Consider the following 137,060-nt stretch of genomic DNA (forward strand, 5'->3'; position numbering starts at 1 on the left):
CCTCAGTTTTCCCTAGGCTCCCATAGGCTTTCCCTCAGCTTTCCCTAGGCTCCCATAAGCTTTACCTCAGTTTTCCCTAGGCTCCCATAGACTTTCCCTCAGCTTTCCCTTGGCTCCCATAGGCTTTCCCTCAGCTTTCCCTAAACTCTAAGATCTCCCAAAATCGAAGCCTTCATTATCTACCTTTCGATTTAACCAAAATAAATTTACCTTATATTCCATAGTTAATTTACTTTAGCACAAATTTTCAGGACAATAGATAATAGTAATTTTCTTTAATCAACCACTAAATATTGCCGTATGATATTTTCTCTTTTCACGTTGCCTTTGATCTCATTCGATATCATAGTCGCGATTCAAGCCCTAATCAGAGAACGTTTCGCGCAGAGACGCCCGGAGGTAGGTTGAAATTTTCCTCGCAATTCCACGGAATAGCGAGACGTAACGTTCCGCCTGCCGACAGTTTTACCGTCGACTCTCTTTATTATCCCATTTCGTTTTCTATCGTGAAAATTCTTTATCTCGAGCCACGGTAGCGTGATCGTAAAGTGGCGCTCGTAAAATTATCTCTAGCTGGAGAAATAAAATTCATCGCCCGTAGCCACGATTTTCTCGACGACAGATTCACTTATATTATACTCTGGAAAAATCATAGCAACCGACAAAACAATATTCTATACAACGTTTAATAACTATCAACAAATTTTAACTACGATTAGTTTGCTAATTATTAGCAAATTATTATTGTAAATAATTATTACTATTATTTGCAAATTATTAGCGTTATTTTCTTAATTCTCAAGTACTGTATTCGCTACTTCATACGTGCTGTATGTACACCATCCAATAGCTACACAACATGAAGATCCTATGGTGGTGGTGGGAAGCTCATTAAGCTTCCTCGGCTTAACTCAAACAACGGTGCATTAAACGGATTCATTTATACAGAGGTGAGCACGGAAAAGCTCGATTAATATTCGAAGAGAGTTCTAGGGAAAGTTTCCTCTCCGATATCCCTTAGAAATATTCTGAATAATTTCAAAAAACGTTTAAACTACGATAAATGTTATTTTCATTAATTTTATTATATGTAAATTACGTCCGAACTATAATTTATAAATATACTGTTACCACAGAAATTAATTAGAGGAGCAATGTCTAATTAATAAAGAAACCATAGAAATTTAATTAATCTAAAATATGATTTTCCAGAAAAAGAAGATTGCCTATTTCTTTTTATCAGGCAATACGGTTTATTCGAGCAGATTTTAGCACACGCGATCGAACTCATTTTCCTCGGAGATTCGCCGGGAAATCTCCGAGAAAAATCGACACCAGGGATTCTGACTGAATCCAGTCGCCTACTTCCACGGCCGCCTGTTTCGACCCGGTTTTTCTCGTTCAACCCCACCAGCGGCTGCTGCATCCGTTGTGCTCATAATTCATCTCACCTACCCTTCACCCTCCCGCCCTTTCCTTTGGCCGTTTCGTTGCAGATCCGCATTCAACAACGAGTCGCCCCCGCGGAGTACAATTTCTCTTGCCAGCCGTCTCTTGTTTCCCTCTTTTCCTTTTTTTTTTTCCTTTTCTTTGCTACAACATGTGCGTGCCAAAAATGCATGTATACACACGTTTTCCTTCGTAATTAACATATTTTCAAGTATTATGTATTTAAATGCGCCTATTCAAAAGACAATTTTCAGGTTGTTTCTCGGTTAAAAGACACTGGAAGATCGATGCAAAGAAAGGGAATTAATCCGAGGCAATAAAAGTGCCGTCTCACCGTCGACGGAAGGTAATAACTAGCCCGTTGGAAGACGACGAGCTGGTTTGTACCGCGAACGGTGTGGCGAAAGGGGACGAAGGACGGAATCGAATCGATCCGAGTTATTGTGTTCTGGTGTGTATTGTACTCGGCGAACAATCGCAGACACCGTGAAGACGACCGTGATGACCGTAATTGATGCACGTAATTGAGGATTCGCGATGGAAAGGAAGGGTATATCGACGCGATAAGGGTGTTATCAAAGAGGGATGATTAAAATAATTATCCAAGGAAATTAAAAAATTATCATCCTCCTTTTTTATTTACACTAGTGGAATTAATTCTGGACACTTTTATTATTTTTCATAATATAATCATTTATATTTTATATTCTAATCGTCGCTTATATAAAAAAATCAGTAAAAAGACCATTTACAGCCATACTTTTAATATACAATAAAAGTTACAATTTCCACACATCAAAGGAGGTAGAAAAAAATTAATATTTCGTTGGATATACTACATCAGGCGCAGAAACAAAAATAACAACCCAGTTTAGATTTTTTTCAATTAAAATTCTCAGACATTTACAAACCAAATCGTATGAAAATATTAAGTATAAACATTATAGATTACAATAAAAATATTACTGTATCAATTTAGCATAGCAGAATACAAATTTTCTGCACAAATATGAAATAAAGAATATTTTTATTCAAAGTGTCCAGAATTAATTCTTCCAGTGTAAACCTATATGAAAAAATCAAGCCTTAAAATATCTATTTGTTTCAAAGCACGATTCAATTATCGTTTACTAAACAATTGGTCAGCGTAAGTAACATAATCACAGAAATCATTGGGGAATGGGTTAGCAGGCTTAACTAATTAATTAGGATCAGCAGGATCAGAAGCTTTGGCATATAACTGACTGGAATCTAGCAATGGGGATTCAGTTAATCTCAATTAAACATTATGTTCGTTGTCTAGCCGAATGGATAAAAACGAAATCAAACCATCAACCCTTTATGGAAAATTTGAAATATTATTTTAATAAGGGATGATTATCTTTCAGGGGTTTAAAACAGAAACGCGCGAAAGTGGGGTGTCTCGCGTTTGGCTCGCTCGAAAGCATCGAAGGCCTCGGCTTTCTACTTGATCGAAGGTTTAAGGCCGATCCACACGAGCGGAATCGATCTAGCTACCCTTATTGGATCAGACGAAACGAACCGCTCAACCGTGAATCCGTCGCACGCTCGTTCGTTCACGGATCGACATAATATCGATATATTATATACATATATGGTGCTTTCACGATGCGATCGTCTCGTACAAACGCACACTAAAGCCTACCGGGTCGGTGTTTCTCGGTGTGGCGCGCATGGAAACTGTGTCAAGAGCCTTTCACGTTTTTCACTCTAACGTGTCCCGATATATACGAGAATGCGTCCTCTCGACCGCCGCTCCCTTCTTCACGCCATTTCTTTTCTACCCCTTTCCGACGCAACGAATCCGTGCCAACGAAATTAGAAAATCGAGGCAATTTAAACGGTGGTTAATTAATATTTTTTCCAAGGACCGTTCAAATGATCGATAGCACAAGAATATACCGATAACTATGTGTCGGTAATCAATGGTCATTTCTGTAGATGATCAACGGAAATGAGAAAAGGCAAAACGGAAATGTAGACTCACCGGTGACTGGAGCCTCGATGTCGATCATAGTCTTCTCCGAACGCAATAGGGCCGCTCCATCGTTCACTATACGAAGGGCTGCCGCCTCGTCGATCCTACCCTCGAGGATAAAGTGTTGCTTCAGCACTTCCGGTCGCGGTCGATTCGTCTGCGAATCGAACACCTCTGCCACTGTCAGTTTGTGCGACGGCGGAAAGAGTACATCTGTGAAAGTAGAGAAAAATTTGTCATTACTAAAAATAAAATCACCGACTCGTTCTCTTAAGAAATTAACATTTTTTCGGTTGGTTCGTTGTCAGGCTAGCGTTGTATTTTTAGCTGTCGAATTTCTTTGTTTACTACATCCTTGTAAATGTCAAGGTATTTTTTTTAGATTATTTTTTGTGAAAAACCTTGGAATTGTCTGTACGAGTCATTCGGTGACCGTCAATTTTGCAAGGATCATATTTGTAGTCTTTTTTTTTAAATTATTCAAAATGATTTAAAATTGATAAGAATTTTAATTATTGAATTGTTAATTAATTGTTTCTTGGCAGAGTTAAAACCTAACATGGAGTAATTTGGGTTAAAGACATTTCATATTGTTCTGGTTGAATGGAGCTTGATTTAAAAGTTTAATCTCATATATCTTTGAATAACGCTGAAGTGGTGAAGGATGTTTAATCAGTCATGTATCGCGATAAAAATTGTTGAAAAATTCAAGGAAATACAGAGTAATTCCTCTCAGGAATCATAAACTGGAATGTACGATCTGGAGCAGAATGGAAAAATGAGAACTCGTTGCCTTTGTAAATGGGGTCACTAAATAATTAATGTTCAGTTTAAATTCAACTCGTTACAGCTTTTGTTAAACGAACGTTGAAATAACATGCAAGGTAAGCATGAATAATTCATCGCGAAACCGTGGAAGTAATGTCATAATAAATTTTTCTAATTCCCAGGTGATACAAGCAACTAGCTAATGCTAGTGAAAAAATTATTTTAATCAAGATTTAAGATGGATATAAGATAACCAGGTTGATTTTTATTATCCTAGAAAACAGAAAAACATCCTCCACAGAAAATTTCTCCTAAATCCACAATCTTTCAAAAACACCACCCTATCACCGTTTTAAAATTTCTCTGCAACATAAAAAAAAATAACGAATCTCGGAAAAAGTCACAAAGTCACGTTGGTACCATAAAGCCAGTCCATTTCAGAAATTACAGCGCTTATCGATACAACGCGTCAGCCACAATTTCCTCCATAAAATGAAAAAAATAAAAAAACAAAAAGATAAAAACATGTGCAATCTCATTAAATTGTTTTTATACAGATTTATAATTGTGCGAATAGATTTCAAGCTGAAATTGTATAACTAGTACGTAACGAGACGTTCGTTTAACGCAGGCGTAATTAATAGTTGTTAATAAATATTGATCTTGCTCGGCTCTCTCCAATTAATGCTTCGCACACATTTGCGATAGTTCCCCTGGCGGTCTCTCTTTCTTTAAAGATGATTTATAGCCGAGCATAACCGCTTTATCGTTGCCCATTATAAATTATTGTTTGCACACCGTTTAAAATTGAGAAAGAAATGCAAACTTGAACCACTAATACTTCCTGTTTTACTTTTATCTATGATGAATTTTTTAAATATTAAATTATAAAAAGAATTAATTAGCAATTTGATCCTTTGATGTTTAATTAACCCTAATAATTAAAATAATCAAAACGATCCTGCATTCACTGTGCAAGGATGAAAGAACTATTTCCCAAAATCCTTCTCTAAAAGTTTCAATAAATGGAAACAAAATTTCCCAACATTCACATCTGTTACCTGGCTTAACTCTACCAGCCACTTCCGGAAGCTTATCCCCTTTCTTCAGATTAGTTAACTTTATCAACGGAGAAGGTACATCTTTACGAGGCGATACATCAGAGACCTTCACACGTTGCTGCGAGTACCTCGCGTCTCTGGAGACCATCTTCTTCAGGAACGAGTGAAATTTGTTCAAACTAGTATCCGAATTGTCATCTTCGAAAACATCGTCGCTTCCCTCGCTTCCGTCGCTATCAGACGACTCCTCCTTCTTCGACACCGAAGTGTCCTCGCGAGTGGATTCATTGAAACTGACCTCGGATTCTCGAGTATTGTTTAAGGACACGTTGAAGAAATTCGAATTTGTCGAACAATAACTGGAATTCGCCCTATTGTCGCCGTTAAACGAATCGGGCTCGGATTCGTCATTCGTTTTACTCATGGCGCTGGAAACAAGCGACTGATCAGAATTCATCGACTCGCAGGAATAATTCTCAAGATCATCGGAGGAGAGATTTTTCATCCCGATCAAGCTCTGAGAATCTATGTTGGAGAGATTGGAATCGCACTCGTCCTTCGCCAAGCAGAGATGTGCAGAATTATAGGACTGAGAAGACATCAGTGTAGGGTTTTCAAGACTGAAGTACGTGGTCGAATTAAGCGACGAACATTTACCGGAAAGAACACTGCTCTGACTGTATTTAAGCTGCTTCGTAGAAAGCTTGTTCGTCGGTTCGTTGTCGCCCGACGACTTGAAACAACTGCTCACTATCTCGTCCATCAGAGACTTGGACTTGTCTAACTTCTTGATGTAGTTCTCGGACAACGAATCGTCCTCATTTGCTATCGCGACACTCGCTGCAGAGACGTCAGACTCCGAGAAACTCTTCCTCTTAATAGAACTGTCGTTTTTCAGAGACTGAACGCGAGGTTCGCATAAACTGACCGACCTGCGTTTATCTGATTCATCTTCGATCATCATCTCTCTGCTTTCATTGGAATCAACATCCGCAGAGGTGAACATTCGATCGAACTCTTCTACACCCTTTTCCTTAGCTCTTTTAGCTAAATCCTGTGTGATTCTGACATCTGATTCCTTCAATTTTTCCTTCGCTTTCTCCTGGCTACCTTGACTGACGTTGTTGTTGGGTTCAGGAGTCTTCAAACTGCCCCTCCCTTCGTCACCAACCAGCCGGATCTCTTTTGTAGAAACATAATGCTGTGCACGAGGATAAATGTACATATAACTATGATAAACCATCTCCTTTTGTTCAGGGCTTAGAATATCTCCAAAACTGACGTCTATAGCCTCCCTGAAGATGTCTTTACCTAGTACATCCTGTTTCTCAGCTGTTTCTGGATTCTGCTTCTGATACATCATTCTTCTATCATTGTTCCCGGCTTTGTTCACCTGCAATAACGCATAGAACACCTCGGACACTTCGCACAGACTGCGATTCAACACGGACAAATCGTCATTTCGAAGCTCACATTCTGACGAACTATTTACTTCCTCGCAGGTAGATCCTACTGTTGCTTGGATGAAACTGTCCGACAGGTCCTTGCGAAGTTTATTCAAGGATCTGTCGAATATTGGACTGATCGCAGGTCTTTCTTCGGACTGAGATTCATTGGCGTCCGGTAGATCTACGGAGAGGAGACGTTGGTGTTCTTTGGCCAACGTCACCTTCAGGGTTTTGTCGTCTATGCTGTGTCTTCTGGGAATCGGACTCCTGACCGGGGTCAGAAATCGAAAGTTGAAGCGTCTTTCCAAGGCTCTCTTTAACTTGGCGATATTCCCCTCAGGTGATTTCTCATTCTCATCGCGACCGGGCGATGTCTGGTCTCCTTTCTGTTTCTTGAACGAATAACCCTTCACCGGGGTAGTTACCGGTGTATTTGGATGCTTAGGTGTTTTCACGTGGAAGCTCTTCAACTTGTCAATCAGTTCTTCAATCGACTTCTTCTCTGTTGACGATTGTTGTTCTTGATCGGGAGTGTTAAATGTATCATTTGCGCCTAGTTCGAACGAATCTGACGAACTGCAACCGGTTTCAGACATTCTGATAGAAATTTTCTTTCTTCTCGCTTAGTTCGTCGATGGAACGAAAGTCGGACACTTGTGTTTCCTAAATTAGAGAAAGTATGGTTAAGTCGAACATACCGAATAACAGAAATTTTGTGGTTCTTCTAATTAGTAAAAATTAATAAAAATAAAATTCACTATTTAAAGGATTGAAAGAAAAAAATGTCCAATATTTCTTGTATCACTCTACCTTTTCCTATAATGGTGGAACAAAACGGTTTTCAAATTTCCATTTAATGTAGAAAAATCTCAAAGAAAGGTTTGATGAATAACATTTGTTGAACACTATTATCAGACACAATCAAGAGCTTCGTTTCACTGAAATTTTTCAATCAATTTATGAAACTGTTGAACAACGAACAACGGAATCTTCGATTACAAATTAAAAGAATCACTTGAGCCAGGTAATGGCGACCTGGAATTGGAACAGCTATCGAAACAAATTCAAACAAATCGTTAACGACCTTCTCGCTAAGGCAACATACCTTCGTATTTATAACACGAAAACGTACACAGATGCAGTGAAAAACACAAGCGATTCGTTAAACGAATCGCAGTAATTAAAACTACACTAATGAAAATGAAATGAAGTATTTCTTTTCAGCAACGACTACTTTCTTCCTCAAGAACGCCGAATGAACGTTGAATGGATACTATGGTATGTAAAGCATTGTTAACGTTTATAAAATTTCCCCATTTTCCCCATACGTGTGTATGGTTGGCAATATTTTGGTTACATAAAATGGCGGTTCGACCAATAAGAATTTCAGTTTCCTTTAATCGCTATGTTAAATGAAACAGAAATCGTATTAGGTGAAATAGGAGAAGAAATATGAATACCGAACCAATGAAATTTGAATCGTTGAAGATTTATAAAAAAAAATTTATTTATTGTAGCACAGAAACTTGAAAAATTGAATTTTTTATATTTTCTCAAACTAAGCTCGAAAATTCAAAAAATTTTCCATTCTTGTAAATAATATTATTTACCAGAAGAAACCTAATATGAAATTACTTTTGAAAATTTTCATAAAGAATTTTTAATTAATTATCAAACGAAAAATTTTAGGAGACTAGGTTGTTAATCAAACACTCGTTAACAGGATTCGTGTATATTTGTTTCATAAGTTTTCAGCTACTTCGTAATAATAAAACATAGACAATGAAATGTACAATACATAAAGTGGATAGTATACACAATCTCTTCCTTCGAACATTAATCATAGTGCTATCAACTTGTACCAAAGGTTTTTTAAGGGAATTGTATTACAACAATGATGGATGTGTACTTAATTTACAATTACAAATTAATCGTTACAACCTAATTCTTCAATTAACCTAACTTAAAACCAATCATCGCATAATCTTACAATAGTCGGCATTTTACAATAATTAATTAATTTGTACAAATCTGTGATCTCTTTCTACATGTACGACTAACAAGAAGAATAACATTGAAGAATGGAATCAAGCAATAATTTCGTGATAAAGGATTAAAGTTACAATAATAAAATTGATCTTTTCAATCAATAAAAAAAAAATCACATCATAAAAAAGGATAAAAATAATAGAATGCATCAACTATTTAGAAACATCAAGAAAATGTTAATGCAATAAAAAGAAAGTATTAAATCATGATATAAAATAGAATAAAAGATATCCGAATCGTTGTTTCATTCCATTCCTATTTCACTGAAAATAAAACTCCCTTTTTTGTACGTCGATTTACTGGAAAGATACGTAACAAACGACTATTTGCATTACAAATTTTCACGCGGACACTATTATTAAAATACAACTATTGACTAGTAAAACTTCGAACGTGACTAGTAAACTGTCCCTTTTTCATAACTTAAGATTATCGATGTCGCGAACACAGTATACCGATTTTTAACACATTCTTACTAACACAGTAGATTTACGAGAGGTGGCTGTAAATTTCTTGCGCAATTGAAATTTCCAGTCAGATCTCGTAAATCAGAAATTTTGCAAAATAATGATCTTTATTAATCATGTATTCTACTTATTACCCAAAGTTCATTAACATTTTGCAAATTAGCCATCGTTAATATATTTGTTATCTAAGTTTCATTAGAATTTATATTAGTATATTTTAATACGATTCTATCTTCCCACCGAATTTACTAAAAATAATTAAGTTAAATAACGTGCAAGTATTTCAGAAGAATTATTAGTAATTATATCGACTGTATTGTAAACAGAAAATACTTTTTTGCTTATTGATTTACCACTAAAAGAGACGTCATGAACCGTGATTTGCATCACAAATTTCGCTCGACCACCATCAATTCACAATCATTATTAATAATAAATTATTCGTTCTGTAATGATAATTAAATAACCGATATTTTCTCGTTGATACTTGTACGGAAATTAACTTCATCAAGTTTAATAAATTCAGACGAAAAAATAGAACTGCATAAAATTACACTAAATAAATTCTTGTCAGTCAATTTTCCTTTTAAACAAAAAAAAATTCGCAAGAAGGCTTTGGAAACCCGTTCAACGAAGGTGATAAAAAGTGTCTAAGAAATTTTAGCCAAAAAATCTGCATCGACGATTTCACTACCAAGAACAAGATTCGCAAAGATAGCGACAAAAATTCGCGGAATTACCACGAACATCATGATAACTCAAAATCGAAGCTGTCCAATGAATTTCCAAATGAAAATCGATCAGAAATCAAGGGAAGCCGGAAATCCCATATCCTTAATGAAATTGGTAGATCTTTAAGGATCACGGAATATATTGATCATGGCTTATTGATATTCGATTGATTTCACCCCGTTCAACGATGAATTTCGAAAGATTAATTGGAAGCTGGATTTTTTCAAGATTAATTTGTCTGATGTTCGTTTGCCTCGGTGTGAACAAATTCCTAAATTTTTTATCCGAAAACGCAGAATCGCAGTTGAATTAATTCCGTGATAAAAGTATGGAGATGTATTCCCATTCTTCGTGTACTTTGTGTGCTTTCGATGATCTGCGCCCAGACGAATCACCGGTCCATCTTTGTTTGTCCATTTTGTTTCTGCGAGTAGAAGATTTCGTTTCATCCTGTATTTATTCGCTGGTGATCGGTTTTTTGAAAATATACTATTTTTATATGGAGATTCCTAGAAGGATTTTGGACGTTGATGAAATTGGTTGTCTTTGATGTTGGGATAGAAAAATCGGAGATTGTTGATCTTTCTGTGGGGAACCATGTTTCTGTTTGTTTTAACAATTTTTTGCATTCTTGTATAAACATCGCTTTGGATACTGGTTTTAAAATTTACAAATGTTAAATATCAGAGCTTCAATGGATAACCATTTAAATATTCTCTTATATTCCTCTGAAAATATTCAAGTTAATTAATTAACTTGAATTAATTCAAGTTTTTGAAATAAAAATGTAATCTAATTGCTCACATAAGAGTTACCTGTGACATAATCTAAATAAAGAATTACAAATAATTCTTCGAAAAATTATCTAGAATTCTAACTATACTAATTTCATTATTTACTTGTTATAATTCGAAGCTATTTGAAGAGACATGGAACACACCGTTACTAAATCCTAAATCCCCATTGGAATGTACACAGTTAATGAAAAAGTTGTTTTGTTTCCCTAAAGGGAATCAGAAGTTCCATTTTGACCTTTCAAACTCGCGTGGAATGGAACCGAAAATTTCAATTTCTCGATATTTGAATAATAATAATAGGGAACGTTTGATATACGCGATCTTTCAATTTCAAACTTGAATCGAAATCAAAGAAGTTCCTTTCAGAAGAAAATTTCAAACTGCAAAAGAGAAAGAAGAGTCTTCGAGAAATTCTAAGCCAATTTTCAACTTTTCTTAATTCAAAGGCAAACTGTTGCATAACTATAAGTATACTTAAGCCTGGTGTGTAACAGAGATCGCGAGGGAAGGCTTGAACGATTCAAGGGGAGACGAGACTATGATAATATATTCGATGAATACTCTTGTTATTGGATTACCAATGGGAATATTGAACTCGAATCTCCTCAAGATATCCGGAAACGCTCGGTAACAGAATCGAAGGATAGAAGAAGACAGTACGTGCTATTCACCAAAATTGTTGCACGATGAGAAACAGCAACGCAACGAAGGCACGATCGAGTGACGAAGTTTCTCGCTTAGCTGCCAAAAAGCAGCGTATAAATAGGCCGGTTGACAAAAACAAGACGACGGATCGTGTTGGGCGGACATGAAGTTTTTAATCGACTGAATTCTAGATGATACCCGACCGAATGGCCCATTAATATCTACAGAATGGCACCATTGTGTTCTGAAGCTTTTGAAACAGGTGAAATTTAAAGGACATTAGAAGAGGAGTACAGATCGACTAATAAATGCTCTCGACAGTTTCTTGGACCAGTTTACTATCGACTAAACGCTAAATACCATTTGCAAATAATCAAAATTTTATATCCCTTTTTTATTTTTCAAGAATTCTGGGTTGGAGATTATTATTTTTTAATGGTAGTTGGGTCAATTTTATGTGGAAGGAATTTGTAATAGAAGGTTTTAAATAAATAAAAATTTGATTGCTTTCTTACCTACAAATGAGTGATAACACTTTGCGAAACAGCCTAAAATAATTTTCAACGATGCACATCGGAAGCGATGAGATTTTTTGCGGAAATTTCTTGGGATTCCAACGAAGCTTTGCCATCTCAGAAATGTTTGGTTTCGAAACGGGACGAACGTTACGATGTTCGAAAGGATCTCGAAGAATCTTGAAGCCGTACCTTCCGCGAATATGGCTTTATTTATCTGTAAAAGTGGAACGTTTAGGGAAAGAAAAGCGAACGATAACGTGGGACGATCACAATTAGATACTTTCATTTTTTCAATGATAAATTTCTAAATAAATAACTTAATAGACAAATCACAATATTGCAATTTTTCAAGAAAATCTGATAAATTCCAAATATGAAAATTATCAAACTGAACATTTTAAATGAATTATAAATGCAAAATTATTTGGTTCGATAGAAAATTTTAAATATTCAAACACGCACCACAAGAACATAAATAACGTCGAGCTCATTTTGAAAATTGAAACTATGAATGATGGATTTTACCTTACTGATTCTCTGTGAACTTTGATGGCTTTAATCAGATATAATTAATCACCGACCGGGATTTTAAATGATGAAACAGCAGCTCGAAAAACCGTCCTTCTCCATCGTGCGTCCTTCTTGCAATTATCCTGACAACTCGCGCACGATTCCATCGAGCTGTTCGAACTGCGAATTGATCGCGAGCCGATCCTCTCGATATCTCCCATTCGATTTGTTCGCATCGATTTGCACGAGATGGCGTTCGAGATGGCGGAAAATTTAAATCCCTCAACTCCGTTACAACTTTTGCAAACAGTGAAAATTTTTGAAATTCCTTCAGTAAAAATTTAAGTGAAATTTAAAAGCTAAATTAAGCTTCTTTTTTCTTGGCAGAAAATAAAATTCGATTTTGATTCCTGAATTTTATATGAAATTCTCGGTAATAATCGTAGGCAGCCTTCACAGTAGCGAGCACGTTAAATATTCGAACATGATGCAATCTAAACCAAACATGAAACTCGCGCGAAGAACAAACATATGGTCGAGGAAAAACTTGGATCGCGTTTATGTTTCGCGGATCCCACGATAACTAGAAGCTTACAATTATAATACCATCCTATCTCAGTTTAATACAACCTTATAAATGAAATATAAATCACTGATTTATAGACAACTGAATTATATTCCGAATCACATGATTCGGTTACGTAATTTGGGTTAAAGGAACGAGTAAATTTCAATCGAGATCGCGAAGCCTCACCAAGGGACTCTCTGTTGACATTACCTCAGAGAGGCCATCGAGTCTGCATGGTCGACAGCAACGCGATAAATAACAAACATCACCGAAACCAGTTACTTATTTGCGACCTACTTGTTAACGGATGTGAAATTATGGACCAACCAAGAATATTAATAATTAAGCAATTTGCCGAACGGTCGTGAAATTTGCAGAGTATGCTCGGCTATCCTTCGAGGATCATCTTAGTTAGTCAAAGATCGTTAAATATGCAGAGGATGTTTGGTTATCCTTCGGAGGACCGTTTTGTTAATTATTATTTAAACATTCCGTACGATGCAAAATTCAAATAGTTCAAATAATCCAAATTTAAATCGAAATCCTGTTAATTATTCTAATACAAATATCCAAATTTTCGAATTTCTATAGTAACCCTCCTATAATTCTTAAAAGATAACTTGGAATATTCAATTTTCCTAAGATTACTGCTTTCAGAAATTGCAGAAATAAAGAAACCCAAGCGAAACTCTTTGCATTGAAAATCTTCTACGGAAGTCTGTAGATGTCTACAGAGAAACGAGTGCCAACAGAAGACGTCGAACGAATGATATTTACTTATTAAATGTAACGACGCTAAATGGCGCGTGAGTCGAAGTAGGATAGAGAGTAAAGAGCGTTCGAGCAGTTTTGAAAGCGTAGTAAAAGCACGATAGATGGAGCAGAAACGATTTATATATTTATCGAGCGAACAGGGACGCGGGAAGAATGGAGAAAGAACACGTAAATAAAAGACGACGGGATATGTGGGTCACGGAATGAAAAGTAACGAGTCAGTCGTGACTCGATGCTGGACGTGAATGAATGAACGAAACGAAACGAAACGAAACGAAACGAAAACGGTCGGCGGAGTCGCGAGGGAAAAAGCATTCGGCGCGAGCAGGGTGGAGGTAAGAAAACGACGGACAAAAGCGAAGACAACGCGGGAAGAGAAGAAAACGACCAGTGAGGAGAAAACCGGGCGAGAGAGGAAAATAGGTCAGACCTGGGAAAAATGAAAAGGAGAAGAAAAAAAAAAGAATGAAAACGAAAAAAGGAAGAAGTGCGCGTTAAGAGACGAGCTGTTCGTTGAAACATCATGGAGCGATATGGAGGTAAGAGAAATTTCTTCCTCCTTGCTTGCTCGCCTTTGCACGATGGAAAATGACGGTAAAAATGACCCTATCTCATGTTCGTTCTTACTCTAAGAGGTAATTGTTGATGAAATTTCGCGAATGCTACGGTGCTTTAAACGAGAGAATAAAATAGCTTACGAAAGGATTTGTTTGTTTGATCTTTGGGAATTTTTTTCAGGAAATTCTGCCGACTTTTCTTAACAGATGGTTTTGTCATTTTAAAAAGTAAATATTCACGAAATTATAGTAATTTTTGTATGCAAAAATATTGAAAATTATAGAAGAATAAATTAATATTTATAGAAGGTAAATAATTTCCATTTGTTGAATTTTGGAAATTTTTTATAAACAAACCTGCGAACTTTTCTTAACAAAATTAAATAGGTATTCAAAAATATTGAAAATTATAGAAGATATTAATTAATATTAACGGAAAGTAGATGGTTTCATTTGAGTACCATTTGAAGAGTAATTTTGTCCAATTTTTTCATCCAAATACTAGCCCACCTTTTTGAGGGTCAAGATAGGTTGGTTAAAAGACAAGGAGCAGTAGATACCGAGAAAAAGAAAAAAAGAAAGGGTGGAGAAATAGAGGGAGATACGGTGAACAGGTAAGCAAGAGAGAAAGAGAGATATGGGTCAGAGGATGGACCGGACGGAATATTGATCCGACCACCTCACGATAGTTGGCTGTGTTGCGCTATACTCTACCCTCTTTCCTATCTCTCTCTAACCTACCCTCGCTATATCCCTCTTTCTCGCTTGTTCACCCTCTCCGCGACCCGTGGAAAGCGGATACACAGCTCTGAAGACCCTTACAGTTTACCTTAGCCGCGGCTCTGCAGACTGTTGCAGCTTTAAGGGGGTAGACACGGCGATAATGCAGCGAAGTGACATTATCGGCAAAAATGAGCCTAAAAACGGGTATACGGGAATACACTTTTCGTCCTTATACGAGAAAATTTTTAACTGAATAAGGGTTCGTTCGAAAGAGGAAGGTTCAATGCAGAGTGGTTCAAATAATTATAAGTTATAAGTTCAAATACATCCGCAGAATCCAAGTATTTATTCTTAGGTCACTAAAAGAGTTTTGTGACTCAAACGGTGACCAGTCCGCCCTTCCTCTTTTGAATGAACCCTTATTCAGCTGAAAATCTTCTCATATAAAGACAAAAAGTGTATTCCCGTGAGAAACACTCGTCCCACAGACGAGTTCCGCCATTTTGTGGATAATACAGAGCAAATTATGTGACAAGTTTAGTTACGCTAGTAATTATAAGGTGGCGTCTAAGAAGGCTGCCGATTTGGAATCGTAGCCAAAATCAAATGTTAGCTTGGTCACGTCGTTCGAATTGTACCTGCGAGGGCAAACAATAAAGACCACAGCGCCTCATTCTGACAAATACAACATTTGAACGCTGAGCGATACGCCTCTCGTTCTGAATATTGAGATTGTCCCTTTTCGTACGCTATTATAAAAATTTTCAAAACGAATTAACTGGACTTGCAGTGGGTGATCAAATTATTAGAGCCACTCGCATGAATTGGCGATTATACATAAAAATGATTGATTCTTAAATGAAAACCGAGTTAAATAGAGTTTTTGTTATTTTTTTATGACGCTTGTAAAATTATAATACACAGTTGAAAAAATTGAAAGTTGACTTGCCTGGAAATTCTCCGGAACATTTGTGGGAACATTTATTATTAGTAATAAATGTCAATTGATCGAACAGAAATAAAGCATCGAAATTGTGCCGAAAAGAATTGAGGCAATAATTGCAGCAAAAGGGGACGTTACGAAATACTAACATACATGTGTAAATATAATCTTTGAAATGTATTTGTTTATTTTTATAAGTATTTTTTGTATATTATTAATGGAGGATTATTGATTAAAAGTGATTCAATGTAAATACCTTAAAATTGTGTCTCTATTTCTACACAAACACGAAAAACCTACTATTCATACCGTGGCTCTAATAATTCGATCACCCACTGTAATTATATAGATTCTAAGTTCGAGAATTGTAAATAAACGTATTTATGATTCAATGCGAAATCCGCGACTACTCGTTATCATTACAATGATATAGACGTCGCAGAAGGGACAACGAGCCTCCGGCAGATACCGCATTCAACCTGGGTTAAGCACGGTTACACGCCTCTGTGTACCTGTGTTGACACGTAATTATCTCTGCGTGGTGGATACACGTGTCTTTCCACCGGTATCGTCGTCGGCTTGTTTGACTTTCGAGCACCTCGACACGTTGCGCCAGATTCGACCCGATGAAAATCGGGCACGTTGCATTGATAACACTAATTCGCCGGTCAAACATTTTTCCCATTCTTTCAAGATGATATTAAATCTTCTATATCTATTTCTAAATAAAATTTATCAATCGTAGCTTTATTTTCATGCTGATTCTTCAAATGTGTAAAATATTTCAGCTTGCAATTTGCAAGGATATTTCAATTTTTTTCTTTTGTTCAATTAAGAATTTCAGGCACATTGCATTGATAACGCAAATTTACCGATCAAACATTTTTCAAATCTACTATTTCTATTTCTAAATAAAATTTAACAATTGCAGCTTAATTTTCATGCTGATTCATCAAATGTGTAAAATATTTCAGCTTGCAATTTGCAAGGATATTTCAATTTTTTTTTTATTCAATTAAGAATTTCAGGCACATTGCATTGATAACGCAAATTTACCGATCAAACATTTTTCAAATCTACTATTTCTATTTCTAAATAAAATTTAACAATTGCAGCTTAATTTTCATGCTGATTCATCAAATGTGTAAAATATTTCAGCTTGCAATTTGCAAGGATATTTCAATTTTTTTCTTTTGTTCAATTAAGAATTTCAGGCACATTGCATTGATAATACAAATTTACCGATCAAACAGTTTCCTCGTCCTTTGAGGATGATAATAAATCTCCTTTTTTATTTCTAAATAAAATTGAACAATTGTGGCGGAAGTCTTTTTTTCATCTGTAAGGATAACTAAATATTTTTCTTATTAGATTCGACATTTTTTTCTTTATGTTAGGATGATCGGTGGATCCCATTCGGCGCGGCGTTCAGTCACACCGTGAATGAGTTCCGTGTGTTACACCGCGTACTAGTCATGAATGGGAGAGAAGGTACCGTCGTATTGATTTCAGTGTTTCGCAACTACACCTCTGCACCCGGGAACCGCGTTGCATTCATCTCCACGTGACTATAATCGTGCGATGTAATGCACTACCACCGACGAAACCATTGTCTTTCGTGACCAGGGTAACCTTATGTGCTAACGCGTTGACTGCCATAAAGGTCGCCAGTGACAATCATAACGAATCAAACAGCTCCGAAGAAACATATTAAACAGTCTCCTTGAAATTGAGCAATTTTCTTAACGTAATTTCTCTTATTAATGCTCGATTAATCGAGCTAGCAGCGTAACATTTATCGTCAGAAATTACACAACGTTTATCGTCGAGCTGCATCGAGCAAGAAAGAGGCATCGTCGTAACCTTCTGAGCTGCTTACAACGAATGCGAAGGCATGGCTTGGGCGAAACAACGTGCTGCGAGTTACGGAACAGCGCGCTTTATAGGGCAAAAGTTGGACGGCTGCCCGTTACAGCTCGAAAAGTTCAAAGGAACGATTCGCGAACAGGGACCGGCCGCCAAGTTCGTTGTGCTTACGACGCGGACAATCAAGGTTCGACGAACCAGCGTGCGTTATCGAGCCGATAAAATCGATAGAAATTCATTTTTCTTTCTATAAAACCGCTCTCCGTTCAAACATAACAAGAAAATTGAAATTTCCCATTTCTTCCGGCTTTCCTATTTACAACCGGAGCCTAATAAAATGAAATTCACCAATTAATTCCGGGCAAGTAAAGGGTTAAAAAGATTGATAATCGTTTGGAAATATTTACAGAGGCAGCGTTTTATTGCGACACGGGCAACTCAGAAAACAAAGGCAACCGCGACCTACATTGATAAGCGGAACGTTCGCAAACCATGTCGGCGAAACGTGCGGGAATAGTAAACAATTGGCGAAAATAGAATAATTATTTATCCAAGGCAAACTGAGCCTCGTACTCCCCGATTTTGCCCGAATTCTTCGCGATCTTTAGCAACAGCATCATTCTTTAAATCTTCGCGCACCTGACGCGCGTGAATCATGATCAAATATTTTTGATAAGATGAAGATTAAAACATGCTGTTCTTACGTCAATTAGTATAAACATAACAATGTTTTGTACGTCATTGGGCTCTTGTAAATTCCGTTGTTTCGAGGTTGCTAATGACCTACATTGCTAATTAGATATACATGGGTAATTAATAAAGTGACAAATTTGAAAAATGAAAATTCATTTCAATTTCCTTCTATGTTCGTTAGAAATATTAATTTTTCTTATGACGTGAATGATTTCATAAAATATGTACATAGACGCAGTTTACTTGCATCAGATGCATTTATAACAGATCCCACTGTCGTACCACGTCAAGGTAAATTAACAGCATAGGCTAATAAATGATCGGTGCGTGAGCGTTGATGGAACGAAATAAATGATCGATTATTTGCTTGACTCGCGTTACTCGATTAATGGGTTTCGTGGCGGATTAGCGAGCTAGAGAGAGTTCGTTTCTTCGCGACCCCCAGGCGTCGAATGAATGAGCCTCGCGTACCAGCGTCATCGCTTGACGTCGAACGATGACACTGCAATCATCCGCGCTGAATTACACAGCCCGACTAATCCATGCTTATCTAATTACGCTCGTTAGGCAAAGCCGTCGCGCACGCACCAGCGACAACGAAATTAAGCCAGATTTTTATGACCCAGTTGGTCTACTCTTTCAATCATTCATTCCTTTTTTCTAGTACAAAGACCAAATTTTTTTCAATCAAGAATTTTTCTAAGCAAACTCGACGGTGTTAAACGTTTGAAAAATCTTTTCATTCAAAATTGAAAAATAATCATTCTATTATGGTCAATTGCAAAATGGATGGATAACTCATAAAATGGAACCCGCGTCCTCGAGTAATTCGTTTCTCGTTAAAATCTTGCCTCTCCATCAACGCCGTCCGAAATCGTGTGCCGTAAAGCTAATGGAATTCTCCTGGTCGAGAATGCCGTGGTTATCGATCCATCGTAACAGACGTTACCTCGATTCTACAATGGCGGTATCAAGAAGCATTCGGTAACCCAGCTTCTTCTTCCTTGCAGAAGAAAATCGTGCTATTGGCTAACGAGTAACTTCGTCGAGGATCAAAGAAAAAGTAAAGTTAAGCTTGTCACGGGGTAAGTTACGAACGCGTTACAACCCCTTTACCTCAAGGTGAAAAAAGACTGCCTTTCCAAGTCGCACTATGTTAAGGACGCAAAGTGTGTCATGGTTCGGATTGTCCTTGCAAACGTCTTGATTAACGTCGCTCGCCAAGGACCACGTGTGCCTGGAAAACGGCAGCCAACTTTCTCTGACAAGTATTCCAACTGGATCACTCTCGGTCTATTTCTTATCGGAGCCATAAAACTTTGGAAGACACTCGGTCCTTCTTGCGAAATTTTCATTGCGATTCTATGCAAAATTCTGGATCGAACTCGTATTTATTAAATCGTCTCGTTGCTGGCAATTTAATTTCCCTCGGGATTTCGAAATTTATTTTCATGAATTTCTGGGGCCGTTAGATTCGTTTAAGTAAATTTCCAACATTCTGTATAAATTCAAACGTTATCCACGTATGGAGCAAAAAGAAAAACAAAAAAAAACGAGTGGATTATTCATTATTTGGTCTGCGGAATGAGGGTCGCGAAAAACATCCCCTAGCAGGGGAGCGTTCCATAAAATACAACACACATAAGTTGGTCGCGTTTTCTTCATCCAGCTACCCACCCTCGCCGTCAGCCTTCTATATAGGGAGGTATAATCGTAATACATGCTCTCCATGCTGGCTCGAGCTTGAAAGCTTCTAAAGTTCAGGAGTCAAAGCCGACTGCGGCGTATGGCTTCAAAGAGCTTTTCTACGCTCGTCATCGTTCTGTGCTTGCCGTACGTCGCGTCGAGGTACACTGCCGCCTGCTTTTACCCTGTTCTTCGCGATATTCGACGGTTCGTTTCCTTCGTTCGCCAGTTACTTAACCACGCGTTCAGTTTCGACGTCGGCCACTTTATTCCTTGCCCATCAACTAACTACAACCACCCCCCCGAAATTTCTCATTTTTTCCTACGAAGAATATTACCTCGCTAGAGTGAAGATCATACTTATATTCTTGGAATAAATAAAAATTTGTTATTCGCTAATTATATTATATCATAATTGCAATTTGCGTAAGTGGTGTAATCCTTCACATTTCAAGCACCGAGTGACCCACAGTCGATCGCTCGAGGGATGCTTGGAAAATTAAAATTTTTCATTCGGTAATTATATTATAATTGCAATTAGTCAGTGATGCAAGCCCTCAAATTACAAACACAGTAACCAATTCAGTTGGTCGAGGGATGCTCGGAAATATGGTAATTTTAAAATTATTAATTAATTTCCATGCGAATCGCTCTTCTACGTAAATCATTACACGAATTGCTATAATAAATAACAAGAAAAGTGTGAAAGGAAATTTTTATTTTGCAATAAAAATTTTATATGTTGTTTCGAAGCGACACCAGTGTACAGACCTGTATACAATAACTTTCTTTTTATCTGTTATATAAAAATAAAACTAAATAGTTAACCTGATATTCGAGGCACGAACGCGATGCAAGTATCGAGTAAAGGGGTTTCGATTTTTTCGTCTGATCGTGACACGATACGAATCCATTATAAACGAAAAAAAAAAGAGAAGAGAAGATTGCCGAAACAACAATTCTCTTTGCTTACAAAAAAAGAAGAGAAAAAACAACAAGCTGTTCAATTGAATTTCCATGCGAATACCTGTTCGCCATACTGATGGGGTTCGGAGCTGCGTGGAAATGAAACTAGACACATCGTGTGCGAAGTTTGTTTCGGTTGATAGAAAAAAGGAGGGAAAGAAAATGTCTTCTCGGTTCGTTGAGATATTTCGTGGTAAATGAAGAATTCTATACAAAATTTTCTGAAACGTTACTACAAATTCTTTTTTTAAATTTAAGGTGATAAAAATTTTTAGTTATTAATTACTTTTCAACCATGGTATAATAAAATTTAGAATTTTGAAATCTTAAATGAAAACCGGAAGCGCGAAGAATCCCCGCGCAAAAGGAAACTTTAAATCCCAATCGACCCAATTTACCGTGCGACGCCTTCGATACAATCGTTTGGGTCTAATAAATTTCCCGTATCTTCCGTCGCTTCTTTTTTTTTATCGCTGGAAGTTATCGGCTTAATGGGGGAAGTTCGTTTCGTCGTTGCCCTCTGGCTCGTTTTCCCCTGATTTACACCGGGCTTCCCGTGTACCCGCACCGTTCGTAATCAGAATCATCTGTAAATTTCCTTTATTCCAACAGGTATAATTTGACTTACAAATATGTGGTAATATGGCGATTTCTGGGTGAAAATAATATAGACCCAAACCAGGGCCGGCCATGGGCCTAGGCAGACTAGACGGCCGTCTAGGGCCCCCATAAAACGATTTTGCGTGAATCTATAAGAAGCCCAGAATTTCGCGTTGAATTGCAAATTGACGATTCGGAAGAAATTAACGCGAAACAATAAACCTACGACGATCCGGTGCCACGAAATAATTAATGTCCTCGTGACTGATGCTTAATCGTCGCTTCGCTTCGACAAGGATCGATCGAAACCATGGCGAGGCCATGGCGCAACAGCATCGCGTTTTCAAACGCGAATCCTCGTGTGCGTCTTCAGTGCGTAAATAGAGCGTGAGATTCGTAGTTGGTAGCCCGGCAACGTCTCCTCGACCGGTGATTTTATTTTCCATAAACGTTCGATAATTTAACGTAACATGAATTCACAGAGGGTTAACGTTTCAACGATCAAACACCGGGTAATTTCCTACCCGAGTCGAGTAAATTGAAGTTGATCTTAGACACTCCTGGAACCCACCCGCTAATTCGGTTATCGAGGTAACAAAGAGTCATCAAAGTCGGTAACCCGTCGCTCCTAAAATAGAGATGAACAACGTCTAGGAAAGAAAGGGAACGATCCGCCAGCTCCCACGCTGGTCTACGCCTCCATAAAAATTCGTACCCTCCCCATCAAAAGGGTATGATGGAAACGGTGTCACAAGGGTTGACGTGTTGACAATCTGCCGGCCAGCTACGCACTTAGCAATATTGAATTTCCCATCTTCGTCTCGTGTAACGCCGTCTCATGTAAATAGCACAGCCCCACGAGAGTCCGACCAATAAATTGAAATTACCAAACCGATGCGGTGAGCCGTTTTCTCCGGCCAAAGAAACATGACGGTCAAGTGGCGTCAATTACTTCACCTTATAGAGAAGTTGCTAATAAATTAATATCTTAACGTAAAATATCATCGTATGGTCATTAGAAAATGATACCATAATAATAATATAAAACTAGTTGACCCGTGCGAAAAATTCGCATTCAAACATCAATTTTTATATAGATTATTAGAAAAATTGAAATTCAACTTTGTTGCGCGCGCCTAACTCTGCTTCAAGTCATCCAATGTAACTGGTCAATAGCTCGAATGAAAGAGCTTGATTCACTGAGTGTTCTTAGACAAAAACGAACACCGTACTTCAATTAGAACCGGAGATAAGAAGCTTTGAATGAAGAGAAATTCCAGAAAAATCACGTTTGAGTATCGAAAGGTAGATGTATTCCAATGCTTGTTGCGTTATCTATGCAAGAATACCTTTCATTTAAAAAAAAAATGCAAATCGGGCGGATAGAACTGCCGGACGAACTCGGAATAGAATTCATACATTTTTTGAATATATAGAATAATAAAAAATAATAAATTTATTTTTCATATCATCTATTGTACCTTTCAGAATAAAACAACATAATGACGCTCGTCTAATGAAAATTCATCAAGTTTACGTCACCAGTTGACAAGCAAAGATCACGTGACGAACAGATGATTACCGATGTCTCAAGTTACGCTCTAATTACGGTGATAACGAACCGCGGAAATTAAGCATACTTTCTATTAAGAGTGCAGATAGAGGGAAAGAGATATTCCAGCAACGTGGTCGAGGTGTCTTGGCTGGTTACCAAAAATCGCGCCACCGACACGCGAAGCAGATCACTCGTAATGATTCGTTCAAGCTGGTCATCGAGACCGGAGACGAGACGACATTGATCCGGCGGAAAATCGTCCGATTAATTGAACGAGTGTTCACGATCCTCCATCCGGCTATTTGATTAGCGATCGTGTCGGATAGGTATAATAATGAATTTTCATCGGTATCCTTATCGACATGTTATCATTCAAATATAGATAACAAAGTGATTCGAAAATTCTACTCTCACTTTCATGTTTATCGTTATATAATTTTTGGCAAAATCTTTATATTAAAATTTTATATCAATTAAGAATCAAACGAATTAACCGTGATTAATAAAATTTAATTTTAAGTAACTGGATGATTCTCACCGATAACGTGGTCGAGGGTAGGTTAGGTTAGTTTAGATAACAGCTTTCGTGGAAAGCACTTACCTGAAACATAAAGAAGTTCGTGCATGTTAGAAACATTATGAATTCTTAACGAGACACGTGACGTTGTTGCGTTGTCACTTGTGTATATATTGTCTTATCGAGACAGGTGTTGCGTCGCGCTTTTCAAACTGATAAGAAACCCATATTCTGAACAAAGTAACTCTGTCTACCTACCGTGGGTCGCAAAAGTATTCGCACACCGTTTAAAATAGAATACCTCATTTAAAGTTGGACCGAATGACTTGAGGTTACTCGAGAAGCTATGCAAATTAATTTACTAAGATACCTGCTTTTGTCGTTTAAAAAAATTACAATTTATTGAAATCGTGGAAAAAAATAGTGAAGGGTGATTTTTCAATTTTATTGTGTGAGTCTATAATGAAAATTTGAAATATGTCTTTCATAGATTCAAATAAGTTAATATGTGTGTGCTGAAAATTCCATCGAGATCAATCAATGCACTTAGAAGTTCCAAGTAATTAAAATTTCCGAAAATCGTGACTTTTCATCTAAAAGAACGAAACTAGTTCTAGAAATTTTAATTACTTGTAACTTCTAAGTGCATTAACCGATCTCGATGGAATTTTCAGCATACACATAACAAACTTAAATTTACAAATGTCACATTTTAACTATTACTATTGCCTTTTCCTATTTCTTTCCCGATTTTATGAAATTTTAACTTTTTAAAACGACAAAAGCATATATCTTGGTAAATTAATTTTTATAGCTTCTCAAAAAATCTCAAGTCATTTGGTCCAGTTTTAAATAAGGTATTCTGTTTTAAACAGTGTGCGAATACGAATACTCCGTGCGAAATTAGTCGTACCACGTTATAGATACCTTGAATTGTATAAACTGTCAATTTAACTAAACAGTTATATTCAAGTAGATGTGATGATTACTAAAAATCTAATTATCCAAAGAATAAAACAACTATTGCATTTGATTTCGCACGAAATAAAGAGCGACGAATAATTTCCATCGGACCACGAAGCGACCCATCGCATCCCGGCGAACAGCTTTATAACCTGAATTTATCGAGCAATTTTGGCGGGCCGGTCTCCCTGATTTGTTTCTTCATCTCACGCAATCGTAATCGGTCCGCTATCTGTTGCGAGTACGGGCCAGTGATCGATCTTCCCCGGGGAATTCTCGTTCGAGCGAAACATCTTGATAATGAGAACGAATCGCGCCGGATTTGCGTCGTTTAATGATACATTAATGATCGCGTGAGAGGAGTGCTCAGAATCAGCCCTCCTGCCCCTATCTGATATGTAACAACTGGTTCTGTTTGGCTTTCAGGGAATTTCAGATAAGACTGTGTTTTCAAATATCGCGGATGAAAGCTTGAAAACTTCTTATCAATGAACTCGTACACGATGACAATTCGTTCCGAAGTGTGGGCTTCTTTAAACGAGTAATCAATGAGATAATAGGCACTTGTTAATTTCCCGCTATATTCCTTTAAATTCTAAGTACCAGATGGAGGGGATATTCGAATTATTATAAGTTTTGCAATTCTAATAAGAACGAAACGACGCAACATGGTATCATCCATCGTTATCCTAGATCTTTCGTGTCCTGGAACAGCAGGTCGAATAAATTCACGGGCAACGTTCGGATCGATCGTCCAAGTGCACTCATCCGGTACGCCTAAGGTGCACAGTGTAAGCATTGACTAGCAGAGAGAGAGAGAGAGAGAGAGAAGGGTAGTTTCGTCCTGGGCTGGTAGAAAAGAGAATAAAAGAGAAAGGAGGGAAAGAGGGTTGGATGCGACGAAGACGGATGGGGTGTTTCAGTACGCTGGCGCGAATCTATCGATCTCCCTTTTAGAAGACACCGTTGCGGGATGAAGAACCGCTGTATCCGCGGCTTAGTCGACCATCGCGGTTCCGCTGGAGCTGCATCGTACATCGACGATAATCGAACTATCAAAGGATCGATCGATCGATGGATCGCGAGACTCCTTCCAGCGATTCTCTGCTAGCTGTGGTTTTTCGTTCGCACGTGCGGCGATCTATCATCGAGCTAGACAGTCGTAGAGAAAATTTATGATCCTGGATGGGAACATGCACCAGATACGCGTGTCTCGTGCGTTATTATACCAAATGGTCGAGAGTGAATTAATTCTTGGATGTCTGAGCCTTTTTCTTGAATCCGAGTATGTTAATTGAAAAATTATGAAAGGCATTTTTTAATTAAAACATCGCATCGGATTAGATGGAGGCTCTTTCTATATTGCCAATTGCTTGAATTTAGTAATTGGTAATATAGCGAAAATTTATTGTAAATTCAAACTAACACGAAGAAATTAGAATTGAATTAAAAAAATTCTACCAAGGATTTATTCGATCGCGATAAACAACGAAAATTGGATCGCGAATATGATTCGTTGTCCGGACACGAATGGAACAATTAGATTGGTATGTTTTTCGGTTCCCCGAACATTGCGGTTTCCAGCAACGCTCTGCTCGCGGATACGAGAGTTTTTCAATCGATGTTTCGACGGGGTTCCGATTGAAATCGATCGAACTGATTAGTGTCCCGGTATCGATAGTGGCTCCCTTTCCCTCTCTTGCAACTGGCTAAATGGGTCGAGAGTTTGGCACACGGAATCGCAGATTGCTGTTGCCAAATTCTGCGAATGCTTTGCGTCGCGGCTAGAACATCCATCCCACCTACGGTGCGGACGCACGCGTGTATCGAATGATCGATTCCATCGGACCGTTATCGATTTTAACAGACACCGGATCAACAAGACAATCTACCAATGCAAACATCCAACTTTTATGTCAATTAAAGTTTGAATAAAAATTTGTAGAAAAATAATCTCTAATTACCACTTAATTACCACTTAAGAGAAGAGCGACTTTTTTTCTTTCGGAAATTTTCCTGGTAAACAACTAGTTCAAACTTGTTTGCTCATGTATTTATTGCTAAACAGCCGTCATTTGCTTGCTGTTGTTTTTTCTTATTCATTGTTATTTCGCAATAATTGATCTATATAAATTAATCCGTCAAATTGACGGATTTTCGTAAAAATAGATATACAACATCGAGAAATAATAAAATACAGATGATTCCAAAAAAACGAGTAGAAATATATATTCGCTGCATTATATCATTAAAAAGCAATATGCAATTTCTAAAGAATAATATTTGCATGTTCAGAACTTTTAAGCATAAAGTTCCACTGTCCTTTTATTTCCTTATTTCTTCTACCGAATCAATAAAGAAACCATATCAAAGAGTCATGTTCGACTTGTTCCGCGAAACAAACGATTATTTTTATCTCTTCTAACAGAGTTTCTCGCCTCTTTACGAAACTATATATTCCAGAGACAGACGGAGTGAGTTGCCGTCTAGTTTCTCCGCAGTTGCATCCTCAATTCTCATCGCGTTCCTGTTTCGCGCGGCAAAAGTACGATTCTTCGTAGTTACAAAGTGTGTCATTCGCTGTTGTTCCATTGACTTTCGTCGTCTCCGACGCGGCGCGATGGCCCCTGTCCCTCGGAAAGTTCGGTTTTCGAGCGGAAACGTCATGAAAATTGAATCGACAAGACCGGCACGACCGCGTTTCGCCATTTCCGACCTCTCACCCCTCCGTGTCCAGGCGAATTAATGCCTTGGAAAACAAGATCACCCAACAGAGTCGTCTGGAGGTTCTCGTGCCACCTCCGTCGGGACGAGTTTCCGGGACCAATAGGCGATTTCCGTTTGCCAATTTTTCACTCACCCTTTCTATTACCAGCAGGGTCAACTGTTACGCTCGTTTGCTTTCTCGATTAGAAAATAAATCTTGGCTTCGTGAAATTTCAATAAATAATTGGGTGAAAGAAGAAACGCGAAGATGATGAAGATTAATCGAGCAAAATAAACAGAAATCAATCGTCCCGATGAAATTTCTACTACATTCGAGGCAACGAGTAACAGGAAAATAAATCCGGCAATTTGCAACACGATTACGAGAGAGGTTCCCGATGACAGCTTACGTGCTCGAAGAAAAATGCGCCGGCAATAAAAGTGCTAATTCAGACGTGCGGACGCATCTGGAACACGTCTCGATGCAACTTTGTCGCGTACGCTGCAGCTTGCGCGTGGCACGTGCCCGCGTTAGCTCGCTAATTTCGCGGCCCCAGGAGTTCCTTTCAATTTTACTAAATAATGCTTTACACGTGACCGACTGCCTTGTTATCTGCGTCTATGAAAATACACCGTGACCAGCGAGCGTTATTTCTTTTTCAAGCTTCTGTTGCGAATTTTATTTGAAAATTTCTCATTTCTGTCAGTCAATTATAATACACTAGGTCACCAAATTATTCGCTCACCGTTTAAAACAGAATACCTCATTTAAAACTGGGCCAAATGACTTGAGGTTTTTTGAGAAGCTATAAAAATTAATTAACTGAGATATGTGATTCAGTCGTTTTAAAAAATTACCATCTGTCGAAATCGAGAAAAAAATAGTAAAAGGCAATTTTTCAACTTTTTTATCTGATCCGTCAATGCACTTAGAAGTTATAGCTAATTAAAATTTCCGAAAATCGCGATTTAAATTTACAAATGTCATATTTTAAATTTTCATTACAGGCTCAAATGAAAAGTTAAAAACTTGCCTTTCACTATTTCTCTCCCGATTTCGACAAATTATAATTTTTTAAAATGACAGTAATTTGGTCCAATTTTAAATGAGGTATTCTGTTTTAAACGGTGAGCGAATAATTTGGTAACCGACTGTATATTCAAAAAATTCATAATTTAAAATTTCTATTCTGAATTTTATTACTGCAAAATTCTTCATTTCTACCAGTGTTCGAGCTGCTGGCTAGCTCTGCTCATGGCATCGCTAACAGATACCCAACGGAATACACCCATCTCCTCTTTCCCCGTTATCTTCGCTATAACGACCATCTCCGGCGATTTATACCTTTACTACCGCGATATATCTTCCCGTATGAAGATGCAGAAAATTATGAAGCACATTTACCCCGCGAAAGCAGCTGTTTCAGGTGCCAGATTTATTATGTATACCACGAAGTAACCTTCTAAATGTTAACGCTCGCATCGCATAGTCTGTTTCGTTATTTAGAGAATCTTGCATCTTGTTTCTGTTGCATGGCTGAACAATAACCATCCCCTGAGCTATTTATTTAATCAATAACGCTTGTCCACGGTCGTAAGGCTGGCATAATTATTCGAGCGAAGCGGCGTTTCTCACATTAACAAGTTGAACGCATTGTATCGAACCAGTTGAACCAAGTTCGATCCATACCGTGTCAACACGAACCGTAACGATGCCACACACTTTCCTTGAAGCAAGTTCAATCGATTTTGGGTGAACGTCTAACCCAGATCCGGCAATTGTACCGCGTAACACGATGCTTTTCAGGAGCAATTTAATTGGACCGTAGACTCGAACAGGGCTCGCATGGTTGTAGTCGGATGCCGATGTTACCGTAGAAAGTAATTTGACGAATGTTTCTACCGGATACCATTGGATACGGCCAATTGATTCTCTGATAGACATGTAACAATTTGTAAGCGTACGAAAATTGGAAACGGAATGGATTGGACAAATAAAGAGATAAGTTTAATTAAAATACTAAAGAAAATTTCATTTTCATCCAGGGAGAGATGTAGATCGATGTTCAAAATTTGATTATTTTACTTTTGCAATTATTTATGAAAATATTATAATAAAGAAGGTTATCCATCACCCAAACCTTACAAATTAAGGTGGGTGATCAAATTATTAGAGCCACTCGTATAAATTGACGATTTTACCTAAAAACGATTAATTCTTAAATGAAAATCTACTTAAACAGAGTTTTTGTTATGATACACAGTCAAAGAAAGTGAGTTCTTGATTGTCCTGGAAATTTTCTTCACCTCAAACCCATCGAAAATTTGTGGGAACATTTATTATTAGTAATAAATACCAACTGATTGAACGTTTGATAGAACTATGGGCCAGAAATAAAGCAATCAAAATGAATTCCTTAACACTAGAACTGTTAGTTCGTATTTGGTTATTTTTGTAAGTATTCTTTCGTATATTATTGGTGGAGGATTATTGATTAAAAGTTATCCATCTCTATTTCTACACTAACACGAAAAACCTATTCATACCATGGCTCTGATCATTTCATCACCCATTGTAGTATTTTTAATGAGGGAGAGATGGTCCATTGCTCAAAATTTGATTTCCTTATTTTTATATCGTGCAACAGCGAAACCAGATGTTCTCCAGAGGGACGCGATCGTACCTTTCCCGCATTCCTGTCGCTGGAAGAACCGCGGGAGACCCTCGAGGGCCACTCTCTCGTTTCCAAGATCTCTGCCACCGACAGTCTGCAGGCTATTTTTCTTCATTCCAGCCGGTTCTTTGCATCTTGGTTACGTGTCACTGCCCCCAAGACGGCTACGAGCTCTCTTCATCTTGGCCACCCTGACCATCTCCACGAAATCGTAAGAACAAGCTAGTTGTGCACGTAGAGGCACACCCCTGAAATTTCCTGGATACTTTCACCATTTCTCTTCCTCGGAAGCTCGAGTTTCGCAAGAAATCATCCCTCTGGCTCACACCTTTCGTGTCGAGAATCTTTCTCTCCAGAGAGTAATAAGGTATTTTTAACATTTTCCAGGATGAAGGTTTCAGGGAAACTTTCAATTAACCGGGCTATAATTGATTTGTTTAACGAACCAATTACTACAGTGAAAATGAAAGAGTGTAATTATTTTAATTTTAAGAAGTTCGATGTGTTGTATTCCAAGTTTTCAAAATTCCAACGTTTACTGCATAAATCTTCGAATTTTTTAACTCGAGTCACTCTCAGTGCCAAGAATGTACAGATATTTTCTTACGTATTGCACGAATAACCTACTTTCAAAGCCCCCTTTAGAATTCCCGAAAGCCCAACATTATCATAGAAGAAACAACGTTCGAAAAGTTGAAAAAGGAGCAGGAAGTAGATAGAATCGCTACGGAAGGACGACCTTTCTCGGTGTAATCGTGACGAGGGACGCAAATGTTATATTTAACACGGCCATCGCAAAGTGCACCGGTGCCGTACATAATCGAACGCGTGTATCGATCATCAGCTGCGTCGTTTGCCACAAACGACGATCAGGGCTCGACCTTTTTCCCGGCCGATTGAGCTACCGTGGCAAATCCGACCGGAAGGACGGGGCTATAAATTTTTCATTCGATCCGACCGGAAGCCCCAGGCGCCACGCGAGATTCGCGCCAGACGATCACGCCTTAAGAAAACGCGACCTTTTGAAAACCGACGGAAACTTTCGGAATTTTCTTTGATCGTCCATATTTTATAGGGATTTTATAAAATCCCTACATAATTATAGACCGTGTTATAAAATCTACCACTATTCATTTTTAACCCCTTTGCTCCTTCGAGCACTGAATTTTCACAAAATAGAAACTTTCGCTGAAAATATACACTGGTGGAATTAATTCTGGACACTTTGAATAAAAATATTTTTTATTTCATATTTGTGCAGAAAATGTATATGCTAAATTGATACCGTAATATTTTTATTGTAATCTATAATGTTTATACTTAATATTTTCACATGATTTGGTTTGCAAATATTTGAAAATTTTAATTTAAAAAAAACTAAACTATGTTGTTATTTTTGTTTTTGCGCTTGGCAACACAGGATTGGCAATAACAGGATGAAAGTAATTTTTATTGCATATTAAAAGTATGGTTGTAAATGATTTTTTTATATAAGCGACGCCCTAAAATTAGAAAACAATGATTAGAATATAAAATATAAATGATTATATATTAAATAAGTTGAATAAATGCGAAATTTAAGTAAGAATTTAAAAGTGTCCAGAATTAATTCTACTAGTATACATCTAAAATCATCCTCTGACTAAATTTTCAATAAAATTCTAGGTAGAACGCAACGCGTTCCACGAACCTACTACGGAGCAACGACGCTCGACTAGACTGTAATTACTGCTATAGCATAGTCGACTGCTTTGACGGAGCCGGAATTTTACAGGCATCTCGTAACATCTTCTAACGACGTAGCTGCTTTCAAAGTTCACCGGCATTCTGGAACCTTTGTGCCCCAGAAGCTTCATTATTTTTCAACGTTAACTACTAGCGTATGCACAGGGAGCTTGACTTTGCGGAATTTCTGAAGCGGTACCCCGGCTATGTTTGCCGAATCTTGTAACTATTTATAGAGCAAAGAATATTTTCTTTTGCTATATCTCGAAATTATCAGTGTATTTATCGGTGAACTTTGAAGGTAATTATTTTTTTCTTTTCTCTACGACTTCTCCTTTGAAAGGAATTCGAATAGAAAAAGAAGAGAAATTTGAAGGAGAGAATGGATGTCTTAAATTTGGAATTAAATCGAGCAGAAAATGGAGGAAGCTCGTTTCGACTTGTACACTGTCGCGTTCATTTCTGCATACATGACTGCACAAGAGGATCTTATAAATAAAGAAAAACACCAGGATCGGGTAAATCGTCGAATTTTACCGTCTACGCACACGAAACCACCGCGGATTTCCGTCATCGTACACTAAAGATTTCCTGAATAATTCATAAAGGGCAACCGGGAGGAAGCAGTCGGCGAAAGAAACCAAGTCGCGCATTAAAATTCCGCCACCTCGGGTAAGGAATTTAAATTTTAAAAATCTCGCCAACTCGGTAAGAAGTTATATTATTTTATTAAAAGGACGTCTCTCTGAAATAGAATCCTTTGAATTCTGCTCTCATCCGAAATTAATATGTCCAGGTATTTAACCCCTACCCCCTCCCCCGAGCTTTGATCACAAACGAAAGCACGCAACAATAGCATTCTTCAGGAAAGAAAGGAGAAAGCAAAAGGATATTACCAAGAAAGCAAACAAATTTTCTTGCCGCCCTCGAGTTGACCTCTCGGTTGCATCCCTGGCAACCCCAAAGTTCTCTTGAATCGCGTGGTTAAATCGAGCCTTAAACATCGAACGGAGAGGGGGAAAGCAGCTTTCGTAATCCCTGCACAGGCTCCCTCTTGAATCTCTTTCGAACCCTCGGCAGTCCAGCCTTTTTTTTTCCCCCAAGCTCGACGTAAATACAGCCTGACCGCGGGGGACGAAGAGGGGTTGAAGAGAAGAAAAAAAAAAAGGAAAAACACCGGACATGGTGGTGTGTTATGAATAAGCTATTCTATGCGTTACTACGGGGTTGGCCGTGTGTATTGATCTGGCCACGGTGCCCCGCCTCTCTCTTTCTCTCTTCTCACCCCTTGCCACTTTGCACCCTCTCTCATTCCGTCTCTCTTCCACCGCGCTTTCCGCTTCCCTCTTCCATCTCGTTTTACCAGCCCGAAGGGAAACTCTTGACTGATCTAACATCCAGACGCGACCCACGTCCGTCCCTCTTTTTCTCTCCTCGAATAAAGGAAGACCGGGTAAAATTCGAGGACGATCGTTCACCTGTTGATGCGTGAACGCCGAAAGGGCCAGTGTCCTGGCACGACCTCGACTCGCTCAAGGAATAACGATTGGCCCTTTATGGTAAGCACCGGTCCTTTTCGTTAGGGTGAACGAAACTTGAAACGAGTAAATTATGCAACCTTCATCGGGATTGATTCGTTCACCCTCGCTGAACGAATTACGACTTGCGTTTACGAATGATGCTTCACGACTGCGGAGCCTCTTGTGGCAAACCGGTAATCATTCTTTTGAAACTTTTCATGGAGATTTATCGAGGGATGGAATGAATTCTTTAAGGTTCCTCTGATTTTTCACCCTGCATTCGTTCACCTTTTATTAATATCGTTTTATAATAAATTGATAATTGTTCTTTTCACACTGCTGGTGGAGATTCAGGGATGTTTTTTGACAATTTTTAATCGATATGAATCCAAGTACGAAATTCAATGAATGAAAAATATAATTATTGAAATACTAATAAAATAATAAATGCAAGAATGCAGCATCGATGAATCGCGAAACTATGACTTCGTTAAGGAAAGTTAACAAGAAGCTGGACGGATGTCCTGCAATCAGGAGATCAAAGTAAACGAGAGCTTTCTATACATTATTCACGCGGCAAGAATCAGATGTTAAGCTGCAGACATTTAATGGATACAAATGAAACAAGAGAGTCAGGATGTCTGTTTAAAACGATTAAAGGTATGAAGTATTTCAGGAACAGTATTTCGATAATTACCATCTGTGTAAACGTAAACTGGACGAACGGACACTACAATATAAGAGATTCTTCTACTCATTTAATTAGAGATACTCGTATTAATTGCTCAGAATTATAGATAAAAGTAAGAAAAAAAATCACAAATCACAAGCTAACTAAGACAGGAGTATAGTCTCACGAGAGATACAGTTGTTTATTGTAAGAGTCCAAGGAAAGATTAAATCCGCGAAAGGAAGGCGGTTCTGGCTCGCTTCGATCAGATATTATTCCGTGGGTTCGAAAAGCGGGCCACGTAATGAATTCGTACGCCCTTCGCCGATGGCCTGGTTTCATTGCGAACGCGACTTCATGCTATATAAAGGCTCAACCTTCTACAGGAGGCGAGGGTCGTCCGAGGTCGTCGAAGATTAGTCGTTGCTTCTTTGCGTGAACCTGAATTTTTTCGATTTGAAAATCCATTAGATTAATCCACGACCTATACCATTTTTTTTTAATTTGCCACTATTTCTAATCGCCATCGTGAATCGACACACACGTGTACATGGAGGGGGCGAGATAGCTATAGCGTGCACAATAAATGGATCCTCCATTTCTGATCTCTTTCATTTTCCACGCGTCTCTTCATCGTCAACGACACGTCTGGGTTAGGGCCTCTATTTTCGTGGACAAACGATTGGTCGATGCTGGCCTCTCAAGGGCTATCTCCTTGGCACAAAGGAGTTTGACGGTTCAGGAGATTCACTGAAATCGCCAAAGGTCGACTCCGACCGAAAAGAAATTTTATCGCCCTTCGATCGTTTCATTTAACTCTCGTACACCTTAGTATGGTCAATTTTTCTATCCTGACAAATGCTTCTAAATATATTTCAAAGTGGTATGGAGAAAAGAAAAGAAACATTTGTTCGAGCAACGACGATGTTACCCGTTAATTTTGCCATTTTCTTGTTCGACAATTTTCTGAAGCTGAAGAAAATCTGGTTACAAAGGATTAACGAGAATCTTTTACGATATTCCGTCACGAAGGTGCTCAAACAAAGAACATTCTTCTCCCGTTCTCGTTTACCAGACAATGAAAGAAACGATGAAATTTCTCTGGTTTCATTCGAGAATCGTCAGGCGAATTTCTTTTTTTTTTCTCCCCCCCACTGTTTTTCATCTTCGAGACAAATGTAAGGCAAAGAAACGGATTTCTGTTCGGTGAGAGACGATGAATGCCTCGCGATTTTAATTGAAAACGAGACGTGGATGATAATTATCGTAATGGCGGATTCGAATCGGGGATGCGTTAATTGGCGCAGTTCGTACATTGTAAGGAGGATGAAAATGAAAAATTTTACGAAATAGAATACTCTTCGACCCTGATACATCGAAATCGGCGAATTATCAAGCGGCTACTTAGAAATGTGTCCACTTTTCAAAGAGTTGTTAAGTACGAAGGTTTCGATAACGTGCTCCGTAAGGACGAAAGAGAAAGAATCGCGTGTATAGGGTCGCAGGAATAAATCGGCGGTTCGGGTGGGCGGACAGGAAATTAAAACCCTCAATTAGCGCAACCTTGTAACCTTGTCAGCGAGTTTCTGCTGCCGCGAGAATCGATACACACCCCTGTAGAAGGGGGTAGCGTTCACCTTGCCGGATCACGTTAGCGAACGCTCGCGAGAAACAGAGAGAATCGACTTTCCGATTTAATCGTATTACATCGCTATTTTCTGATCGTTTCAGGAAGACAATTATTTAACTGGCCTCTGCTACGAGGGAAAAAAGAAACGGTCGTTTTCCTGCTACGGAGAGCATCACGACAAACTGGTACGTCCATCAGAGAACAATTTAACGAGCTGAATTGTGCCTCGTCGTAACAATTGAGAAAATATTCTTATCGATTTTATTGGCTTCTCAACCACACCAGTATGACAATTTTTTACATTCAGAGCACTTTAAATCTTAAGCTGCGATTGAAAACTTACAAGGGACATTACCCAATCGACACACGCCGATTTTGATGCCCTTTGAGTATGATATAGAACTCAAAAAAATATTTGCAATCGTCCATGCTGAAGGGGTGAAAATAGCCCTCAAAGTTGGGGTTGCAAAACATATTTTCTTGAATATCTCAGGAACTATTAGGTGTAGGCGAAAAATTCAAAATGGAATTTGTGTGTTTTTGAACAACAAATTTTTCTACGTAGCCACCTTTTTGATAAATTTATTTGTTTAAAAAATATATTGAAAAATAATCTATTCTTTTCATTTTTTTCACCCCTTCAGCATGTACGATTGCCGATAAAAAAAAATACGTGTCAAATATTTTTTTGAGTTCTATATCATACTCAAAGGGCATCAAAATCGGCGTGTGTCGATTGGGTAATGTCCCTTGTTAGTTTCAAGTTTGCGTCGTATAGCAGGCGCGGAAATTATTTCTGCCCCGGCTATACAACACTATTACGATATTCCTCGATTCTCCAAAATTCGTGTCGTATCGCTTTGAATTACATCCGATACTTTCATGCTTGAAGAATCTTATGATCGCGCTGTATGTCTGATAATGAAGGTAACTATGAAGCTTACGGTCGTCGGTGGTTTAAAAGACGCGCGAAACGCGAGCGCGAACAGTGGAAGAGGGCACCCTGTTTATTTGTTCTTTCGTAAAGTCAACAAAAATTTCGCCGGCCCGGCACGAGCAGCGAACGAACCAACAGTGGACGACGGTCGAGCCAAATGTAGTTGGCCGACCGGCCAAATGAGTTTGTGTCTATTATTACACTCCACCCAGCCGTGAGCCACGAGCCGCCACGGGTCTCGCTTATACTCTATGCTTCCTATACTAGTCAGCCACACGACTGCTGCTAGTATAGCAAAGCTAATCCTCGACTCGTATTCACTTACCTTCTTTCCCCCTTTTTTCTTTTTATTTTTCATTTTCCTTTTAACCCGACCTACACGCTTGCCGTGGTACAGTTGAGAGAGTTAATTAAATTCAAACGCAAACGAACCCCTTGTTTCCAGTGACTTTCTTTTTTAATTTTGATTGATTCCTCGTGTCTTTTTCACGGTTTCATTATTTTTGAAGTAGGGAGGAATGAAAGGGGGATGATATCGTGCTGATCATTGAAAATTTCGATAACTTGGTAAATGCAAATGCTTGTGGAATAAATAGAGCTTATAAATTTTCGGTTTCTTTGTACATCAAGAAAATTGTATACAGGAGCTTATTAACACAATAAACAGAAATAAATTAAAGAACACCGCTAATCGTCGAAGTTTTAATTAATTAAGACTTATAATGAAACGCATAGGGTGCGTCATGGATCTCCGCAAATCGAGCAGACCTGGTCGCGTTGTTTTAAATAGCTCGCCAAGAATACGTTTTTTATTCATCCCTCGCAATCATGACGTATCGTGATCGAGATAAATCTGTACATTCCTTCGATTTGAATCTACAAAACACCGTGCGACGAGACGTTTCAAGTTCATCGCTGTTTTATTTCTAACAATAAGATCAGAGGTGTTGCTATTGATTATCCATAGGTGATCGATATCGTATCATCGTTAACACCATCCCTACGTAATACGGATTAAAATATACGTCACATAATATAAGAAGTAAGAAAAACAGAGGGATTTATTTGACGAGAAATTAGGTCACAGATGCCGAAACACATTTCCCTCGTTATTATCACGATCTCTGTTTCGCTGACTACGTTTCGCGATCTTATCAAACGATGTGTACGCGTGGCGAACACGTGGCGGCTATATGTGTAATTAACATTCGCGAGAATTTGTGCGTGCATCCACCTCGGAGCTAGACGCTCGATGCTAGACGAAAGCAATAATAGACGGGTAAATTGATTAGCCCCGCCACGATGATAGACTGTTATCCGATTATCTACGTGAATCATCCGATGTGTACACGGTAATTTGTATCTTTCTTATACAGGAACAGGTTTCAGATTGTTCGACGTGCTGATTCGAGGACGCTGCCTTTATGATACGGTAGCTGATGGATTAAACTGATAAATTATGATGGGATCTGTTAGAGTCAATGCCTGTGATTGTCACGATATATTTCTTTCCATTCTGTCTCACTGTTTTCCTGATATTTGTTTACTTATTGTTGGATTAAATTATTTATTTCCGTGTATTATGTTGCAAATCTATGATGTATTTTTAATTTATTTCACATGTTCACAATTTCCCTTCAAATAATTTCCTAAAGGTAGAAAACTGCACTTCTTCTAAATATTAAATTCAAAAAAATCATCCAACCAAGGATTAATTTTATTCTGTAAATTTGTTATAGGTACTTCTAAAGAAAATAATCGCATACGAAATGAATGAAAATCATCAATGAACGATCAATCAAAATCCTACAACCGTAATCATTAATATTTATGTTTCCAATGCACTAAAAATCGTCTAAGTTGAAATTTCATTGATAGAAGGAGAAAAGAAGAGTGACAAAAGATTTCCAGTGAAAAATCCTAATGAACCAGGTGTCCCCCGAGCGGAAAGGTGGACTCTGACGGGAATGGGTTCGGGGGAGATGTCGGAAAGCGATCGGCAAGTTGCTCGAGCAACGAAAATAGCTTCGGAAGGCAGGCATTATGAAGCTATGAAAATATTTATAGACCGCCACCGTTGGCAAATAATGACACACGGGGATCGTAGCGGCAGAATAGTTTCGCGTTTAATAAATAACGCGGGCACACAACGCGCTCGCTTTGCTCGCGTTACATCGAATGATGCAAATCCTAGATTAATGCCCAGAATAATGCCCGTCGCTTGCTTTGCGTACCGATATTCATCGCGAATATCCAATGAGATCGGTGACGTTAACTTATATGCATCGTGGAACGTTGTTTCATACCTGCGCTGGAGATTCATTTATCGCTTTCTCGATCGTGATCAACAGTCGGATCAAATTATAAATCCAAGTCAATTTTCGTATTTAAATTTCAGAGCAAAAATACTTATGAAATCAGAAAAAAATAAAATATCAAACTTTTTATAGTTAACCCTTTCATTATTATACAAAGTATTTACATTTCAAAATAACAATGGAAATTGCATTTTCCACTCCTGGATTTTTTATTATAATAAAGTAGTAATCCTAAACATAAATTCTACGACAAACATAAAAAAATTATTAAAAAATCTTCCACTTCTCTTCTATTCATAGCGTCTTCACTTTCATCGACAACGCACTCGATTAATCTTCTATAAAAAGGGAAAACAGAAAGTTCGATAACGAGATAGAAAAAAAAGGTATAATGAAAAAACAAAAAGGTGAACACTGGTAATACAATGAATTTCCATAAAGAGCAATTTATGCTTCGTAGTTGTTCCATTATTTATAGAGTGTCAGTGGATGATGACACGAAAAGGGACTCGGTGAGAATGAACGTAAAAGGGTTAAGAAACGAGCCGAGAAGAGGGAAAGTAATAAACAGAAGTAGGGAAAGACGAATGATATCAGCGTGGCACGTACACTCTGCATATTTAATGCAATCAGAATGCATCGGGTCAAGAATAGAAAGGCGAGGGATGAAAATGGAATTTCTCTCCGGTACAAAAGAATAGAGCTCGGTGAACGTGATCTTTATTATCGGTTGAGGCCCGATTTCCGTAGAACCTGCTGCAAATACATACATTCCGTTTGAATAGAACGTAAAGTTGGTTCGCGCGTGAAAGGAAATCTAAGTGGACCGACGTCGTTAAGAAGAGGAATGGTTCTAGCTACTTCTTAACCTTCTATCCGCGTAAAATCGAAACGTTATTCTTTCTTTCTTAGCTCGCGTAGAAAAGGTGCGATTATCTAGCTCGTACAATCGTGCTTGCGTAATGTCATTAAGCGAAAGCCTCGAGCGTATCGTAAGCTCTTTGATTTCATTATAAATACGCTCGCGAACGGCTGAGAACGCTCCGAGTGTATAAGGTACGATTTGACCAACGCGAGTGTGATACTTGAAAGGCTTGACCAGTGTGTTTCGCGATGAAACGAAATAGGAGGTTTAAAAGAAACGTGTACAGTGTGAAAATTGTAAGCAGAGTTTTTGGAGAGAATTAAGTTCCACTAAAATTGAATAATAAATTAATTAATGAGCTCTGTAAGGAGTCAATTAATGGATATTAAATCCTATTAAAATTAATGAAACTTTGAATATTTGAATGAAAGGGTTAATATTCCCTATTCTCCTCCTCCTTCAAATATAAAACTGTGCAAATTGAATAGAAAAATGAAAATTTCTCGATAAAGTGGAAGAAACAGTAGGGTGGACACAGTGCAGCCGGTGAATACAAAATGGCACGGAAGACCGGAAGCTGTGGGAATGCAACCGTACCAAAAGCCATCGCGACAGATGCGTCAGCTGTGCAACGTAATTTCCATACTGACTGGCACACACGGCTCGATGAGCGGCCGAGAAATAGAAGTCAACGTATAACTTAACCCTAACTTGACCTCGAGCGTTTCCACCATTCGCGATGCAACTGCAATTCTATGCGCAAACTGTGCGAATACGAAAGTACAGACAGTAAGTGCATATAAAACTGGCATCCAACATGATCCGACGAGAGAACAGAGAGGAACAATTGTGGTGAAAAATTAATTAAATAGGGGTAGTTGTACGGTATTATAGAGATTTATTTATATGTTGGTTAATTGAAAGGAAGGAGGTCGCGGAGGCGACGACATAGAAACGCGGCAATTCGGAGCGCAATCACGAATGAAGATCGCTCGTTGGAATCACAAGAGGCCCGTTAAAAATCGTTAATCGTCGAGCACGCTTGGAGATATTCCAAATTACCATATCCGCGTCACGACAATGAGTTATATTCGGTAGTTGATAGTTCGCGGTCGTACGCGTGACCGCGACGACGGCTATTTTTGTACCATTTCATCTTACGCGTACCGATTGACAATTCGTTCCTGCACGTACACCTTGAAATCTATGAACGCGAAACGCGATACTGTATCAAGATCGTTTCACACATAACAATCAATGGAAACGACATATGTACGGACAAATATTCAACATTCTATTCTCTTTCTATTCTGAATTATTTGATTAAAATTAAATTTGAAATGAAAAATGTTGATAAGAAAGCGATTTTAAATAATAAAATGGAGAATAATGTTTAGAGTAGCGGAAAAAGGAGATCAGGTTTCGGAGGGAGAAAGAAAAACACGCGGAGGGCGCCACGTAATAAAGGTCAACGACCCCAAGTACCACCTGTACGTCCTGCACCAGTTCCCCTTTCTAATGTGGGTCAGTACGCTTCCTCGAATAAAAAGGGTACATTTGAATAGTAATACTGCTATTATAATTCTGATCAAAACAAATTACTACGAATCTGCATAAAAATCGCTAAACATCTGTTTAATTGAAAATATAGGTCATTAAGACTCGGTACCATCTGATGCATTGATTGCTTTGCAAAAGATAACTGGATTAGTTTAATAAAAATGGTAACGATCGTAATTGTTCGAAGGAGAAATGCAAATGAAACGGTTTCTAACGGGCCTGCGAAAACTGGCGCGTACGCCAATGGTCGTTTCTCTCTGGCTACGAAACACGTATTTACATCGGACACGCATTAGCGCACGTATATACACGCGAGCCGGTCAGCTGTTCGAACGACGACGTCCAGACGCGAAATCCTCGAAAGCGGCATGCCGCGTCCTCGAGACGATTCCGTTCCTCGACCTCGTGGAAACGAGGCTAACCGCGCGCGAGCCGCACGGCTCTACGGACGAGAAGATGGCGGGGGAGGCGGGGTTGACGGGCAAAACGCAAATTAGGTTAGGTTGCTTCGCGCGAGTGATAAATTGAGAAACGCTAATCGAACGATGGTAGAATAAGATTCCAGTTGATCTGTTTGTGAAATTTTGTAAATAAAAGAAGCGTACGGGACGTGAGGGTGGAAAAGCATGGCTTGAAGGGTCAATGAGAATGCTGGCAGGTCGATAGCAATGGCGCCGCGAAGCCACGAAGAAAATCAATCCTGTACGACACGCGAGGTGTTTTGACGTGTCTACTTTACTCTCGTTTCGTTTTTCAAACGACACAATTCGATGTTCCCTTCCGATGATTTGATTTTAGTATAAGAGAGTGCATATTGTTGGAAATCAGGTGTAAAAGAAAACGCGTCGCGAAATACGAGGAACACTGACGTACCGACCGAGGTGGCCGGAAAAGACGAAGCCGCAGGGCCACGCATACGTATACATAAGTTAAGATCGCGTCGTACACTGACGTATACGCACGTACGAGGTAAGGTCGTATCGCGTAACTCCATGCAACGATACCAGCAAAAAATTATGATTGACAGAGAAAATTTATACGTTGTTTCACTTACTTTTGATCACCCGTTCCGTCGTGGAGAGCTTCTGCGAGTTGTTCGAGGTCATGCTGTATCAGGATAGTTGACGGGTGGGCGCCGGCCTCTCGCTCTCTTTTTCTGCACGATCTTGACTATTTCTCTTCTCACTTCCTCTTCGCGGGTCGCAGGATCGTCTCTCTCCCACTCTTTTGCCGTGTCACTCTGTCACTGTTTTTTTTTTTTCTCTCTTCTTTCTCTAACCGTAGTTACTCGCGCGAGGTAACACCTTCCTCTCGTACGGGGGGTTGGGTGGAAGGAGAGGGCGGTATTTTCACCTCGAGAGCCCGGCGCGGCACACACACATACACACGCACGGAGTGGGGGAGGGAGGAGATGGGGGTCGGAGAGGTGACGGAAGTTATCGCACGGTGCGGCACATCGGTGGCTCCGAAGCGTTGTTCATTGGGCGTTTGCAGAGTGAGAAATTATTCTACCGTGTCCCTCTCGCTCCCCGTGTATTTACTACACCGACCGACCAGTATTCCTCTTCTCCTCTTGTTTCTCCCTCGCGCTCTCTCTCTCTCTCTTTCTCTCTGTCTTTCCCTTTCTCTCTCTCTCTCGCTCTCCCTCTGCCCGACAAAAGGTACCACCAACGCCTTTTGCGGGGCGAGTAACTGGATCGCTGGACCACGCGAGCTGCACAGCCCGCACGACGGGGACTCGCAACCGCGGTACCACCACACGACCAGCACAAACGAACCTCCGGTATACGATAGCCGTAAAGTGACGACTTTTAATACCGACAAGGTGGAGGACAACGACAACGATCGCGGCGTGAGCACAGGGCGAACAATCACGACCACGACAACGACTACGACGGCTACGGCGGCGGCGAAGACGACGGCGACGACACCGTAATGACGAGCACCGCGACACGAAACCGTGACACCGACACCCACGGTCGAAAACACCACGCCGCTAAATTCTACTACAAGATGTCTGTCTGTCTGGCTCTCCGCGGCGCGCACACTGACGGCTCCGCGACTACGAGACACTCGCGCAGCTCTCACGCGCAGCGATCATTCGAGAGCGCTGATTGGCCACGCGGCCGCCAGTTGCCGCCACTCGCTAACCAAATGGCGGCGCCACTTACCACTATGCTCAATCGCCTCGTAATTCAAATCACTTAAAATTCGCTTCCTTCAAGAAATGAACTTTGATCTTTAATTTTATTTAAATATATGTGAGATTATATAAGTATGCGATACTTTCATCCTGCTGTTAATACTCTATTCTGATACTTACTGAGATTTTATCCTGAAATCCTTTTATATGATTGCATTATTTTATGTATTAAGCAAGTATGGCTACTAGAAATGAAAAGTACAGAAAAATAGCCTCACTTTTACGTTTTACAGTATTCCTATCGCCATCTAGTGACGGAGAAGTTGAATAACGAAATAAACAATTACGCTTTTTAAAATTCTGTTTCTAGAATGAGTTGCTTGCGTTAAAAGAGATAAACATTGTTGATTTTACGAAAAAACGTAATTTTCTTATTAATTTTCTCGCGTACTGTCAGGTGGCGCCAGCGATACTGTTTTCAAAGCGGGCACCTGCATTTGAAATGAAAAACAATAAAAATAGTAGTTTTACAAAACATTCAATTTATTTAAATGCGAGGCCCCCAAAGTCTGTTTTATCAAGCATTTATATTTCAGTTTTCGGTCTTGTTTGTATCCATTCTTTGATACCTGGTAATTCTAAAACTTTCTGTCTGAGGGATTTTAAATTCGGCGTATCTTTTGTAATATCAGCTTCATAAGCTATACTCAGGGAATCCGAAATAGCAGCGAAGAAGAGATCAGCATAACTCAGCTGAAATTAAAAAAAAAATCACTAAATATTAAATTCAATTAAACCATATATTTCAATGAATAATTCTCACCTGACCACCATAAAAGTACCCTCCATTGTTTTTCACCAATTCTTCGAGTTTATTTAAATAAAATGGTATCACTTTCGTCATTACTTCGACTTTTCTTTTGGCTTTCAAAACCGGATCGGCTTCTCTGTAGTACTGCGATACCGTCACTGGAAAAAGGATGAGACTTATCATTGAATTTGTAAAGAAATCAATTTACAGGAGGAAAGAGATCAATATTTACGCCTCCTGAAGTCGTGAAGAGCATTCGCTACAGCATCGATTTGCAGCGCATCCAAATCGGTTTTGCCGAGGAGATTAAATTGTTTGGCCAGGTAACGGCAAACAGGCAACGTTTGCGAGTAAACTTTGCCATCGATTTCCAGCGTGGGTAGCTGACCGAATGGAGTTGCTGAAAAAAAAAACATTAAAAAATCAGTAATTTATTAACATATTCGCATTAACGTGGTATTATGATAACCAGTTTAACACATCCACTGCAGGCTGAGGGCCGTAAATATTCTCCAGGTGAATAGAATGAATAAAAATAATATTATCAATATTATAAATATTAATGAGGCGTGGCATGGATTCGCGTTGAATGAATATTGCCAAAATCATAGTCGAGATAAATTTAGAGCGTTAATTATTATTTTCAAGTTAAAAGGCAAATACTTTACTTGGCTTCAAGTTGGTCCATTCTTGGGAACCAAAATCCAGTCGAACGTCCTGGAATTTAACACCACCATAACTGAGGAGAAACCTTATGGGTTCTCCCAGTCCCATCACATTAAAATATACCAATTTATAACTCGTCATCGTCACTAATCTAAAAAATAAAAATATAGAAAGTAACACTATATTGATTTAAGAAAAATTGAAGTTTCGAGTTTAAACGTACCGTACACTCGAATGCAACGCTACTTCACCGCAGACTAACTTGTCTCCCACAGTTATGTAACAATTATACGTCTCCCTCCTCTGTAATCCAGGTTTCTTATATCTTTCTCTTATATGAAAGGTTCTCTTTGTTAGTGAATTGTCATGAAAATTCTGATTGGCCTACAGCTTCGAAGTATGCCATTCCATCCCACTCTCTTCACTGCTTTCACTTCGGAACAGACACCAATTGTTCCAGTATGTAATCTAAAAACATACTCTAGTTATTGACATCAATCCATCCTTCCATGAAATTGTTGATCAATAATATAAAATCTCATATTTCATTTTTATAAAGTGATTTTCATATGCAATATGAAGTAAGCTATAAGTACAGTAATTTGACTGTGAAATGGTTAACCAATATCAATACAATTTCATTTTGAAATTAAAAAAACTCCATGAATTTTGAAATTTTGACAAATAGAAAGATCCACTTGTCAACTTCTGCTCTGTGAGCTAAGATGATAAGAAAGCTGCTCTTTGGAACAAGGAGTCCCTGTTCCATAAGCGAAATGGCCAACTGGAAGTTTATTTTAATTGCAATAATTTTAATGAATATAAGGAATTTTCATACGATCAGTGGTAAAGTAACTCATAGTAATTTAGATCGATATTACAACGAATCCATGGATATCGAAAAACGATTGCCCGAAGATGTAATACCTAAAAGATACATAATTGCAGTATCACCTGATTTCAAAAAGGATCAATTCCACGGGTATATTCGTATTGATATCGAATTACAGAAGGTCAGTGATTTCCTCGATGGAAGAATTTTAAACATACATTTTAATAACTAGTTTATTTATATTAAAGCCTCAAGATTACATCGTTCTGCATTCGAAAGATCTAACCATAACATCGACGCAATTGCATTCGCAAAGAACGCAAACGGAAGTTCGACTGAGATCCATTATTCCAGTACAGAAGCAGGAAATGTTGATTATCAAACCGGATAGAAAGATTCCTTCAGGAGAATATTTTTTAAAAATGAATTTCACTGGAAGTTTAACAGGGAAGATTATTGGATTCTACCTGAGTACTTATATCAACATCAATCAATCCATTAGGTGCTAAATTACGTTATAAAACATTATAAAAGATTCTATATTTAAATAATTGATTTTTTTGATAGAAAATTAGCAGTGACTCAATTTGAGCCAACTTATGCTAGAACCGCGTTTCCGTGCTTCGACGAGCCAAGCTTCAAATCTGAATTCGTCATTAGCATAGTTCATCAAAAGAAATCATTGTATCGCGTAATGTCTAACATGCCGATTGCGGTAAGTTGGTCATTAAGAAGCAAAGAATATTAGGAAAATTCTGTAGAGTCATCATTTTACAGGAAGAAGGGCCGGTGGACAATGATAGTGACAAAAAGATCACGTTTTTCAAACCTACACCTCCAATGTCCACCTATCTTGTTGCTTTCATTATCAGTGATTTTGAGTGTGTGGGGACTAATTTGAGTCTGTTGAATGGAAGTAAAATACCACTGTCTGTTTGTACAAGATCTATGTACAGGAATAAAACAAAGTTTGCACTGGATGTTGGGATTCGAGCGATGGAGTATTACTTAAAGATCTTGCAGGTTGATTACCCGTTAATGAAATTAGGTAATGATGAAAGTAAGTCGAAATGATGAAAGTGCTTGCCAATTATCAATTACCAACTATCAACTACAGATCTGGTCGCCGTACCCGATTTTTCCGCCGGTGCGATGGAAAACTGGGGCCTGGTCACATTTCGCGAAACAGAATTACTACAGCACGAGAACACTAGCTCCTGCTTAAACACCAAAAGCGTTAGCTTAACGATAGCCCATGAATTGGCGCACATGTGGTTCGGTAATTTGGTCACTATGAAATGGTGGAACCATCTATGGTTGAACGAAGGATTCGCAACGTACATGGAGTACATGGCTGTGGATTTTCTATTTCCTGAATGGAATCTGGTCTATCACCTTCGAAGTTATAGAACATTGAAAGCAAGAATTTAAAATCTACAGTATAAATAAGTGAAATGTTCCCTATTTTTTCTTTTAGATGGACTGTTTTCCAATATACACCAAATATGTGTCCATGAAACAGGACAGCAAAGTACGCGCTCATCCCATCGTGAAACGCGTTGAAGATCCTGAAGAGATCGAAGAAACGTTTGACAGAATTTCGTATCAAAAAGTGAGAGGCACAAATTTGATAGGCGATCAGTATCAAAAGACTATTAGCAATTTTGATTAGGCTGCAGCAGTGATCAGGATGTTAGAAGACGCTATTGGCAGTTCAAAATTCATCCGCGCCATCAGAAAGTACCTTCAAATGTATCAATTTCGAAATGCAGAATCTCGAGAACTTTTCGAGATTCTGCAGAATAATACGCGAATCGTCATTGACATCGCCGACTTTATGAACCGATGGACCAAGTTCCCAGGATTTCCGGTAGTCAACGTCCGCCAAGATAAAGCTGCCTTTCAGCTTTCGCGTGGACGATTTTCAATTAGCAGGAAATTCCAGCCAACGATCGAGTAATTTAAATAAATAACAATTGGAACATTCCGAAATTCTGATGGTACACCGTTTTTGTTTACAGCGACGGAAGCTGGACGATTCCCCTGAAATACGTAACGAGCCGTAGGGATGGCGTCAAGTTGGACTGGTTCCTCGCAAATTTCTCTTGCGGTAATCACGGCGTCTATAAATAATTCCGACCCCTTCGTTAACGCGAACTCGATTGCAGTGGAGTTGTCAGTGGAAAAGCCGGTGAATTGGATTAAGCTGAATCACGATTCGATCGGGTACTACATTGTGAATTACACGAGAGATGCTTGGTACGCGTTCAGCAATTTATTGTCCCACGATCATCGAGTACGTTTCACCGCCATTCATAAATCAATCATACGAAATGTATTAGATCGTTGCGGATGAAATAACCGATTTATCCAGAGAAAACATCCTCTACATTCTTTTCAAGCTACATGTCAATCCAAATTAATAATAACAATGACCCGTAATTATTAATATTAATTGCTATCTTTTGGAATGATCACAGATATTGAGCACCATGAATAGAGCAGACTTGTTGCACGACGCTTTTCTTTTAGCAGAAGCCACCGAATTGCATTATCATGTGGTCATGAACTTAACTTCTTATCTGGCGAAGGAGACCGCTTATCAGCCATGGGCCGTAGCCGCCGAATGGTTCGAGCAAATGAACCGATTGCTTGGTGGAACTCGTCTAATTCATCGCTTTCAGGTGACACATAATTAACCTAGTGGTCTCATCAAAAAGAGAATTTGAAAATACATATATTTCTTTTTTACAAATCATTAGTCTTATGCACGAAGTCTCATTGATAGAGTTTATAGAGAAATCGGATGGCGCAGTCATGCTAAAGATACGTTCGCCGACAGGTCAGTTGAAATTTTATCGATACCTTCGATCGGTGTAAAAATATTAAGAAAATCTATTACCGATTCGTTTCAAGAGAATTTCGTGTACTGATATTGAAAGCAGCTTGCACGGTTGGTCATGATCATTGCCTAGAAACGGCCGGAAGGAAGCTGAGGAACTTTCTATGGAAGAAAAATGCTCGACCATTGCCAGTTGATATTCGGTCTATCATTTATTCGTTCGGTGAGGGAAAAATATTTCATAAATATTTTCCACCCTCTTGTCTTTATTATTCACGATACGATGCTTCGATAGGCCTTGTCACGCTGTCGGACGAGGTTGGATCAATATTTGAAAACATGTCGCGGCTACTCGGGAAAGAGACGGACGCACAGGAAAGGGAACGTCTGATGTTTGGACTGACCGGCTTCCAGGACAAAGACATTCTTAATCGGTTGGTCAACGCGCAGTTCCCTCGCTTTTAGATTAACAGGGTGCTAATTGCCTTTCATATAATTGCTTACTTTATTACTTTTTATCTTACCCATTTTCGCCTTGAAATTATACCCCTTGTATACCAAAATTCTAATTTCAAGAATATCTCCCTTGGAAAAATTACAGCACCTCTTTCGGATGGTACATTTCAAGAAAAGTATAATTTTAATGACATTTTAGGTATCTTCAAAAAGCAATGGATGAAGATTTCATTCGCAAGCAAGATTTCCCCGAGGTGTTGATCAAAATCGCGCTGAATCCTGCAGGATTGGACATCGCATGGACTTTCGTACAGTATGATCCCCCAAAACGTACAAAAATTATAAAATAAAGTTTTCATATATTCCTATCAGATTACGATTGAATGATCTCGTTGTGAAATACCAAGCGTACGAGCATATCTTAGGGAAGATCATCAGTGGTGTTGTCTCATTGTTTAAAGATCGTCAAAGGCTACAAGAGGTAATTCTTTCTTCGTGAACAAGTTTGTAAGTTAGTTTAACAGTGTCGTTTTATAGGCAAGACAGTTTTTTCTGAAACACTCTGATCTCAGAATCACGGAGACTACGAAGAGAAACGCCATCGAGGAAATTGAGGATAGTATCAGTTGGCTGGATGCGAATATGCAGAGCATCGCGGAATGGCTAACAGCGAATGATTTTAATTAATCATTTTATTGTTAATTATCATATGTATATGAAAGGAAATATGAAAGAAAACAATGGTAATTCGATTTTTCACTGTCGATCACGGTATCTGAGAATAATATTTAACTAACGGGAATGTTCGTGTGTATTCTGGAATCTATTATCTGTAGCGATTAACAAAGCGAGATGTTTGAAGATACGCATCCTGCTATCTTCTTTAGCTATTGTCCAGTTAACGGTATTTTTAGTAAATATTTCATGGATACTTTACTCTAGATAATTATATATAATATATCTACAGTAGATCAAGAAAATAATGGCACGAATTAAATCAAAATTTTCCAAATACCACCAATCACCATTAAAGCCATTTTTTTGTTGGTTATATTTTACTGGTCAGTATTTTAATCCCTTTTGGTCAGTATTTAAAGATGAAGGGACAGTGTTTAAATCCTTTGATCAGTATCCTTCCATACTGACCATTCGCTATTTATGTACTAACCTAACCTAACCTACTAACGTTTAGTATGTGTATACTGACCATTTTGGTAATAAAATACTGACCGAAAGTTGATTTATATACTGACCGAAAATGGATTTAAATACTGACCATTTAATTTGTTGCCTTTTTTTTTATGGTCGACGATTATCTTCTCTGAACGCACGAAGAAAACAAGCTGATCGATTAAAACTCCCTACGCAACTTCGACCCATTGATCAGTTATCAGTCGAGTGATTAGACAGCGCGGTACACCGATGAATCTTAAAGCCGCCTCTCCAAGTGTCCGCGAAGAGGAATCATGAATGTCGGTACTTAAAAACGAGTCGCATAACGTCGATCTATCTAATCGATGAGTGCCATTCGTTAGTTCGAGTGACCTGAAGAAAAGAAGAGTGAAAGCGGTAGAGAACGGGAATGTATGGAGATGGAACGTGGTCACGGTGCGGCTCCCTTGACCGTTGCGTGCGCGTGTGTTTCGCGGTGTCGTTATCGAGCATTATCGAAATTTCTTTCATTACTCATCGTCGATACACCGATTGGCCCTGGTAAACAGCCGGGCAGCAGCCGTGTTTTCTTGCTCCTCTCTAAAAACTGATACACAGACGTCCCGTCATCCGTTCGCGAATGATCCTCCGTGTCCCACGGCGCGGCGCAACAGCTTCGTCTGCGTTCGCCAAAGTCGACGGTCGTCGATTTTTCGAATCATCCACGGTACCAGAGACCCGTCGAGAACACGCGGCAGCTGAGTGCTTGCGAACCGATAACACACCGGTAAGGGGATGATCGATCGTCTTCTTTTCTTCGCTTCGCTTGTCATCGATAATGGACATTGGCGTACCTAACATTCTTATCTAAAGTGAATCGAGTTTTCTACTTTGACCGACGATGAAATGTATCAATTGTTTAGAATTTTATTTACGATTTTCAGCCGCCCGTTTCTAGTTACGCCAATGTCATTGGAGCTGACATGTGTTTCTTTTTGAATGACAGTGAACGTGTACAGTGTCGATAATGAGCAAGACGGTGCATTACGCTTTGGTGGCTTTCTGGGAAAAGTCTGGCTGCAAGATCATCGCTGATTACCCTGCGAAACAGGATCCAGCTTACAGAGCGATCGCATTGAGCACGGTGGATGGTCTGAAGTCGCTGGAGAACGATAAGATCAGCCTCGATCGGGGCAAGTAAGCGCGCTAAATTATTAATCGTGTGTAATATGTTTTAATTAAATAGTAACTGAGTTTAAATGAAAGCTACAATTACTGGTGGTCTCATTAACGAAAAAACCTCGAATGGATAAAAATACTTATGAATGAAAGATAGTAGCTGATTTTATTTATAATATTCGAACAAATCGTTGAACTTGAAATTCAATTTTCAATCTTTAATTGGGAGTGCAAACAAAATGAAGATACCACTTGAATTGGCAATTTTAATAATTTGTTTCCGATAAGAAATTGATAGGAAATTTAAACAACGTTCTTTCCCTCTTGAACAGTTCTCTCGGCTTAGCTTATCTGATTTCAACTTCTATCCATTGTTTTAAAATACAAAATCCCTTCTTTTACCCACAGATACACTGTGCACGTGTTGATAAGAGAGTTACACTATGCCTGTTTAACGTCGAAACCAGATTGCCCCTCGTCTGCCGCGAAATTGGAATCCTGTTCCCAGGTGTTTTTGGAAAGGTTGCGAAGCATTTACATGGAACTACCAATATTAGCGGATCTCTCGAGAGACCTGTCCAATCTTGCTGTGATTGACCTCTCGAAACCGTTGAAAAAGATAGTGGTACATTCGACTCTTTAATCTGCGAAAGTTGTTGACCACCGGTAACATGGCGATGGATTAAACGGGTGTAATTTCAGGAGGAATACAATCGACAAGAGATCGATATTATTCCGAAATTGGAAGGGGAACTTGCGGAGATTCGAAAGACGTTGATGGATGGCGTTCAAAAGCTCATCGACAGGGGTCAAAGGCTGGATGACCTTGTACGAAAAACTCAGAGCTTGCAAATCATGGTAATCAACAATTTTCATTTTATCACTGCAAAATAATTTATTTTATAAAAGAGACGAAACAAATATAAAAAGTATAAATATTTTTAAGTAATTTTATTTTCTAACATAAATTAATTCTTTTTTAAAAAAGATAATTGTCCCCCTCTGGATCCGCCCCTGCTCGTAACCCATATTTTGTGCAAGAGAAATTATCATTGTTATCATTGTCCAGAAGAGTTCTCGTTCAAGCACGAACGATCAATAAATAGCTCGCGAATACGACCCCAGCGTTGAAATTCATTTATTTTCAACGAGGGTAGTGCGTGCCGTGATTACGCTGTTTTATTTGTACGAGCTGGAAAAGATAGCGGGACCTATTAATTGCTCCAATATCGAGGAACGATTAGACGGGTCGCAACCCACCGAACGCGCGCATCTTTCTCTTTCGTTACTTGGGCATTTTGCTAATCGTTCCCCAATGACGTGGCAATGGGATAAAACATTTGAAAAACTAGCATCGGAGCGATTAAAATTAATGGAAATTTTTCACTTTTCATACGTGACTCTCAAAACGTCTACGTATCATGGTACGAAGATAGATATTAGTGATAGTAACAATGTTTACTAAACTTTGCAATAAAAAATGTTAAAAAAATTTTTATAAATGTTTGCTACATTTTACAATGACGAATTGAAAAAATTTCTAAATCTCTGCGTCGTCAATTTGGCGGAACAAGACTTGGAAGTCTTAAATCCGAAAGCTTACAGTTTAAATACCGTGCGTCGCCAAATCTCCGGACGAATTCTTGGTATCTATAAGAAAGCATGGTGCACCGAACGAATAAACGAAGAGAACGATTTCCAAGTGTAATAATCATCAATTTAACATTCTTGAATTTTCTTTGCAGTCCCGAAAGGACTTCCACGTGATGAGAACAACCCGGAAGAAGAAGAACGCGATGGTGGCCGCAGTGGCAACAGTCACGATGTTCGCCTCCACATCCCTCTTCGTTTTCCTCCTCTACCTCGGCATTCTATGACCATAGACGCACCTTAAGAAAGACAGTAAATTATTTATTGGCTGCTACTCGCCTTCTGTCTTTCGTGTCGAGTGCCTTGTAGACAGTTCATACTTGCATTGTTCGGAAACAGTGACACACTTCGACAAAAACTTGTGGCAAACGTTCAGACGATCGATACGTGACACTGGATGTCAAAATATTAAACAGAAGAATATTTGAAAAAAAAATACAGAACGCATAGACATTTGCAATCTAACAATAGAAATTTCCATTCTAGGAATTTACTGACTCTCATTCCCTAAGAATGAGTATAAAATATGAATAATTACTTTGTTTCACAATTTACGCAACACTTTCGATAATAAAAAGTTCAGATAACTGAAATCTCACTGTACTTTCGTTCTGCTACCCTAGAAATGTAAAAATAAATGTAAACCATAACACATGAGAATCGTGTCAGACGATTTTCACTGCAAAGTCATAGGGCGATTTAAACTCTTGAACGTTCGTGTAATTTTCAGACAGAAAGGTGCGATATGGCATCAGTAACGGAATTCATACCGGACCCCATCGATCTCGAGGAGGATATCAAACGCAGGGACGATCTAGCGGAATCAACCAGACGTGAAAAATATATCGCAGCTCGCAAAATACAGGTTAACGACGCCTGTTTGTCGATAACCTGGAAACGAGTCGGAAAAAAAAAAAAAACGGTGCCGAGATTTCGTGCGGCTAAAGATAACCCCGCGAACGATAATCCGCTGCACGAGTTATCGTCCTTATCCGACGATCCTGACTAATAATAAGTGTTGAATGTCGTAATGGGAGTCATTCGACGTGATATTGAATGCTTAAGGTCAAGATCACGACACATCATCGCTATGCATTATATTATCATATCGTTGTTGGAATTCACGTACGAAATTCACACCTGACTATTCTATTCAGTTTAACATTTTCTGTTTTGTAAATTGTTTTTTTCACACATACACCCTACCGCAAAAGTATTCGTCTACCATTTAAAACAGAATACCTCGTTTAAAATTGGGCCAAATGACTTCAGGTTTCTCGAGAAGCTATATAAATTAGTTTACTAAGAAAAAATTAAAATTTGCCGAAATCGGAAAAGAAATAGTAAAAGGCAATTTTTTAACTTTTTTATATGAACCTGTAACGAAAATTTAAAATATGACATTTGTAAATTTAAGTATGTTGTGTGCATGTTGAAAATTTCATCGAGATCGGTCAATCGCGACTTTTCATCTAAGAACAAAACTAGTCACGTTCTTAGAGGAAATTTTAATTACCTACTTGTAACTTCTAAGCGCATTGACCGATCTCGATGAAATTTTCAGCATGCACATAACTTCTTTGAATCCACGAAAGACATATTTTAAATTTTCATTATAGCTCACATAAAAAGTTGAAAAATTACCTTTTACTATTTCTTTTCCCATTTCGACAAATTTTAATTTTTTAAAACGACAAAGGCACATATCTTATTAAATTAATTTGTATAGCTTCTCGAGAAACCTGAAGTCATTTGGTCCAATTTTAAACGAGGTATTCTGTTTTAAACGGTGGACGAATACTTTTGCGGCAGGGTGTATATCCACTAATCAATGGTGTACATTTTTGCTTTATGGTAAAGGTTAAATTAGATATTTGTAAATATTATAGTTTTTCAATTGAATTTTTAGGCTTGGATCCGCGGTATTCTCACTCGCAATCATTTGCGACTACTGCACAAAAGCGCGATCATCATTCAGCGCCATTGGAGGGGTCATATAACCCGGGTCGCCGTTGACCTGTACTTGGTTGAACATGTCCATCAGTTGTGGCAGAATTATTACGACCAAATGGCTACAAGGATCCAAGCTATTTGGCGGGGTTATTGGGTCAGAAAGACCGTACTCGATATTCCTAAAATGCGGCGCTGGTTGAAAAGCGTTTACGCGAAGAATCAAGAAACCGTGGAAAATATGAGAAAGTATGTTCTATTTCCTTTTGTTTAATGTAAGTTTTGTATGTTTTCTTTTTTTTAGGTTCAGGTATGATGTAATTAAGTACGAAGAAGCTGTCATGGAACGTGAATCGATGCAATGTATATTGTTCATCCTCTTCAAGGTATAGTTTTTATTTTTTTGGTGTTGAGATATTTTAAGGGATCTTATTGTTACTTAATTGGAATATTGCTTCGTTATAGCTGCATCATTTATTAAGAACACATGAACGTCCAGGTGTGATCACCAGGATAGACAAAACACGTTTCACCTTCATCGAGCAGATGCTGAAGTGTTTCGAATACAGAAGATACGCAGGAAGAAAGAGAAGAACCTGTCGTGATTGTCAAATAGATCGTAAACCAACGTTACTCTTAGGAGGAACTTACTACGAAAGGTGTGAGAAAGAAATTCGAGAAATCGAGAGGAGTATCCGAATTGGAAAGACGCCAGTCTCTAGAAGTACACATCTACAATTTTGTTAATCTTCAAAATATTAAAGATTTAATATTTCAGGTAGACCGTACGAGGAAGATGAGAAAATCCAACGAAAATGGAACCAACTAGATCTCGAGGCTTCGATACACGAGAAATACTTAAGAAATTCAACGTGCAATATAGAAATGAAAGAAGTACGAAAGAAAGATTCCTGTAATTTAAAAATTGAAATTCCTTGCACTGGAGCGAAGGATCTTTACAAAGAAATTGAGAAAATGGATTGTCATTTGAATCAACTTCGTCTGAGGTGTCCAATTCACGAACCATCATCTTCATGTTCTACCACTAAAGGTAAACATTAACACAGAGAATTAAGAAGAAGTTACCAAACTAACATGAATGTATATCTTATCATTTCTAAATGATGCAAAAGAAAATAGAAAAGAAAGGTTATTGAAAACAATCGATTTTATTAATACATCGCTTTGCGTTCTAAATACAAAATACTAAACTGCTACAACTACTTAAAAAAAAACACAATTAGATTCTTATCAGATACACATTAGGCCGTGCAAGCAAGAGGAACCTCGAGGGATTCTGACATGGAGACAGCTTTTTGGCTGAAGTCAGGATTAGCGCCTTTCTCGATCCTCTGCTTCATGTTTAGAGATGCCTCGTTCTTGTGTGTACAATAGAATGAATAGTTCTTCGTCGTAGTCTCGGTAGGGGAGCAAGTAGGCGAACAGGAGACGACTGGACGAGTTGTGAAGCAAATCTTGCCGTTCTTCTCGATCACCTTGGTCCTGAAGAGGGTGCAGCGTTTGTTCTCGTCGGTTTGTTTATTCTGATGGTAACCCCAGTTGGTACTTTCCGGGAAGGATTTACCAGATTCGAGGCTGCTGATCACGTTACTCTGACGAGAGGAGATCTGTGGCATGCATATATCCAACTGCTTCAAGGACTTGGCGTTTTCAAGATCTTCACCTTCGCATTGGTCCTTGGTGAGCGTGTAACTGGCGATGAACTGGTCAGGTTGCCTTAGCATACAATTGCTGGGACTGGTGAAGTCGTTAGTGATGTCGCCGTCATAGTTGCCGCACAGACCACGAAGAGAGTTGCGGAATTTGCTGGATCCCTGCGAATGCAATCACATTAAATATTCAATGGAACAAATTTATTCTATGTAAACACTTACCCTGATCAAGATGCGTTTTCCATCAAAAGCAAGGTCCACCTCGAACTTGTTCGACACGATACCAATTGAACGATCTCCAACCTCAAAGATCTCGAACAGGACATCGTCATCCTTTCTCTCCTGGTGGCTGAGCTCACGAGAGATCTGGACCTTTTGTCCATTTACAATAACCTCTGGCAGTTGACCAGTGGGCAGAAGCTTGATCTCATTTTGACCAAGCATCACTTTGACCTCCTTCTGTCCATCCTGAGTGTCCCGGCCGAGGATGCTCACGCTGTTCTCTTCAGTCAGCGCAAGATTCTCCTCGGGTTTGTTTGGGTTCGCTTTAGGATAGGTGGTCATCAAGACGTTCCAGCATTTGCCTAACCTCAGTGGGTATTCCTTACCGTCGAAGGTCTGCGCTCTGGTGGCGTCCAATACACAGGACGCTGAAGAAAGCAACATTTAAATAAACAAATATTTCTTAATTATCTTGACAATGAGAATTGGAAACTCGTATACTTACATTCACTCTGGTCGTACTCTAATGCGTTCACGCCCAGTTCATCAGCTGACAGACGTTCCGTGCTGTCATCTAAAGGATTCATGTCCAGGTCGTTCAATTTCATGTCCACGGTTGGTGTGTGTACAATCACATCAGCGCTCTTCATATCCTTGGAAAATTTCGCCTCGATGTCGATCCTGTTTTTACCGGCGTTCTTCGGTTTCACGAAGGCCATGGTATGGTCATCGGAGTATTGGGTTCCGATGATCGTGATGGCACGGGTGACGAAATTTTCCAGATTCTCGGAGCGGGTGTCTACGGAGAGGTCCAAATCGTTCACCGTCAAGGCGAGGGCTGCAGCGTCTTGACACACCTTGAGCAGCTTGTTACCCTGCTCCATCTGTCTCTTGCACTCCTTCGCCAAAGGAGAATTCTTGATGTCCTCCTTCAATTCGTCGCTCTGTGTAGCCTTTCCCTTAATATTGATCTTCTCACCTTTGGAACAAGTCTCTCCGTAACGAATGTCGATGTCGAATTCCTTCTTCGGTTGGGACAGGATAGCCTCGTCGAAAAACAGGGAATAGGGAGGGTTAGCCATCATCTGGATAGCTGCGCATAGTTCTGTTTTCTCCTCTTCGCTGGGCATGTCGAAGCCCCAGTAGATGAGAGCTCGGTCCTTGGTCTCGGCATCGCTGTTAGACCAGGCAACGGTCAGAGTATTTCGGTTCTTCGCTTCGCCAGGGATCTGGAGTTGAAGGTCTAGCACGTGTGACTTGGCCAGCTTGATACCTTTGGCTGCCTCCTTCAGGAACTGCTTCCTCCGGTCCTCGCTGTTTGCTTCCCTGCTGGTTGGTTCCACTGCTTTGGCGATCGATGACCATTGTTTGGTGTCCTCGGTACCAGGTGCTACCTCCATGTTGGCATAAGAGGCGCTCAAGATTAACGGTTCCTTCAGTTCCTGTTTCAGGTCGATAAAAATGTCCGCCTTGCGGTAGGTGTCGTCCTCGAAGTTCCATGGGAACATGCTTAGTACATTGTTGGTACCCAAGTTCCAGAACTCTTCGTTGGACTTATCAGCTTCCAAATTTATCCTGAGTCCCTTGGTAGTAGTTACCGGCAGGGTGACGGTTTTCGATGTGTCGATGTGCACCTTGTGGGTGCCCTTCTCGGTTTGCAATGGGCGCAGGCTCAAGATGTTGTGGACAGATGTGTATGGTACCACGCTGTAGTGTATCAAACGAGATTTCTCTTCACCCTTAAGTGGCCACAGCTTCAACTGCGTGCTCTTCGTTGGTACGTTGATGTCCAGGGAGACCTTGACGGGTGCGTATGCTTGGGTGTTCACGTCTATACCGGCGATGTAGTGGTGGTGCTCGAACGGTGTGACGAAACCGATTCTTCCTTGGATCTTCCTGGCGTACACTAGACGAACTTCGGCCTTGGCGTTCACGCTGTGATCGCGACCCATCTTAAGTTGACCACTTCCGCTCATCTTGTTGAGCACAGGTACCTTTAACGTGTAGACGAACGGCAGACCAGTTTCGGTTGGGAAACTCAGGGTGATATCGTATGAAGCAAATTTGTTTAGATTCATGTAGCCTCCGTCCTTCATAGCCATCACTTTCTTCACGAGGTCTGTAACAGAAAAAAAGATACATCATTATTACAACTATTAGAATTTTGATTAATATGCAATAATCAAAGAGACACTTACAATTATGCATGCCACGGACATCGTGTCCATCGAAGGGCATGAAACGCGATAGGAATTTCGTCTTCCAAATAAGATTTCCTTCCAACTCGACTGGTTTATCTGTTATGATGTTCAGTTCCTCGGCAATCCTCTCAGCAGGCATCTTCTCAGGCATGTGTTTATCCCTGCCGATCTTGTAAACAGTGTCAAGGAGAGACTGTACGCTGGAGATCATAGCCACTAGTTCAGTTGGGGGTGTCTTGAAGTCACCATAGGAAGCCATGGTTGCTAGATAGAGGGCACGAGGGATGAAAGTGTCGTCACTGCCAATGTAATTGATTACCCAATCGGTAATTAGATTCTTTTCCGGCTTGTTCTGGCTAAGAATGAATCCATGAGAATATTGGAAACTGTAATCTTCGGTATTAAGTAGACTCTTAACGGAGCGAGCTTTACTCGCTAGGCTCGTCCATTCTGGATCAGTCAGATCAGCCAGACTCTCGATGGTAGATTTCACCGCAGAATTAACCTGTTTGTTGGTGTCATAGTTGGTGAACTCTGCCATTCGTTGCAGCATGCTACGCGGGGGGTTAGTCAGTGGCAATAGATAGACAGCCATGCAGCGCACTTCGTGGCTCTCCATCGTGTTCAGGTAGATCTTGTAGAGAACATTGCGCGCCAGTTTCGGAACGTTCCTGGCTAATTTATCCAGGGCGCCGACGATTAATGATCTCTGGAAGACGGACATCTTTTCCGTGCCTTCTAGGTAGGGCTCGAAGACGGAAAGAATCTTGGGGTGACCGATGTTGCCCAAAGCCACAATGTACGTTTGGATTCTAGGACTGTCGCCATCTTCAACAGCGTTCTTCAACTCTTTCGCCAGGAATGGAATGTACTCTCTGACAAGAGTTTGATCGTGTTTGGAAGTGAGGCGCCCGAATGTGTGCACTGGGTAGAGATTGTGGATACTCCTGCCGTTAACTTGGGACTGGTACACCAGCTCCGTGAAGGCCATCAGCGCCGTGGTGTTCAAGGTTGCTGTGTTCATCACTTTTGGATTGGTGGCCAGTTCCTGAAAGATAAAAATTCAAGAATTTTAATATCTTACCTGTGGATTCAAAATTTCATGTTCAACAAATCCACTTTACAATGAGACAACTTACAAAGATCGTGTTAACGTATTCAGCAGTAGGTGCGCGAGCACTACTTGGAAGTCTGGACAGAATGTCAACAGCCTCCATTGTTGTAACATCCCTCCTCTCGATCCAGTTTTTGATGGTCAACAAAGCAGGTCCGGTTCCGGCTTGAGTGATGGCGTCTCTGAATATGGCCCAAGCGTTCTGGTTGACAGCTTGAGTCTTGTCGTTGGATTTCAGTTCGTTCGGAGAGATATGCATCTTAGTCTCAACTTCAGCTATCTGTTTCCTGTTCATGATGCGGATCAGGCTGGTGAGGATGGAGAACTTCTCCAGGGTCTCTTGCGTGACCATGTTGCTTGGGTCCTCCAGTTCGTTAGCAATTTGGAAGACCAGCTCCTTGATGGCTTTCACCACATCAATCTCTCCGGACTTTCCAATGAATTTGCCCTTATAGCCGATGAAGTTAGGCAACAGAGGATTCTGTGGAGCATCCTCGAGCGTAGGTTTAGGCTGCCAGAATTTGTTTTCCTCGCTGCTGGAGATGGAGCTGCTGGATGCACTGGATGATCCACTGCCCCGGAGGTTAGGCTGATTCTTCAGCGCTTCCTCGCTCGAGCTGACGGAGCTAATACTGTCGGATGTTCGAACCTTTTTCGGGTCTACCTGTCCGATGCCTTGACTGGGTCTGCGTTCCTCCATGTCCGAGAAAGGATTGTCGAAGACGTAGACCAGGTTGCCAGTGGATTCAGGGTTGCTCGGCGGAGTTAGAGGATTGGAGATCTTCTTGACATCAGCCAGGGTGAGGTTCATTTTGTTGACTACACTGCCCTTCTGGTTGTCGTACAGTCTGGGACTGATAAACATCTTGCTGGTAGTCACTGTTGATTGGATGGTGAAGCGTTTCAGGTTACCTGAGATGACGATCCTGCTGGTGGAAGATTTCTACAACAAAATTTTGAAGATTCATCGTTAGTACATCATTATAGTACGCTTAGTCCTTCTGATAGATCTAAATACTGACCGAGAGGAATTTTCCATTCTTGTTGGAACCAGGTTCCCAGTTGGTCTGGGCAGTGATACCAAAGTGGTAGTTCATCCTCTGATCGCACCTGTCGAAGTTCTTCGTCTTCAGGATGTCGATGTGCAATCCATCGCCTTTCAGTTCGGGCTTGGGTACCAGTTCCGGTTTCATATGGATCACGTGTTCCGCTAACGGAGTGATGTCGTAATGGACCTCGCATTTTCCACTGACGGTGTCTTCCATAGACTTGAACGATCCGTAGGGTTCGTTGTCATCAGGAATCTGGATGCTCGGGTCCTTGACCACATCCTTGATAATGTTCTCGCCCTGGGTGTCCACTTGGAGTTGGCTGATGATACTCTTCAGGAGATTCACCTCCCAGGTGGGCACGTCCTTGTCCACGATCAAATCCACGATCACGCCGTGTTTCAGCTTGATCTCGAACGGCTTCTCGGAGATGGGAAGTTCACGCAGATCCAACATTTGATCGGAGATGTGCGATTCCCAGCCCTCGGGAAGGTCCGTGTGGATTCGAGCGTATTGGCTCGATGGCTTTGATAATTTTGCTGTTAACCTGTTACTGTCCTTGGCTTGGACTGTCAGCAATCCTTTCATCAAAATACCGGTGTATTGCTTCGATAGTTGGTCCAGACTCGTGAGCGTGCGACTTCGTACCAGGTAGGTGTACTCGTTGCCACTTTTCCAGCCATGTTCGTAATCGGCGGATACTAATCCCGCTGTGAAAACAAGGAAGATATTATATTAGTTTAGAATTTCAAGTGGTATCGTAATTCAAATTCATGAGTCGCAATTAAGGTTCCTATACCGATGGCGAATAATTATGGAGCGTCGATTGGGGTCATGTTTATTGTGAACTAATAGAAAATTTATGAAATGATAAATTTAAAACATCGGTGTCTTAAATCCTGTATAATTGAATAGTTAATGAAACTTTGAATAGCGTTAATGTTATACTAATAATATAAGATAGGGAACTGAAGATTTTACTGATATACATTTTAATACGTTCAATCATTTTGATTGTAAATGCAGCAAGGAAAATGGCAGTTTGATCTAAACATTCCGTTTTCACTTACCAAGCACTAGAAGGGTCAATGGCAGCCACATATCGAAAGCCGTAACACACACCAGAAAGTGACGAGACATTGGATCGTCTTAGCGGCATATATACTTACATAATGTCAAGTCAGCGAAACCGATCATTGATAGGAAGAGACTCGGTGAACTTACGGTTCCATGTACCAGAACACATCACCCTGATTTTTTTCCTCAACCTCGGTCGTCTGATAACCGGGTCACCATTTGCTTTCCTCTTTGATTTAATACTATTGTGCTTTGTGAAGTTTAGCATTAAATGTGTGTAAAAATTCGAAGTGCTTTTTGTATAAGCCAGTAGATAATGAAGTTAATAATTATATATTTTGATATAAAATGAGGAAGACCGTGACATTGTGATTAATGAATTTTTTCTTATTATTTACATACCAATGAACATTTTTATAAAAATCTTAAGCATAATTTGTCTGCATGTACGTTGTAGATGATTACAATGTATCAAATGCACATATGACGACACGTGGGGTCACAAGTTCAAAGAGATAATAAATATTTTACAAACATATAGAATACACTAGAAATGCTTTCATGTCCAATGTCGCTATCTTTTTTTTTTCTTTCACACGTTGCAAATGGTAGCCATTTGTCTATAAGTGGTATAAGGAAAATAATCTAGAACTTGTAATTAATTGTAAAATTCAGAGTTAAATTACTACAATAGAAAATTTTCGAAATTTTGCCAAAGAATATAATGAAATTACTAAATGATTATATTCTTAATTAATAAATTATTAAAAGACATTATTATTTCTTATCTAAAGGTATTTAAAAAAAGGAAATTGTAATCACAAAAGGCACAATGTTATTCATTGGTTAATAAATGTGGAAACTGAACAATATTATCAAATAACAAGACAGATATATGTAAAAATAATATTTATTAGAAACGTTCTCTCGTCAACATGCTGATTTATCATGAATTTTAATTCTTAATTCTAATCTCTCTATTCACTCAGTTATTTACATGTACATACAGATTCTCAATTCCAATAACATTCGCCATAAATAGCTAAACAGTAAGCATTAAATTCTCTAATAATAATACCTTAAACTTATCGCGGAAAATTGCGTTATGATAAATATTTTGGTTAAAGTAATCATTAAGTGGCACGAAGAAGGAGCGGTTTTTCAGCTCTACAGGTGTCATTATCCCTATCGACGTCCATTTGCGAAATCGTGGCCTTCAGGATCGTCGTTGGAGCCTCGTATTTCTGAAACAAATAATTATTTTATCTTGAAATTGTTTAAACTTTATTCGAAACCTAACAATTTTAAAAATCTTCGAAGCCTAAATGTCTTTAAATCTTGCCTGCTTAAAAATTTCTTTCCTCTTCTAATACATGTTACATAGTTTCCATATTTTATCACTTTTTAAATACATAAACATCGGCAGTGTAGTTATCACAATGTCTCATACCATATTCGGTCATCACTTTGATAATTAACATGTTAAAAATGCTAATCTGAGTACTAATTGACATATAACTATGTATCTATACACTGGTTTACCAAACACGTGCTTGCAACCGATGAAAAAATAGTACACGTGCTTATCAGACGGATGCAACCTCTTATCACATCCTCGCTGCACCGTCAGACGTTCTCGTCTTATTTAGAAAAATAAAATTTGCTCTTCATGCCGGGACATTACGACATCCTACATCCGGTCTTCACGTCGGTTTCTCACACGATTACATAGTTGCAGTGATCATCGAGCGACTGGTTTTATTGAAAGTGAACTCTCAAAGCACAAATGTTAAATGTCACAGTGAAATTACAGTAATATTATTATGGTAAATGAACGTGGTAAATGAGAAGCATGAAGTTGAAAATTAACAAATGATATATTTAATAATTAATGTTTTAATGTGTTTGATTATAGATTTTAATTATTTTACTGATTTTCATCGAATGAAAATTACCTCTTCAACACCGATATCCACCTCCTCGAGGACCTCATCGAGCACAGACACAAGGTGATCCACATTTTCAACAGTAAACACCATTGGTGGTTTCAATTTCAGAATATTGTCATCTGGACCATCGCTACTAATTAGAATCTTCTTGTCCTTCATCCTGCTGACCACGTGTTTAGCCTCGGTGGTCGCTGGTATCCTTTTCACCCTGTCACGGACCAATTCGATACCAGCGAATAATCCAACACCACGGACATCACCGATGATCTTCCGTCGTTTCGCCAACTTTCTCAACTCTGTCATCAGATACTTGCCGACTTTCAAAGCGTTCCCCTGGAGATTCTCGCGCTCGATCACCTCCATCACGGCATTCGCTATGGCGCAAGACACGGGGTTGCCGCCATACTGAAATAGGTAAACATGTGTTTTAAGTCTCTCGATTAGGAATTTTGGACAAATTTTTATTTATTCAATTACCGTGTTGAAATATTCAATTCCGGTGTCTTTGAAGCTTCCAGCGATGGCAGGGGTTGTGATCACGGCGGCCACAGGGTGGCCATTGCCCATGGGTTTTCCGATGGTGACGATATCCGGTATAACATCGTCGCCATAAAGTTGAAAAGCCCACACGTGACTGCCAACCCTTCCAAAGCCAACCTGAACTTCATCAGCAATGCAAACACCTCCGCTCTCTCGAACGTGTCTATTGGTAACGTATTAATATTAATGAACAGCTATACCCTTTTTTTTAATATTAATATTAATATATTAATTGAGAATGTGAAAAACGTACTTGTACACGTTCCTGAAATAATTCTGTGGTGGTAGAATCTGTCCACCAACTGACATCAAGCTCTCAGCGATGTATGCACAAACTCCTCGCCCTTGTTCCTTCAGATTTTGACAAATATTTTTCACGTCATTGGCATACTTCACCCCAAGATCTTCGCCAGGATAGTCAATTTCACGATACTTTCCTCGATAAACGTCTGGACAGGGTGCCTGCGTATTGCACACATTTTTCATTATTTATGATTTTTATATTTTCATAATTTTATTTTAATAGTTGTTAGAAAATTTCTCACCACATGGACCCAGTCTTTCTTTCCAGGACCGTTTGGCTTGTTGAACTTGTACGGGGATATATCGATCATCGAGGTCAAATGTCCATGATAAGCACTAAAATCAAGAAAGAACAACGTTGAACGAGAGTTACCTCCCGCTTCCGTGTACCTTCTACCATTAATTCTAATTAACGTTGTCCTCCGTCTAACCAGCCAGCTGAACGGTCTTTCACATTCAATCAAACGAGCTTCCTGGAAATGTTATTTTCTTCTATTCTTGCTCTCCTCTTCGATACACATGTTGGATGAAAAAAAGGTAACTTTGATGATTTCACAAAATATAAATGCTTCACACTAGGAGCTTCTGTGTCGATAACAAGGCAAAGGGGAATATAACTCAGAACACATATGAATCTTTTGATTACGTTACGTCAAAGGGTTTAATTATCAAAGTATCACTTATTAATAATTATTTGTATAATTTATTCTTATTAATCTCTATAAATTCCAAGGAAAATTTACGTCAACTACCCTTAGGGAAAAAAGCGATGTAGGGGGAAAAAGCCTCACCAGAATCATAATTTTGAGAATATTAAAGAACAAAAATATTGTTGCAAAAATTTGGAAAAATGTTTACATGCTATCAGTGATGGGATCTCCTAAGTCACTATAAAGTTATTTGTGACGGTTCCAATTTTTCTCAAATATTTTTTCAATTAAATACCGTCTACGTTATAAATTTTATCTTAAGTGTTTTGACAACGTAATCTGACTAATTACATTTAAATCAATGTCGAGCTATAAAAGTCCCCTTCACCTCCGTTCGCAACACGCTCTTCGCTTCGTTTTCAACATTCATCCGCTTCCATATGGACGTATCCCAGATCGAATCCTCTCTAACACAGTATAAAATCATGTACTCGTTTTTCTCATCTTCTGGTCCTTGCTTCTTGTCATTCGTGGCACGTACGTGTCACCTAAAACGACAATAGCTTTACGCGACCCGAGGAAATTCGTGTTCCGTTCCCGTGGTCGGCTTCGTTCAACGATGTCCCATACGTCGTTCCACGGTATCTCGTTCGTTTCTTTGACGAATGAACGGACTGTAAACAGGCAAAAAAGAAAAGCCGATCGATTAGTCAGTCGATCGGATGTTAAAATTCGTCTGACAAGGAACATGGTAGCCTGAAACAATATCGTCTCTCTGTATCCCTTACACCTTCTATTACTCTAGCAAGAGGAGCGTCATGCATTTGTATCATTGCCAAAAGAATTAATTGGAGGTTCCCAGCTAAGCTTCGAGCCTATGGAAAATTTTGTTTCGACAGACTGGGATATCCGAAAGCAGCGTCCTGTTAATCGGGGGGATGTATCAATTGACAAAAAGGAAACAATAATTTTGCTCTATAGTTGGTTAAGTTGATAAATAATTTTAGTTGGTAAAATTGCACTGGATAAAAACAAAATTATTGTGCTTCTTTTTTTAATAATTTCTTTTTTTTTTAATAATTGGTGGGATCCTCGTGCGATCACTTACTGATCCAAAGTGATGATGTCCTTATTCTTCGTGTGAGTCTGAGCGAGACGAAGAGCAAGATCGTTAGCCTCGCTGCCAGAGTTTACCAGGAAGCAGACCGACAATGGTTCCGGAAGCAGCGAAGTCAGACGTCGAGCACAGAGCACCAAGTTATCATGAAGGAAACGGTTGTTCGTGGAAAGCAAAGCCATTTGCTCTTGGCCTGCACGCACCACTGTTGGGTGACAATGACCCACTGCAATCAGATTCATTTATTTAATTATCAGTGAATTAATTCAACGAACTGATTGGTGAGTTACTTTAATTATCTATTGATACGAATGGATTGAAACTTTGCTATAAAGTATCTTTGTTATAAGAAATTTGATGAATGGAATTTTGCAATATTTTAATCGTAGAATTATAAATTATTTTGAGTAGTTGTTTGTCGTACCATGAGCAACATTGTTGATACAGTCCAAGTAACGATTCCCTTTTTCGTCGTACATGTACTGTCCCTCGGCTTTGACGATCTTCAAAGGATTCGATTTGTAGAATAATTTGCATGCTTGTCTGGAAAATAATTATTTCACTTACATTTTTATATGTATATTTGAATTATTACAATTGAAGAACGTTATGGATTGAATATTTACCCGACGTGACGTTCTCGAAGACGAATCGTTTCCGATTTTGGCAACTGCTCCAAACCCTCAGCCATATTAGAAAGGGATTCTGTATCCTTTATAGATTCCTAAAAAGACAATATTAATTGCAATTAATTTTTACATCTTCACCTAATTTTATCGAGCTTGTTTTCTCATTTCACATTTATCCTTGTTTGATTAATATGAATCAGTACTTAAATCCCACTTGCTCAATTTGACTTATGATCTTCGAGAAATTTGTTATATTCATTTGAACGAAAACAGTTTGTTTGCATGTTTGTCTGGTACATCTGTTATCAAATCAAATTATCAGGAAGGCAATGAATATCAGATTTTAGATTTGATATAATTGGTACGAGAACAGCTTGAACAAATATGACTTCCAATTTGTTCACTCCTTTCTGTTAAGAGTATTAAATATTTTGCAAAATATATATAGGAGTGCAAAAAACATACCAGCAAAAAATAAATTGTGAATGATAATCTTTTCATGAAAGTACCAGTATCGGACATTCCTCATGGGGTAAGTAATTTTCCACCGACCGATAAGCGTACGTGATTGTTACAGGAAAATAGTAACGACTCGAAATAAATTATGATTTTTAAAAATTCGTATTTATATTCGCTAATCTTTTTTTCCACATTAACATTGGAAGAATTAGAAATTCATAAAATTGAATTTATAAAAGGAAAACAGGTTCTAAATCGAAATAATATGTAAATGGATTCATGAAAATTGATCTCAACCACATGGTTAGTTAAATTTGAATCAATTATATTGCAGAAAACGTGACCAGCACTAATGTGTTTTTATAGAACCAAGCAACAAAAACAAGTTGCAACAACAAGTTATTTATAACGTTCAATTTGTTTGAAATAGAATTATCACACATTTATCTTTTCAATCTACTAGTAATCAATTGCAGAAATTGATAGTAAAAATAGAAGATATTTTTTAAAATAAAATTTTTATTTAATTAAATTTTAAATCACAATACTTAACAGTAGGTTTTTCTTCGTAATACATACCAGAACATATTGTGTTTTTTAATGTAATATTTTGCAAAATAATATTGTACTTAATATTTAGCTATTTCCATTCGTTCGTTATCTGGCAATATTCCAAACAAAATATTATTAATACTCTACCACTATGTTTCCTCAAAATAAAATAGAAAACAATCCTGCCCTATTCCCTAAAATATTTTTCAAAATAAAATCTGACTAAATTCCCTAGTAATTTTATTTAAAACTTCAAAACTGCACCAAACAGATCACCAACATCATCTTCCCGCGCAAAATTTAATCCCGTCCGTTGAATAAAGATCAATAACATCCCTTTAAAGTATCCTTACGAAGGAACCGATAAGAATAGAAAAGGAGGAAAAAAAACACGAAGAAGCTTAATGAATTACGCAATCAACACAGATGTTTATAGAAAGAGTCAGGCATGAAACATTAACGACTGATAAGCAAGAGGAAAACTTAGCGCATGTAAAACATTCCGTTATCGTATAACGGCCACGTGAGCGTTTTCTGAACAGCAGACTCAACGGAGATCATACCTGAACTTTTGGATAATCGTAAGTTACGGTTCCTCGACTTCTGAATGCAGCCGTCAGCTGAGTGCCGCGACCTACTCCGGTGACGTCATATATAGAGCTCGCCAATTGGCGGAACGCGGGCGGGGAGCTGCGCGCGCATTGTCCTCTTCGTCCTAAAGCGATATTAAAACACTTTGCCCCCACCCCTGCGACCCGTCAGCTCCGCGCGCCACGGCTCAGAACGCGCCAATATTTGATTGATGCTTATTCTTTTATAACCGACTTCGAAAAAGAGGAGATTACTCAATTCGATCAGTATATATGTTTTTTTTTTTCTGTATGTTCACCGATTACTCCGAGATGAATGGACCAATCGGAACGAAACCGTCTTTTGCATCTTGTAGGGTATATCTTCCGATTGGTCCCATTAAAAAAAAATTTTTCATTTTCGATTTCAATGACCTTTTAATATCTTGTCGGGGGCATGATTCTGAACAACTTTTTCATTATGTATAATTAACGGAAAGTTTCAATTTCCGAGATATTCGTGAAAAACTATTGTTACTACTACATTGAATTCTACCTACGCCTACGTGTTTCTACCAGTGTATGAGTTAGCATGCAGTCGCCGATTCTCTACTGTTTCTATATTAATATACATATGTATACTCTGCAAGGCATGTACCGATTGCGATGAAACCTTTCGCATTTAATAAGAGATATTTCCGCGATGATCCCACTTGCAAAAATGTATGGAACTTGTTATCGTTAAAAGCTATCGTTATTGCAATTAATCAATAAGAACGGTAAACCACCTTACGACATCCTACAAATTGTACTGCTCGTTCCACTAAAAAGCGTGGAATAAAATAATTTTTAACACAAAATACAACTGACTTCGAAATGCACTAAAAAATATGAAATAATTTCTATTTCATTTATACAAATACCCAACAGCTATTAATAAAACCTATTTACTCGTTAAATAGTATACTAAATACATTTCAACCTTTTCGGAGGCGGCGAAAAATTAAAAATACCCGAATATACGATGCTACCAATAACAGTTTGATAGGTTGCCGACACCTGAACTAGGATCTTCCTAGTAGAAGAAAAGTTTTTAATTTTGCGCCGCCTCCGAAAAGGTTGAAATGTATTTAGTATACTATTTAACGAGTAAATAGGTTTTATTAATAGCTGTTGGGTATTTGTATAAATGAAGTAGAAATTATTTCATACTTTTTAGTGCATTTCGAAGTTGGTTGTGTTTTTTGTTAAAAATTATTTTATCTTTTTCTACGAACACTTACATTTCCTAACGTTTATCCCTCTCAGTACTATACAGGTAATAGAGTAGTTGGTATTTAGAACGCATAGAAACGAATGCCAACAATAAACTTTCATTGTTTTCTTTTATAATTGACGATAGGAATGTTCCAAAGTTACACGTTAAGTCTCTGTTCGTTTTTTGCTACATACAATAAATTCTACACCTTTCGAATCCTAATGAACTGGAAACGTATCGGGATAATAAAAATAAACACACTTAGATAGAACAGTAGATCTATGTTATTTGACATTGCAAATGATGTTTACCAATGTTAAATGATACATACAACTTTCCATTGTAATGGCTCTGAAAATAAAACTGATTAAGGTAGAAATGGTATTTTTACCACGAACAATGGTTGAGATATCGTGGAATAATATTAGTAGCGCTATTATCCTGACTATTTTAAACTGCTATAATTACGAAAAATTATAAAAATTACCACAAAAATGAAGGTTGATGGTAGTACTGGCACTTCACTGACCGTTCTGTTCGTAATTGTTACTGCCGTGACGTTATCATTTTACACGAAGCAATATATTCTTATCTCGTTGTGTAATATATTATCAGTCAAATTTCGCAATGATGAAACTATTCAAAATTATCAAAATTTCGAAATGCAATTTACTAAAACGGATATAACCCGGTGTATTCGAACCGTTTTCGTCAGTTCGTTTCTAGTACAATAGAGAAAGGGATAGGAAGATAATTGTTATCCAGTAATTTATCACAAGGTTAAATTATGTAAGACCATTAGAATTAAGTTTGACTTCTTGTGCGCGATAAGAATTGTCGATGACCTAAAACCGCAATCTAAAACTATTTTATAGAAAATTAACAAAATTTCAATCGTGAACTTATATACATATGTATATAAAATAAGTATTATGGGCCATCTGTGACCCACGTGAAACGCTGAGTCCAGAAAAAAGTCGCTAAAACTACTATTAATGATTCCATCCAAAGTAGATCGAGCTCGTATACAAACATCAGCTGGCATTGTGAATAGAAACAAAAGCAGACTTGAACACATTCTGATCGTCTGTTTTTGCAATTAAAATTTCCGATGGAAAGTTTCTCAACCTGTTATCATCGTTCGTGATAAATTATCGCGACGAATTAACGAAGACAATTCCAGTCATTGATCTCTCGTTTGCTCTTCAAACAAAACTTAATTCATTCGCAAATTTGGGAAACGACATCAGTAAAAAATGATGTTAAAAATGGTATCTCTGCTTCAAATTCACAAAATTGAATCTTTTTTTTCATGAAATCACTATTTTTTTCATTATTTATCTTGTGCATCCATTAATCAATCGCGCAGCGTTTGATCGACGTTCAGAATTGTTACAGACCACTTGGGATACTTAAAAATACCGATTCGAACAGACAGGTTATTTTCTCAGACGGTGTTCACGAGGTGATCGCGTCTTAACCAACATCTATGCTCGCTTGCAATTCGCTGGATCGCAGAAATTTTCCATTGCACGAGATTATCGACTTGTGCTCGTTTTCCGCTGACTGCTTTATCAGCGACACAATGTTTAAAAACGATTCGAATGGAAACACGTGTCGAGGTACTTTGGCTAGAAAATAAAAATCTAGGAGGAAAAAGAATGGGGCATCGATTGATTCAAATGAAGGATGGATGACAAATGTCGGTGAAGGAAACGTGTGGACGGTGACACGTGCCGCTCGTGGACGACTGTGATACGCACGTGTTAGCTATTATCATGACACTGCTATTCATTTGATACGTCTGCGACCAGCCTGCTTTGATTGCCTTTGATAAACACCAAGACGCACACCTTCAATTGCGATTCTGCTCAAATTTCTTACCCTTCAAAATTGAAAATAACATTGAAAACTTTCAATTTATATTTTTCAGAGTAGAAATTAAAATTTAAAATTTGTGAAGCCACTGCAACTTCCATAATCTATATATGGATTAATTAGAATTTTCTTTAATTTTTTCTCTTTTCATTAATTTATAGAGGAATAGTATATGCTTATATCAATTTTATGATGCCAGTAATTAACGATCTCCACGGTATTAAATATTCTTCTCTCTATCAGAAATGATAGAACATGGAATTCGTTAGAACTGGGCCGCTGATAATCACGTGCAAACTAATTAAAAAACCAATCACACTCCGTACATCGCCATCAACAAATAATTGTCCAAGAGACTCGGATAGATAAGGGACGTTCATTAACCCTACTCATCCCGTATCTACCATTCCCTAACGAGACGACTTTTTTCTACCTCTTTTTTCCCTTTTAAAAGCACCTCGCCATCAGAATGCGCGGTACTTTGGCGCCTAGTAAACAGCTTCCTGCTTTGGAAGTTATGCAAATTGTAAATTGTTTCGCAAGACTCCATTGGCTAAACGGTGTTTTACAGAGAAGATTATACATTCTGCTTGCGTCAGAGGTCACGCGATGCGTACTTTGTCGTTGATAAAGTTCACGATGATAACAGCCATAGAGAAGCGGGATGAACTCGGACCGACTAGATCCGCGCGGGAAATGACTAGATGCGGTCAAAATCATTGACCATTTATTGAATTCAATAAAACCGTCTATTATAGCGTATGATAGCTATTGACCCTGTTATTGAAAAAATTAATAATAACCGTGTATCTCTTTAACAATATTCGATTTGTGGTTTAAAAACTGTTAAAAGTAACGCTGGAATAAAAATTACGTAAAAAGAAGTAAAAAAAATGTATCCACAATTTTTCGCAGTCGGTAGGACTCGAACCTACGCTCCCAGAGGGAATCTGATTTCTAGTCAGACGCCTTAACCACTCGGCCACGACTGCTACGTTGATTGCGTTCATTTTCATTTTACTTCCGGGTAAAAATTAAATACAAATAGATTATTTCTAATTAAATTGTTGAAACAGTCTAGTGTAATAGTAACAGCAATGTAATAGTATGACGCAAGTTGATGGTAACAACAGATTGCTTCGATATATCACTGATACCGGATGAAGCCTTTGGTGGTGTCATGCGTTAATTATAAATTAATTGCAAGATTAATTCACAAGTGAAAAGACAAAATTTTGATTCCCTTTGATTCTATCTTTTAGAAATCAGTCAAGGTAAGCACAAGACCGAAAAATGATTAAAATAATTGTTTGATAAAGTTATATTTAAAAAAAAACCGCCATAAATTAAATATCTTTAAAAATCGATCCCTGCGCCATCTCTATAACAACGGCTGAAATTACTCAACAACTTACCGATGGATTTTTTTTATTGATAAAGACAACTAGGTCTTTACAAGCCCATGTGCCGGTTTGTTGAATATAATTTACATATTTTTATGCGTGTCAGTGTGGAATGTGTCGATACAAACAAGTATAGGTATGTATAAATTAACTACAGAAAAATATAACATTGTTCTTATAGCTAGTCGACAGTCTTCTTACTAGGATCCTGTCTTAGAATTACTTACAGTCTATAAGAATTAAAATCAATTATAGTCCGCGAACGATTGATTTTTTTAAACTGTGGAACCCTATCGCTTTCTATCGGTAATCGGCGGAAGCGACTTACCGACTTATTGGTCAATCCTGTCTTTACAGTTTGAAGATTATTGAAGGAATGCGGCGTTGAAAATTTCTTGATAATGGACATTTTCTTCATTACCGACTTCGACGCCGGCCGCCACATGTTTCGGAAGATCGATCGGTAAGTTATTGAGTAGCTTGAGCCCTGTTTAAAGAGATGGCGCTGAGGTCGAATTTTAAAAACATTTCATTTACGCCGGGGTTTTTAAAATACAAGCTTATCAAACAATTATTGTAATAAATTTTCGGTTTTCTGTTGATTTTGAGTGGTTCCTAAAAAATACAATCAAAAGAAGTCAGAACTGTGTCTCTTCAACTGTAAATAAGTACTAGCACCGACGAGAGACTACTAAAGACTGCCACCCTCTGTGTTAAAGTGCGGTAGGCCAAGTGGGCCCAGTGAGCGAGGGGTACGATCAGTAAATGGCTGTGAGTATTTGGAGGTGACGTTGCGAATAATGGAAAATGTAAGTAGAATAGTGATATTATCCCTTGTATCAGCGATCAGACAATTTAAGAACTGTTATACCACCAACGAGATAGGTAATTTAGACTTGGCACAGCACCTGCGAAATAATTATATCGTCGGTGCTGCTTGGAAAACAATTATGTTTTATTTTATAATTATATTACATTTTTATTGTTTTATTTTCTTTATTGCGCACTCACTAAACGTGAGGGTAGAATGCACACTTAGGAGTTGGCATTCTTAGGAGGGAATGACACATATGTACATATTAGGCTGTTAGTGTATTTTGCGACATCCTGGAAGCAGGAACGTATTTACAAACGTGCAATTCAAAGTGTACTATAGTGATGAAGAGAAAAAGTGGAGCAACACGGATCCTTAATAGGTAAGGAAATAATTTTAATTCATTATTTACAATTGGCATGCAAAATGGCGATGAAATTGACTCATAGCTCAGTTTGTATTATAAAAATTGTGGTATAAAAAGTAGACAATATATTAAATGTTCAATTTTAGCGTCTACCTGTCAGTAAGGGCCACAAAGATGCCGTTGGGGCCTTGCAGCCAGCCCCGGCGGTGACATGTGCCAACCCCTCCTCCTCGCGGTGTGGCCCGGGCACCGGTTTACCGGTGGCAAACGGGGCTCTGGCTGTGGACGTGAAGCGCCTGGTGGGATGAGCTGAGACCACGCAGGTAAGTTTGATAAAGTAGACGCGTCCTAGAGCAAAACTCCTTACACGCCGACGAAGAGTTTGGTGTTGTGTCTTCTCCCCGTGCGATGATTGGTTCGCCATGAGCGGGATTGCTCCGGCCCGTCACCCCTTGGTAAGGAGGTGAAGTTGGGTGGTAGATAAACCAAGCGCTATGCGCCCTTTAACACCGCCGGTATAGGCGAAAGCTTCGGAACGGCAGAGCGGGTTTCCCAAGCCCACAAGGCTCATAATAGACAATAACCTACCTGTCAGTAACAGAGATTGAATAATAACGTGATTAGTAAATAGTGGTTGCGATCATCTGGCAGAGGAATCACATATAGAATTAAAGAAATTTCGAATATGTAGCCGACATTTTCCGGGAAGTGCAATATGCCCAAGTGGAAGATTAAAAACAAATGCGGAACCAGTAATACATGTATAAGTCTCGAGCCCAAATATGTTACAAATATATTAATTATTGGTTTATGCATAGTTATACTATTGTAAAAGTTATTTTGTAAGCTGTTAGATTATTTCATTTAAATAATGTACTGGAAAAAACGAATCGTGCATTGAGAAGCACTGCCCTTTTTATTAGTAAAAGTAAAACCGATCGGATGGCATCGGGTCGAAGGTAGGGATGTTCGATTCCGATTCGATTCTTTAGAAAATCGATTCTTTCCTCTAACTGTTTATTCCGTGGGGCCTGCGTAACATTTGTATCAAAATTTTATTTTAAAGGAAATGGTAATTTGGAATGAAGAGGTAAATTCTTGCCGAGTACAAACAGAGGTTGTTTCTTTGTAAAACAGGATTTGTGGCCCTGAAAAGGGCCAATTGGTATGTATTCTTCAACGAATTACTTTTTCGCCGCTGCTCTTGCGACTTTTGGAGACTTTGCTGTTTTTGGTTTTGGAGTTTTCGTCTTTGCTGCTGGTGCCTTTGTGGCTTTCTTAGTCTTCGATAAATTTTTCGGTGGTGGTGGTGATGTCTTTTGCTTCGGAGATTCTGCTTTCTTTACAGCAGCAGTTTTAGCTTTCTTCGGAGAAGGAGGCTGTTTCTTAGCTGCCGCGGCTGGTTTCTTCACAGCGGGTGCTTTCTTCGGGGCAGCCGCTTTCTTAGGACTCGCTGGCTTCTTCTCCGCAGCTTTCTTCTCAGCTACTGCAGGTACGGTCTTTTTCACAGAACGTTTGGATTTGCTCTTCGATTCGGGACTTTTCGAAGATACGGACAGCTTGAACGAGCCAGAGGCACCTTTTCCCTTGGTTTGCACCACCGCACCGGTAGTTACGGCAGCTTTCAAGTACTTCTTAATAAATGGCGCCATTTTTTCACCATCAACCTTATACGTCGTTGCTACGTATTTCTTGATAGCTTGAAGTGACGATCCCTTGCGATCTTGCAATGCCTTGATAGCAGCATTCACCATCTCCGCAGTTGGTGGATGGGACGATTTAGAACGTTGCGATTTTATCTTTGATTTTGCAGACTTTTTCGCAGGCGACGGGTTTGTCCCCGCATTTTCCACTGCTGCAGTATTTCCAGAGCTGTTTTTCTCCTCCATCTTACACAAAAATGAACAATAACTGTGTGAATGCAACAAACTTTCACGATCCGTTCACAGAGTGCGCTTCGGAAGCCAGAAATCGAGCTACTAGTAGGAAAGGCACGGACCGGGAAGAGAGGCCTCTCCTCTGTTTCCAATATCATGATGTTGAGAATCCCGGACTCACACCGAAAGATTTATGATTTATGCAATTATTTGTTCGATTCAAAGCACATATTAGGCATGTAAGGTTTCAGTTATTGTCAGTAGTTTTCAACGGTATCGTTGAATGACAAATTTATCTCAATTTACAGCTGTTATATTCAATTGAAGTAACATAGTCTCATGGTTGTTCTTATTTAGGACTACACCAATCTTGGAAATTAAGTAAAAAATAGGAGAATATTTAACCCCAAATGGTTTCTCTTGCTAGAATAAGTGACCTAATATTAAACCTATCGATTTGTATACATCAATCGTTAATGGAGTTTCGATATTATCAGAAATTCCAAGAGTTTTGCGCGGAAAGAAATACAATCATCAGGAAGATGCGACGCAAATGGTTGACATTATAGTCATTTATATAATACCATTAATCTGATTAATAGTACTTAATTATGCAGGACAATATAGACAAGAATATAGAAGTGGATTTATTTAACAACTTATCTCGCATTAATTTAAAATATTGCACACTCTGGTCGAGAAGTTCTGAATCACCATACTTTGATGCTTTGAAATGATATTTCAGTTTTATAAAAGTGCTTGTACATTGTTATACATAATGCAATTTCAATTTTATCCAATTTAAAAACTAATACTGTTCAGAAGTCTACTTGTTGATGACAAAATATAACATTTAATTGTGAAATATAATACCACCACAGGTACTTTGAGCGTCATGAGCTATACCTGCCATTTATGAATGTATATCAAATGCTTCAACGTTGAATGCAGATGATGTACCATAAATATTGTATATAAAAATAGAACTGGACAATGTAAAAGATTAGTTCACTAAATATTTATAGGGAAAAATTAAATCAATAATTTCGGACATGACTTGACGATGTTGTTTCGGTATTCCATTATTATACAGTGATGAAGCTGAATGAGTGGATCTTTGTACGAATAATTATAAGTGGAATACAATATTAATTATGATATAGACCTTAACTTTGACCAACAACAAAAGAACATGTCGGTTAGGATTTAAAAGGTTCGAAGCGGAGTATTTTATTTCAGTCTGGAGAAATACTTGAGGATTTGTTTTGTAAAAATTAACATAAGTTTGTTTTTACTATTATCCTAAAATAATTATAGTTCCTGTTTTAATAATTTCCTGCTTTCAGCTTTCTACAGGCGAGTCTTTCTAACTACGAAGCAGGGAATATGGAGCATCAATAACATTCCACATTATTCACAACTCATTTGTTTGCATACATCTGTGACACAGCTACTCATTCATTCAGCACTTATTTCTTCATAGATTGTGAGCTGTAGCTAAACATTAATCGCTTACTGATTTGTTTATGCGAAACAGCTATACGTTTGTGTATCTGGGCAAGGGAAGAGAGTAAGAGTGTACCCCTGGCTGTGAATGATGCGTGTGGACTGACAGCGTTTCTAATAGAGAATTACATATGGCAGGAATTTAACAAGTACCATATATTAATTTTCTTCGTGCTAAAATAAATTTTGCTTTTAATTTCTAAACTGTAATGTATTAACATTTTTTAAGTGTTCGCCTAAAAATGATTAATAATTTGGTTAACTGTATATGCACTGATGGTTTTTACGTAATTATTGTATTCGTATTGTAATTTCGCTGCATACTTTTAGTTTTAGCAATACAAAATTATACTCGACAAGTACAGTGATCGCTTAATAATTTCCTACGTTTGGGGGTCTACGAGTGAACTTTCTTAAGAAACGGGAAATTATCAAATGCCCGACATGCATATTTCATTCGGAGTTCGTTTGTTACGTACGGATTGACACACAGCTATACATTTATTGTCAACCTAGAAGGCAGAATCGAGTGTATGGTTGTGTGTCTATCTAATATATGGAAATACAGGACGTAACTAACAGGAAATTATCGGGCGGTTGTTCTAACTACAAAACAAAAATACTATTACCAAACGTTAATATTACTATAATATACACTGTTACTTCTATTGGCATTCTTTGTGTCGAATAAAGTGCTATTGCAAGCTAACAATAGTATCAAAATAATGTGTATTTAATAATTAATGGATATGTTGAAATGATAGAAGTTCTATGTTTAAATTGTTTGTTGGCCCTAAAAAGGGCCGTTTTTAAGTAAGAACTTAATCACAGTGATAGTAATTTAACCACCAAAACCATAAAGGGTTCTACCCTGACGTTTCAAGGCATAAACCACATCCATAGCAGTAACAGTTTTCCTTTTTGCATGTTCGGTGTAAGTGACAGCGTCACGAATAACGTTCTCAAGGAAAACTTTGAGAACACCACGTGTTTCTTCGTAGATCAAACCAGAAATACGTTTTACACCGCCACGACGGGCAAGTCGGCGGATAGCTGGCTTCGTGATACCCTGAATGTTATCACGAAGAACCTTCCTGTGACGCTTTGCTCCTCCTTTTCCCAATCCTTTTCCTCCCTTTCCACGACCGCTCATTTCGTCTAATACACGCTGCTACGTAAGATTAACAGAATCAACAGAATAATGTGATATTTCTCCAAAGCCAAACTATTATATAGCAGTACCAACTGTCCTTCCCCCTCCATCGCGCCATGTCCAGTACATCACCCTATCGTCACGCGCTACTGAACTCTCCCCGCCACACGTACTCCAACCAATCAGAGCAGAGGTGGAACTCTGGTCTACAAGCATATAAGGGAGGCAGAATCACCGTTGCGTCATTGTAGTTCGGGAGTTTGAAAGAAGCATACCTTACCGTTGCTGACATGGCTCGTACTAAGCAGACAGCGCGTAAATCTACGGGTGGGAAGGCTCCACGGAAACAGTTAGCTACCAAAGCTGCTCGTAAGAGTGCGCCTGCAACGGGAGGAGTGAAGAAACCTCATCGCTATAGACCTGGAACTGTAGCTCTCAGAGAAATTCGAAGATACCAAAAGAGTACAGAGCTCTTAATCCGTAAATTACCTTTCCAACGTCTCGTTCGTGAGATAGCACAAGATTTCAAAACGGATCTTCGTTTCCAAAGTTCTGCTGTGATGGCTTTACAAGAAGCCAGCGAAGCTTATCTTGTTGGACTTTTCGAAGACACTAACTTGTGCGCTATTCATGCTAAACGTGTTACGATCATGCCGAAGGACATTCAACTTGCTCGCCGTATTCGTGGAGAAAGAGCTTAAGTTTTAGACTCCACCTTTTATAACCATCGGCCCTTTTTAGGGCCCAATTTTTTTCAAACGAAGAGCACTTTTGTGAACATTTTATTAAAATTTCAAATATACTTACCGTAACAATAGGGCCACCTTTGCGACTTACAACTCAAACCGAGATGTATCTACTGAAAATCGGAAAATTTGTAAATGTTATATCTTAAAAACTAATTAAAATCGAGTGTATACATTAAAGCTTAATGAATTCGTTTTGAGAAGCACTATCACATGATCCGGAAAAAATATATAGTTCCATTTAAAAAACGAAACTTGACCATCATATCTTTTAAACCAGGCCTGGCCAAGTAGGGGAAATCCACTCCTGGAACACATGCTCCGGTTCCCCTTCCAACGCTGCTCCTTCAAGTAAGATGGGACGGGGAGGCAGTACCGCCGCTAGATAAGACGGAGACGGTAGACGGAACCGTCCCATCTTACTTGAAGGAGCAGCGTTGGAAGGGGAACCGGAACATGTGTTCCAGGAGTGGATTTCTCCTACTTACTTCGACAGGCCTGTTTTAAACTAATAATGTAAAAATATTTTCGTTCACGCCAAAACATAGGCCCCATTGTATCGTGTAATTTCCATATAAACAATTTTTCGTGTCATCAATAGTTATGAAATAAAGCGGCTGTCACACTTCAGCGCGGGCACCCTGTATATGGTTTTTCACACCTTGCTAAAACCTAAACACGCTTTTACAAAATTTTTGTCCGTCAGTCTATCTAAATGTCTGTTTAAACGAGCTAATCTCCAAAACCAGTGAACCGATTCTGACGAAACTTTCATTGGCAGATTCAGAATTTAAAGAGTAATAATTTAGAGTTCTTTTTATTTTGGAAATATTCAGAGTTGCCGCGTAAATTTAGAAAAACTGTAAAAATCAGACACTAATGAGGCAACTTATTTATAGTCCGTTTATACAGTTCACGCATTTACACATATATATATATTATACTCGAAGCGAGAGGCAATCAATCGCAATATTAAACAAACTTATGTTTATTTATACGCATGTAATACGAACGAAGTAGCGGGTAATCGCTAGTATTGAATAAAATTAACACGTCTGATAAACACAAATCCTGCACTCGTACCTGGTTAGCAACAATATTTCCTCAATTAGATTTCTCCAACAAAATAGAATGAACAATGATACTTAAAGGAAGTGACTTCAGCTAGCTTCCTCTTCGACCGATGAAAACAGACTGACCAGCAGTAAGGAATATTTTTTTCCCAGACCTAGATGGTAAAGAGAGGTAAAGATTTTTAGAAAAACAAATATCTTACAGTCTATAATTTTCTTAATAGCTCCGCTTACATTGTCACAGACTGAGAAGAAATCGATCGGTAAGTTCTTATACCCTATTTAAATATTCATAAATAATCGAGCCTGTCATTCTTTTGAAAAGAAGATTTCATTCCTTTGAAAATTTTGTTCTATCCACGATATTTCAAGAAAAATAAAGTAAAATTTATTCAGAGGGTAGGTGACATGGAAGGATGCATCGGTGACTAGGGATCAGTTGCAGTTCAACCGTTGCACACGATGGATCAACTACAAGTTTATTACAAACAGACTATATTCGTGTTATCAGCAGTAGGTCTGTGGCCATATCAGAATAAATACTTCCGATTGGTTTACAATATCTTCATCATCTTCATGTATCTTTCGTTCTTTTATACGCAGGTAAAATTGAAATATTCAGTGTGTACTCGAGAAACAAGTGACTCGTTGCGTTCTATAAGATTCCAACGAAGTTCGTAAAGCACACGATACCGCGTGATCGAATATTCCTAAATACAATAACTAAATATTCATCGTTGCTTTTAGATAGCCGCTATGACGAACACAAAACATACCCTGCATTATTTACTGAGGTGTATATTTTACCTGTCAGTGGGTATGGGTTCGCTACTGAAATACTGTACATATTACCTTCAAGCAGACACAGTGAGTTGTACAGATTTCAATTGCATTCAATTTCAATAGACATAGTGTAAGAGCAATTTTTTAATTGCGAGATTAAACATCTGATGGAAGAAGTGAAACACGATTGGAAAACAGAAAATGATGAAACGCTTGAAATTCTGAGAAATTTCGCCAATTTGGGAAAACATTATATCTTCTATTTCGTGTGTAAGAAATTCTTCTTGATTATATACTTCAATCGTTAATTCCAGTTATCACGATGAAACTGAGCCTGTCGATATCGTAAAAATGTTACAGTGATTTTTTTTATACCAGCCTTCATATTCATAGGATGCGAGATGTGCAATTCTATTTTGGATGCAGTCGCACCGTTAAATTATACTCGACCGTACGTTATACCGGCAGTATACTTTGTTGACGAAAGGAAGTATCGTTTTTTGATCCTAATATATCAGTCTTTTGCATTCTTGATGTGTGTAGCTGTGTATGTTGGGACAGAGTCATTGATTATTATGTGGCTGCATCATTTCAGTGCTTTATATGTACTCGTCAGGTAAATCTGACGAATCACTGTACACCCATAGTTTACTTTTTTTAATATTTATGATATTAACACCTTGCTGACCGGCTCTTTCGAGCCAAAACCCTTTCGTGCATATTTAAATATGAAATAAAAACTTCGAAATAAAATGCAGTACACTTTATTTAATCGTAATGCGCCGAAAAGAATCTAGAGTGATCTTTTAAAACTTGGCTCTCGAGCCTAAAAACTGTGTAAACTAACGTAAATGTAGACACGAGTTGATCTGTGACGGTCCAAAATTAGCAACGTGTTAAGAATAGCAAAAAAAGGAGGCGATCAATTTAAGTAACTAGGCATAATAGCTATTTTTTAATTTTCAATTCACGTTAAATTAAAGAAAAAGTGAATTTTCACAGAATATATGAGTTTGTATTTATAAATGTCTTAATTTACAGCTATTACATTTACCAAGGTGTCATGGAACATATCAGTCACACTTCAAACGAACATTTAGGTAACAGTAAGAGACTCTTAATAACAGCTGCAGTTATCCACAGAAGAGTAATAAAGTGAGTATATTATTTTTATTATGGCTATAACGATTCGCTATTTTTATTTCTGTTAATCATGTTTGTTAACAAAGGTATATGAACATTTTTGAAAATGTTACGTCATTATCGTACGTCTTTCTTCTACTGTTTGCTACCATTAGCCAAAGCATTAACATATTTATTGTGAGTAATTCATTTTCTTAGTTGTGTAGAAAGTTCACAGGTACTTCTCAAAAAAACGATTCTTTTCAGCTGTCGCAAACCATTTTTAAATTAGAGGCAAATATAGATACAGTGTTGTATTTAACATTTGCATTTACCGAACTGATATATATTTTTTGCATGATCTACATAGTGCAACAATATTTAAATATTTCTGAAAACGTTAGTTTGCAGATGTAAGTTGAAACTTTTTATTGTTTATAATAGTATACATAAGCATTGGAATAATGAGATCAATGGTTACAGATACAATACCAATTGGTACGAGGCTTCTTTGTCTACGCAAAAATTCTTGTTGTTCATTATGATGAAAACATCCGAAGAGCGTCGCTTCAAATTATTCATCTTCGTTAATCCAAACCTCGAAGGTTTCGTGCAGGTACATTGTTTCCTAATATAAAAGTTTGTTTAAAATAAACGTTGGAAAAATGGACAAATATATGGATTAAAAATATTATACAGGGTGTTCGACAACGGGTGAAGGATTTGTTAAGGGGTGATTCTATGGTTCAAAATAAGACGAAAATCTAGAATGACGAAATAACATTTGCGGTTTTGTTTTTCAGTAATTAACGATTAAAACTTCGAGTAAAAAGCGCCTAAAATCTGCAATCTGCTCAACACCGACAACTGAACGTCAAGGCAGCAGGAGTGGGTACAGTCATAACCAAGAGTAATTGAATAGTGGAAAATTACCTCGTGCTATTCAGTCAGTTTCTCGGTAATGCAGCATTCGTCTTTCCCTTCATGGTTATGACTGTACTCACCCCTGATGACCTGACGTTCAGTCGTCGGTGCTGGGCAGGTTGCAGATTTCAAGCGTTTCTTACTCGAATATTTAATCGTTAATGATTGGAAAACAAAGCCGCAAACGCTATTTGGTCATTCTTGATTTTCGTCTTATTTCGATCCCTAGAATTATCCCTTAAAAAATCTCCCACCTGTCGAACACCCTGTATAAGCGATGAAACCTTTCGCATGCGTCGTTCTTCTCAGAAAAAATTTTTAGTTACTAATTTCACTATTTCCACGTTTATGTTAAAGAGAATTCATAATATTCTCCTTGTCACGCTGACCCCGTCTTAATGAACTTTTTCAGATATTAAAAGTGTGCTTCTCCTATTTCACGGTAATGGCTTCTATAGATCGACGATAGAAATTGTATTGATATAACATTATAGAAACATGTAATAGAAAATTAATTACTTAAGTAATTAACAGTATTTAACATAGAATGCACAGAAACGAATGAAGCTTCACAGTGTAGTGCTTTCGTAATTGAGGATTATTAAATTAATCACGACCTGGATGGAACGATTATTATGGCGCCGTGTCATTTCTTTACCTAAATTATTATTAGTTTTTATGCGGAAAACCAATAAGGAACACGTGCTTGAACCAGATGGTAAACTTGTTACATCCTTAAACAGTTTTTTATCTACTCTACCAAATATTAATTGCTAGATAGTATTAGTATAAAGAGGAATTTAAAATCAGAGATCGGTAATCAAAGTGTTAATATTATATATTACGTTTATTCGACAACAAATGTTCATCCACTATGCACTCTCAGTCGTTAGACATCATAGAATTTGTTTCACAAACGCCCGTACTTGCTCAGTCATCCGCAATGAAATAATGACAAATAAAATCACAACTCACGCGACGAGTATGCACTTGTGTCAAACTCCCGTATCGTATCACCGTTGCCTATCCTTTTGAAGAGGCAGGCGCTGCATCGTTGCATGTCACAGCGTGCTACGGCTCGGTCAATATTTCTTCGTTTCTCGAAAGAAACGATTTGGCAATAGGATTGGGCCACTACAGTCATTTCGCGCACCTCCGGAGCGTATTGTAGCGAGCGGAACGTTGTTCGAGGAGGATTCGTGCCGCAGACTGACTGGAATAGAGTACAACTTGTTGCGCGGGATGGAACGACACTGAGCGAACAAAATACAGGAACGAAGGGGAAACAAGTCGAGGCATAAAACATGCAGTCACGGAAGGGAAGTTGAACGACAAAATGTTTCCATAACGGTGGGAAAGACCATCTGTTTTACACCTAAGATACTCGAACTTGAATGCACCCCTTTTACAAGTGAAACCCACACACGGAGGGTTGCGTGTTTTCCTCCACCGTGTAATTTCCACGGTTTTGTCACCGATAGGGAAACAATGTAACTTTCTGTATCGATCAATGTCAATCTTAAGTGCAAGCTATGCATTATGGTTCGCCGTATTGCATTAACCCTGATTAATGTTTCAAAAGATCCACATAAGATAATGATAGTAGAGCTAATACATCGTGCGTCGGGGTGGAGAGCAGCAAGCTTCTTGATCGTCCAACTTCGCAGATGCGTTTCGACGTTCATAGAGCAATTAATCGTTCGAGACAACGTTATTATAGAATTAGCAGAATTTTATTATCGGTGCTCGGTCTGTGGCCGTATGATAATAATAGATCGGTCAAGACTGTGGAAAGATTATCTATCATGGTATTTCTCGTTGCCACTGTGGTGTTCCAGGTATCACAATTTTATTTTTGGAGAATCGTCTTTGGGAATTAAAAAATTGTAAATCTATTGAAAAGCTAAAGTAAGCCATACTATGCCATGTTACGTTTTTCAAATATTGTTGCAATATATTTATACGGAACCATTTCCACTGAAAGGTAAGTCACGATATGCTGTTTCATTTTTTATACTTTTCATTCGTCAACGATTTTGTGGAAACATCTTAAACTGGGGATGAATGCAGTGGGGTTTTAAAATTATCATACCCAATAGTATAGCATACAAAAATTTTGCTTCGGTGGATACTGTAAAAATTTTATAGCTTAACATCTCATGGCATAGCTTAACTTATCTTTTGTTATATTACTTAGAAATTATTCCATGTCGTGAAATTATTCCAAAATAAAAAGAACTAACCTAAGATATTCGGTTTATAGAATTCCAGGGTACAGTATGTCACTTACACCCCTGCATCCCTGCATCCCTTACATCCCTGTACGTCATTGATTGAGATGGATAAATAGCATAAGATTCCAAATTTGGTTTGAAAATCTGATTCGATCAACCTTTTTTAAGGAGGTTTTTTTTTCTTACTGATTGGTTTCAGTTAGCAGCGTACTTTCGGTCTCCAGAATGTGACGAGAACCCTTTGATAAACACTACATGTTACATTCTTCTTGTTTGCATATGGGCTGTGAAATATTGTACCTTTTGGGTCAACGAAGAAGGTGTAAGTTTTATAAAAATTTAGAACAGCTTAACTTTTATCGCTTAATTTGATTCAACATTTTTTGTGATTTTAGATAAAGGAACTAATTGACGCGATTGGAGATAATTTGCTATTCTTGAATAGCAAAGATGAAGAAGAAATGGGGTCGCAAAATGCATGAAAAGTGGAATACTTTTAACCCATATTTTTGCATGTAAGAAAAGGTTTCCTGTTTGTTGGTTTTATGACCTATATCGTTGAATATATTACATCTATCTTTTTCAGTTGCGATTTCTATGTTATGTTGTATATTTGTCTATTTACTATTGAAAAAACCGTCGGATTTCGATTTCTGTCAATCTACCGCAAACTTGTACATAACGATAGACTATTTTTCCGAGGATCAAAAATTTGTTCACGTCGTTACTTTGCATGCCACTGTTCTTTATGCTTGGATTGGAATAGCTTTTATTGTAACTGAATCACTAATTATGTTGCTTTTTCATCAGAGTCTTGGTTTATTCGAAGTAATTCGGTAAGAAAATTAAATACATCCTTCATAATCTTATTGGAAATATAATAAGTTACAGATTTATTATTAATTGTTCGCTAATTGAACTCTGACTCTTATTTTATTTTCCTTCAACCTGCATATAATTTATTTTGTATTTCATAGACATCGAATACAGAACGCTTTTAGCAAGGAAACACTGAATATACCGGGTATTAAGAAAGAGAAAATAGTGCAGCAAAAATTGGTCCAAGCTATAGAACTACATCAAAGGATACACTGGTCAGCATATAATCGAATTTAATCACCCATTCAAAACATAATAATTTTGTTAATAGTCTATGTTCATTTTATCTTACGTTCGTCGAATTTTCCGGAAAAATTTCATTGAAATATGAAGCATTTATAGTCACGGAGAAAGCGTTGTTTCATTTTCATATTTCTTGGTGCTTCTTGTGGGAGTAGCCATTACAATTCTGAGTCTTTTACGTGTGAGTACAGCAGCAATGAAAAATAGTATTCTCATAGAAATGATATTACTATATAACCGTTTCTTAACAGTAAACGTATAGCTATCTCAGCTTAAAATCGAACTGAGTACATTGAAGATACTAGTAATGGAAATATATCTGATTTTCATATGTTTTGCCTATATATTCTTGATCAATCATTTATGTCAGACAGTTCAAAACAGCAGTACAAAACTTCTCTTGGATGTGTGAGTGATAAATAATGTTTTTTTATTTTCCAAAAATAATATCCTATTTTATTAAAATTTCTGTTGTATCGTCTGCATATTAATATCGTGTAGATTTCAATGAAATATTGTTATATTCTCTATAGATACGATAATTTATGGTATTTAGCTCCTGTATCCTCGCAGAAATTACTATTATTCATGATGCAGAACAGCAGGAAGAACATTATAGGCCCGGCTGGAGGGATTTTTTTACCAGGTCACGAAGGGTGTATAAAGGTAACAAAATATCACTCATCGCACAAAATTTTCTTTTTCATTCCAATTATTAACAATCTTTCATTCACAGCTTATTAAAATGAGTTTCTCTTATTTCATGGTCATTCGTTCCGTACAATCGTAATTACCAAAAAAACGTATTGACGGATACAAGTGGCAAGTAGTGCGAATAAATAGATGATTTTATTACACATCATAGAGGTACCTTCTTCGATCAAGGATCATTAGATTTGAATAGTCGGTTCAGTAAGTCACGCCGAATTTAGTTGTATTTTTAATTCCGATTAAAATTAAAATACTTTGATGACGCCGGCAGTAATCCCTTTTGTATGTATTATCGTTAAATTTGTATGGTATTATGTCTGGTTTGAATTTATCGTGAATCTTGAAACAAGGTAAGCGTGGCAAAACGAAGTAAAAGTAATTAAGTTATAGGGGGTGTTCGACAACGGGTGGGGGATTTTTTAAGGGGTGATTCTAGGGATCGAAATAAGACGAAAATCAAGAATGCCGAAATAGCATTAGCTGCTTCGTTTTCCAGTAATTAACGTTTAAAAATTCGAATAAAAAACGCCTGAAATCTGCAACCTGCCCAGCACCAGCGACTAAACGTCAGGTCAGCAGGGGTAGGTACAGTCATAACCAAGAAGAGAAAGCCGAATGTTGCATTACCGAGAAACAGTACAGGGTGATTCTCTCGCTAGGCGACACAAAGGAACACTGGCGACAATGGACCCCTTGACCGCACTATAAAGAGGTCCGTATTGTCACGTACCATCGGGGACTTACCCGGGCCGAGACAACTCTGTGTGTCTTCATGGTGCGGTCAAGGGATTCATTGCCGCCAGTTCCTTTGTGTCCCCTAGCGAGAGGATCACTCTGTATAGCACGAGGTAATTTTCCACTATTCAATGAGTCTTGGTTACGACTGTATCCACCCCTGCTGACCTGACGTTCAGTTGTCGGTGTTGGGCAGATTGCAGGTTTTAGGCGCTTTTTACTAACAAAACCTCAAATGCTATTTCGCCATTCTTGACGTTCGCCTTATTTTGATCCTCAGAATCACCCCTTAAAAAATGTCCCACCTGTTATCGAACACCCTGTATATTCCGTTGATTTTCATGGAAAAAATGTGTAAAATTTAAATAAATAAAATGAGCAACTTAAAATAAACTTTTACAATGTATAATGTACATAATATTAATATATGATTGTTTCCTTTTTGTTTCAGGTAAGTACCTTCATAAATTGCTAATTGAAGGGTATGAAAATCTAATTACAGGTTTCGTATGCATGTACATTTCTCTTGTTTTCTGTCTAATACAATATTAGAACATCAACGATTATTTTACATGGTTTGGAAAAAACTTGACAAACAGTATCTTATTAGCACAATGTAGAAAATACTCGAATATGCTTTAAATTGTTAATGTAAATTAAAATGGTTATTGAAGAAAAATCTTAATTATTCCTCTCACTCAAAACGCTAATTAAGTGTTGTTTTCTAAAGAGTGCACTCATTACATGATTTGTATAAAGAGATAAAATAAATTCTTCAAAATATGCAAACTTAAGATGACATATTAAGTCACCTGGAAAGAGAAAATATGTTATACAAACATAAATTTGCAGAAATATGTATAATCTAATTATCATAATCCGCTAATATTCTCACGTCCACGATTTCTCTTATTAGGCATAAACGTCCCAGTCTCACATAATAATATGAAAAATAACAGTTCTTACTTGTAACAGTACCAGAAAAGAACAGTTTCCTATGTTTTCGCGTTGAATCATTTCACAGTGAAAGGTTTGATCGTCACATTCTTGAAAATGATGTTCTTCCTTCGAATGTTCTTCGCTAACTGAACTCCCGTTCCACAGTCCAACCGTGCGTTGTTTTTCCAAGAAAGAGAAACACTGAAAAATAGAAGAAATAAATAATATCTGAGGGAAGAAAACTGTGAAATTGTGCTGAAGCATAATTTATTCATCCCTTGGGAAAATATGTAAAGAGACAAAATATAAAACCCTTCTGGCTTTTCTCTCGGTAGATTTATCTAATAGACTTTAAATTATATCGATCATACTGAAATTACAGTCTACGTCGATCATTCTACCACGCAACATCCCCCGTTTCGTACTTTTGCTAGAACAATGCTAAATTGTCTGTGAAAAGGAGGGGGAAAGAATCAGTAGTATAGAGAGTTGCTGGTCAGACGCTCTGTGACTGTCGACCGAGATGGACGAACTTATAAAACGTTATTACAAACTTGGTAATACTTACTTCGTGGTGCTTGGCCTGTCGCCTTACAATATTTCGAAATTCACCAAATTACAAAACTTTGTGTATGTGTTGGTCATCTTTTCCAGTTTATTAGTCCAGGTATCGTATATTAGAGGATTCTTCTTTTTTTTTCACATCAATTATTTTCTTTCGAATTGTGTCGTTTTTCAGATATTTCCACTTATAACGATAGATTTCTCTTTGATACTCCTTTTCAAAAGTTTTCTGAGCATGTTTATTGTAACAGCTGTTCTTATGATATATATTGTATTTATGATCAAAAAGGAAGATGTAAGTTGTCAATGAGTTTTTCACACCTGTCGTCAAAGTGTTCGATACGTTGTCATTTTCACTGTGATTTCTCTCGAGTTTGTTGCGTGCGTAGGTTAAAAATATTATGGAGAAAGTGAAATACGATTGGGACACCGTAAAAACGATCCATGAACAAAACTTACTGAAAAAATATGCGAAGATAGGAAAACACTACATCAATACGTTCAGTCGTAAGATAATAACAATTGTTCAGTGCGTTAATATACAATGAATTTAAACAATTGTAACGATTTGCAGTTGTTACATACTCTTGTTTAGCCGTCACATGGCTGACTCCGTTTACCAACGAACTGCTCGATTTAGTGAAACCCTTGAACGAATCACGTTCACGTAAATTTCCAATTCTCGTGGAATTATTTATTGATCAAGAAAAATTTCATTACCCTATTTCTTTCATATTTAATTTGTTGCTTTTAATGAGTTGCATATGTATCATCGCGACTCAATACGTCACCATCATGTGGTATCAACATGTTGTGAGCCTCTTTGAAATTATTAGGTAAATGTAAGATTTTTATTTCGTGAAATTTTATAAATATTATAGAAATTAATGGAAAGTAACTCCTTCGTGTGCAAACTAGATCATTTATGTCCGAAGGGAATTCCAATTTTTTTCGGATTTCCTTCTGAATATTTGTTTTTCCCAATTAATCCGTTTAATATTTCACTCGGGGGGAGAATTATTTATTAAAGCAGAGCCCTCAATAAGTATCCCAGAATTTTTGCAGATTTTTTGGAAACCAAGAGCAGCAAAAAACTTAATAATTAACATAAACGTCCCAGATTGCAAATATGACACTGAGTTGCATCACAATTTATTATTCATCCTCTAGAATTTTATAAACGTGCAGGTGCCGTACTAACGAAGCGTTTACCTACGTTTCTTTATCCATTCATGTCTCTGAAAGAACTTCTAAAATGATGAACATTTTAACGAGTACAACAGTGATACACGAAAGGGCGATAAAGTGAGAATTTGTTAATAATAACGATCTTTGTGTTTTATTACAGTTTTAACGAAATTAATACCAAATTTTTCTTTTGGTATTCAAAGATTTCTAGATTATATCCTAAGCAAATTTAGGGTATTGTACTTTATTCTCGTTGGAAGCAGTGTGGTAGTGCTCAGTATATGTTTCTTTTTCGTAAGTGAACCAATGAAAGTCATCGTGTAGAGTGTCACGAATGTTAATTATATAAAACATGATTGTTTATTATTTTCAGATTTTCCAAGCATTTATGTGTCGTACTTACGATAATGAACATTTGTTCGTAACAGCGGCTCTTTGCTTAATAGTCTACTTGTTTTACTGGAATTATTTGATTCAACAGGTGATAGATAGTTATAATAACGTTTTTATTCAGCTGTAAGTGAATGTTATTTATCATGATATTTAAAATAGTAAATTTTTCTAAAAAGTGTTATTCAAAGTTATGGTCTTTTAGGTATACTGTAGATTGGTATAATGCACCTTTATGCGTACAAAAATTAATCTTAACGATGATGATAAGGTACACATCGCCCATTTCTATTAATTTGTTAGGCATTTATTCTCCATCAATGAAAGGTTTCTTTTTGGTATTCAATTTGCTTATGAACAATAATGCGCATAGAGAGATCGAAAAAAAAGGTATTGAGCTTATTTATGCGTTTCAGTTATTCAAGGCAACATGGTCGTACTTTATGGTACTCAGTTCAACCCAAACGAGAAATTAATTAACGGAAGATATGTATTACAAACAATATATCTATACATATAAATAAAATTGTAGTGTCTGTCTGTGATTTCGAAATAATGGTTTTTGTTGCACATATGTGGTTTTTCGCACCTTGCTAAAACCCGAACACGCTTTTGCAAAATTTTTGTCCGTCAGTCTATCTAAATGTCTGTTTAAACGAGCTAATCTCCAAAACCAGTGAACCGATTTTGACGAAACTTTCATTGGCAGATTCAGAATTTATAGGGTAATAATTTAGAGTTCTTTTTATTCTGAAAATATTCAGAGTTCTCGCGTAAATTTAGAAAAACTGTAAAAATAAGGCGCTAATGAGGCAACTTATTTATAGTCCGTTTATACAGTTCACCCATTTACACATATACGTATATTATACTCGAAGAGAGAGTCAATCAATCACAATATTAAACAAACTTATGTTTAGTTATACGCATGTAATGCGAACGAAGTCGCGGGTAATCGCTAGTATTGAATAAAATTAACACGTCTGATAAACAAATCCTGCACTCGTATCCGGTTAGCAACAATATTTCCACAATTAGGTTTCTCCAACAAAATAGAATGAACAATGATACTTAAAGGAAGTGACTTCAGCTAGCTTCCTCTTCGACCGATGAAAACAGACTGACCAGCAGGAAAGAATATTTTTTTCACAGACCTAGATGGTAAAAAGAGGTAAAGATTTTTAGAAAAACAAATATCTTATAGTCTATAATTTTCTTAATAGCTCCGCTTACATTGTCACAGAGTGAGAAGAAATCGATCGGTAAGTTCTTCCACCCTATTCAAATATTCATAAATAATCGAGCCTGTCATTCTTTTGAAAAGAAGATTTCATTCCTTTGAAAATTTTGTTCTATCCACGATATTTCAAGAAAAATAAAGTAAAATTTATTCAGAGGGTAGGTGACATGGGAGGGTGCATCGGTGACTAGGGATCAGTTGCAGTTCAACCGTTGCACACGATGGATCAACTACAAGTTTATTACAAACAGACTATATTCGTGTTATCAGCAGTAGGTCTGTGGCCATATCAGAATAAATACTTCCGATTGGTTTACAATATCTTCATCATCTTCATGTATCTTTCGTTCTTTTATACGCAGGTAAAATTGAAATATTCAGTGTGTACTCGAGAAACAAGTGACTCGTTGCGTTCTATAAGATTCCAACGAAGTTCGTAAAGCACACGGTACCGTGTGATCGAATATTTCTAAATACAATAACTAAATATTCATCGTTGCTTTTAGATAACCGCTATTACGAACACAAAACATACCCTGCATTATTTACTGAGGTGTATATTTTACCTGTCAGTGGGTATGGGTTCGCTACTGAAATACTGTACATATTACCTTCAAGCAGACACAGTGAGTTGTACAGATTTCAATTGCATTCAATTTCAATAGACGTAGTGTAAGAAGAATTTTCCAATTGTCAGATTAAACAGCTGATGGATGAAGTGAAACACGATTGGAGAATAGAAAATGATGAAATGCTTGAAATTCTCAGAAACTTCGCAAATTCGGGAAAACATTACGCCTTCTATTTCGCGTGTAAGAAATTCTTCTTGATTATATACTTCAATCGTTAATTGCAATTATCACGATGAAGCTGAACGTGTCGATATCGTAAAAATGTTACAGTGATTTGTTTTACACCAGCCTTCATACTCATAGGATGCGAGATGTGCAATTATATTTTGGATGCAGTCGCACCGTTAAATTATACTCGTCCGTACGTTGTACCGGCAGTATACTTCGTTGACGAAAGGAAGTATCGTTTTTTGATTCTGATATATCGGTCTTTTGCATTCTTGGGATGTGCAGCTGTGTTTGTTGGGACAGAGTCATTGATTATTATGTGGCTGCATCATTTCAATGCTTTATATGTACTCGTCAGGTAAATCTGACGAATCACTGTACACCATTCGTTTATTTTTTTGCACCTATTTTAAATATTTATGATATTAACACCTTGCTGACCGGCTCTTTCCAGCCAAAACCCTTTCGTGCATGTTTAAATATGAAATAAAAACTTTGAAATAAAATGCAGTACACTTTATTTAATCGTAATGCGTCGAAAACAATCTAGAGTGATCTTTTAAAACATGGCTCTCGAGCCAAAAAACTGTATAAACTAACGTAAATGCAGACAAAAGTTGACCTGTGACGGTCCAAAATTAGCAACGTGTTAAAAATAGCAAAAAAAGAAGGCGATCAATTTAAGTAACTAGACATAATAGCTATTTTTTAATTTTCAATTCACGTTAAATTAAAGAAAAAATAAATTTTCACAAAATATATCAATTTCTATTTGTAAATATCTTCATTTACAGCAATTACATTTACCAAGGTGTCATGGAACATATCGGTCACACTTCAAACGAACATTTAGGTAACAGTAAGAGACTCTTAATAAGAGCTGTAGTTATCCACAGAAGAGTAATGAAGTTAGTATATTATTTTTACTATGGTTATAACGATTCGACATTTTCACATCTTTTAATCATGTTTGTTCACAAAGGTATATGGACATTTGGGAAAATATTACGTCATTATCGTACGTCTTTCTTCTTCTATTTGCTACCATTAGCCAAAGCATTAACATATTTATTGTGAGTAATTCATTTTCTTAGTTCTGTAGAAAGTTCATAGGTACTTCTCAAAAAAACGCTTCATTTCAGCTGTCTCAAACTATTTTTAAATTAGAGGCATATAAAGATACAGTGTCGTGTTTGGCATTTGCATTTTGCGAACTGATATATATTTTTTACATCATGTACATAGTGCAACAACATTTAAATATTTCTGAAAACGTTACTTTGCAGTTGTAAGTTGAAACTTTTTATTGTTTATAATTGTATACATAAGCATTGGAATAATTAGATTAATGGTCACAGATACAATACTAATTGGTACGCGGCTTCTTTGTCTACGCAAAAATTCTTGTTGTTCGTTATGATGAAAACATCCGAAGAGCGTCACTTCAAATTATTCATCTTCGTTAAACCAAACCTGGAAGGTTTCGTGCAGGTACATTGTTTTCTAATATAAAAGTTTCTTTAAAGTAAACGTTGAAAAAATGGCAAAATATTTGGATTAATAGTATTATACAGGGTGTTCTACAACAGGTGGAAGACTTGTTAAGGGGTGATTCTAAGGATCAAAATAAGACGAAAATCAAGAATGACGAAATAGCATTTGCGGTTTTGCTTTGCAGTAATTAACATTTCAAAATTCGAGTAAAAAGCGCCTAACACGTGGAATCTGCCCAACACCGGCAACTGAACGTCAGGGCAGCAGGGGTGGGTACAGTCATAACCAAGAGTCATTGAATAGTGGAAACTTACCACGTATTATTCTGTTTCTCGGTAATGCAGCATTCGGCTTTGTCTTCTTGGTTATGACTGTAATCACCTCTGCTGATTTGACTTTCAGTCGTCGGTGCTGGGCAGGTTGCAGATTTGAGGCGTTTTTTACTCGAATATTTAAACGTCTATGACTGGAAAACAAAGCCGCAAACGCTATTTCGTCATTCTTAATTTTCGTCTTATTTCGATCCCTAGAATCACCCCTTAAAAAATCTCCCACCTGTTGTCGAACACCCTGTATAAGCGATGAAAACTTTCGCATGCGTCGTCTTTCTTAGAAAAAATTTCTAATTATTAATTTCATTATTTCCACGTTTATGTTAAACAGAATTTATAATATTCTTCTTGTCACGAAGCAGTCGTCTTAACGAACTTTTTCAGATATTAAAAGCGTGTATCTCCTATTTCATGGTAATGGCTTCTGTAGAAGGACGATAGAAATAGTATTGATGTAACATTATAGAAACATGTAATAGAAAATTAATTACTTAAGTAATTAACAGTATTTAACATAGAATGCACAGAAACAAACGAGACTTCACAGTGTAGTGCCTTCGTAATTGAAGATTATTAAATTAATCACCAACTGGATGGAACGAATATTGAATTAATTCAGCGATTGTAAAAATGTAATCTTTGACTTGTATTTACTTTGATGTTAAACCGAGCTTTAATATTACAGGAAAGATATAATGAAGTTATACCTAACTAGAGAAAATTTTGAATAACCAAAGATTGTATTGAAAGCGGAAAATATAAGCTGTAAACTAGAAGCAGCTGTTAGTAACACTCGAAGTTAATAAAATTTGCATTACACGTTGCACTTTCATCATTCTGCCGCTATCACGAGCAGGGTTTATAGACGTTGATTAAGAAAACTACCCCTATTTTCTTACCCAGAGAACTGTAATCAACTTGTTCGAAATTATCTTCATTCTGTGGTGTACTGTGCACTAGGGATGTTCGATTCCGATTTGATTCTTTCAGTAAAAAAATCGATCTTTTGAATCGATTCTTTCATGTAAGAATCGAAGATCGATTTTTTGCCCTCTAGGGACTTAATTATCACTTTTTATATCGACTTTTTGGTTTCCAATTTTTCTGATCCATAAAAACACATTCACTCCTAAAAAAAGTATGACAATAGTGATTAAAACATAAACAATGTGGAGCTCCTGCTTTTGGTGTAAGAGCACGAAATATAAAAAAATAAAAAATTGATTCTTTAGAATAATCGATGCCGCACAGAAGAATCGTGAGATAGTCTGTTTACAAAAGTAAAAATAAAAAATGATACGAAAAAAGTCCATTTTTTTCAAACCGATTTTTTTTAGACCGATTCTTGGAGAATCGACTCTTTATTTTCGATTTTTTAAAGGAATCAATTCTCTCATTCCGATTCAGAATCGATTCTTTCCGGTGAATCGAACATCGCTACTGTGCACTTACCTATATTTTTACACGATATAGATCAGAAATGAAAATTTGCATCAGAAATTTGATTCGTCCTTCCAACTGCGCTAGCGAAGCAAAGAATATTATGTCCAATGAATGTAATTTATGCTTCATGCACCCTTTGCACGTGACATAATTGCAGATACACGGATCAGGAACAACCCTCTTCGTGTGAACACCAGAGTAAACGCTGTTTAAATTACACCTCCTGCCAGTCATTTTAAGCCACCCTCCGTGTAAACTTAATATCAGGTAATTCAAAGGTAAAAAGTGAAAATGAACAATGGAACGAGGATATACTTTCGAGGGTGAACATTCTATGGAATTGACCAGGCCTGTCCAACTCAAATGGTTTCACGGCCCACTTTGACGATGCATAACGTTACAGCGGGCCGTACTTTAAGTAAACGTGCTTTTAAAAAATGTAATAAAACGGATCCGAGCGTGTGCGTAGTGATTTTTTGGTGTTCGCGCATCAACGAATAACGAACTGTTATTGGTTCCGAGAACTCATAATTCGCTGTTCACGGAGACAAAAGAATTCGTTCGTTCAAAACTGCATTCAAATGACAGATGAACGTTACCGATGGTTGCCTAATAAAACAGATTCTTTCAGTAACATTTGACGTTCATGGATATCAAATATAGAACTGGAGTTCGTAGTCGTACTTGCGCATTATGACAGTGACGCATGAAAATTTTCATTTATTTAATGTTTGTTGTATACATACGAGAAATAAAAGTTTCAATAGAAACGTAAAATCGCCCGGCGGGCCGCACAATTTAACGTGGCGGGCCGCGCGTTGGCCAGGCCTGAAATTGACTACTGATTTTGATCAATAATGGACATCGAGAGGGGTGAATACCGTGGATTTAATTAGAATTCTCTGAAACAACTCAATTAAAAATCGTATCAGGGATTCACGTGATTGATATACATAAGGAAAATTTATCAGCGCTATCGATAAATTATATTATTCAGGTAAATATCACATAGTTTAATTTCTTCGTAGATAATTTAAAAACAAAAATTAGCACAATTTTTATTTTGCAATATTTCAACTTTCAATAAATTGTAATGTAATTTAATCAGACGTTTCTAATATTATGTTTGTAATATTTATATGTAATTTAAAATGTATTTTCAAACACTTTAAGGTCGAACATAAAACGGAGCAGTTATTCTTTGGTTCTGCCGTTCCTAGCGTAGACCCCTGGTATGACACTTGCTACACAATAGGGCCGCTTTTACGGCTTGCCACTCAACCGAGACGTATCTACCGAAAATCGATAAATGTTATATCTTGAAAACTAATTAAAATCGAGTGTATACATTAAAGCTTTATGAATTCGTTTTGAGAAGCACTATCACATGATCCGGAAAAGATATATAGTTCCATTTCAAAAACGAAACTTGACCATCATATGTTTTAAACTAATAATATAAAAATATTTTCGTTCACGCCAAAACATAGGCCCCATTGTATCGTGTAATTTCCATATAAACAATTTTTCGTGTCATCAATAGTTATGAAATAAAGCGGCTGTCACACTTCAGCGCGGGCACCCTGTATATGGTTTTTCACACCTTGCTAAAACCTAAACACGCTTTTACAAAATTTTTGTCCGTCAGTCTATCTAAATGTCTGTTTAAACGAGCTAATCTCCAAAACCAGTGAACCGATTCTGACGAAACTTTCATTGGCAGATTCAGAATTTAAAGAGTAATAATTTAGAGTTGTTTTTATTTTGGAAATATTCAGAGTTGCCGCGTAAATTTAGAAAAACTGTAAAAATCAGGAGCTAATGAGGCAACTTATTTATAGTCCGTTTATACAGTTCACGCATTTACACATATATATATATTATACCCGAAGCGAGAGGCAATCAATCGCAATATTAAACAAACTTATGTTTATTTATACGCATGTGATACGAACGAAGTAGCGGGTAATCGCTAGTATTGAATAAAATTAACACGTCTGATAAACACAAATCCTGCACTCGTACCTGGTTAGCAACAATATTTCCTCAATTAGATTTCTCCAACAAAATGGAATGAACAATGATACTTGAAGGAAGTGACTTCAGCTAGCTTCCTCTTCGACCGATGAAAACAGACTGACCAGCAGTAAAGAATATTTTTTTCACAGACCTAGATGGTAAAAAGAGGTAAAGATTTTTAGAAAAACAAATATCTTACAGTCTATAATTTTCTTAATAGCTCCGCTTACATTGTCACAGAGTGAGAAGAAATCGATCGGTAAGTTCTTCCACCCTATTCAAATATTCATTAATAATCGAGCCTGTCATTCTTTTGAAAAGAAGATTTCATTCCTTTGAAAATTTTGTTCTATCCACGATATTTCAAGAAATATAAAGTAAAATTTATTCAGAGGGTAGGTGACATGGGAGGGTGCATCGGTGACTAGGGATCAGTTGCAGTTCAACCGTTGCACACGATGGATCAACTACAAGTTTATTACAAACAGACTATATTCGTGTTATCAGCAGTAGGTCTGTGGCCATATCAGAATAAATACTTCCGATTGGTTTACAATATCTTCATCACCTTCATTTATCTTTCGTTCCTTCATGCTCAGGTAAAATTGAAATATTCAGTGTGTACTCGAGAAACAAGTGACTCGTTGCGTTCTATAAGATTCCAACGAAGTTCGTAAAGCACACGATACCGCGTGAACAAATATTTCTAAATACAATAACTAAATATTCATCGTTGCTTTTAGATAACCGCTATTACGAACACAAAACATACCCTGCATTATTTGCTGAGGGGTATATTTTACATATCAGTGGTTATGGGTTCGCTACTGAAATACTGTACATATTACTTACAAGCCGACACAGTGAGTTGTACAGATTTTAATTGCATTCAATTTCAATAGACATAGTGTAAGAGGAATTTTCTAATTGTCAGATTAAACAGCTGATGGAAGAAGTGAAACACGATTGGAGAACAGAAAATGATGAAATGCTTGAAATTTTGAGAAATTTCGCCAATTCGGGAAAACATTACATCTTCTATTTCGCGTGTAAGAAATTCTTCTTGATTATATACTTCAATCGTTAATTGCAGTTATCACGATGAAACTGAGCCTGTCGATATCGTAAAAATGTTACAGTGATTTTTTTTACACCAGCCTTCATACTCATAGGATGCGAAACGTGCAATTATATTTTGGATGCAGTCGCACCGTTAAATTATACTCGTCCGTACGTTATACCGGCAGTATACTTTGTTGACGAAAGAAAGTATCGTTTTTTGATCCTAATATATCAGTCTATTGCATTCTTGGTATGTGTAGGTGTGTTTGTTGGGACAGAGTCATTGATTATTATGTGGCTGCATCATTTCAGTGCTTTATATGTACTCGTCAGGTAAATCTGACGAATCACTGTACACCGATAGTTTATTTTTTTGCACCTATTTTAAATATTTATGATATTAACACCTTGCTGACCGGTTCTTTCGAGCCAAAACCCTTTCGTGCATATTTAAATATGAAACAAAAACTTCGAAATAAAATGCAGTACACTTTATTTAATCGTAATGCGCCGGAAAGAATCTAGAGTGATATTTTAAAACTTGGCTCTCGAGCCTAAAAACTGTATAAACTAACGTAAATGTAGACACGAGTTGATCTGTGACGGTCCAAAATTAGCAACGTGTTAAAAATAGCAAAAAAAGAAGGCGATCAATTTAAGTAACTAGGCATAATAGCTATTTTTTAATTTTCAATTCACGTTAAATTAAAGAAAAAGTGAATTTTCACAGAATATATGAGATTGTATTTATAAATGTCTTAATTTACAGCTATTACATTTACCAAGGTGTCATGGAACATATCAGTCACACTTCAAACGAACATTTAGGTAACAGTAAGAGACTCTTAATAACAGCTGTAGTTATCCACAGAAGAGTAATGAAGTTAGTATTTTATTTTTAATATGGCTATAACGATTCGACATTTTCACTTCTTTTAATCATGTTTGTTAACAAAGGTATATGGACATTGTTGAAAATGTTACGTCATTATCGTACGTCTTTCTTCTTCTATTTGCTACCATTAGCCAAAGCATTAACATATTTATTGTGAGTAATTCATTTTCTTAGTTCTGTATAAAGTTCATAGGTACTTCTAAAAAAAAACGCTTCATTTCAGCTGTCGCAAACCATTTTTAAATTAGAGGCAAATATAGATACAGTGTTGTGTTTGACATTTGCATTTACCGAACTGATATATATTTTTTGCATGATCTACATAGTGCAACAATATTTAAATATTTCTGAAAACGTTAGTTTGCAGATGTAAGTTGAAACTTTTTATTGTTTATAATAGTATACATAAGCATTGGAATAATGAGATCAATGGTTACAGATACAATACCAATTGGTACGAGGCTTCTTTGTCTACGCAAAAATTCTTGTTGTTCATTATGATGAAAACATCCGAAGAGCGTCGCTTCAAATTATTCATCTTCGTTAAACCAAACCTCGAAGGTTTCGTGCAGGTACATTGTTTTCTAATATAAAAGTTTGTTTAAAAGAAACGTTGGAAATATGGAAAAATATTTGGATTAAAAATATTACACAGGGTATTCGACAACGGGTGAGAGATTTGTTAAGGGGTGATTCTATGGTTCAAAATAAGACGAAAATCAAGAATGACTAAATAACATTTGCGGTTTTGTTTTCCAGTAATTAATGATTAAAAATTCGAGTAAAAAGCGCCTAAAACCTGCAATCTGCCCAATACCGACAACTATACGTTAGGTCAGCAGGGGTGGGTACAATCATAACCAAGACTCATTGATAAGTGGAAACTTACCTCGTGCTATTCTGTTTCTCGTTAATGGAGCATTCAGTTTTCTCATCTTGGTTATGGCTGTACTCACCCTGACCTGACGTTCAGTCGTCGGTGCTAGACAAGTTGCAGATTTCAGGCGGTTTTTACTTGAATGTTTAACACGTTCGCGACGGGGTGTACCACCGGTGGTACATCCTTGTCTGTCCCATGGGACGAGATGAGCCACCGGTGGTACATACACAATGGTTTCATCAGACGGACTATACCACCGTTGTTGTATGAACTATTATCGCGTCATAGCATTTAAATAACTGATTACTGTAGTTAACAAACTTTTGAAACCCCCGTCCCATGGCGGGGACACGAGATTCAGGCCCCGTCGCGAACGTGTTAAACGTTAATGACTGGAAAACAAAGCCGCAAACGCTATTTCATGATTCTTGATTTTCGTCTTATTTCGATCCCTAGAATCACCCCTTCAAAAATCTCCCACCTGTTGTCGAACACCCTGTATAAGCAATGAAAACTATCGCATGCGTCGTTCTTCTCAGAAAAAATTTTTAATTATTAATTTCATTATTTCCACGTTTATGTAAAACAGAATTCATAATATTCTCCTTGTCACGCTGACCCCGTCTTAATGAACTTTTTCAGATATTAAAAGTGTGCTTCTCCTATTTCACGGTAATGGCTTCTATAGATCGACGATAGAAATTGTATTGATATAACATTATAGAAACATGTAATAGAAAATTAATTACTTAAGTAATTAACAGTATTTAACATAGAATGCACAGAAACGAATGAAGCTTCACAGTGTAGTGCTTTCGTAATTGAGGATTATTAAATTAATCACGACCTGGATGGAACGATTATTGTGGCGCCGTGTCATTTCTTTACCTAAATTATTATTAGTTTTTATGCGGAAAACCAAGCAGGAACACGTGCTTGAACCAGATGGTAAACTTGTTACATTCTTAAACAGTTTTTTATCTATTCTACCAAATATTAATGCTAGATAGTATTAGTATAAAGAGGAATTTAAAATCAGAGATCGGTAATCAAAGTGTTAATATTATATATTACGTTTATTCGACAACAAATGTTCATCCACTATGCACTCTCAGTCCTTAGAAATCATAGAATTTGTTTCACAAACGCGTGTACTTGCTCAGTTATCCGCAATGAAATAATGACAAATAAAATCACAACTCACGCGACGAGTATCCACTTGTGTCAAACTCCCGTATCGTATCACCGTTTCCGATCCTTTTGAAGAGGCAGGCGCTGCATCGCTGCATGTCGCAGCGTGCTACGGCTCGGTCAATATTTCTTCGTTTCTCGAAAGAAACGATTTGGCAATAGGATTGGGCCACTACAGTCATTTCGCGCACCTCCGGAGCGTATTGTAGCGAGCGGAACGTTGTTCGAGGAGGATTCATCGCGCAGGCTGACAGGAATAGAGTACAACTTGTTGCGCGGGATGGAACGACACTGAGCGAGCAAAATACAGGAACGAAGGGGAAACAAGTCGAGGCATAAAACATGCAGTCACGGAAGGGAAGTTGAACGACAAAATGTTTCCATAACGGTGGGAAAGACCATCTGTTTTACACCTAAGATACTCGAACTTCAATGCACCCCTTTTACAAGTGAAACCCACACACGGAGGGTTGCGTGTTTTCCTCCACCGTGTAATTTCCACGGTTTTGTCACCGACAGGGAAACAATGTAACTTTCTGTATCGATCAATGTCAATCTTAAGTGCAAGCTATGCATTATGGTTCGCCGTATTGCATTAAGCCTGATTAATGTTTCAAAAGATCCACATAAGATAATGATAGTAGAGCTAATGCATCGTGCGTCGGGGTGGAGAGCAGCAAGCTTCTTGATCGTCCAACTTCGCAGATGCGTTTCGACGTTCATAGAGCAATTAATCGTTCGAGGCAACGTTATTATAGAATTAGCAGAATTTTATTATCGGTGCTCGGTCTGTGGCCGTATGATAATAATAGATCGGTCAAGACTGTGAAAAGATTATCTATCATGGTATTTCTCGTTGCCACTGTGGTGTTCCAGGTATGACAATTTTATTTTTGGAGAATCGTCCTTGGGAATTAAAAAATTGAAAATCCACTGAAAACCTAAAGTAAGCTATACTATGCTATGCTAAGTTTTACAAATTTTGTTTGAATACATTTATATGAAACCATTTTCACTGAAAGCTAAGACGACGTCAACGATTTGACTAAAAATCGTCAACGATTTTTTGGAAACATCTTAAATTGGGGATGAATGCAGTGGGGTTTTAAAATTATCATACCCAATAGTATAGCATACAAAAATTTTGCTTCGGTGGATACTGTAAAAATTTTATAGCTTAACATCGCATGGCATAGCTTAACTTATCTTTTGTTATATTACTTAGAAATTATTCCATGTCGTGAAATTATTCCAAAATAAAAAGAACTAACCTAAGATATTCGGTTTATAGAATTCCAGGGTACAGTATGTCACTTACACCCCTGCATCCCTGCATCCCTTACATTCCTGTACGTCATTGATTGAGATGGATAAATAGCATAAGATTCCAAATTTGGTTTGAAAATCTGATTCGATCAACCTTTTTTAAGGAGGTTTTTTTTTCTTACTGATTGGTTTCAGTTAGCAGCGTACTTTCGGTCTCCAGAATGTGACGAGAACCCTTTGATAAACACTACATGTTACATTCTTCTTGTTTGCATATGTGCTGTGAAATATTGTACCTTTTGGGTCAACGAAGAAGGTGTAAGTTTTATAAAAATTTAGAACAGCTTAACTTTTATCGCTTAATTTGATTCAACATTTTTTGTGATTTTAGATAAAGGAACTAATTGACGCGATTGGAGATAATTTGCTATTCTTGAATAGCAAAGATGAAGAAGAAATGGTCGCAAAATGCATGAAAAGTGGAATACTTTTAACCCATATTTTTGCATGTAAGAAAAGGTTTCCTGTTTGTTGGTTTTATGACCTATATCGTTGAATATATTACATCTATCTTTTTCAGTTGCGATTTCTATGTTATGTTGTATATTTGTCTATTTACTATTGAAAAAACCGTCAGATTTCGATTTCTGTCAATCTACCGCAAACTTGTACATAACGATAGACTATTTTTCCGAGGATCAAAAATTTGTTCACGTCGTTACTTTGCATGCCACTGTTCTTTATGCTTGGATTGGAATAGCTTTTATTGGAACTGAATCACTAATTATGTTGCTTTTTCATCAGAGTGTTGGTTTATTCGAAGTAAATTTCATTGAAATATGAAGCATTTATAGTCACGGAGAAAGCGCTGTTTCATTTTCATATTTCTTGGTGCTTCTTGTGGGAGTAGCCATTACAATTCTGAGTCTTTTACGTGTGAGTACAGCAGCAATGAAAAATGGTATTCTCATAGAAATGATATTACTATATAACCGTTTCTTAACAGTAAACGTATAGCTATCTCAGCTTAAAATCGAACTGAGTACATTGAAGATACTAGTAATGGAAATATATCTGATTTTCATATGTTTTGCCTATATATTCTTGATCAATCATTTATGTCAGACAGTTCAAAACAGCAGTACAAAACTTCTCTTGGATGTGTGAGTGATAAATAATGTTTTTTTATTTTCCAAAAATAATATCCTATTTTATTAAAATTTCTGTTGTATCGTCTGCATATTAATATCGTGTAGATTTCAATGAAATATTGTTATATTCTCTATAGATACGATAATTTATGGTATTTAGCTCCTGTATCCTCGCAGAAATTACTATTATTCATGATGCAGAACAGCAGGAAGAACATTATAGGCCCGGCTGGAGGGATTTTTTTACCAGGTCACGAAGGGTGTATAAAGGTAACAAAATATCACTCATCGCACAAAATTTTCTTTTTCATTCCAATTATTAACAATCTTTCATTCACAGCTTATTAAAATGAGTTTCTCTTATTTCATGGTCATTCGTTCCGTACAATCGTAATTACCAAAAAAACGTATTGACGGATACAAGTGGCAAGTAGTGCGAATAAATAGATGATTTTATTACACATCATAGAGGTACCTTCTTCGATCAAGGATCATTAAATTTGAATAGTCGGTTCAGTAAGTCACGCCGAGTTTAGTTGTATTCTTAATTCCGGTTAAAATTAAAATACTTTGATGACGCCGGCAGTAATCCCTTTTGTATGTATTATCGTTAAAAATTCGAATAAAAAACGCCTGAAATCTGCAACCTGCCCAGCACCGACAACTAAGCGTCAGGTCAGCAGGGGTAGGTACAGTCATAACGAAGAAGAGAAAACCGAATGTTGCATTACCGAGAAACAGTACAGGGTGATCCTCTCGCTAGGGGACACAAAGGAACACTGGCGACAATGGACCCCTTGACCGCACCATAAAGAGGTCCGTATTGTCACGTACCATCGGGGACCTACCCGGGCCGAGACAACTCTGTGTGTCTTTATGGTGCGGTCAAGGGATTCATTGTCGCCAGTTCCTTTGTGTCCCCTAGCGAGAGGATCACCCTGTATAGCAGGAGGTAATTTTCCACTATTCAATGAGTCTTGGTTATGACTGTACCCACCCCTGCTGACCTGACGTTCAGTTGTCGGCGTTGGGCAGATTGCAGGTTTTAGGCGCTTTTTACTAGAATTTTTAAGCGTTAATTACTGGAAAACAAAACCTCAAATGCTATTTGGCCATTCTTGATTTTCGCCTTATTTTGATCCTTAGAATCACCCCTTAAAAAATGTCCCACCTGTTATCGAACACCCTGTATATTCCGTTGATTTTCATGGAAAAAATGTGTAAAATTTAAAAAAATAAAATGAGCAACTTAAAATAAACTTTTACAATGTATAATGTACATAATATTAATATATGATTGTTTCCTTTTTGTTTCAGGTAAGTACCTTCATAAATTGCTAATTGAAGGGTATGAAAATCTAATTACAGGTTTCGTATGCATGTACATTTCTCTTGTTTTCTGTCTAATACAATATTAGAACATCAACGATTATTTTACATGGTTTGGAAAAAACTTGACAGACAGTATCTTATTAGCACAATGTGGAAAAATACTGGAATATGCTTTAAATTGTTAATGTAAATTAAAATGATTATTGAAGAAGAATCTTAATTATTCCTCTCACTCAAAACGCTAATTAAGTGTTGTTTTATAAAGAGTGCACTCATTACATGATTTGTATAAAGAGATAAAATAAATTCTTCAAAATATGCAAACTTAAGATGACATATTAAGTCACCTGGAAAGAGAAAATATGTTATACAAACATAAATTTGCAGAAATATGTATAATCTAATTATCATAATCCGCTAATATTCTCACGTCCACGATTTCTCTTATTAGGCATAAACGTCCCAGTCTCACATAATAATATGAAAAATAACAGTTCTTACTTGTAACAGTACCAGAAAAGAACAGTTTCCTATGTTTTCGCGTTGAATCATTTCACAGTGAAAGGTTTGATCGTCACATTCTTGAAAATGATGTTCTTCCTTCGAATGTTCTTCGCTAACTGAACTCCCGTTCCACAGTCCAACCGTGCGTTCTTTTTCCAAGAAAAAGAAACACTGAAAAATAGAAGAAATAAATAATATCTGAGGGAAGAAAACTGTGAAATTGTGCTGAAGCATAATTTATTCATCCCTTGGGAAAATGTGTAGAGAGACAAAATATAAAACCCTTCTGGCTTTTCTCTCGGTAGATTTATCTAATAGACCTTAAATTATATCGATCATACTGAAATTACAGTCTACGTCGATCATTCTATCACGCAACATCCCCCGTTTCGTACCTTTGCTAGAACAATGCTAAATTGTCTGTGAAAAGGAGGGGGAAAGAATCAGTAGTATAGAAGGTTGCTGGTCAAACGCTCTGTGACTGTCGATCGAGATGGACGAACTTATAAACCGTTATTATAAGCTTGGTAATAGTTACTTCGTGGTGCTTGGCCTGTCGCCTTACAATATTTCGAAATTCACCAAAATACAAAACTTTGTGTATGTGTTGGTCATTTTTTCCAGTTTATTAGTCCAGGTATCGTATATTAGAGGATTCTTCTTTTTTTTTCACAACAATTATTTTCTTTCGAATTGTGTCGTTTTTCAGATATTTCCGCTTATAACGATAGATTTCTCTTTGATACTCCTTTTCAAAAGTTTTCCGTGCATGTTTATTATAACAGCTGTTCTTGTGTTGTATATTGTATTTATGATCAAAAAGGAAGATGTAAGTTGCCAATGAGTTTTTCACACCTGTCGTCAAAGTGTTCGGTACTTTGTCATTTTCACTGTGATTTCTCTCGAGTTTGTTGCGTGCGTAGGTTAAAAATATTATGGAGAAAGTGAAATACGATTGGGACACCGTAAAAACGATCGATGAACTGAACTTACTGAAAGAATATGCGAAGAAAGGAAAATTCTACATCAATACGTTCAGTCGTAAGATAATAACAATTGTTCAGTGCGTTAGTATACAATGAAATTAAACAATTGTAACGATTTGCAGTTGTTACATACTCTTGTTTAGCCGTCACATGGCTGACTCCGTTTACCAACGAACTGCTCGATTTAGTGAAACCCTTGAACGAATCACGTTCTCGTAAATTTCCAATACTCGTGGAATTATTTATTGATCAAGAAAAATTTCACTACCCTATTTCTTTCATATTTAATTTGCTGCTTTTAATGGGTTGCATATGTATCATCGCGACTCAATACGTCACCACCATGTGGTATCAACATGTTTTGAGCCTCTTTGAAATTATTAGGTAAACGTAAGATTTTTATTTCGTGAAATTTTATAAATATTATAGAAATTAATGGAAAGTTAATCCTTCGTGTGCAAACTAGATCGTTTATGTCCGAAGGGAATTCTAATTTTTTTCGGATTTCCTTCTGAATATTTGTTTTTCCCAATTAATCCGTTTAATATTTCACTCGGGGGAAGATTATTTATTAAAGCAGAGCCCTCAATAAGTATCCCAGAATTTTTGCAGATTTTTTGGAAACCAAGTTCAACAAAAAACTTAATAATTAACATAAACGTCCCAGATTGCAAATATGACACTGAATTGCACCACAATTTATTATTCATCCTCTAGAATTTTATAAACGTGCAGGTGCCGTACTAACGAAGCGTTTACCTACGTTTCATTATCCATTCATGTCTCTGAAAGAACTTCTAAAATGATGAACATTTTAACGAGTACAACAGTGATACACGAAAGGGCGATAAAGTGAGAATTTGTTGATAATAACGATCTTTGTGTTTTGTTACAGTTTTAACGAAATTAATACCAAATTTTTCTTTTGGCATTCAAAGATTTCTAGATTATATCCTAAGCAAATTTAGGGTATTGTACTTTATTCTCGTTGGAATCAGTGTGGTAGTGCTGAGTATATGTTTCTTTTTCGTAAGTGAACCAATGAAAGACATCGTGTGGAGTGTCACGAATGTTAATTATATAAAACATGATTGTTTATTTTCAGATTTTCCAAGCATTTATGTGTCGTACTTACGATAATGAACATTTGTTCATAACATCGGCTCTTTGCTTAATACTCTACATGTTTTACTGGAATTATTTGATCCAACAGGTGATAGATAGTTATAATAACGTTTTTATTCAGCTGTAAGTGAATGTTATTTATCATGATATTTAAAATAATAAATTTTTCTAAAAAGTGTTATTCAAAGTTATGGTCTTTTAGGTATACTGTAGATTGGTATAATGCACCTTTATGCGTACAAAAATTAATCTTGACGATGATGATAAGGTACACAGCGCCCATTTCTATTAATTTGTTCGGCATTTATTCTCCATCAATGAAAGGTTTCTTTTTGGTATTCAATTTGCTTATGAACAATAATGCACATAGAGAGATCGAAAAAAAAGGGTATTGAATTTATTTATGCGTTTCAGTTATTCAAGGCAACGTGGTCGTACTTTATGGTACTCAGTTCAACCCAAACGAGAAATTAATTAACGGAAGATATGTATTACGAACAATATATCTATACATATAAATAAAATTGTAGTGTCTGTCTGTGATTTCGAAATAATGGTTTTTGTTGCACATATATGGTTTTTCGCCCCTTGCTAAAACCCAAACACACTTTTACAAAATTTTTGTCCGTCAGTCTATCTAAATGTCTGTTTTAACCAGCTAATCTCCAAAACCAGTGAACCAATTTTGACGAAACTTTCATTGGCAGATTCAGAATTTATAGAGCAATAATTTAGAGTTCTTTTTATTTTGGAAATATTCAGAGTTGTCGCGTAAATTTAGAAAAACTGTAAAAATCAGGAGCTAATGAGGAAACTTATTCATAGTCCGCTTATACAGTTCACGCATTTACACATATATACTCGAAGAGAGAGGCAATCAATCCAAATATTAAAGAAACTTATGTTGATTTATACGCATGTAATGCGAACGAAGTCGCGGGTAATCCTTAGTATTGAATAAAATAAACACGTTTGATAAACACAAATCCTGCACTCGTACCTGGTTAGCAACAATATTTCCTCAATCAGATTTCTCCAACAAAATAGAATGAACAATGATACTTAGAGGAAGTGACTTCAGCTAGCTTCCTCTTCGACCGATGAAAACAGACTGACCAGCAGGAAAGAATATTTTTTTCCCAGACCTAGATGGTAAAAAGAGGTAAAGATTTTTAGAAAAACAAATATCTTACAGTCTATAATTTTCTTAATAGCTCCGCTTACATTGTCACAGAGTGAGAAGAAATCGATCGGTAAGTTCTTCCACCCTATTCAAATATTCATAAATAATCGAGCCTGTCATTCTTTTGAAAAGAAGATTTCATTCCTTTGAAAATTTTGTTCTATCCACGATATTTCAAGAAAAATAAAGTAAAATTTATTCAGAGGGTAGGTGACATGGGAGGGTGCATCGGTGACTAGGGATCAGTTGCAGTTCAACCGTTGCACACGATGGATCAACTACAAGTTTATTACAAACAGACTATATTCGTGTTATCAGCAGTAGGTCTGTGGCCATATCAGAATAAATACTTCCGCTTGGTTTGCAATATCTTCATCACCTTCATTTATCTTTCGTTCCTTCATGCTCAGGTAAAATTGAAATATTCAGTGTGTACTCGAGAAACAAGTGACTCGTTGCGTGCCATGAGATTCAAGCGTAGTTCGTAAAGCACACGATACCACGTGATCTAATATTTATTCCTAAATACAATAACTAAATATTCATCGTTGCTTTTAGATAACCGCTATTACGAATACAAATCATACCCTGCATTATTTGCTGAGGGGTATATTTTACATATCAGTGTTTATGAGTTCGCTACTGAAATACGGTACATATTACTTTCAAGCCGACACAGTGAGTTGTACAGATTTCAATTGCATTCAATTTCAATAGACATAGCGTATGAGGAATTTTTTAATTGTGAGATTAAACATCTGATGGAAGAAGTGAAACGCGATTGGAGAACAGAAAATGATGAAATGCTTGAAATTCTGAGAAATTTCGCCAATTCGGGAAGACATTACTGCTTCTATTTCGCGTGTAAGAAATTCTTCTTGATTATGTACTTCAATCGTTAATTGCAGTTATCACGATGAAACTGAGGGTGTCGATATCGTAAAAATGTTACAGTGATTTTTTTTACACCAGCCTTCATACTCATAGGATGCGAGACGTGCAATTATATTTTGGATGCAGTCGCACCGTTAAATTATACTCGTCCATACGTTGTACCGGCAGTATACTTCGTTGACGAAAGGAAGTATCGTTTTTTGATCCTAATATATCAGTCTTTTACATTCTTGGTATGTGCAGCTGTGTTTGTTGGGACAGAGTCATTGGTTATTATGTGGCTGCATCATTTTAATGCTTTATATGTACTCGTCAGGTAAATCTGACGAATCACTGTACACCGATAGTTTAATTTTTTGCACCTATTTTAAATATTTATGATATTAACACCTTGCTGACCGGCTCTTTCGAGCCAAGACCCTTTGGTACATATTTAAATATGAAATAAAACCTTCGAAATAAAATGCAGTACACTTTATTTAATCGTAATGCGTCGAAAAGAATCTAGAGTGATGTTTTAAAACTTGGCTCTCGAGCCAAAAACTGTGTAAACTAACGTAAATGTAGACACGGGTTGATCTGTGACGGTCCAAAATTAGCAACGTATTAAAAATAGCAAAAAAATAAGGCGATCAATTTAAGTAACTAGACGTAATAGCTATTTTTTAATTTTCAATTCACGTTGAATTAAAGAAAAAATGAATTTTCACAGAATACATATATCAATTTCTATTTGTAAATATCTTAATTTACAGCAATTACATTTACCAAGGTGTCATGGAACATATCGGTCACACTTCAAACGAACATTTAGGTAACAGTAAGAGACTCTTAATAAGAGCTGTAGTTATCCACAGAAGAGTAATGAAGTTAGTATATTATTTTTACTACGGTTATAACGATTCGTCATTTTCACTTCTTTTAATCATGTTTGTTCACAAAGGTATATGGACATTTGGGAAAATATTACGTCATTATCGTACGTCTTTCTTCTTCTATTTGCTACCATTAGCCAAAGCATTAACATATTTATTGTGAGTAATTCATTTTCTTAGTTCTGTAGAAAATTCATAGGTACTTCTCAAAAAAACGCTTCATTTCAGCTGTCTCAAATTATTTTTAAATTAGAGGCATATAAAGATACAGTGTCGTGTTTGGCATTTGCATTTTGCGAACTGATATATATTTTTTACATGATGTACATAGTGCAACAACATTTAAATATTTCTGATAACGTTATTTTGCAGTTGTAAGTTGAAACTTTTTATTGTTTATAATTGTATACATAAGCATTGGAATAATGAGATCAATGGTTACAGATACAATACCAATTGGTACGAGGCTTCTTTGTCTACGCAAAAATTCTTGTTGTTCATTATGATGAAAACATCCGAAGAGCGTCGCTTCAAATTATTCATCTTCGTTAAACCAAACCTCGAAGGTTTCGTGCAGGTACATTGTTTTCTAATATTAAAGTTTGTTTAAAAGAAACGTTGGAAATATGGAAAAATATTTGGATTAAAAATATTACACAGGGTATTCGACAACGGATGAGAGATTTGTTAAGGGGTGATTCTATGGTTCAAAATAAGACGAAAATCAAGAATGACTAAATAACATTTGCGGTTTTGTTTTCCAATAATTAACGATTAAAAATTCGAGTAAAAAGCGCCTAAAACCTGCAATCTGCCCAACACCGACAACTATACGTTAGGTCAGCAGGGGTGGGTACAATCATAACCAAGACTCATTGATAAGTGGAAACTTACCTCGTGGTATTCTGTTTCTCGTTACTGGAACATTCAGTTTTCTCATCTTGGTTATGACTGTACCCACCCCTGCTGACCTGACGTTGAGTCGTCGGTGCTAGACAAGTCGCAGATTTCAGGCGTTTTTTACTCGAATTTTTAAACGTTAATGACTGGAAAACAAAGCCGCAAACGCTATTACATCATTCTTAATTTTCGTCTTATTTCAATCCCTAGAATCACCCCTTAAAAAATCTCCCACCTGTTGTCGAACACCCTGTATAAGCGATGAAAACTTTTACATGCGTCGTTTTTCTTAGAAACATTTCTAATTATTAATTTCATTATTTCCACGTTTATGTTTAACAGAATTTATAATATTCTCCTTGTCACGAAGCAGTCGTCTTAACGATCTTTTTCAGATATTAAAAGCGTGCATCTCCTATTTCATGGTACTGGCTTCTGTAGAAGGACGATAGAAATAGTATTGATGTAATATTATAGAAACATGTAATAGAAAATTAATTACTTAAGTACTTAACAGTATTTAACATAGAATGCACAGAAACAAACCAGACTTCACAGTGTAGTGCCTTCGTAATACTGGATGGAACGAATATTGAATTAATTCAGCGATTGTAAAAATGTAATCTTTGACTTGTATTTACTTTGATGTTAAACCGAGCTTTAATGTTACAGGAATGATATAATGAAGTTATACCTAACTAGAGAAAAGTTTGAATATCCAAAGATTGTATTGAAAGCGGAAAATATAAGCTGTAAACTAAAAGCAGCTGTTAGTAACACTCGAAGTTAATAAAATTTGCATTACACGTTGCACTTTCATCATTCTGCCGCTATCACGAGCAGGGTTTATAGACGCTGATTAAGAAAACTACCTCCGTTTTCTCACCCAGAGAACTGTAATCAACTTGTTCGAAATTATCTTCATTCTGTGGTGTACTGTGCACTAGGGATGTTCGATTCCGATTCGATTCTTTCGGTAAAAAAATCGACCTTTTGAATGGATTCTTTCATGTAAGAATCGAAGATCGATTTTTTGGCCTCTAGGGAATTAATTCTCACTTTTTATATCGACTTTTTGGTTTCCAATTTTTCTGATCCATAAAAACACATTCACTCCTAAAAAAGGTATGACAATAGTGATTAAAACATAAACGATGTGGAGCTCCTGCTTTTGGTGTAAGAGCACGAAATATAAAAAAATAAAAAATTGATTCTTTAAAATAATCGATGCCGCACAGAAGAATCGTGAGATAGTCTGTTTACAAAAGTGAAAATAAAAAATGATACGAAAAAAGTCCATTTTTTTCAAACCGATTTTTTTTAGACCGATTCTTGCAGAATCGACTCTTTATTTTCGATTTTTTAAAGGAATCAATTCTCTCATTCCGATTCAGAATCGATTCTTTCCGGTGAATCGAACATCGCTACTGTGCACTTATATTTTTACACGATATAGATCAGAAATGAAAATATGCATCAGAAATTTGATTCGTCCTTCCAACTCCGCTAGCGAAGCAAAGAATATTATGTCCAATGAATGTAATTTATGCTTCACGCACCCTTTGCACGTGACATAATTGCAGGTACACGGATCAGGAACAACCCTCTTCGTATGAACACCAGAGTAAACGCTGTTTAAATTACACCTCCTGCCAATCATTTTAAGCCACCCTCCGTGTAAACTTAATATCAGGTAATTCAAAGGTAAAAAGTGAAAATAAACAATGGAACGAGGATATACTTTCGAGGGTGAACATTCTATGGAATTGACCAGGCCTGTCCAACTCAAATGGTTTCACGGCCCACTTTGACGATGCATAACGTTACAGCGGGCCGTACTTTAAGTAAACGTGCTTTTAAAAAATGTAATAAAACGGATCCGAGCGTGTGCGTAGTGATTTTTTGGTGTTCGCGCATCAACGAATAACGAACTGTTATTGGTTCCGAGAACTCCTAATTCGCTGTTCACGGAGACAAAAGAATTCGTTCGTTCAAAACTGCATTCAAATGACAGATGAACGTTACCGATGGTTGCCTAATAAAACAGATTCTTTCAGTAACATTTGACGTTCATGGATATCAAATATAGAACTGGAGTTCGTAGTCGTACTTGCGCATTATGACAGTGACACATGAAAATTTTCATTTATTTAATGTTTGTTGTATACATACGAGAAATAAAAGTTTCAATAGAAACGTAAAATCGCCCGGCGGGCCGCGCGTTTGCCAGGCCTGAAATTGACTACTGATTTTGATCAATAATGGACATCGAGAGGGGTGAATACCGTGGATTTAATTAGAATTCTCTGAAACAACTCAATTAAAAATCGTATCAGGGATTCACGTGATTGATATACATAAGGAAAATTTATCAGCGCTATCGATAAATTATATTATTCAGGTAAATATCACATAGTTTAATTTCTTCGTAGATAATTTAAAAACAAAAATTAGCACAATTTTTATTTTGCAATATTTCAACTTTCAATAAATTGTAATGTAATTTAATCAGACGTTTCTAATATTATGTTTGTAATATTTATATGTAATTTAAAATGTATTTTCAAACACTTTAAGGTCGAACATAAAACGGAGCAGTTATTCTTTGGTTCTGCCGTTCCTAGCGTAGACCCCTGGTATGACACTTGCTACACAATAGGGCCGCTTTTACGGCTTGCCACTCAACCGAGACGTATCTACCGAAAATCGATAAATGTTATATCTTGAAAACTAATTAAAATCGACTGTATACATTAAAGCTTTATGAATTCGTTTTGAGAAGCACTATCACATGATCCGGAAAAGATATATAGTTCCATTTCAAAAACGAAACTTGACCATCATATGTTTTAAACTAATAATATAAAAATATTTTCGTTCACGCCAAAACATAGGCCCCATTGTATCGTGTAATTTCCATATAAACAATTTTTCATGTCATCAATAGTTATGAAATAAAGCGGCTGTCACACTTCAGCGCGGGCACCCTGTATATGGTTCTTCTCACCTTGCTAAAACCTAAACACGCTTTTACAAAATTTTTGTCCGTCAGTCTATCTAAATGTCTGTTTAAACGAGCTAATCTCCAAAACCAGTGAACCGATTCTGACGAAACTTTCATTGGCAGATTCAGAATTTAAAGAGTAATAATTTAGAGTTCTTTTTATTTTGAAAATATTTAGAGTTCTCGCGTAAATTTAGAAAAACTGTAAAAATCAGGCGCTAATGAGGCAACTTATTCATAGTCCGCTTATACAGTTCACGCATTTACACATATATATTATACTCGAAGAGAGAGGCAATCAATCCAAATATTAAAGAAACTTATGTTTATTTATACGCATGTAATGCGAACGAAGTCGCGGGTAATCCTTAGTATTGAATAAAATTAACACGTCTGATAAACACAAATCCTGCACTCGTACCTGGTTAGCAACAATATTTCCTCAATTAGATTTCTCCAACAAAATGGAATGAACAATGATACTTGAAGGAAGGGACTTCAGCTAGCTTCCTCTTCGACCGATGAAAACAGACTGACCAGCAGTAAAGAATATTTTTTTCACAGACCTAGATGGTAAAGAGAGGTAAAGATTTTTAGAAAAACAAATATCTTACAGTCTATAATTTTCTTAATAGCTCCGCTTACATTGTCACAGAGTGAGAAGAAATCGATCGGTAAGTTCTTCCACCCTATTCAAATATGCATAAATAATCGAGCCTGTCATTCTTTTGAAAAGAAGATTTCATTCCTTTGAAAATTTTGTTCTATCCACGATATTTCAAGAAAAATAAAGTAAAATTTATTCAGAGGGTAGGTGACATGGGAGGGTGCATCGGTGACTAGGGATCAGTTGCAGTTCAACCGTTGCACACGATGGATCAACTACAAGTTTATTACAAACAGACTATATTCGTGTTATCAGCAGTAGGTCTGTGGCCATATCAGAATAAATACTTCCGATTGGTTTGCAATATCTTCATCACCTTCATTTATCTTTCGTTCCTTCATGCTCAGGTAAAATTGAAATATTCAGTGTGTACTCGAGAAACAAGTGACTCGTTGCGTGCCATAAGATTCAAGCGTAGTTCGTAAAGCACACGATACCGCGTGATCGAATATTCGTAAATACAATAATTAAATATTAATTGTTGCTTTTAGATAGCCGCTATGACGAACACAAATCATACCCTGCATTATTTGCTGAGGAGTATATTTTACATGTCAGTGGAGATGGGTTCGCTACTGAAATACGGTACATATTACTTACAAGCCGACACAGTGAGTTGTACAGATTTCAATTGCATTCAATTTCAATAGACATAGTGTAAGAGGAATTTTCTAATTGTCAGATTAAACATCTGATGGAAGAAGTGAAACACGATTGGAGAACAGAAAATGATGAAATGCTTGATATTCTCAGAAACTTCGCCAATTCGGGAAGACATTACGCCTTTTATTTCGCGTGTAAGAAATTCTTCTTGATTATATACTTCAATCGTTAATTGCAGTTATCACGATGAAACTGAGCGTGTCGATATCGTAAAAATGTTACAGTGATTTGTTTTACACCAGCCTTCGTACTCATAGGATGCGAGATGTGCAATTATATTTTGGATACAGTCGCACCGTTAAATTATACTCGTCCGTACGCTATACCGGCAGTATACTTCGTTGACGAAAGGAAGTATCGTTTTTTGATCCTAATATATCAGTCTTTTACATTCTTGGTATGTGCAGCTGTGTTTGCTGGGACAGAGTCATTGGTTATTATGTGGCTGCATCATTTTAATGCTTTATATGTACTCGTCAGGTAAATCTGACGAATTACTGTACACCGATAGTTTATTTTTTTGCACCTATTTTAAATATTTATGATATTAACAACTTGCTGACCGGCTCTTTCGAGCCAAAACCCTTTCGTGCATATTTAAATATGAAATAAAAACTTCGAAATAAAATGCAGTACACTTTATTTAATCGTAATGCGTCGAAAACAGTCTAGAGTGATCTTTTAAAATTTGGCTCTCAAGCCAAAAAACTGTATAAACTAACGTAAATACAGACACGAGTTGACCTATGACGGTCCAAAATTAGCAACGTGTTAAAAATAGCAAAAAAAGAAGGCGATCAATTTAAGTAACTAGACATAATAGCTATTTTTTAATTTTCAATTCACGTGAAATTAAAAAAAAAATGAATTTTCACAAAATATATCAATTTCTATTTCTAAATATCTTAATTTACAGCTATTACATTTACCAAGGTGTCAAGGAACATATCGGTCACACTTCAAACGAACATTTAGGTAACACTAAGGGACTCTTAATAAGAGCTGTAGTTATCCACAGAAGAGTAATGAAGTTAGTATATTATTTTTACTATGGCTATAACGATTCGACATTTTCACTTCTTTTAATCATGTTTGTTCACAAAGGTATATGGACATTGCTGAAAATGTTGTGTCATTATCGTACGTCTTTCTTCTTCTATTTGCTACCATTAGCCAAAGCATTAACATATTTATTGTGAGTAATTCATTTTCTTAGTTCTGTAGAAAGTTCATAGGTACTTCTAAAAAAAAACGCTTCATTTCAGCTGTCTCATACCATTTTTAAATTAGAGGCAAATATAGATACACTGTTGTGTTTGGCATTTGCATTTAGCGAACTGATATATATTTTTTGCATGAGCTACATAGTGCAACAATATTTAAATATTTCTGAAAACGTTAGTTTGCAGATGTAAGTTAAAACTTTTTATTGTTTATAATAGTATACATCAGCATTGGAATAATTAGATCAATGGTCACAGATACAATACCAATTGGTACGAGGCTTCTTTGTCTACGAAAAAATTCTTGTTGTTCGTTATGATGAAAACATCCGAAGAGCGTCGCTTCAAATTATTCATCTTCTTTAAACCAAACTTCGAAGGTTTCGTGCAGGTACATTGTTTTCTAATATAAAAGTTTGTTTAAAGCAAACGTTGAAAAAATGGCAAAATATTTAGATTAAAAGTATTATACAGGATGTTCTAAAATAGGTGAGAAATTTGTTAAAGGGTAATTCTAAGCATCAAAATAAAACGAAAATCAATAATGACGAAGTAGCATTTGCGGTTTTGTTTTCCAGTAATTAACGTTTCAAAATTCGAGTAAAATACGTCTAAAACTTGCAATCTGTTCAACACCGACAACTGAACGTCAGGGCAGCAGAAGTGGATACAGTCATAACCAAGAGTAATTGAATAGTGGAAAATTATGTACCTCGTGCTATTCAGTTTCTCGGTAATGCAGCATTCGTCTTTCCCTTCATGGTTATGACTATACTCACCCCTGATGACCTGACGTTTAGTCGTCAGTGCTGGGCAGGTTGCAGATTTCAAGCGTTTCTTACTCGAATTTTTAAACGTTAATGATTGGAAAACAAAGCCGCAAACGCTATTTCGTCATTCTTGATCTTCGTCTTATTTCGATCCCTAGAATTATCCCTTAAAAAATCTCCCACCTGTTGTCGAACACGCTGTATAAGCGATGGAACCTTTCGCATGCATTATTTTTCTCAGAAAAAATTTTTAGTTACTAATTTCACTATTTCCACGTTTATGTTAAAGAGAATTCATAATATTCTCCTTGTCACGAAGCAGTTGTCTTAATGAACTTTTTCAGATATTAAAAGTGTGCTTCTCCTATTTCACGGTAATGGCTTCTATAGAAGGACGATAGAAATAGTATCGATGTTACATTACAGAAACATGTAATAGAAAGTTAATTATTTAATTAATTAACAGTATTTAGCATAAAATGCACAGAAACGAATGAGACTACACACTGTAGTGCTTTCGTAATTGAGGAATATTAAATTAATTACGAACTGGATGAAACGAATATTGAATTAATTCAGTGGTTGTCAAAATATAATTGATGGGTGAAATTCGTATTTATTTTAATGTCAAACCGAGCTTTAATATTACAGGAATGATATAATGCAGTTATACCTAACTAGAGAAAAGTTTGAATAACCAAAGATTGTATTGAAGGCAGAAACTATAAGCTGTAAACTAGAAGCAGCTGTTAGTAACACTCGAAGTTAATAAAATTTGCATTACACGTTGCACTTTCATCATTCTGCCGCTATCACGAGCAGGGTTTATAGACGCTGATTAAGAAAACTACCTCCGTTTTCTCACCCAGAGAACTGTAATCAACTTGTTAGAAATTATCTTCATTCCGTGGTGTACTGTGCACTAGGGATATTCGATTCAGATTCGATTCTTTCATTAAAAAAATCGATGTTTTGAATCGATTCTTCCATGTAAGAATCGAAGATCGATTTTTTGCCCTCTAGGGAATTAATTCTCACTTTTTATATCGACTTTTTGGTTTCCAATTTTTAGAAGAATCGATTTTTCTGATCCATAAAAACACATTCACTCCTAAAAAAAGTATAACAATAGTGATTAAAACATAAACAGTGTGGAGCGCCTGCTTTTGGTGTAAGAGCACGAAATATAAAAAAACAAAACCAACTCCGCTAGCGAAGCAAAGAATATTATGTCGAATGAATGTAATTTATGCTGCACGCACCCTTTGCACCTAACATAATTGCAGTTACACGGATCAGAAACAACCCTCTTCTTATAAACACGAGGGTAAACGCTGTTTAAATTGCATCTCCTGCCAATCATTTTAAGCCACCCTCCGTGTAAACTTAATATCAGATAATTCAAAGGTAAAAAGTGGAAATAAACAATGAAACGAAGATATACTTTTGAGGGTGAATATTCTATGGAATTGACTATTGATTTTGATCGATAATGGACATCGAGTGGGATGCATACCGTGGATTTAATTAGAATTCTCTGAAACAACTCAATTAGAAATTGTATTAGGGATTCACGTGATTGATATACATAAGGAAATTATTTAGCGCTATCGATAAATTATATTATTCAGGTAAATATCACATAGTTTAATAAAATTTCTTGGTGGATAATTTAAAAACAAAAATTAGCACAATATTTATTTTGCAATATTTCAACCTTCAATAAATTGTAATGCAATTTAATCAGACGCACACTCTATGTTTGTAATATTTATATGTAATTTAAAATGTATTTTCTTTCAAACACTTTTCAGGTCGAACATAAAACTTTGGGTCTGCCGTTCCTAGTGCCGACCCCTGCTGTGGCACTTACTACACAATAGGGCCGCTTTTACGATTTGCCACTCAACCGAGACGTATCTACTGAAAATCGGGTAATTCGTAAACGTTATATCTTGAAAACTAATTAAAATCAGGTGTATACATGTTTTCCTTTGAACTTATATAAAAGGTAATGTACGATAGCATTACTTATATGGGAGAATAAAAATATTAAGATTATAATGTAATTGAAACTGAGAATTCATACGCAAGAACAATATGGTGGCCCTGAAAAGGGCCGTTTTTATCGAACAAGAATGAACGACGCTTTAACCACCAAAACCGTAGAGGGTTCTTCCTTGGCGTTTCAAGGCATAGACGACGTCCATAGCCGTAACGGTTTTCCTTTTAGCGTGCTCAGTGTAAGTCACAGCGTCACGGATAACGTTTTCCAAGAAAACTTTGAGAACACCTCGAGTTTCTTCGTAGATCAAGCCAGAAATACGTTTGACTCCACCACGACGGGCCAGACGACGAATGGCCGGTTTCGTGATACCTTGAATATTATCACGAAGAACTTTCCTATGCCGCTTTGCTCCTCCTTTTCCCAACCCCTTTCCTCCCTTTCCACGACCAGTCATAATATAATTTTCTCTCAAACAATTATAACCCAACGATCAAACGTTTGGAACTACGTTGCGAAAACAAGAACGTGGCTCTTTTATAGAGCGGCAGCTCTGCTTCCCCCTCCACCTTACTTCTACCCAATCAGAAGTTTGTTGCTTCCCCCTCCACCTTACTTCTATCCAATCAGAAGTTCGCTGCGCATACGTACGAGCTACCGGCTAGGAGCTACGGGAGCTATGGGAACTACGTAATTGTCTCGTTATATGCATGTTAGAATTTACCAAAAGAATTAGTGTATAATTTATGTGAAATTGAATTTTTTAATTTCACTCCTTATGTATACTGCTTGAGGGACATCATGCTGGATTTACAGAAACCAGCCATCTCATCCTGATGCACAGACCGCCATGGATGTGTAGATATACGCTGAATTCACTCTAATAGTAGCAACTTTCTTTTGCAAATATCTCGAAAACTAAAGCCAATCGGCGGTTATATGTATAGGAAAAAGTTTCTTAGAATTACCATCCCAACAAGTTGATGGGCTATCGATAATTACTGATTTCGTTAGCGCGGCTTCTCTCTTCTCTCTGGGTCTTATGCATTCTCTTTGCACATGTATGTATGCAAATATGATACATACATACACAGCCGACTCCAGTAGGAAGAACATATCTTGTTTTCATTCTATCGTGATCTCTATATTTCTAGGTTCAAGAAAATTTCTACAACAGTCTACATTAATACTTTGTCTATGGCAAAAAGGTTATGACGCAGCAGTCAGCTGATAATGAGAAGTTAGCTTAATTTATCTGTCAGGACGCCATTGTTATTGTATTGTTTGTCCGTTTGTATATGATAGCGTGTCTCGCAATTAATAGTACTTAGTGTAAATTGTACGTTTTATTATATCGTTCAATAAATTGAAGGGACAAAAGCACTGCAATGGGTCTCATTTGTTCTACTGCACAGGTAAAAGAAATAAATAATGTTGTTTTTCATAGTTAAAAGTCATAATATATATACCGTATCTTTTTACATTTTTTTGTGCATCTAATTTAATCAGCACAGTGTCTATTTTTTTAATGTATTTTTTCGTCGATAAATCAGTATCGAAAAAATTTATAATGAATTATGGAAATCTAACTATATTTTTAATTATATTATTAGTGTATATCTATATATTATATTTAATCCTTTAATTGTATATATATTTGTATATATATATGCTCTCATGCATTCATCAGTATATACGACAAGCATAAGTATATGCCACTAAATTTTTCTCAAACATATTTATTGTTTTACGAAATTGCTACAGGTATACTGTCACATACATGCTATGTCAAAATCAATCTAGTAACTAAATATCAAAAACTGTTCTAAAAATTTCACTATATATAATATCAATTTGTTTTATCATATAGCTTGCTTGTCTTTGTGGGAGCACAGCCTGCAGTTTCTGTTGTTCCCAATGTCCATCATGCCGTAACAGTACAAGTACCCGCATTATGTACGCATTGTTACTAATGCTGGGTACTATCGCTGCTTGCATTACCTTGGCTCCTGGTTTACAGAATGCCCTTAAAAAGGTATCTTGAAATAAGATCAAATTATAAAATGCAAATGTACATATTTTTTATTTGTTTTATATTTATAGGTTCCCTTCTGTTCTAATAGTACAAATTATATTACATCAACATTTACTGTTGACTGTGAATCTGCTGTTGGTTATTTAGCTGTGTACAGAATATGTTTTATTATAGCTCTTTATTTCTTTTTGATGTCAGTTATGATGATTAGAGTAAGAAGCTCTAAAGATCCTCGGGCTCCTATACAAAATGGGTATGATAAAAGCAATTCATCTAACAATGTATTTTTAATTACTAATATTATTATTAAATTATTAAATTTTTATTATAGGTTCTGGGCTATTAAGTATCTTTTAATAATTGGTGGAATTGTTGGTGCCTTTTTCATTCCTGAAAGGTCATTTGGAATAACATGGATGTATTTTGGAATGATAGGAGGTTTTCTTTTTATTATTATTCAATTAATTCTTATTGTTGATTTTGCCCATTCGTGGGCTGATGCTTGGGTGGGAAATTATGAAGAGACAGAATCAAAAGGATGGTACGCTGCGCTTTTGGGAGCAACATTGTTCAATTACGCTGTTTCTATCACTGGAATTGTGCTGCTTTTTGTATATTTCACTCACGTAAGATTTTACTATCTTCTGACATAATATATCTATGTTAACAGAATTTAAATTTGTTTTTACTTTTAATTGTAGGTGGATAGTTGTTCTGTGAACAAATTTTTCATATCTTTCAACTTGATTTTGTGCGTAATTGCTAGTGTTATATCTATTCTTCCAACTGTACAAGAACATTATCCACGTTCTGGTTTGCTACAATCATCTATTGTTTCATTGTATGTTGTTTATTTAACTTGGAGTGGAATTTCAAACAGTCCAGGTAGATGTTTTACTTTAAACAAAATATATTTTTTATGTCTTTATAATAATAAATTTTTTGTTTACAGATCTTAAATGCAATCCCGGATTTTTAGAGTTAATTTCTGGCAATGCACGAAATCGTGTTGCTTTTGATAAAGAAAGTATTATTGGTTTAATCATTTGGTTCAGCTGTGTATTGTACAGTTCCTTACGTACAGCATCAAAATCTTCAAAGATAACAATGTCAGAGAATGTTTTGGTCAGGGATAATGGTGCTGGTATGTATAAATATTGTCTGTATCTGAATTATAATTAACATATGTTTTCAGCCATTGAAACTAAATAATTTCAAAATAACTGTAATTATATACCTAATATGCATGAACTAATATACATAATATAAAGATATTTAGATTAAAAAACAAATTAATATGCTTTTAAACACATATTACCAATTTATTAAAGTTCCTTTAATTAATTATTGTTTTTTTGTACAGTTAGGAATACAGAAGACCAGAATCTTATAGACAACGGAGGTAGGCACACACTATTACATTAAAATAAACTTTAAATTTGATATCTGTATCTTTTCTCTTTTATTTTTTACATATCCATACAAGTTTATTAGTTAGTTTTTAATTTTTAGTACAGATGATTTATGTAGTAGTTATTGCGTGTCAAATGTAAGATATACCGTTTGGAATAACAATATGTTTACTTTATAATTAGCGTGTGTCTGCTTTCACTGTATTGCATATTCTTTATTTTAATTCTTTTATACTTCATTTTTCTTCATCTTTTCAAAATTAATTGTATATCAAATCTATATGATTGATTCGTGGTGGAGGTTTTCTCATATTTCTACCATGTCTATTGAGGCTTGGATACCGACGTTTCGTGAACATTGTAGCTCTGTTCATCGGGGCAGGCCTGAAGATTCGGTAGAAATCCGAAAAAATCTCCATTATGATTCCATATCACCATGAAAGCCTAAAAACAAAACTATACGATTGATTGTACACAATATTATCATGCTAATGACCGTAACAAACATATTTGAGAATATGATAATTCACTGTATGTAGAAATTTTCTTTAGTTATTTCTTGTTTTCATAAATATAACTAGACTATACTCCAGTAGAAGGCCGTAATCCGGATTCTGAGGCTGGTAACGAAGCTAAAGTTTGGGACAATGAAGAGGAGTCAGTAGCTTACAATTGGAGTTTCTTTCATCTTATGTTTGCTCTTGCTACATTATACGTCATGATGACACTTACGAATTGGTATCAGTAAGTATATTGTCATTTATCTTATTATTATTCAGTTTGTAAATACACTAATAACAATCATTTTATAGACCAAATTCCGATTTGGATACATTTAATTCCAATACTGCTTCAATGTGGGTGAAAATTATATCGTCATGGATGTGCTTAGGATTATATGTTTGGTCATTGATCGCTCCTGCAGTACTGCCAAATCGTGATTTTTCTTAAGTATGTGAAGAATTTCAGTACAGAAAACTAACAGGTATATAAATTCATATATTATAGAATAACTATCCTTGAAATGCTTTTACATATATTAATTATGTTATGATTTACTAGCTTCTGAAGTAGAGATGCTGAAATCGATAATTTTGTTAAGATATCGTTAAGCCTAATGAGGAAACAACTGACATAAAATATAACGCATAACTTGATCATCCAAATCTACTTTTGTTTTAATTTCACATAAAACTTAAAAATAAATATAATTAAATTTGGCTAATAACATTACGTATTTAATCAAGTTCCCTTAAGTTGGACTAGGTTTTTTGTTTAATTTTTATTTACTTTCCTCGTTTCTATTCTGTTTAATGATATCATACTGATAAAATATCTATTACATTTCGTTATTAATGATACTATCTATATTCATCGTAACATTATCGATACTAGCACCTCTCTTTTGAAGAATTGAATTTAAAAGACACGTCAAAAAGCTCTATAATAGAGTTGTTTCAAATGCAGTTATAATGTACCTTTTTACAACTACTTTGTTTGTTTACGATATGTAACTGAAAGTATATCAGTAATATATTTCTAATTAACAATTAACTAACGTATAACTATATTAGTGTAATAAATTATTACATGTGTTTATTACACAATTCTGCTTTAATATACCTATATAAAGAATATTCTTAGAAATAAGAATAATTTACAATAAATAATAGAAACTTCTATTTTTGAATACTTTGAAAGATTGAAATTGTATTATTTTTATACATTCTGCTGATTTTAATTTGATATAGATTATTTTCATCTCTTAATTTTATTTTTCATTCTTTTATGTTACATTTTATTTTTTTAAATTTCAGTTTCTGCCATGTCTCTGTATTTAATAACTGATGATACAATTATCATTTATGAATGATTACACTGTAAATATCATTAAACACTTTGTTTTTATATTTCTTAAGATACTACAATAATACTATTATTGCATTTTTACATATATGAAGTATTATAATTAATATTCTGTTAATGAAGGTTATTCAATCTTTTATCAAGAGAGATTGAATTTCCAAAATTATTTTCAAAATGTTGCTTAAATCAAGTTATAATATATGTTAGTAAATAAGATGAGCTTTAAGTGTACTTATTGTATTCTTCCTTCTTACAAATATGATTATATATTTTAATTAGCATAAGTTGTATCATTAAAGAATATCATAGTAGAACATATTTAAGTATTATGCATGCATGCATATACATTTATGAATTTCATATTTGATCTGTTGAATGTAATAACAACTGTATACAGATATGTTTTTTTCTAACAATACTCTGTTTCAATTTAGATAATAAAGAAAACAAATTCAGTAATGTTAAGTAATATATAAATATATGTATAAGTACTTTAATCACAGACAACAACTTTGGACTTAATTTGATTTTCAGTTTAAACATACCATCCCTCGTTAATTTAACTTAAATTAATTTGTTGCATTGTAGTTTAAGGTAAACCGATTGAAGATTATGTTTGCAGCAAACAGTGCTTACAGTTAAGAAACAGGTTCATAAAGTATAAATGCTTGACATTCTTTCCTTCCTACCACGGTCATATACCGAGGACTACAAATTTTTGTGGTCGGATGATTCCAAAAGATGATACAGAATTCAGACTAATAATAATTAACTCATTGTCTATACCACGATAACAGGGCTAAAGTTCCGATGGCCGATCGACATGAAATTTGGGGGTAGTTTGGCTGGGGGCAAAGAATGAGGGTTCAGGTAGTTACTAGCAATGACTACAGATGGATCTGTACTCACCGTACCAGGTGATTTGAAAAATAGTATCCGTTTATTGCACTGTTCAAATAGGTTATGATGTATAAAAAAAATATACAAAATGTTTGGTTAAAATATTAATGATTTGCTAATACAATTTAAAAAGTGCTGAAATACGCTGATAATGGGTTCTGATCACACTCATAGACGATGGAGCAATTTGCGAAAAGTATTGGAGAGATCCGGTCCTTTTTGCAGATCGGATTTCGAACCATCGTCAGAAACTTTACAATTTATGCTGGATAATTGTAAGATTCTTGTTATCGGAGCCGGTGGTTTAGGGTGCGAATTACTTAAAAATTTAGCGTTGATGGGATTTAGACAAATTCATGTAATTGATATGGATACAATTGAATTGTCTAACCTCAATCGGTACGAAAATATAATTTAAATACAATCTCTAAATTGTAATTCACTGTAAAATTGAAAAAATCTTATTGAAAATATTACAGGCAGTTTCTATTCCGTCACAATGATATTGGTTCATCAAAAGCAGAGGTGGCTGCAAAATTTATTAATGCTAGAATTCCAGGCTGCAATGTTGTATCGCATTGTTGTAAAATACAAGACAAAGATGAAGAATTTTATAGACAATTCCATATAGTAATTTGTGGCCTGGATTCAGTAGTTGCAAGAAGATGGATCAATGGTATGATATTGTCTCTCTTGGTTTACGAAGATGGAGAATTAGATAGTTCTAGTGTAATACCGATGATTGATGGAGGTACAGAAGGTTTTAAGGGAAATGCAAGAGTAATACTTCCTGGTTTAAGTGCTTGCATTGAATGCACTTTAGATTTATATCCCCCTCAGGTGAATGTTATAAGCAGATATTTTCATTGTTCACATGTTATAATCTTTCTTAATCATGATCCAATTACCTTGGTATACAGGTCACATATCCATTGTGTACAATAGCAAATACTCCACGTCTGCCGGAGCACTGTATAGAATATGTCAAAGTAATTCAATGGCCAAAAGAGAATCCATTTGATTGCCCAATTGATGGCGATGATCCCCATCACATAAACTGGATTTATGAAAAATCTACTGAAAGAGCAGCACAATTTGGTATACAAGGTTTAACGTACAGATTAGTACAAGGTGTAGTTAAAAATATTATACCAGCAGTAGCATCTACAAATGCTATTATTGCTGCAACATGTGCTACAGAAGCATTTAAACTTGCCAGTAGTTGCAGTGCATCGCTAAATAATTACATGGTAGTTGTTATAATTATAGAAATTAAAAATATGATTTTAAGGTGTAAGTAATAAACAACTGATTCCCTTTCAAAGGTACTCAACAATCTAGATGGAATCTATACTTACACTTATGAGGCAGAAAAAAAAGAAGACTGCGTTGCCTGTAGTCAAATTCCAAAAGAAATTGATATTGATAGCCCCAAATTTAAATTAAAAGATTTAATAGAGCTTCTCTGTGAAAGATCTGATTTACAGATGAAAAGTCCAGGACTTACGGCATGTATTAATGGCAAAAACAAAACTCTGTACATGCAAACTGTACCAAGTATCGAGGAAAAAACTCGTGAGAACTTAACGAAAACGTTAGTCGAGCTTGGATTGAAAAACGGCAGCGAGATAAATGTTGCTGATATTACTACTCCCAATGCAGTTGTATTAAAATTAAAATTTGTATATTCTGATTCAGATATGTGCTAATCGAAAAAAAAAATCCTTCATTTTGATCACGAATTTATCACTGTACGTCATCATATATTTACAGTACTTATATTGCTTTTTTGTTAGTTTAAAAAATGATGTTGAGCCAAAAATTGATCAACATTGTCCTTATCAAAATAATAAAAAATAAAAACACTTTTTCATTTAATACCAATTTTTTTAACGAGCCTAAAAATAGATATCACACGATGATATTATTTTAAACATTGTTTTAATTATCAATTCATTCGAATTTTATGTAATAAATTGGTATTGCTTGCCATTTTTTTCTTTCTTTTCTTCTTTTTTTAAGCGCTAATCTTTTTGGCTATTCTTAAGTATAACAGAAGCAAGTATTAAAACTATATTAGTTTATATGACATACCTGTTACATTAACAATAAAGACACGGCTGCAAATATGTTTCTATATTTCTGATGTCTTGTTTTTCATTTTCATCAGAGATTATACCACAGAAAAATTAGTAAATCATAATCCATAAAATTCTATCTTATTTGTAGGTTTTTTAATCGATGAATTTTTTGTATCTTGTTAGAAATAGACAGTATCTTACAGATTATGCATTTAATGTATCTATCTTGAAAGAGAAACAAGGAGCAGTATAATGATCTGCGAAATATGCACGTGTCAAAATCTATACTTGTTAGCTTGCCATTAATTTTTTTTTCTTTTAATAACAATTTCATATCACCATATTAAATTTTATGTTAAGTATGAATTTTGTGCACAGTCCTCTTTTGCGTTTTAGACACTAGTAGTTATCTCAGGTGCAACAAGAATATTCTTACTTTCTATTATTTAAAATTTCATTAAAATGATAAAAACTTTGTCGAAGAAGACGTATGGATTCGACCTTTCCATACTTATCTTAGTTTTATTGCAAGTATGATACCAAATATAATGGGAAGATACTCCGATCAGGGCAAATTAAGGACAGTGCACTATGACTTAAGATATCTTTTGTTTTACAAGCACACTCGGTAACATTCGACATATGCACAACTTGAGTAGAAAAAATATCTATAACAGATACATTATCTATCCTCCTTATTACAAAACTATTATTACATCGTATTAATATTTTATAATTTCCGCTTTTTTACCTCGGCAAGACTATTACTCCCCATAAAATCTCTTGTCCTCTGAAAGGTTCTATTTTTAATTTTTGTCTCTCACTCGAACGTGGACAATACGAAATGTACCTGTGTTTAATGTTTAACGCGTGTTAAAATTTGCTCAGACACAAATTAAAGAGAATAAAATATTTGTTGATGGTCGGGGAATTCTTGCAACGAAATACTCCGAGGTTAATTGGCATTTCATCATTTATGCAAAATCCGAATATGGACATTCATTCCAATTGTACAATTCGAAATTAGGTGGTTTTTTTATGGTAATAATTCTCATTGATCAGACATTAGATGTAAATCAGCTAGTAGAAAACTAGCAATGGTGTCGAAGTGAATCGTATCTATAACGTTTAACAATGCGTTCAAAAAACTATACTTATATTAACCCTTTCGTTACGGCATTTCGCTCCGCTGGAATAACGCCACCAATCCGGGCACCGCGCCGTCGGAGTAGCGCCACTGAACGGAGGGCTTCTCCGCAAACTGTGCATACTGTGAGTCGGGAAATTGGTCTTCGGACTTACGTCTTTCAACGTTACCGTGTCTTTTTCCAGATCATACTCTTCTTTACGTGTTACATAGTGACATGTTTATAGGTCTTGCAATTAATATTGTCCAGGGTTATCTTAATCAGCAAATCTAATTGGCTGACCCTCTAACAATCTCACCTGTTACCTTATATATCATATTACTTGCGATTGGTTACTTGAAGACGTTAAAAAGCTTAAAAGACGTCATTTTGCTAAATAAATGTTTAAATATTTTATAATCTTGTCAACAATTATAAAAGAAAATACAATTTAGGGTAAATGATGTATCAAATTAAATTCTTAGTAATTTATTTCACAATGATAAATTTTAAAACAAGGATCTATACACAAACCCACATTACAGTCTTTGCACTCATACTTCGATTCATGTCTTTTGTCGTTTGCACTGCAAACGACGCACCGTCTACTTCGATTTCTCCCTGTCGATTTGTAAACAGAAGGAAAATGTCTTTCCGTTAATCTTCCCGGATGATTATTGCCTGTTAAAGGTTGACGCTTTGTAGCTTGGTGATATTTTCCCAATATTTCCCGGATTAACTGTAATTGGAATTTTGCCATGGATATCGGTTCTTTCATTTTGTCTTTGTAAAGGCAATAGGCATTCCACACGCAAATGTCTAACAAGTGGAAGAAAAACTTGCGGTACCATTTTAAGGTTTTGCGTGTGGAATTTACCGTGCTGATGACCATGTCTGCTTTATCTACTGCGCCCATAGAGTTATTATAATCCAATACGCATACAGGTTTTCGTATAACTTTCGTTCCTCCGTCCCGATTGTTTCGAACCCAGTGCATGTCTTATTTTTGGAGTAAAACAAATGAAAACGAACTAAAGAATGACAAGTGCTATCGATGTGCTACGTGCATACGAACGAAAGAAATAAAAGTATCGCGGGGACGTTTGGTGAGCTGTATCACGCTGGCGCCGGCTACAGCCGGCGCTCGTACACACAGGTCATCGAATGGATGCCGGCTATATCCGGCGCTCGTACACAGAAGTCATCGAGTGGATGCCGGCTAGATCCGGCGCTCGTACACAGAAGTCATCGAGTGGATGCCGGCTAGTTAACTATGATTCTGTTCAAGCAATTTTTGTTTTGTAGTGCAATTAAATTTTAAGTAAACGCGACTTAATTTAATAGTTATTTCTTTTGTTATATTTTTATAAAATCAAAGTCGTATTTTATTGGCTTTCGTCACGAAATAAATGCGATATGAATGCACGTGCGATCCATTTTGTGGCTCGGTCAAATTAATTCGCACAAAACAGTCATATACTCTCACCATTATTAGCGAGATATTCACGTGTTCAAATAGTAATAGATCAGCTGCTAAACGTCTTATGAATAATCATTGTTCAGTGTAAAATAATACCATGGTCCGTTAAAAGATACGTCAGTATAAAAACGTAAGTTCCAATAAATGGCGCAGCGTTAATAAGTGTCGTAAAGTCCGATTCTTTCAGGGCAGAATCTGACACTTTTTGACTTAATGTGGATCCAGTTATATCATTAAAAAATCATCAAAGTAGATGTAGCTAGGAGATAACAATATGACGAATTACGATTTATCAGTGAAGTATTCCGATAAAAGGAAAAATATTAAGATAAGGTGATGTTGAAAAGTGTCTAATTTCTGCTCTGAAGCTACTGAATAAAAGATAACGTAAAGTGCACGATGTTATTAATGTCATGATGAACACTAAAACGGTCGTGTTAGGCCTTGGCATCAACTTCCATTGCTACTTCACCTACAGCTTTTTCAGCCTTCTTTTTCTTCTTCTTTGCAGACTTCGGATTTGCGGAAGTATACAAAAGAGTCTACAAAGATAAAGAAATTAATAAAGATTGATTAGGAAATTGAAAAGAACGTTTAATTCTTACTTTTAATTCGGGATCTTCAACAACACAATCAGATTGATACACATCAAGATCAAAGGGAATTCCTGTTATTTTATGTGGCCCATTAGGCATTAATAGTACCGTAAATTTAAACTGTGCAGCAAACTCATTTGGCTTTTCGTACAGTACCTAGAATATTAATAAAAATATGTAATATAAAATATTCAAATTAAATGACATAGAAAAATTGTATGTTAATATAGACTGACTTGGAATGGTTCGATCAACCTATGATTTACACATTCCACAACCGCCATTTTTGCTTTCTTTTCATCTTCGAAAGTACGTAAATTAAATGGCATAAGTCCATGTTTGTGAGTGACTTCAGAGTAAAACATGCGCGATGCTTTCAATTTTAGCTGATATGTTTCCTCTGTTTTCTTGAATATAGTAACCCGAGTGTCCTGTTCTCGGCCTACCCCTTCACCAGTACTAACCAAGACATCCATAGCATATACCTAAATTGAAAAATTTATACATATTACATAGATGTTACTTTTGCCATTTTTAAAACAATATTAAATGGGTTGTACCTCGTGAGTTTCAAGAGTATACTTTTCATGTTCCTTTTTCTGTGCATCATTGGGATTTTGAATTATAGTTTTTTCTCCGTCTATTTTAAATTGTTTTAATTGATGACTGAGCATTCCTTCAATTGGTTTACATTTATATGCTTCACAAATCTTTTCAACTGTTCCTGTTATTGTATAGGTCTGTAAAGGAAAGTAATTATGTATAAAAAAAAGATACAAGAAAATAAAAAAAGCTTAATTTAGGTAAAAAATCATGATTAGCTTACCTCTGTACCAGGCTTTAAAAGCCTTAACGCAGCTTGAGATGCATAATGTGCAGCTAACACTACGTCTGCTTTTCTACCAGTAACTTTTCTTGTCGATGACGAACCCATAACAATAGTGTGTGCCACAACAGCTATAAAGCCATCAATATGTGCCCCAAGATCTCTAAAAATATAAATCAACAATTACTTTAAAAAAAAAGATATTTTACTTTTAAAATATGATATTCAATACATTATATTAACAAATCATATACCTACACTTTTACCATATCCTCATCTTTAAGTATAAGATCTGGTTCGCTTGCAATTGGTGAAAAGTGACAAATACAATTATTAACAGATATGCATGTAGGAAATGCAATTCCCTTCTTCAATTCTTTTTCTTTCTTAAAAACCTTGCTGGTTTCTTCGAGTAATAATTTGTCTCCATATTCACAAATTTCTCTTACCGATGCTCCAACAACACATTTATCTAAAACTTGCTTCAATACTCCTGAAATGATAAAAATATATTTATTATTAACAATATATAAAAAGAGAAGAATATGGAAAAAATTATATTATTTATAATTAAATAGAATTATAAATTTTATTTTACAAACTAGCGATAACTGAGTATAGAATTAAAATAAAAATAAAAACTAACGGGCGATAAAATTGCTCATACAGCGTAAAAATTTTCACAGGATACTCAACGATTGGTCTTTTTACGGGAATGGAAACATTAAGATACAAGAATTCGGAACGGATTATGGTCACTGCTAAAAATGTTACATTGCGATAATAAAATAAAATCGACGATTTTCAAGGATGCTTAACGAAAAATAATGAATTCATCGTTCATAGATCATTAAAAAGTCATGAAAGATTGAAAATATTAATAAATTATTGGAGTGTAATAGTCAATGCTATCTATCCCACATGGTAAGGGAGCCCGGCATTAGCGCGCCACATTCCATATGGCCAGGTGGAAAATAACACATTATGATGCTCGTGCTTTTACGAGACAGTTTCACTTTTGCTTTCTGGATTTCATTAGAGAACGTTAATTCGTTTTCTTACGATTTACGATCTCGCCGGCCATTTTATACTTGGTGACAACCAAGTCTTCGGCGATGGTCTTCTCAGTCTCCTCTTTGTCCGCCATGTCTTCAGCACACTGTTACGATCACGTGACTTACGACTGCTTTGCAGTTGCTTCCTGCAAACGCTACCGTCGCTACCTACTCTCTTTCGAATAAAACTGTGCGTTCCGAAATGTTTTACACATGCTCTCTACAGTATCACTGTTAATTAAAGGCACATGATTATCTTTTCAGCTAGATTTAATAAATTTGCAGAAATGTTTCATTGCATTGTAATTTAAAAACACTTTATACAATTTTTTGCTACTAATGGCATTGAATTATTCTCAAAATTTAATTAATTTCTTTTTTTTTTATTGATTATGTTCTAACGAATGAAAAAATTATTTTCAACTATTAATATGAAAAAATTGATCAACATTATATATACAATGGATTTAAAATAATTTATATTTTCCTGTTTTTTACTTTGTGATATACAATGTTGGCCGACTTGTATCTATCTTAAACGTGTTTCATGCCTTATGGATCCTGAGGTTGGTCGTGTGGTTCATCGGAACGCGAATTTGATTTGCATCGCTTTAAATTTGACCCATAATCATGTCTTCAGGTAATTCTTTTTCTTAAATAAAATTATGCTACTAATTCTTCGTTCTTTCTATTATGTTCTCAACATTTAAAACAGTGACGTTGTTACATTTTCTTATTTTTTTTTCGCAACATAACCAAACCTTTTACGATACGCAGCATGCTTTCAATATTGTACTATCGTATATTAAAGATCTTTTCAAAAAATGTTTATCCATATTTACGCCAATTTTGACCAGGCAAGAAAGGGAAGAAGAAGAAGTGTAAAACTGTAGATTTGATGGCATTCTTGGCTGATGGGAGTGGAACACCCACTGTGCCAGTGAAACCATCAAGCAGCTGGGCTGATGAAACGGACGAAGAACAGGGTAAAATACAGTCATAATTTTTCTCAGTTTTTATGTTTCATTCTTATATTATATTCTTGTGATTGTACATAGATGAATGAAATACATGTACGCTTAAAATTACATGTTACAATTATAGAGTTTATAAAATATTTATTATTTATTATGAAAGATTATTTACCATTAGGGCTACCAAAGGGGTCAGAATGACTTGTTTCCAATTTCTTATTTTAAATTATAAATTTTATCGAGGTATTTTTGTTGAAATGTATGTTAACTGTTACCGAGCTAAAGAATGAATGTATATATTAAATTGTGTTTCATCCTTTATCTATTTAGCAGTCTACATTATTTTCAACTTAAAAATAAGTGTGCATCAAACGTTGGTAGTTTTAGTATTAAATATCTACTGCAAAATGTGCTACATACATATTGTTTTGTGGTAGCAGGATTTACATCAAGGAGCAACAAGGAGCCATTAGTTCTACCCACAGCCCCTAGAGCCGCACGAGGACCTCGTGTTGCTGATGAAGATATCCCTATTAATCCACCTTACGTAGCATATCTCACTAATCTTCCTTACGAAGTGGATGAATCATATCTAATTGAATTCTTTGCAGACATGAAGGCTAGTACAGAGCAACATCTTTTTGTCATATCACAGCACCTCTCTAAAGTGTTAATTTTAACTTTCCTTGTTATTTCTTTTTAGATTGCTAGTATACGTCTGCCAAAAGAGTCGAACAAACCTAAAGGATATGGATATGTAGAATTCGAAGAT

At 36.6% G+C, this 137,060-nt stretch overlaps 21 protein-coding genes, 1 long non-coding RNA gene and 1 other non-coding gene across 48 annotated transcripts in view; 13 read left to right on the forward strand and 10 right to left on the reverse strand.

Moving 5' to 3' along the window:
* Positions 1 to 7,990, reverse strand: part of LOC114872483 — a 75,247-nt gene extending 67,257 nt beyond the window's left edge. For 9 of the 11 annotated variants that reach the window (XM_029179717.2, XM_046285006.1, XM_046285005.1 and 6 more), the window contains exons 1-3: positions 7,536 to 7,819; positions 5,278 to 7,388; positions 3,458 to 3,661 (exon numbers count right to left, since the gene is read on the reverse strand). In XM_029179717.2, the coding sequence (XP_029035550.2) occupies positions 3,458 to 3,661; positions 5,278 to 7,321 (2,248 nt within the window). In that variant the 5' untranslated portion in view covers positions 7,322 to 7,388; positions 7,536 to 7,819. The other 2 variants (XM_029179719.2, XM_046284998.1) reach the window with 2 other exon arrangements.
* Positions 7,991 to 8,441: 451 nt separating this feature from the next.
* LOC114872488 lies at positions 8,442 to 12,641 on the reverse strand. Its single transcript, XR_003788773.2, has 3 exons — positions 12,459 to 12,641; positions 11,931 to 12,147; positions 8,442 to 10,397 (listed from the first exon to the last, which is right to left on the reverse strand). It is a non-coding gene; the product is annotated as an uncharacterized LOC114872488 (long non-coding RNA).
* A 30,614-nt stretch (positions 12,642 to 43,255) lies between these two features.
* On the reverse strand, positions 43,256 to 45,457 carry LOC114872487 (glutathione S-transferase-like). The gene is made up of 5 exons (XM_029179733.2): positions 45,304 to 45,457; positions 45,083 to 45,231; positions 44,647 to 44,814; positions 44,427 to 44,572; positions 43,256 to 44,356 (listed from the first exon to the last, which is right to left on the reverse strand). The coding sequence occupies exons 2-5, from the start codon at positions 45,219 to 45,221 to the stop codon at positions 44,189 to 44,191; spliced, it is 621 nt and encodes a 206-aa protein (XP_029035566.2). The 5' UTR covers positions 45,222 to 45,231; positions 45,304 to 45,457; the 3' UTR covers positions 43,256 to 44,188.
* Positions 45,458 to 45,856: 399 nt separating this feature from the next.
* LOC114872484 (glutamyl aminopeptidase-like) lies at positions 45,857 to 49,897 on the forward strand. The gene is made up of 16 exons (XM_029179729.2): positions 45,857 to 46,093; positions 46,161 to 46,414; positions 46,480 to 46,627; positions 46,690 to 46,960; positions 47,030 to 47,298; positions 47,390 to 47,524; positions 47,585 to 47,868; positions 47,934 to 48,022; positions 48,081 to 48,208; positions 48,393 to 48,596; positions 48,675 to 48,754; positions 48,829 to 48,977; positions 49,050 to 49,188; positions 49,410 to 49,523; positions 49,583 to 49,691; positions 49,748 to 49,897. Exons 1-16 carry the CDS (start codon positions 45,857 to 45,859, stop codon positions 49,895 to 49,897), a joined length of 2,760 nt encoding a protein of 919 aa, XP_029035562.2.
* Positions 49,898 to 50,647: 750 nt separating this feature from the next.
* LOC114872466 lies at positions 50,648 to 53,784 on the forward strand. Of its 4 annotated transcripts, none has more exons than XM_029179684.2 (5): positions 50,648 to 51,149; positions 51,307 to 51,559; positions 51,950 to 52,166; positions 52,244 to 52,399; positions 53,287 to 53,784. In XM_029179684.2, the coding sequence occupies exons 2-5, from the start codon at positions 51,390 to 51,392 to the stop codon at positions 53,416 to 53,418; spliced, it is 675 nt and encodes a 224-aa protein (XP_029035517.1). In that variant the 5' UTR covers positions 50,648 to 51,149; positions 51,307 to 51,389; the 3' UTR covers positions 53,419 to 53,784. The 4 variants fall into 4 exon arrangements, with proteins under 4 accessions (XP_029035517.1, XP_029035516.1, XP_029035519.1 ...); XM_029179683.2 differs by having other exon boundaries at positions 51,369 to 51,559; XM_029179686.2 differs by having other exon boundaries at positions 51,382 to 51,559.
* Positions 53,785 to 53,873: 89 nt separating this feature from the next.
* Positions 53,874 to 56,417, forward strand: LOC114872500 (spermatogenesis-associated protein 17-like). 2 transcript variants are annotated; one of them, XM_046285007.1, is made up of 5 exons: positions 53,874 to 54,056; positions 55,101 to 55,390; positions 55,446 to 55,527; positions 55,607 to 55,865; positions 55,920 to 56,417. In XM_046285007.1, the coding sequence occupies exons 1-5, from the start codon at positions 53,937 to 53,939 to the stop codon at positions 56,201 to 56,203; spliced, it is 1,035 nt and encodes a 344-aa protein (XP_046140963.1). In that variant the 5' UTR covers positions 53,874 to 53,936; the 3' UTR covers positions 56,204 to 56,417. The 2 variants fall into 2 exon arrangements, with proteins under 2 accessions (XP_046140963.1, XP_046140964.1); XM_046285008.1 differs by having other exon boundaries at positions 55,607 to 55,800; positions 55,924 to 56,417.
* Positions 56,292 to 62,579, reverse strand: LOC114872465 (vitellogenin-like). Its single transcript, XM_029179681.2, has 7 exons — positions 62,471 to 62,579; positions 61,374 to 62,110; positions 60,377 to 61,294; positions 59,235 to 60,285; positions 57,542 to 59,155; positions 57,037 to 57,464; positions 56,292 to 56,976 (listed from the first exon to the last, which is right to left on the reverse strand). The coding sequence occupies exons 1-7, from the start codon at positions 62,538 to 62,540 to the stop codon at positions 56,404 to 56,406; spliced, it is 5,391 nt and encodes a 1,796-aa protein (XP_029035514.2). The 5' UTR covers positions 62,541 to 62,579; the 3' UTR covers positions 56,292 to 56,403.
* Positions 62,580 to 63,371: 792 nt separating this feature from the next.
* LOC114872478 (alanine--glyoxylate aminotransferase 2-like) lies at positions 63,372 to 71,089 on the reverse strand. 2 transcript variants are annotated; one of them, XM_029179710.2, is made up of 9 exons: positions 70,991 to 71,089; positions 67,663 to 67,760; positions 67,461 to 67,579; positions 67,028 to 67,262; positions 65,512 to 65,605; positions 65,220 to 65,428; positions 64,904 to 65,129; positions 64,433 to 64,831; positions 63,372 to 63,721 (listed from the first exon to the last, which is right to left on the reverse strand). In XM_029179710.2, exons 2-9 carry the CDS (start codon positions 67,725 to 67,727, stop codon positions 63,611 to 63,613), a joined length of 1,458 nt encoding a protein of 485 aa, XP_029035543.1. In that variant the 5' UTR covers positions 67,728 to 67,760; positions 70,991 to 71,089; the 3' UTR covers positions 63,372 to 63,610. The 2 variants fall into 2 exon arrangements, with proteins under 2 accessions (XP_029035543.1, XP_029035542.1); XM_029179709.2 differs by lacking the exon at positions 70,991 to 71,089 and adding an exon at positions 69,240 to 69,371.
* Positions 71,090 to 73,291: 2,202 nt separating this feature from the next.
* Positions 73,292 to 73,373, reverse strand: Trnas-aga. The gene has a single exon. It is a non-coding gene; the product is annotated as a tRNA-Ser (tRNA).
* A 1,600-nt stretch (positions 73,374 to 74,973) lies between these two features.
* LOC114872467 (histone H1-like) lies at positions 74,974 to 77,183 on the reverse strand. Its single transcript, XM_029179689.2, has 2 exons — positions 76,154 to 77,183; positions 74,974 to 75,553 (listed from the first exon to the last, which is right to left on the reverse strand). Exons 1-2 carry the CDS (start codon positions 76,852 to 76,854, stop codon positions 75,550 to 75,552), a joined length of 705 nt encoding a protein of 234 aa, XP_029035522.1. The 5' UTR covers positions 76,855 to 77,183; the 3' UTR covers positions 74,974 to 75,549.
* Positions 77,184 to 79,140: 1,957 nt separating this feature from the next.
* Positions 79,141 to 79,589, reverse strand: LOC114872527 (histone H4). The gene has a single exon (XM_029179808.2). The coding sequence runs from the start codon at positions 79,499 to 79,501 to the stop codon at positions 79,190 to 79,192; it is 312 nt and encodes a 103-aa protein (XP_029035641.1). The 5' UTR covers positions 79,502 to 79,589; the 3' UTR covers positions 79,141 to 79,189.
* Positions 79,590 to 79,716: 127 nt separating this feature from the next.
* LOC114872525 (histone H3) lies at positions 79,717 to 80,261 on the forward strand. Its single transcript, XM_029179805.2, has one exon. The coding sequence runs from the start codon at positions 79,792 to 79,794 to the stop codon at positions 80,200 to 80,202; it is 411 nt and encodes a 136-aa protein (XP_029035638.1). The 5' UTR covers positions 79,717 to 79,791; the 3' UTR covers positions 80,203 to 80,261.
* A 1,320-nt stretch (positions 80,262 to 81,581) lies between these two features.
* LOC114872523 lies at positions 81,582 to 88,295 on the forward strand. The gene is made up of 14 exons (XM_046285133.1): positions 81,582 to 81,923; positions 82,068 to 82,187; positions 82,259 to 82,373; positions 82,482 to 82,719; positions 83,145 to 83,258; positions 83,333 to 83,423; positions 83,493 to 83,638; positions 83,709 to 83,841; positions 87,194 to 87,219; positions 87,361 to 87,477; positions 87,596 to 87,686; positions 87,768 to 87,913; positions 88,039 to 88,171; positions 88,242 to 88,295. The coding sequence occupies exons 1-14, from the start codon at positions 81,783 to 81,785 to the stop codon at positions 88,293 to 88,295; spliced, it is 1,665 nt and encodes a 554-aa protein (XP_046141089.1). The 5' UTR covers positions 81,582 to 81,782.
* A 2,394-nt stretch (positions 88,296 to 90,689) lies between these two features.
* LOC114872499 lies at positions 90,690 to 92,518 on the forward strand. The gene is made up of 8 exons (XM_046285134.1): positions 90,690 to 90,749; positions 90,844 to 90,985; positions 91,029 to 91,290; positions 91,643 to 91,728; positions 91,803 to 91,936; positions 92,016 to 92,158; positions 92,238 to 92,303; positions 92,449 to 92,518. The coding sequence occupies exons 1-8, from the start codon at positions 90,690 to 90,692 to the stop codon at positions 92,510 to 92,512; spliced, it is 957 nt and encodes a 318-aa protein (XP_046141090.1). The 3' UTR covers positions 92,513 to 92,518.
* Positions 92,519 to 93,331: 813 nt separating this feature from the next.
* LOC114872520 lies at positions 93,332 to 96,717 on the forward strand. Its single transcript, XM_029179797.2, has 9 exons — positions 93,332 to 93,634; positions 93,779 to 93,898; positions 93,970 to 94,084; positions 94,175 to 94,430; positions 94,867 to 94,980; positions 95,055 to 95,145; positions 95,215 to 95,360; positions 95,431 to 95,563; positions 96,283 to 96,717. Exons 1-9 carry the CDS (start codon positions 93,494 to 93,496, stop codon positions 96,337 to 96,339), a joined length of 1,173 nt encoding a protein of 390 aa, XP_029035630.1. The 5' UTR covers positions 93,332 to 93,493; the 3' UTR covers positions 96,340 to 96,717.
* Positions 96,718 to 99,792: 3,075 nt separating this feature from the next.
* Positions 99,793 to 103,042, forward strand: LOC114872498. Of its 3 annotated transcripts, none has more exons than XM_046285212.1 (9): positions 99,793 to 99,959; positions 100,104 to 100,223; positions 100,295 to 100,409; positions 100,500 to 100,755; positions 101,192 to 101,305; positions 101,380 to 101,470; positions 101,541 to 101,686; positions 101,757 to 101,889; positions 102,840 to 103,042. In XM_046285212.1, the coding sequence occupies exons 1-9, from the start codon at positions 99,819 to 99,821 to the stop codon at positions 102,894 to 102,896; spliced, it is 1,173 nt and encodes a 390-aa protein (XP_046141168.1). In that variant the 5' UTR covers positions 99,793 to 99,818; the 3' UTR covers positions 102,897 to 103,042. The 3 variants fall into 3 exon arrangements, with proteins under 3 accessions (XP_046141168.1, XP_046141170.1, XP_046141169.1); XM_046285214.1 differs by having other exon boundaries at positions 99,794 to 99,873; XM_046285213.1 differs by lacking the exon at positions 99,793 to 99,959 and adding an exon at positions 99,980 to 100,029.
* Positions 103,043 to 111,378: 8,336 nt separating this feature from the next.
* Positions 111,379 to 114,404, forward strand: LOC123987692. Of its 2 annotated transcripts, none has more exons than XM_046285216.1 (8): positions 111,379 to 111,415; positions 111,494 to 111,799; positions 111,890 to 112,145; positions 112,585 to 112,698; positions 112,773 to 112,863; positions 112,933 to 113,078; positions 113,149 to 113,281; positions 114,000 to 114,404. In XM_046285216.1, exons 1-8 carry the CDS (start codon positions 111,400 to 111,402, stop codon positions 114,054 to 114,056), a joined length of 1,119 nt encoding a protein of 372 aa, XP_046141172.1. In that variant the 5' UTR covers positions 111,379 to 111,399; the 3' UTR covers positions 114,057 to 114,404. The 2 variants fall into 2 exon arrangements, with proteins under 2 accessions (XP_046141172.1, XP_046141173.1); XM_046285217.1 differs by having other exon boundaries at positions 114,277 to 114,404.
* Positions 114,405 to 117,329: 2,925 nt separating this feature from the next.
* Positions 117,330 to 121,941, forward strand: LOC114872540. The gene is made up of 11 exons (XM_046285215.1): positions 117,330 to 117,622; positions 117,767 to 117,886; positions 117,958 to 118,072; positions 118,163 to 118,418; positions 118,855 to 118,968; positions 119,043 to 119,133; positions 119,204 to 119,349; positions 119,420 to 119,552; positions 120,276 to 120,921; positions 121,004 to 121,562; positions 121,746 to 121,941. Exons 1-9 carry the CDS (start codon positions 117,482 to 117,484, stop codon positions 120,330 to 120,332), a joined length of 1,173 nt encoding a protein of 390 aa, XP_046141171.1. The 5' UTR covers positions 117,330 to 117,481; the 3' UTR covers positions 120,333 to 120,921; positions 121,004 to 121,562; positions 121,746 to 121,941.
* Positions 121,942 to 122,039: 98 nt separating this feature from the next.
* LOC114872526 (histone H4) lies at positions 122,040 to 122,995 on the reverse strand. Its single transcript, XM_029179806.2, has one exon. It carries the CDS (start codon positions 122,391 to 122,393, stop codon positions 122,082 to 122,084), a length of 312 nt encoding a protein of 103 aa, XP_029035639.1. The 5' UTR covers positions 122,394 to 122,995; the 3' UTR covers positions 122,040 to 122,081.
* Positions 122,996 to 123,134: 139 nt separating this feature from the next.
* LOC114872518 (probable serine incorporator) lies at positions 123,135 to 127,708 on the forward strand. Of its 8 annotated transcripts, none has more exons than XM_029179788.2 (10): positions 123,135 to 123,351; positions 123,807 to 123,971; positions 124,040 to 124,224; positions 124,303 to 124,597; positions 124,673 to 124,856; positions 124,924 to 125,115; positions 125,335 to 125,373; positions 125,965 to 126,127; positions 126,196 to 126,368; positions 127,201 to 127,708. In XM_029179788.2, exons 1-9 carry the CDS (start codon positions 123,325 to 123,327, stop codon positions 126,332 to 126,334), a joined length of 1,389 nt encoding a protein of 462 aa, XP_029035621.2. In that variant the 5' UTR covers positions 123,135 to 123,324; the 3' UTR covers positions 126,335 to 126,368; positions 127,201 to 127,708. The 8 variants fall into 8 exon arrangements, with proteins under 8 accessions (XP_029035621.2, XP_029035622.2, XP_029035620.2 ...); XM_029179789.2 differs by lacking the exon at positions 127,201 to 127,708 and adding an exon at positions 126,446 to 126,611; XM_029179787.2 differs by lacking the exon at positions 127,201 to 127,708 and having other exon boundaries at positions 126,196 to 126,611.
* A 319-nt stretch (positions 127,709 to 128,027) lies between these two features.
* LOC114872519 (NEDD8-activating enzyme E1 catalytic subunit) lies at positions 128,028 to 130,295 on the forward strand. Its single transcript, XM_029179796.2, has 4 exons — positions 128,028 to 128,548; positions 128,629 to 128,989; positions 129,070 to 129,399; positions 129,475 to 130,295. Exons 1-4 carry the CDS (start codon positions 128,301 to 128,303, stop codon positions 129,856 to 129,858), a joined length of 1,323 nt encoding a protein of 440 aa, XP_029035629.1. The 5' UTR covers positions 128,028 to 128,300; the 3' UTR covers positions 129,859 to 130,295.
* A 2,630-nt stretch (positions 130,296 to 132,925) lies between these two features.
* On the reverse strand, positions 132,926 to 135,473 carry LOC114872521 (proliferation-associated protein 2G4). The gene is made up of 7 exons (XM_029179800.2): positions 135,322 to 135,473; positions 134,518 to 134,752; positions 134,260 to 134,422; positions 133,994 to 134,173; positions 133,670 to 133,918; positions 133,443 to 133,589; positions 132,926 to 133,379 (listed from the first exon to the last, which is right to left on the reverse strand). Exons 1-7 carry the CDS (start codon positions 135,404 to 135,406, stop codon positions 133,275 to 133,277), a joined length of 1,164 nt encoding a protein of 387 aa, XP_029035633.1. The 5' UTR covers positions 135,407 to 135,473; the 3' UTR covers positions 132,926 to 133,274.
* A 369-nt stretch (positions 135,474 to 135,842) lies between these two features.
* Positions 135,843 to 137,060, forward strand: part of LOC114872474 (eukaryotic translation initiation factor 4B) — a 3,429-nt gene continuing 2,211 nt past the window's right edge. Inside the window, exons 1-4 of the mRNA XM_029179703.2 lie at positions 135,843 to 135,954; positions 136,172 to 136,300; positions 136,729 to 136,907; positions 136,992 to 137,060. The exon at positions 136,992 to 137,060 is cut by the window's right edge and continues 39 nt beyond it. Coding sequence (XP_029035536.1) covers positions 135,945 to 135,954; positions 136,172 to 136,300; positions 136,729 to 136,907; positions 136,992 to 137,060 — 387 coding nt within the window. The 5' untranslated portion in view covers positions 135,843 to 135,944. The remainder of the gene's footprint in view (positions 135,955 to 136,171; positions 136,301 to 136,728; positions 136,908 to 136,991) is intronic.

This window comes from Osmia bicornis, chromosome 3 (genome assembly GCF_907164935.1).
Source record: "Osmia bicornis bicornis chromosome 3, iOsmBic2.1, whole genome shotgun sequence".
Classification (NCBI taxonomy): Eukaryota; Metazoa; Arthropoda; class Insecta; order Hymenoptera; family Megachilidae; genus Osmia; species Osmia bicornis.

Bases quoted from the DNA above. Each gene is read 5' to 3' on its own strand.
- LOC114872478 (XM_029179710.2), bottom strand. From the start codon at position 67,727: ATGGCTGAGGGTTTGGAGCAGTTGCCAAAATCGGAAACGATTCGTCTT. The intron at 67,263-67,460 runs GTACGACAAACA...ATCTGATTGCAG, and splicing joins TATCAACAATGTTGCTCATG to TGGGTCATTGTCACCCAACA. The intron at 65,429-65,511 runs GTGAGAAATTTT...TGCAATACGCAG, and splicing joins AGAAAGACTGGGTCCATGTG to GCACCCTGTCCAGACGTTTA.
- LOC114872499 (XM_046285134.1), top strand. From the start codon at position 90,690: ATGTTTATTGTAACAGCTGTTCTTATGATATATATTGTATTTATGATC. The intron at 90,750-90,843 runs GTAAGTTGTCAA...TTGCGTGCGTAG, and splicing joins TTATGATCAAAAAGGAAGAT to GTTAAAAATATTATGGAGAA. The intron at 91,729-91,802 runs GTACAACAGTGA...GTTTTATTACAG, and splicing joins AATGATGAACATTTTAACGA to TTTTAACGAAATTAATACCA.
- LOC114872487 (XM_029179733.2), bottom strand. From the start codon at position 45,221: ATGACGAGTTATAAATTGGTATATTTTAATGTGATGGGACTGGGAGAA. The intron at 44,815-45,082 runs GTAAAGTATTTG...TTTTTTTTTCAG, and splicing joins ATGGACCAACTTGAAGCCAA to CAACTCCATTCGGTCAGCTA. The intron at 44,357-44,426 runs GTGAGAATTATT...TTTTAATTTCAG, and splicing joins GGTACTTTTATGGTGGTCAG to CTGAGTTATGCTGATCTCTT.
- LOC114872518 (XM_029179788.2), top strand. From the start codon at position 123,325: ATGGGTCTCATTTGTTCTACTGCACAG. The intron at 123,352-123,806 runs GTAAAAGAAATA...TTTATCATATAG, and splicing joins TCATTTGTTCTACTGCACAG to CTTGCTTGTCTTTGTGGGAG. The intron at 123,972-124,039 runs GTATCTTGAAAT...TTATATTTATAG, and splicing joins TACAGAATGCCCTTAAAAAG to GTTCCCTTCTGTTCTAATAG.
- LOC114872521 (XM_029179800.2), bottom strand. From the start codon at position 135,406: ATGGCGGACAAAGAGGAGACTGAGAAGACCATCGCCGAAGACTTGGTT. The intron at 134,423-134,517 runs GTAGGTATATGA...TTATATTTTTAG, and splicing joins GATGAGGATATGGTAAAAGT to AGATCTTGGGGCACATATTG. The intron at 133,590-133,669 runs GTCAGTCTATAT...TTAATATTCTAG, and splicing joins GGTTGATCGAACCATTCCAA to GTACTGTACGAAAAGCCAAA.
- LOC114872465 (XM_029179681.2), bottom strand. From the start codon at position 62,540: ATGTCTCGTCACTTTCTGGTGTGTGTTACGGCTTTCGATATGTGGCTG. The intron at 62,111-62,470 runs GTAAGTGAAAAC...TTGTTTTCACAG, and splicing joins ATTGACCCTTCTAGTGCTTG to CGGGATTAGTATCCGCCGAT. The intron at 61,295-61,373 runs GTCAGTATTTAG...ATTTTGTTGTAG, and splicing joins AGAATGGAAAATTCCTCTCG to AAATCTTCCACCAGCAGGAT.
- LOC114872484 (XM_029179729.2), top strand. From the start codon at position 45,857: ATGGCCAACTGGAAGTTTATTTTAATTGCAATAATTTTAATGAATATA. The intron at 46,094-46,160 runs GTCAGTGATTTC...TTTATATTAAAG, and splicing joins TTGATATCGAATTACAGAAG to CCTCAAGATTACATCGTTCT. The intron at 46,415-46,479 runs GTGCTAAATTAC...TTTTTTTGATAG, and splicing joins AACATCAATCAATCCATTAG to AAAATTAGCAGTGACTCAAT.
- LOC114872498 (XM_046285212.1), top strand. From the start codon at position 99,819: ATGGATCAACTACAAGTTTATTACAAACAGACTATATTCGTGTTATCA. The intron at 100,224-100,294 runs GTGAGTTGTACA...TCTAATTGTCAG, and splicing joins ATTACTTACAAGCCGACACA to ATTAAACAGCTGATGGAAGA. The intron at 100,756-101,191 runs GTAAATCTGACG...CTTAATTTACAG, and splicing joins GCTTTATATGTACTCGTCAG to CTATTACATTTACCAAGGTG.
- LOC114872500 (XM_046285007.1), top strand. From the start codon at position 53,937: ATGGCATCAGTAACGGAATTCATACCGGACCCCATCGATCTCGAGGAG. The intron at 55,528-55,606 runs GTATAGTTTTTA...GCTTCGTTATAG, and splicing joins TATTGTTCATCCTCTTCAAG to CTGCATCATTTATTAAGAAC. The intron at 55,866-55,919 runs GTACACATCTAC...TTAATATTTCAG, and splicing joins AAAGACGCCAGTCTCTAGAA to GTAGACCGTACGAGGAAGAT.
- LOC123987692 (XM_046285216.1), top strand. The intron at 112,146-112,584 runs GTAAATCTGACG...CTTAATTTACAG, and splicing joins GCTTTATATGTACTCGTCAG to CAATTACATTTACCAAGGTG. The intron at 112,864-112,932 runs GTGAGTAATTCA...GCTTCATTTCAG, and splicing joins AAAGCATTAACATATTTATT to CTGTCTCAAATTATTTTTAA.
- LOC114872519 (XM_029179796.2), top strand. From the start codon at position 128,301: ATGGGTTCTGATCACACTCATAGACGATGGAGCAATTTGCGAAAAGTA. The intron at 128,990-129,069 runs GTGAATGTTATA...CTTGGTATACAG, and splicing joins TAGATTTATATCCCCCTCAG to GTCACATATCCATTGTGTAC. The intron at 129,400-129,474 runs GTAGTTGTTATA...TCCCTTTCAAAG, and splicing joins CATCGCTAAATAATTACATG to GTACTCAACAATCTAGATGG.
- LOC114872540 (XM_046285215.1), top strand. From the start codon at position 117,482: ATGGATCAACTACAAGTTTATTACAAACAGACTATATTCGTGTTATCA. The intron at 118,073-118,162 runs GTAAGAAATTCT...AAAATGTTACAG, and splicing joins TTACGCCTTTTATTTCGCGT to TGATTTGTTTTACACCAGCC. The intron at 119,350-119,419 runs GTAAGTTAAAAC...CAATGGTCACAG, and splicing joins GAAAACGTTAGTTTGCAGAT to ATACAATACCAATTGGTACG.
- LOC114872527 (XM_029179808.2), bottom strand. From the start codon at position 79,501: ATGAGCGGTCGTGGAAAGGGAGGAAAAGGATTGGGAAAAGGAGGAGCA.
- LOC114872467 (XM_029179689.2), bottom strand. From the start codon at position 76,854: ATGGAGGAGAAAAACAGCTCTGGAAATACTGCAGCAGTGGAAAATGCG.
- LOC114872466 (XM_029179684.2), top strand. From the start codon at position 51,390: ATGAGCAAGACGGTGCATTACGCTTTGGTGGCTTTCTGGGAAAAGTCT. The intron at 52,167-52,243 runs GTACATTCGACT...GTGTAATTTCAG, and splicing joins AACCGTTGAAAAAGATAGTG to GAGGAATACAATCGACAAGA. The intron at 52,400-53,286 runs GTAATCAACAAT...TTTTCTTTGCAG, and splicing joins CTCAGAGCTTGCAAATCATG to TCCCGAAAGGACTTCCACGT.
- LOC114872526 (XM_029179806.2), bottom strand. From the start codon at position 122,393: ATGACTGGTCGTGGAAAGGGAGGAAAGGGGTTGGGAAAAGGAGGAGCA.
- LOC114872523 (XM_046285133.1), top strand. From the start codon at position 81,783: ATGGATCAACTACAAGTTTATTACAAACAGACTATATTCGTGTTATCA. The intron at 82,374-82,481 runs GTAAGAAATTCT...TTTTTATACCAG, and splicing joins TTATATCTTCTATTTCGTGT to CCTTCATATTCATAGGATGC. The intron at 87,478-87,595 runs GTCAGCATATAA...TGAAATATGAAG, and splicing joins CTACATCAAAGGATACACTG to CATTTATAGTCACGGAGAAA.
- LOC114872525 (XM_029179805.2), top strand. From the start codon at position 79,792: ATGGCTCGTACTAAGCAGACAGCGCGTAAATCTACGGGTGGGAAGGCT.
- LOC114872520 (XM_029179797.2), top strand. From the start codon at position 93,494: ATGGATCAACTACAAGTTTATTACAAACAGACTATATTCGTGTTATCA. The intron at 93,635-93,778 runs GTAAAATTGAAA...CGTTGCTTTTAG, and splicing joins TTTCGTTCTTTTATACGCAG to ATAACCGCTATTACGAACAC. The intron at 94,981-95,054 runs GTTAGTATATTA...TTGTTCACAAAG, and splicing joins ATCCACAGAAGAGTAATGAA to GTATATGGACATTTGGGAAA.